This window comes from Lethenteron reissneri, chromosome 26 (assembly GCF_015708825.2).
Source record: "Lethenteron reissneri isolate LAM-NWPU_2019-01 chromosome 26, ASM1570882v1, whole genome shotgun sequence".
NCBI classification, from domain to species: Eukaryota; Metazoa; Chordata; class Hyperoartia; order Petromyzontiformes; family Petromyzontidae; genus Lethenteron; species Lethenteron reissneri.
The window spans coordinates 25,135,954-25,280,132 of record NC_083804.1 but is presented as its reverse complement, the minus strand read 5'-3'; the positions used below and the strand labels follow the sequence as shown (position 1 = coordinate 25,280,132).

Genomic DNA, 144,179 nt, shown 5'->3' with positions numbered 1-144,179 from the left:
TTCTCCGATTAAAACCGGTCGGCCAGGTGACCTCCCCTCGGAGCTCTATGGGGGGGGGGGGGGGGGGGAAATGCGTGCGGGTGTGTTCATGTGAGGTGAGGGGGACGCGGGGTTGGCTCCGTCGCTTGGTGGTGGCGAGGTCGTAGCTAGGGCGCCTGCTGAACGGCTTCGTGGCGGCGGCATCACATAGCCCCCCGAGGTGTTGGTCCCCGTCTCGGGTTGACTGGAGCACCTTGCTTGGGCCGCGCCCATGAGGAAACGCTGCGGGGTCCGGGGGATCCGTCCAGACCTCGTGGCTGGTCTCGGGGCGGGTGGCTCCATCCTCTGCAGCTTCTGCGGCGGCCTCCTCCTCCACTCCAGCGGCTCTCCCTGTCCCTCGGTACCTGCGGGCTGGGGTACAAACTCAGAAGCAGAAGGGTTTAGGGGCCGTCGTCCGCGCCGTCTCCTGACTGGATCGGGGTGTCCCGGGGGCCTGGCGGGGCCCATGTAGTGTTCGAGGCCCCCAAACATGGGGGGTGCGGGTACCCCGGGATTCCGGGTCCTTCAGGTGACAGGGTTCTCTCTCGCCGGGGCTGCTTTCCATGGTTTTAAGCGGCGGACGTTGACCACCGTCTCTCGACCCCTCTCCCCGCCATAGATTAGTACCGTCCAAGGGGAGATCTACCGCACCACGGTCCAGGGTCCCTGCCAGTAGGTCGTCAGTTTCCCCACCTGCCCGGCCCCGACGCGAGGGGTGTGTAGCCATACCTTAGCACCGGTCAGGAATAAGGGGGGTTCCATGCGGGGTCGGGCGCCCTGTTCTAGCTGCCGGCGCGGCTTCCCCTTGCGGGTATGCTCGGCCTCGGGCTTCTCGCAGGGTCTCCATCAGGTGTTCCACGGGGCGGCTTCCCTCCTCCGGCTGGGGGGAAGGAACGCCGAACAGCAGGTCTGCGGGTAAACGAGACTCACGGCCGAACATTATTAAAAACAGGGTTTGTCTCGTCGACGTGTGTACGGTGGTGGCGTAGGTGAAAAGGGCGTAGGGGAGGTGTTCGTCCTAATCCCATTGATTTGCGGCCGCCATACGTTTGAGTTTCCCCGCTAGAGTCTGATTCATGCGCTCCACCATACCGTTCGCTTGGGGGTGGTACGCTGTGGTTCGGTCCTTCTGGATTCCGAATTCTCGGCACAGTGCCTGGAACAGCTCGGCCTCGAACTCGCTACCCTGGTCGGTGAGGACTCGTTCTGGGATCCCGTGCTTAAGTACGTAATGCTCCACGAATGCCCGGGCCACCACCAGGGCCGTTTTATCAGGGATGGCCACTGCCACGGGGTAGCAGGTGAAATACTCTACTGTGACTAGGATATACTGGTTGCCTCGATGGGACCGCGGGAATGGCCCCTGTAGGTCGATCCCGACCAGCTGGTTCGTGCGGCTGATGTGGAATGGCCTTAGGGGTACCTGATATCGTGCCGGCCTCGGTTAACTCCCATACTACCCCGTTCTGCACACACAACCGGCCATACAAACCGCTCCAGGGTCCTGGTAGGGCGCTCTTTTCCTCCCGTAGTGCCGCCTCCACCGCCGCCAGATCCGGATCCTGCTGCTGGGTCTGTCTCAGCTGTTCGTCGTTCAGGCCCGGGAAGGCGCAGCCGACGTCCTCCTGGATCCATCCGATCGGGGCGGGGTGATCCGCCGGGTCCCGAGCCGTGGGTCCCGCACTTGCCGGGCGGTCGACGGGATCTTCGGTGTTACCTGTGAGGGTCTCTGTGGCGCACACTGCACTCTCTCTCGCTGGGGGGAGGTCAGTGGCCGCGGCCTCTCGGGGGTCTGTTGCCTGCCGGCAGCATCCCCCCGTGAAACACGGGCAGGCCTCCTCCGTCCTTGTCTCGGCGTACACCGTGGGCCGCCTCGACAAGGCGTCCGCGTTTGTATGCGTCCGGCCAGCCCGATACTCGATTTGCAGGTTGTACTCCTGCAACTGCGCCAGCCACTGGGCCATCTGCCCCCGCGGGTCCTTGTATGTAAGAAGAAACTGCAGAGCATAATGGTCAGTGCGTACGCGACATTTCCTGCCGTACAAATACGGCCGGAACCGCTTACATGCGAAAATCACGGCGTACAACTCTTGGCGGGTCACGCAATAGTTCAGCTCGGCCCCACTCAAGGTCCGGCTGGCGTACGCGATGACTCGTTCCGTCCCATCCTGCACCTGTGACAACACCGCGCCCAGCCCGCTGCTGCAGGCGTCGGTGTCCAAAATAAAATCGGTGGTAAAATCGGGGAAAGCGAGGGTGGGGGCGTGGGTGAGGTGGTCTTTGAGAGTGGTGAAGGCCGTCTGGCAGGCCCCCGTCCACTGATAGGGGTGCTTAGGGGAAGTGAGTTGGGTGAGGGGGCGCGCAATCTCGCTGAATCCTTTTACAACTGCCCCACGCGTGCCCCCCCCCCCGTGTGTGTGCCGCGCGTCTCAGTAGGACCAGTCTCCGTCGCCGAACTTGGACGTGTCCGAGTCCGAGTCTCTGTACTCGATGGCGACGCGGCGCGACAGGATGGCGGCGACATCGTTCCCTGCGGCCTGCCGCTTGGCGTCCTGGTCGGCCTTGTCCTGACCCTTCTTCAGCTGGATGCCGCGTCTGATGGCGTCCAGGTCACTGCGGGCGCTGCCCTCCTCGCTCGCCGCCACCGCTGTAGCCCCTGCGGCAGCGGCGGAGCGGCACGTGAGTTTCTCCGAGCACATGGAGAAACTCACGTGCATGAGGGGGCAACACTATCCCATAAAGGGAACAAACAAGGTTAACATTTTGCTGGACTACATTCTCCAGGCAAGCCAGGGTATGGATCCTCGACGCCCATGGGATGGGAGTTTCACAACTGTTGTGTGATCCACCAACCCTCACTTCCTCCATAATACCTGATAACAGGCCACGTGCACACCCACCACAGCCAGGCAGCTGCTCATTTGAATGCATACTACCCAGGACCGGCTCAAATACGAATAAACACAATGATACAGTCATATATATGACAGTGTGTACAGGCCTATATATATACTTACCTCTAGGTAATTGTCTAAGTGGCACCCTATCAGATGTTGTGCTGTGTTCAGTGTGAATTTGTCAAGAGTCAATTGTTCATGCACTTGGCGAATTATTTAATTAAATATCTATGGTACGAAGTACGAACGTATGAGAACCACCCCTCCGCATCTCCTTTTCCAAGAAACTCCTTCTCCAAATTATATTTCAACATAAACATGTAAATTCTATTTATATAAGTTATCATCGTGTTATCGTTTTGAAGGAGCTCGAAGACCTGAGGAGCCATACAGGACTTGGGCACTCATACCAGTCAGGTCACTCAGTAACCATCACTGACCGGCATAGTGAAGTATGGTCAAACAACCCTCATGATTTACACCACCGAGAGTGGCAGACGAGTTCAGTTAATGTGGCAGGAGTGAGATGGTTTGTGTCATCAGAAAACCACGAGACAGAATGAGGCCATTATTTGACGGTGAATAAACAAAGGCTGACGACGATGAAAATGATTGGTGTGGTTACTGATGACGTGCATGCAACATGTAATGTATACATTATATGCATTATCTCAGTGGGAAATATAACTCATTTTATAGAGAAGCATAGCTCCCAATCGTGAGATCACGAGTTCTTATTCCAGAGTTGACCGAGTGCTACTGTCAATATTATCTTAATCAATCCCAGGATGAGTATAATGAATGTGTAGCCAATCCACCCGGTCCTCTCTCCTCCTGTCGCGAATGCTTGCGAGGGGGGACAGGTTGGCTAAGTAGACAATAACAACGATAAAAATAATAAAGTTCTGAGACAATGAGTAGTGGCTCTGCGTTGTCGACAACAGCCGAGCACCAGGGGTTTTTAAAGCGGCAACACTTTATTTCAAAAGTCCTCTTCAGAAGGACAATTGCGTATCTGCAATAGTGATCAGAGGCACCCTTCACATCACAACACCGCAGCTGAATTCCTCGGTCCAGAAGTTATCCCAAATCTCAATTATGATAAGAGCCGCTTATCATATTTAACAACATTAACATACATATTTAACAAGAAACATTTAAATATCAAACATCTGCCCCATACATATGTAGCACCTCCTACAGTCCCTGATAATACTGCATAAACGAGACAACACGTACTGAATTAATACTTTTTAAAATATCTAATTATGTGTACAATATGTAAATTAGAGAAATATTTTACTAACACTAAACATATGAAACAATTATTCTTTCTTACACCATAATCTGGAACGTAGCATCTGCAAAAAGTACCTGACCTGCTCACCCCATTAGCTCAATGTTAAAATTAAGCTAAGTCATCCATTGTGTGCCTTCCCAATGAACGTGTAGCGTGTAGTGACACAGCGCCGACCGCTGTCCAGCAGCAGCAACTGCGGTGGACAGCACACACGTCGTTGAGCACATACACGGCTGTGTGTGCCTGCAGGGCAGAGAAACTGGGGCAAAGATCATGGTAGACCTCAAAGGGAGGCCTCTCGAACCCTCTGATGGGTTCGAGAGGGGAGGCGCAGCTTGGATGGAGCCAAGCCGCGCCGAGTAGAATATAAGCAGCGAAGAGCTCCGGGCTAACCGGTTCGGGGAGTAGACTCATCTCGTCTCGTCGCTGCCCTCGTCGCTGCCGCCTTCATCGCTGCCACCTTCGCCCGATCATTGCGCGGCCGAACAGTAGTTGGCTGTCTTGGTAGACGCCGTCGGTGCAACGCGGACAGGGTCGTGTCTGGGCCGGGCTGTAAGGCAGCGTGGTCGTGAGAGAGGAGGCCGGAGTTGGTGGTGTGAACGAGATAGAGGAATAAAGAGAGAGACGGTGCCTCCTGTAGCTACCTCGTCTCCGACTGAGTGTGTGCGCCGCACACCATACGCACACACATGCCGAGAGGAAGGACACTACAAACATCGCAATACAATAATACCAAATATTATTAATTTTTACAAAAATAACTTCTAATTTCATCAACAAAACACTCTAATCATCTTCCAACTGCGTTATATCTATTGATTCGAGATGGATTGACCAAAATTTAAAAAAATTAACACAATACAAATTACATAACTCACCACGAGCCAAGTGGAAAATGGCAATCTAATACAACAAGAAAAGGAACCTCCCGTACCTGCAATAGCGATCAAAAACACCCTCCACGTCACAACACCCAGCTCAATTTCTCTGTTAATGGGATTGAGCACTGTAATACGATAAAAGCGGACTGAAATATTTGCAGCACTTAGGCAATCAAAGAAAGAGAAACGAGGGGACGTGCCACTTGACCATGACGTTACCATCTCGATCCACAAAATAAGCACATGCATTTATTAAATGTTATTGATTCTGCTCATTGATTTGCCCGCGAAATTTTAAAAAATCCAAATGAAAATTCACGCCCGCTTTTATCGTATTACAGCGCCCTATATAGAGAGGGCATCGCACAGTCACAGACACCGGCAGAGGCCTGCCAGTGATTAGGGACTCTGTGAAAGTTCAACAATTAATTAGATAGCTACAGAAACGGCAAAAAATAAAATACCATCTTCTTGGTTCTTTCGGTAAAGTCACGTAGAAGGGAAGTAATAAAATAATAAAATAAAACATAATAAAATCATTCTCACGACGTTTCGGCCACAACGCAAGCAGCCGTCCTCAGGTGAAGACTAGGTCTGCCGGGGAGACAGCGTCTGAATGAAACACCACCACACTTGGAGCGTATATTTAAGCTGGGTTGGAAGGGGGGAAGGGCGCCTTGACAATTATTATTTTATTACTTCCCTTCTACGTGACTTTACCGAAAGAACCAAGAAGATGAATCCCTGCAGTCACGAAAGCTTTAAATCAAAAATTAAAATACCACTTTATTGTCACTATAAGGGTGCACAGTGATGATTATTTTATAGGCCAACTAGCGGGAAGTACCCGGCGTTGATGGGCGAAAAAGACACACACACACATCGACTTACATGCACACAGACATCGACCCACACACATACAAACACACACACGCACATATGGACTCACACATACAGACATCGACTTTCGACACATACACATGGAGTTACACACGCACATATCGACTCACGCACACACACATCGACTCACGCACACACACATAGACTTACACACATCGACTCACACACACATACATAGACTCACACACACATCGACTTACACACACACATTTCGACTGACACACATAGACTTACACACACACATATCAACTCACACACGCATATGAACGTACACACACACACATCATCGCAGACACACACATCGACTCACAAGGACATAAGGGCTTAAATAAACACACACATTATTTTAATATTTACCAACTTAATTTTGAAATATTAGTTCTCTACACACAAACATTTTTATTTTAATATTTCCAAACTGATTTTTAAAATATTAGTTTTCTATATACGTGAGTTTAGCGAAAAAAGCAAGAAAAGGCAGCAGACATCACGGCTATCGCGATTTTCACCTGAAGACGGGCACTTGTGTTGCGTCCGAAACGTCGTGATTTATTTTGTTTAACTTCTACCTACGTGACTTTACCGAAAGAACCAAAGAGTAAAGAAAATAGTACTTAGTTAACATTGCCGTGGTGAAGCCTAGTCACGTGCATTACCCACGGCCTCGCCCAGATTGCCCAGCCGGCCGAGGTGGCACCTTGGTAGGCTGGGCTGCTCCCCCCCCCCACGCACGATCCCCCCGCCCACTCTGCAGCTACCGACTCTTATAGTAGTAACTGCACGCATTGGGGTTGGGGGGGTGAAGAGGACATCACACCGTGAAGAATTTACCTCAGCGTTTTGTGTATTTTTATTTAATTTTTAACGCAAATTCAGAATTTCCCCCCTCCACCGATGGCGCATGTGCGTTGTTGCTAGGGGCAAGCCCTTGTCAGATTTGTCGCGCATGCTCGAATGCGTGCTTTGGTGCTCGCAGAGCGGCGTAAGGAAATAAATAAATCTACCAAATAGCACTGAATAGTTAATTTAACTACTTTAAAGTTGACGAATGGGAAAATGGAATAGCGCTGGCTCACCACGGGGCTTATGGCGTGGCACCTGGCTACTTTTCTAAAACCAAATCCTTTGCAAGTTTCGTCCACACGCAGACAGACAGACAAAAACATTTACATTTATAGGTAAAGATACAGATTACGGAGATAGTATGTACACCAAGGTAAGGTGTATCGGTGCATTTGCATGTGGGAGTGGGGGCGTGGTGGTTAATGTATTGCGCTTCAAACCCAGTGACGAATATTAGACCCTGTCCTTGTTCTCCTAGTGTGCGGCTTCATGTCCGACTCGACCGGGGGCACCCGGGTCACCCGGCCGTGAGCCCCGGGCTCTGTCTGCCACTTTTTCCCCGTGGGACAATCTCGATCAAATGCTCCCTTTCTCGTCCGGGGCAGCTCGCTTGTTTTGTGTACGATGCGCGGGTAATGGGCATCTTGACACTACACTCGTTAGGGGAGAACACTGCTCTTCCTCGTGAAGTACAGGTGAGGACGCTTGACACCGAGGTTGAGGCACACGTGTATTTATTTTACAGTACAACAGTGGGCATATAACACTCGAGGGGGTATCGGCCCCCTCACCCGTATAACTGGGGATACACCCCTAGCTATCCCTGACCTACCCCCGAGTCCTCCACTAACGGGCTAGGGGAGGCTGTCTGGCCCGACACTGGCGAGTCGGGCTACGGTACCCGGAGTCCCAGAGTGCTGACTCTGGTTCACGGGACCACGCCGCTGGCTCGGTCCTGCGCGGCCCTGACAAGGGCGGCGTCTCAGGGGAGTCTAGGGCTCTAGCTACCCGGGTCTTCAGTCTTCCCTTCTTCGTTCTAATACTGAGCCCCGAGCTCTCTCTGTCATCCCCTTTTATATCCCTCCCCAGGATCACAACCCCGGGCAGCCCTACCCCCCAGGCTGCCCGATGCGGACGTCGTTGCGGGCACCCCCCCCCCCCGTGTACTCCCGGAGCTCCGCCCACTGTGTTTGTTCGCCGTTTGATCCTATGTACAAACAGCCCCTCGATAACAGCCCTACACTCGCATGCACACACTCCATCTACGACTTACACAGAAATCAGGGGAACCACGCCATATACAGTCTTGCTAATCCCTTTATCTAATACCTTTATGTTTCGGCGCAAACATACCATTTAAAGCTGTCTAGGCGATATATTGCTGGAAAATCCTTGTCTAATGCTGTCTACCCCTCAGTCGACCAAGCGTCCTCGCTCCTACCTCGTAGCTGCTGTTACTGGCATCGCACGGATGCTGCGAGCGGCAAAGAGAGAAGGGCTGACTGAGATGTCCATGGCGAAGACGTGGGAGACAAGATGGCCCCCTCATTCCCCGGTCTCACCTTTTATTCCCAACTTCTAAATACCTGGGTCACGTAATACGGCACGGCCAATCGTGCACCTACCTGTGGCCACATCCGGGGCCTTTCCTCTCACATGGACCGCGATTGCCTTTGATCTCTCCCGACGCTGTACCATCGCAGCTGACCTGGTAATCTTTTTGCGCCCATACACTATTAAGCCAATTCAGGGGCGCTGCGATGTAGACTGCCCTGTTGGGTCGAGCCAAATTCCTTGCATCAGGAAACCGTTGGACATTCTTCGGAGGAATCCTCGGAGAAAACCCCGACTGTTAGACCAGGTGATCCCAATCAGGACACGTGTGTGTGAGTGTATTCAATCGTGGGGAGAAAGAGGGGGAGCGGAGGCTGGGGTAGGGGGGCCAGGGTGCGGTTGTTGAGGGGGGGGGGGGGTGCGCCGGCGGAGTGGCTTCGATGCTGTGGCATCACACCTAGGCCACCCTTAGGTCTACTCCGCATTAAATGAGGACCTGGTGTGGTGTGTGATAAACATTAGCAGTGAGAAGACAAAGGCGCCTGTGCATGGTGCTGGCCACCACCCACTATTGCGCTTTTCCGGCCTTTATATGTGTTCGCTAAAAGCACTTTTCCTCACAGCCTATATAAGGTACACAGGGAAACTTTGTCTTTGTTTGCACATAGTCGGCATGCAACAATTAATCTCCGGTGATTTTCTAACTTTTTAGTATTCTATTCAAGGATAGATTAATATTTGTCTTGTATGTAAATTGAACTTCTTTCGCATCCTACGTACCCAACCTTTCTAATTGGAGGTGCGGGGGGAAGGACAACTTAACACAGAAAGCATTTCTAAAGAAACTCGTTTTGAATCTTCATACAGTCCTCTTATTTGCACTCTATGTTTCATTTATTCCTTCTTGTTCGCAGTCTTGAAAAAAAGAAACGCCATGCATCGTAAAGGTGCATTGGCATATCATTCTAATACTCATACACGTGCAATGCACTATCGTGGTCATTCCAATCAAGGGATCGTCGCAGAGGATATTTGTAAATGTGTGCACCCAGTATTACCAGTGCTCTTGTGGGGGCGAGTGGCCCCCGGGGTCTCTCCCTCACGCATCCCTATTCCGGTTGCGTTGCCACACCGCCCTAATACCCGCTAGGGTTTCGCCGGCATTCGAACGCGACGCCCCTACTCATACAGCCTCGCGCCGTGCTCCCTCGCTGCGAGCATACGTACGCACAGCATCATCAATCAAACGCCATACTCCCCCTCACGCAGCTTCGCGCAGCACTCACTCGCTACGAGTATACATATGCCCGTCTACAGCCCTGTGCAGCACTCGCCTCCACGCCGAATAACCACGTTACCAATGCGCACCTGTATCAGACACGTAGCGAACGTAAGCACACATGCGCACAGGTCTGCGCGGCACTCACTCACTATGAGTCTACGTATATGTAATATCTTGAATACGGCGGGAGACGAGTTGACGGGGCACCACTTATTTATTAACACAATTAACACATTAACAGATACAGCCGAGATACAGCCGAGATACAGCCTACACTATGCGTGCCCAACTCGGCTACGCTCCCAGGCCCTCCGGCTACGTGCTTCCTAGGGGAGGCTGACTGACCCGTCCTAGCCAGGGGTACGGGTCTCGATCCTTGGGTCACACAGCCCGGCCCTTACAAGGACGTCAGGCCATGATCCCCAAGATCTCGCCACTGAGCCGCACAGAGTCCCGGCCCTTACAAGGGCAGCGGGGCTAGGGGTCTCAGGGTCCAATCTCTTCCTCCGTCTTCTTTCTTCACTGGTTGACGACTCCCCGAGCGTTGCTGCGCATCGCCTTACATAGCCCTCCACGCCAGGGGGCGGGGCCTATGCGGACCTCGATGTGGACACCTGCCTGCGAACCGTGATGTAGTCACCCACTACACGCTGTCTCACGATCCTCCCCTCCCAGCACGTACCACCTCTACATCACCCCCTTCCACATAGCTCACAGCCGGCTCGGCTGCAAAAAAAACTCTCCGCGCGTGCGCCCCGTAACAGCAAAACCAACAACCACAACACAACGAGAAACCCGCGAACCCCGCAATAAATAACCGAACCCTTAACTGTAACAACAAGAACATATGTACACACCGACGAGTAAAACCAATAAATTATATACAAGAACGACCTGTACCGCGTCCCCTTGATCCCTTGACACGGAACATTAGAACAGACGGAAGGGGAACGCCGTGACGAGGTGACCCGGCGGGACCGCCTCCGCCCCCCCCCCCCCACCAGTCAGGAAAAGCGGCGCGACTTAGCACGGGTCCGCCTGGCCGGCCCGTCGTACGGCACAGGACGCGTTTGACCGTCAGGCGGCTCCGGCAGTCCGGGAAGGCATGGAGCAGGCTTCGGAGATCCGCGCGTGCCTCGGGGATCCGGTTGTCGACGGTCAGCAGCCGTCAGTTCCGAGACACCTGGGAGCGGATCAGGCGGAGACATGTGAGGATCAGGCGGTGACATTTCCCTCCCCGAATCGACGGCCACATCACATGCTCGATCCTTACGACATGAAGGAAGGCCATGTGGCACCGCGAAAGGTTTCAGCCGGGAGGGGTGAACATACCAATGGCGTTTTCCCCACTTTATCTGAATGTACTGGGGTCGTGCAACACGCACGACTTCAACGGGTCCCCGCCATGGCCTCAGCAGTCTCGGAGACGTAGCCAACGGCGCATGCGGGCAGTGCAGCCAGGCCTTATTGCCCGGTTTCCATTCGTGCACGTGTAATGGGTTCCGGAGACACTTGTAGAGGTAACTTCTTTATTACAATACAACACTCCAACTCTCCAACACTCCAACAGTCCAACAGTCCAACTACTCTCCAACTCTCCAACAGTCCAACACTCCAACTCTCCAACAGTCCTGATACTCTGTTACAGCCTAGGTACACAGCCTAGGTACATAGCCTAGATACTCTACTCTGGCTACGCTCTTGAACTCGCCCTCACAAGGTCGTAGAGTCGGGAGTTCCAGAGTCCCACCACTGGCTCTGCGCAGCGTCCCAGGGTCCTGAGATGGCTGGTCTTGGGTCTTGGGTCTTGAGCTACGACTGGCCCTGATCGTCCAGGGAGCTCCGCTTTTATGCCCAGTCCCCAACGAGGGGCGGGGCCGTGTGCGCCCCCAGATATCCCACAGAGCACACACAGCCCCCCCCTTTGGCAGCGCCAAGGGGATTAAGCGCCTGGGAACTCAACGCCTGACGCCAAGAGGCTTAAGCGTCTGACCCGCCTGGGAACTCACGCCTGGTGCCAAGAGGCTTAAGCGTCTGGACCCACCTGGGGTCCCAGAGCCCCCAGCAGCCCCTCCCTTCTTATGTCACTACACACGCAACCGCTCGTTAGCAATCTGGCGAGACCTCGAATTCAGCCTCGCAGCTTCCTGCGCCTCAGCCAGCTTAGCAATGTTAAATTTGATATGGTCGGCCAATTTAGATTTAGCACGGGGTTCGGAATTCCCCAGCTGGGCATCCATGGGCGGATCGGCCTCCCGACCGTACATGAGATAAAATGTGGAAAACCCTGTCGCCGCGTGGAGGGCCATCCTGTACGCGGCGAGGACACCAGGGACCTGCAAGTCCCAGTCAACCTGCGCCTCGCACACCTGTTGGCATAACATGGAAGTAATCGTTCTGTGGAGCCGCTCCACCATCCCATCAGTCTGTGGGTGGTACGGGGAGGTACGCACCTTTTTGGTACCCAAAAGGTCGCACACCTCTTGTAACAAAACGCCCGAAAAATTATTTCCCTGGTCGGTCAGCAAGCGTTCTGGGGCACCCTTGTCCAGGACATAGCCCTGGACAAAGTCGTCCGCCACGGCCGCCGCCGACTGGTTGGCGAGCGGCCACGCCATGGGCCATCGAGTGAAGTATTCTATGCCAACCAGCAGGTACTTGTTACCCCTAGGTGTTACCGGAAAGGGCCCCAAGATATCCAGTGCAATGAGTTCGTTTATGCGCGAGACTTGAATAGACTGTAGCGGCGGATTAGCCGCAATGGGTGGCGGTTTCCGTTGGGCGCACCCCACACACCCCTTGAGTGTGTTCGCCACATCACTCCTCATACCCGGCCAATAGTAGTCCCGCTGGAGCAGGGCAAGCGTCTTATGGACTCCCAAATGCAAGAGCCGTTCGTGAGCGGCCAGAACGACCCTACCCCGCATAGCAGACGGCACGACAAGCACATGTCGCCGGGACATACCGTCCCACCTCATAAGGAGGGCCTGTTTGACCACCCAGGAGCCGACCCCCGTCTCCCCTCCCTTGGAACCCTTTGCCTTACGCCGCAACGTGAGAAGGGAGCTGTCGGCCATTTGGAGTCGGCCCCACTCAACAAGAGGCAAAGCGAGTAACGAGTCCCCGCCCGTCGGAGCAGCGGGAACATCGACCCGTGGCGCGTCGACGGCGGCGAACAAATTTCCCGTGGGGACGGCGACAGGGGGTTTACAACGCGCCGATCCCAACAGACATGCACATTCCGAGCGAGGCGACAACCGCGACAGGGCATCCGCGTTGGTGTGGCGCAATCCCTTACGGTAAGTGGTCGTGAATTGGTAGTCCTGGAGAACCTCCAACCATCGGGACAACTGACCCGATGGTTGGGCGACACGCAATGCGTATTGCAGCGCCGCGTGGTCCGTACGGACAGTAAAATGACGGCCGTAAAGATACGGTCTGAATTGCTGGATGAAAAAAACCATAGCTAGTAACTCGCGACGGGTCACACAGTAGCGCTGTTCCGCTGGCGACAAAACCCTGCTACTGTAGGCGACCACACGTTCGACTCCCCCGATCACCTGTGAGAGCACCCCCCCAATACCCGTGTTACTGGCATCCGTGTCAAGCAGGAATGGTTTGGTGAAATCAGGGTAACACAAGGGCAGAGCACTCACCAAGGCATCCCGAAGGGAGCAAAACGCGGCCTCCTCCTCCGGCCCCCAGCGAAACCTCACCCCTTTCGCTGTCAAAGCATGCAGGGATTTGGCTATGGCGGCAAAGTGCTCAACGAAACGGTGGTAGTAGGAGGCGAATCCAATAAAACTGCGGACCTCAGTAACTGAAGTGGGCGTCGGCCATGAACTGACACAGTGTGTCTTAGCGGGATCGGTGGAGATTCCCGAACGGCCCACAATGTGCCCCAAGTACCGTACCGATTCCCGAAGTAGGTGGCATTTACCCATTTTAAACTTTAATTTAGCAGAACGCATCCTGAGGAACACCCCCCTCAACCGTTGGAGGTGCTCCTCGAAAGTTCGACTGAAAACAATGACATCATCAAGGTAAATCAAGCAGGTATCCCATTGGAGGCCTGACAAAACCAATTCCATTAGCCTCTGGAACGTCGCGGGAGCCGAATGAAGTCTCATGGGCAACCGGTTAAACTGAAATAGGCCTACCGGTGTTCGGAAGGCGGTCTTTGGTTTCGACTCCTCATCGAGGGGCAATTGCCAGAATCCCGATAGCAGGTCTAACGTCGAAAGAAAACGTGCCCCTGCTAAGGCATCCAGGGATTCATCCATTCTGGGGAGCGGATACGCGTCAGCCACCGAGATCTTATTAAGGCGGCGGAAATCAACACAAAACCGCAAGGATCCATTGTGTTTCTTAACGAGCACGATGGACACTCCCCAAGGACTGGATGAGGGCGAAATGATGTCAGCGGACAGCATGTCATTAACAGCCGATTGCACATGTTCCTTTTCGGCTGGGCTTAACTGGAAAGGATTTTGCCGAATCGGGGCCGCATCACCCGTCTCAATGTGGTGGCGTAACAGGTCAGTGCACCTGTGATGCCGCCGCCACGAAGCCGTTCGGCAGGCGCCCCATCCCCGACCTCGCCACCACCAAGCAACGGAGCCAACCCCTTGTACCCCTCACCTCACCTCACATGAACACACCCGCACGCATTTCCCGTTGGTTGGCGCAGTTGCAGGAGTACAACCTGCAAATCGAGTATCGGGCTGGCCGGACGCATGCAAACGCGGACGCCTTGTCGAGGCGGCCCACGGCGTACGCCGAGACAAGGGCGGAGGAGGCCTGCCCGTGTTTCACGGGGGGACGCTGCCGGCAGGCAACGAACCCCCGAGCGGCCGCGGCCACTGACCCCCCCCCCCAGCGAGAGAGAGTGCAGTGTGCGCCACAGAGACCCTCACAGGTGGCACCGAGGATCCCGTCGACCGCCCGGCAAGCGCGGGACCCGCGGCTCGGGACCCGATCGGACGGATCCAGGAGGACGTCGGCTGCGCCTTCCCGGGCCTGAACGACGAGCAGCTGAGACAGACCCAGCAGCGAGATCCCGATCTGGCGGCAGTGGAGGCGGCACTGCGGGAGGAAAAGAGCGCCCTACCAGGACCCTGGAGAGGTTTGTATGCCCGGTTGTGTGTGCAGAACGGAGTGGTACGGGAGTTAACCGAGGCCGGCCAACCGGGGTGCATCTGTGTTCCTGCCCAGGTGCGACCCCAGCTGCTACGGCTGGTGCATGACCACCCACTCGGGGGCCACGATGGGGAACGACGCACGCGAGAGACCCTGCGTCGCCAGTATCTCTGGCCCAAATTGGCACAAGACGTGGCGGCCTGGGTACAGGGCTGCCGCGCCTGTCAGCAGTGCGGGCCGAAACCGGCACGATACCAGGTACCCCTAAGGCCGTTCCGCGTCAGCCGCACGAATCAGCTGGTCGGGATCGATCTACAGGGGCCATTCCCACGATCCCATCGAGGCAACCGGTATATTCTAGTCGCAGTAGAGTATTTCACCCGCTACCCCGTGGCAGTGGCCATCCCTGATAAAACGGCCTTGGTGGTGGCCCGGGCATTCGTGGAACATTACGTACTCAAGCACGGGATCCCAGAACGAGTCCTCACCGACCAGGGTAGCGAGTTCGAGGCCGAGCTGTTCCAGGCACTGTGCCGAGAATTCGGAATCCAGAAGGACCGAACCACAGCGTACCACCCCCAGGCGAATGGTATGGTAGAACGCATGAATCAGACCCTAGCGGGGAAACTCAAACGTATGGCGGCTGCAAATCAACGGGATTGGGACGAACACCTCCCCTACGCCCTTTTCGCCTATGCCACCACCGTACACACGTCGACGGGACAAACCCCGTTTTTAATGATGTTCGGCCGTGAGTCTCGTTTACCCGCAGATCTGCTATTCGGCGTCCCTTCCCCCCAGCCGGAGGAGGGAAGCCGCCCCGTGGAACACCTGTTGGAGACCCTGCGAGAAGCCCGAGGCCGAGCATACCCGCAAGGGGAAGCCGCGCATCGGCGGCAGGAACAGGGCACCCGACCCCGCATGGAACCCCCCTTATTCCTGACAGGCGCTAAGGTGTGGCTACACACTCCTCGCGTCGGGGCCGGGCAGGTGGGGAAACTGACGACCTACTGGCGGGGACCCTGGACCGTGGTGCGGCAGATATCCCCCTGGACGGTACTAATTTATGGCGGGGAGAGGGGTCGAGAGACGGTGGTCAATGTCCGCCGCTTAAAACCGTGGAAAGCGGCCCCGGCGAGAGAGAACCCCGTCACCCGAAGGCCCCGAAATCCCGGAGTACCCGCACCCCTCGTGTTGGGGGGCCTCGCACACTACATGGGCCCCGCCGGGCCGCCGAGACGCCCCGATCCAGTCCGGAGACGGCGCAGACGACGGGCCCTAGACTCTTCCGCTGCTGAGTTTGTGCCCCAGCCCACAGGTGCCGGAGGACGGGGAGAGCCGCTGGAGTGGAGGAGGAGGCCGCCGCAGGAGCTGCAGAGGACGGAACCACCCGCCCCGAGGCCAGCCACCAGGTCCGGACAGATCCCCCGGACCCCGCAGCGTTTCCTCGTGGGCGCGGCCCAAGCGAGGTGCTCCAGTTAACCCGGGACGGGGACTGACACCTCGTGGGGCTATGTGATGCCGCCGCCACGAAGCCGTTCGGCAGGCGCCCCCTCCCCGACCTCGCCACCACCAAGCAACGGAGCCAACCCCTTGTCCCCCTCACCTCACCTCACATGAACACACCCGCACGCATTTCCCCCCCCCCATAGAGCTCCGAGGGGAGGTCACCTGGCCGACCGGTTTTTATCCGAGAATTCCTTATCGTGATTAACTCTCACGGTTTCCGGCGATCAGGGAATTGGATGACCTCTCCCGTGCTATGTTGCGCCGCGGCGCTGCGACCGGCCTTAATATGGTGTGGTCGCGGCGTGGGGCATTCGACCACCGCGGTTGAGGCGCATTTCCCCCCACACACACCCCCACGGGTCGACGGGGCAAGCAGGGGAGGGAGGGGACAGCATGAATAGCGGGACCGCAGGGGCTCTTGCGCATAGTCATGGAGGGTTGGGATCATTACACTTGAGCGCGCAGGCCCCATTGTTAGGAAGGGTAAGGGATTAATTAGGATTTACGCCGCGCACGCCGCTCACTGATTAGCATATCAAAAGCGCCCGGAACCGCCGTGCGCGTGCTCGAGGTGCGCGAGCCCATTGTTCAGCGCAGCATCCTTTTGAGGTAGGGAGGATAAATAGGGGGCGCAAAGTGGAAATCAGTCTCTTCTCTCCAGCGCCAGGCGACAGGACGCTCTCCAGTCCAGCGACCCGAACGTCCGTGAGACGCATCGAGGCACGCTGCGAGTACGGGATCAACGAACCGCCGTGGGCATCTAACAGGGAGTAAGAAGGTGAATTAGAATCATAGCAGATAAATCGGGAATAGGTATAAAGGTATCAGCGTAGGCCAGCCTCGTCGACTCACTGATTTAACATCAATTCGCAGGTAGCATATAATAAATCATTAATAGTGAAGCGTGGCCTCGTGTGATCTTGTTGAGCAGTGTGAGCGTGTGGGTGCGCGGGTGTACACCGTGGTTCGCCACGTGAGTGAGCGCTGCGCGGAGCTGAGCGTGCGGGTGAGCGTGTGTACACCGTGGTTCGCCAGGTGAGTGAGTGCCGTGTGGAGCTGTGTACGTGAGGGCAGCTTCATTCCCCCTCCGACCCCTGACCCCCGTTCAATAGCGCGTGATCCGTGGGAGAGACAACGCAGCGTTTGTAGGTGAATGAGCTATGCCTCTCACACGAGCTCGCGGAGGGACGGACCAGGGAGGGGAGCCGTCGGGCGATGAGCCCAGCGACGGCAGCAGCTACTCGCAGAGCAGCGAGGGGTCGGCGCACAGCGGAGCCCCTGCCATACGCCCGGAGCACGGAAGGACTTCGGGGGCCAGCGACCCCGACACACCCAATATCATATTTATGTTTGCTGAATACGTCAGAAAATTCGAGCAGCAGGGCGCGCAGCGCCCCCAATTGCACACTGGACAAGTTACTGGAACCCGCACACAATGAGTCCAACCACTGTTGATCTACCCCCGATTCAAGATGCGGACCCGGAGTGGAATCAACGTGCGCAATGAGCTGCTCATCCACGGGCACCGGCGCCGCGTGAGCAAGCACGGTGCCCTGTGGAATGACGGCTGGCCGCGACCCCGCATTCAAAACCATGACGAATGGGTCCCTGTCCGCCCGTACCATCGTCTGAGCCACCACTAAGTCCAAACCCCCAACAGCCTTGTTCGACGGACCCAACAGCACGCCCTGCCCTGCCGTATCTACCCCTAAAGGTTTCCGTAACCGAAGGGGTACCAGCATCTGCGATCCCGGGGGTACGCGCACTGTCTGGGTTGCTAGCGCTTGGACCGTCGCACAAACCGTGCGTAGTTTGGTAGGGCTCGTTAAAAATGTTATGCGGCGACCCGATGGGAGCTCGATACACCCTTGATCGATGAGAATTTTAATCGGCATTTTAGCCAAAAAGTCTGTGCCCAATAAACACGGAACCGCCAGGGAAGAAGAGACCAAAACAGGTCCCGCCAATTTAATATCCCCAATGCAAATGGTCGCCCGAATCTGCCCGACAATACCCAAGGAGCCCCCGTTCGCCGCACAACATGGCACGTCTACCAGGAGTAGGGGTCGACATTGGACGGGGAGAATGTTATAAATAAGGTCAGAAATTATAGTTGCCGACGCACCCGTGTCAACCAGCACCCGGACCTCAACTCCGTCTATAAACCCCGTAACTACGGACGACCCGGCCGACGCAGCCACTACCCTATAGGCCAGCTCGGACCATTGGACCGCTCCCAGCCCCTGTCCGAACCCCCCTCACCGAACTGAACCCGCGGCCCCCATGCGCGTTCCCTCCGCCGTGAAGCGGCGAACCGTGTGCGACGTGTATGTGGACTGAGCATGTGTAGTGCCGCGACTTGCTGGGGGTAGCTGGGACGACTTTGGGCCTTGGTCGTCATCCAGACGAGGTCCCGTGGCGTGCTGATGCGGAGCCCGGCACCCGGATGCAACGTGGCCGCGAAGGCCGCGAAGGCCGCAGTTGTAACACATGACGAGAGACGTCGCAGGTTTCGGTTGCTCCAGCTTGCGGCCCGATCGCAGGGGCGAACGACCTCCAGACCTCCAGTCCCCCAGTCTCACCGCGGCGAAGGCCTCTTCCCGAGGTATAATGACTTGGGGGTCGCCGTCCGCCGAGGTAGGTGTCGAAACCGCGGCTGAAGCACAGACGATCGTCCGCTTCCGTTTCAGGACCTCGTGTGCATGGATACTCGTGGCAACCCGCAAAGAACAAATGTCTACCTCGTCCGCCGCATTGATAGGGACCCCCAGGTCCTGCGCCAACGCCAGCAGTTGTTCCGTCACCATCGCGTCCTTCCCCTCTTCATCCATACGGGGAAAGGCGGCGTCCGCGAGGGCAAGCAGCGCTGTGCGGTAGGCGAGTGGAGTTTCCGTGTCACCTTTCCGTCGATTGTAGAATTGGTGGCGGCAGGCCGAGGGTGGCCCGGGGTGGATCTGAAGGCGGCGAGCGCGTCATCGTCCAGCATCGCTGGTAACGCCCGCAGCGCCGTTGCGTCAGACCATCCGGACATTTCCTGATGGGCGAGGAATCTCTGCTGGAAGGCTCCCCAGTCCCCTCCTTCAGCTTTGAAGGCTGTCAACGTAGGAAGTCGTTGTTTAAACACCAGGTCGTCTTCCGACAGATGATTTTCCCGCGCTGCGCCGTCGCTGTGAGAAATGGCGGCCCCGTCCATGGCTTGTTCGTGGCGACTTTTGGCGTGCGCCGATGACATGGGCGGCGAAGAGTGGAGTCCCTCGGTCACATGGTGGTCGCGGTTCCCGCCAATCGACGGACAATCCGTAAAAATGGCGCCATTTTCAATATTCGAGGCGCAAAGCGTAGTCTGGCGGGAATCTTCGGCGTGCGGCGCGGTGCTGGGGCGAGCCCGCGCCCGGTCTCCCTCCTCCATGCTCGCCGTCGTCCTCCCTCCTCATTAATTCCATACACCCAGCCATCAAATTCACTATGGAGGTAGAAAAGGATGGTAAGTTACCATTCTTGTATGTTTTAATCGAAAAGAGACCAGATGGCCCAATGGGACACTGTCTACAGGAGAGCCACCCATATGGATGTCTACCTAAAACCTCACTCCCACCACCATCCATCCCAGAAGAATTCCCTCATCAAAACTCTACACCATAGCGCTCAATGTATTTCCGACCATCATCACCTAGCCAGTGAACTGGAACACGTACACCAAGCTCTCAAGATGAATGGATATTCAGACTACACAATACGTAAAGCTATCACCCCAACCGTTGGGAAAAAGCCATCTGAGGACCTGATCAAAACCATCACCTTGCCATACATAGCAGGGGCAGTGGCGGCTTGTCAATAGAGGGCGCTGGGGCGCCGCCCCCATCAAGATTCAAGAAATATACATATACAAAAATTATATAAAAATACATAAATAAAATATTTTTTTCATACGATGTGCCGGCTGGTAGTAAGAAAAGCATCAGCATTTAATAAAAACTGGCTTTAATCGGTCAACTATTTTCTATGTTTTTCAATGTGTTTCATGCGGGACGCCGGACAAATGGATGTCTACGTGAGACTTTAAATTTTCGGACAGCATGTGACCTGAAGCTGGTCTCTAATTGGTTTCTTAAAGATTCTCCTCAGGGCGCAAGTCGTTGCGTCCCTGGCCAATCAGAATTGGATACATGTTATTTTATCCAATCTGATTGGTTCTCGTCACCTGTCATTCAACTTTACGCTCTGGGCCACTACTGCGAGTGCGCAGGCGACACCACTTCGACACTTGCTAGGCTGATCACATTTTTTGTGTAAACAATGGCAGCAGTTCATCCAAATTCTGTAATTTATTTACAAAAAAACCCTTTCACAAGGCTTTCGCTGGAAGAAATAAAAAAGATAAAGGATCTCGGACCGGACCAACCCGATTTACAAATCCAGCAGCAGGCCAGTGACAGAGGACGAAGCTACACACGAAGCTTCACCCGCGCTTGTTATGAGAAACGGAGGTGGCTGGCTGGATGTGATGTTAGCAATTCTCTTTTTTGTTTTCCCTGTCTTTTATTTCAAAGTGTCGGCACTGAAGTTTTGTGGACAACGACGGGGGTAAGAGACCTCAAACATCTCTCTGACAAATGCAAACGTCATGAAAGTAGCCGCAGCCATATTGATAATAGCATGAAACTAACGTTTTTGGGCAGAGTTAGCATTGCTGAACAACTAGATGAAGGCTACAGGATTGGCATTAGAAGGCACAACAAAGATGTGACAAAAAATCGACACATACTGTCCAGGATAATAGACTGTGTGAAATTTTGTGGAGCATTTGAGTTGGCGTTACGTGGCCATGATGAGAGTGAGAGCTCAGATAACCCCGGTATATTTCGCGGGTTGGTGGATTTTGATGCCTCTCTTGATGGAGCATTGAAAGAGCACCTTGACAGTGCTACTGTATTTAAGGGAACGTCGAAAACTATACAGAACGAGCTACTGGACTGTATGTTGTCTGTTACAAGAGAAGAAATAATCAAAGAAGTCCAGACAAGTAGTTTTTTTTATCAATCCAGGTAGATGAAACAACAGATATTGCCACACAGTCCCAACTTGTGCTTGTGCTGCGCTACATCGACGACAAAAATAACGTGCAGGAAAGATTTCAGCACATCAGCTCAACCTGATAATGCAACAGGCCACGTCTCACATATCCAAGACGAGAATATTTTTTTCTAACATTGGTGGATTTGCCAGCTTTTTTTCTAAGTCACCCAAGCGGACATGTTTTCTGGATAAAGTGGTTGCCCATAGACTGCCAAGATCCAGCAACATCAGATGGAACTTTCATAGCCGTGCCATTAATACTGTTTTTGAGCACAGAGAGGATCTCATTCACTGTTTTGAGAGCATACAAGACTCAGGTGACTTCGACCCCAATACTGTCAGAGAAGCAGGAGCCCTGGCCATGCTACTGGAGGATGAGGATTTTAAGTTCTTTCTGGAACTTTATCACCACATCATGCCACATGTAGACTTCCTCTATGCCAAGCTCCAGAAAAAGAACATTGATTCAGTCCATATCAAAGTGAGCATCCAACAGTTCCAACAAGAAATACAAAAGATCAGGTAACTTTATTCCTGTAATATGATCATTATTTGCTTTCTCTTTCATTTTTAACTCTCTTTATCCTTTGCCAAAATTATAATAAATTATCTTTGTCCTTTGCAGAAACTCTCTCCACTCCATTGGTGAGCAAAGCAGTGGTTCTCGTCCAACAAAGAGGCGCCGGGCGCTCAGTTCGGAAGACCGTGAAAGGATTGCAGCAGAGGTGAGTTTGTTATAGAAATCAGTCAAAATACCATTTTACATTATTGTTGTGCTGCAGAGATGTCCTGCCTACATATCATATTCTACAGACTCAAGAAAACATTTTTAGTTTGGTATAAATCCTAACAAAAATCTTAATTTTAATATACAATAGCATCCCAAAAATAATAAATTGGCAACATAAAAATAAATGATCAAATGAAATTTGAAGCCACCAAAAACTACAGTCTTGTATGGGACAAAAACTCAAATGGCTCTATTTTTCTTTTGAAAGTAATTGCAACTGTGACAATTAGTGGTCTACTTCAGGCTACTACCTTACATTTATATATCTATTTGTTTAATTATCTCTATAGGTCTGTGACACAATCCTGGGACACACTAGGGAGCGTTTCTCCTTCACAGACCACCTTGTCTGGGACACCTTGTTGCAGGGGGACAGGTTTGATGAGTACAAGGATACCTTTCCTGAAGATGCATTGAGCAGCACCATGAAAGCGTACCCGATGCTCAGTGGAAGCAAGCTGAAACGGAGCTCAGTCTCATCTACAGCAAGGAAGAGTTCAGAGCCTGCCGTGGTGCTGTGGACCTATTCCAGCTGTTTATGGAGAACTAGCTGTACTACCCGGCTTCGCCCGGGACTTGTATCCACCACGGCCGGCCGCCTTTGTCTCCCCAGTGGCGATGTTAATACGCCACAGCAGTTACTCGTTTGAGGCAGAGTCGACCTAGGGGAGGTTCAAATAATGGTCACCGGTGGTGGCCGTGAGCGGGAATCGAACTGGGTTCGCCGGGTTGGTAGCGCAGCGTAGCGTTAAGCACTACACCCACCGATCCTCACACACCACACACGCACAGACACACACACAGACACACACACAGACACACGCAGACACACACAGACAGACACACACACACAGACACACAGACAGCACGCTAAGCAGTACACTACCGCTCCGCACACACCACACACGCACACACACAGACACACACAGACACACACACAGACACAGACAGCACGCTAAGCACTACACTACCGTTCCCCCTACACAACACACGCGCGCGCGTCCATAGGTACACATACACGCGCTTGCTGCAGACACACACGACTTTCAGGGAGCGGCAATGCTGCGCAAGGAACGCCTTAGACCTGCAACACATTTGTGTAATGCGAGCGTAAACACACAAACACATACAAACACATACACAATACACACACACATACATGCAGACACACAGACACACACACAACACACATACATACACACACATACACAGAAACACATACACACATACATAGACACACACATACATACACACAAACACATGCACACGCGTCATACACACATACATACAGACACGCAGACATACACATAAAGACATACAAAAAAACGCACATACATACACACACACATACACACAAACACATACACACACATACATACACACATACATACAGACACACAGACATACACATAAACACATACACAAATAGACATGACCCGGCTTCGCCCGGGACTTGGATCCACGATGCCCGGCCGCCTTTGTCTCCCCAGTGACGATGTTCACACACGACAGCAGTTACGCGTTTGAGGCTGAGTCGACCTAGGGGAGGCCCAGGTCCGTTTCAAATAATCGTCAGTGGTGGTGGGCGTGAGTTGGAATCGAACTGGGGGCGCTCAACCAGCTTAATGACTATTTGTACAAAGAACATATAAAGAATCGATTATAATAAGCAGGCAACAGTCCACATTATAGACTGCCAGTACACGCACTCAGCTTCATAAGCAGGCTAGAGTGTACATGATAGAGTGGCAGTACTCTCGCCGAGCTTAATAAGCAGGCTACAGTCTACATGATAGACTGGCAGTACGCTGACCCAGCTTAATGACTATTTGTACAGTGAACATTTAAGTAATCGATTGTTGGCGCGTTGGGTTTAAAAGTAATATTAATTGCACACATTGTGGTGGGGGTGGAGTGAAGAGTACGAAAAACTTTGATGAATTTACCTCAGAGTGGCGTGGTGGGTGTTGAGGCCTAGTAGCGTGCAGAGCCTGCGGCCTCGCCAAAATTGGGCACCTGGCAGAGGCAGGGTACGGGTGGCGTTCCTTCCCCCCCCCCCCCCCTCAGCGCTCCAACAATACTGTGTAATGACTATTATTTAATTAATTACGGAGCCTATGAAAGTGGCGAAGGCGTGGCTAGCCGTTGGCAGGGGCAACCGCCGTCCAATGAAAGTGCAGCCCTTAGCGAAGGCGTCGCTAGCCGTTGCCAGGTCCAATGAAAGCGGCGAAGGCGTCGCTAGCCGTTGGCAGGGGCAACCGGCGTCCAATGAAAGTGCGTATGGTCCGGAGACACACAGACAGACAGATAGACAGACAGATTCGCGATTTTATATATATAGATAATTTCTAAGAAGTCTTTTCCGAAACTGTGACTCTCCTAAAAGTTATCATTACCACACCCATGACCACGGCTGAAGCTGAGAGGTGCTTCTCAACCTTGAAACGAATAAAAACTTTTCTCAGAAACACCATGACCCAGGAGAGGCTGAATGCACTGGCATTGCTGTCCATGGAAAAGAGACTTGTTACGGAGATGACTGACTTTAATCAGAGAGTAGTTGAGAAATTTGCTGGCCAGAAAGAAAGAAGAGCAAAATTTATGTTCAAGTAGGAAACATGCTTTTTGGTACTTTGGTCTGAAATGTATATAAAAGAGAAACATTTATGTTCAAGTAGGAAACATGCTTTTTGGTACTTCTTTTGGTCTGAAATGTAAATAAAGATCATCAAAATTTATATTCAAGTAGTCAAAATGGTTTTTGGTACTGCTTTATATTTATTTGCCCCCCTCAATAAAATAAAAAAAATGTGCCCCCCCAAAAATAAATATCACCAGCCGCCACTGAGCAGGGGTCACCAAAATATTTACAAAATCATGAACAACTCAAGATCCAGGTTCGATTTAACACAGTACATAAAATTCGTGATCTGATCCTATCTGTGAAGGATGTGATCCCCTGACATGCAATACCCCAGCGTCTACAAACTAAGCTGTGTCTGTGGCAGTAGTTACATTGGGGAAACTAAGCGACATGTCTCGGACCGTGTTTGTGAACATTAGGCAGATCTGAAATACGGTAGGACCAACACCTCGGCCGTGGCTGGTCATTGTGTTAATGCGGTGGGCTCACACGAAATAGATTTATCCAAGACGAAGGTACTTTGCAAACCCACTGGCTATCAACAAAGATAAGTTCATGAAGCCATCTATATTTATAGACACAGACACAATTTCAACCGAGAAGATTGGTAGAAACTGAGCAATCAGTGGAAGGACGTTATTAACCAGTTGAAGTCATAACTGGCTGTGATGTTTCCATCCTACCTTCCAATGATAGTTGTTATTTGCGGCTCTCTGATTTTACATTAACAGGTTACATTTCTCACCCACCTCGTGCGCCGACATTACATGCTAATTTCTCTCATTAACAGAGCCACCTCTGTGCGCTCGTCGTGGAGGTCGCCCTCCGATCTAACATGGATTGGTTAATGAATTATACATTATTGGATGCATTGTTAATTAATATATGATTTCAAATCATCATGTTATATATTCATGGATCGGTAGACACGCCATAAGATCAATGGACTGACGATTGCCCCAATGGCAATGTAACCCAGTTATAGAGAGGTTATAGGGTAATAGATGAAGAGATAAATTCATCCCTTTGTTTGGTCTTGAGCCTGACAAAATTATATAAATGTAATATTGTAATTATTGTCCCGAGATGAATGGCTGTATGGCTCGCCACCAGCTCCGTTCTGCACCTGAGCAGCATTGCGTACGACCGCTACGTGGCGATCTGCCAGCCTCTGCGCCACGCAGGGCGTGCGAGCCGCGGCCGCACCGCCGTCATGCCGCTGGGCCGCTGGTTCGTCGTGATGCACCACAACGCCCCCATCGTGATGGGCCTCATGCCGCCCGACATCGAGGATGCCGTCGCCAGCGCCTCCTGCCCGGACAAGTGCGTCGTCCACATGAACGCGAACTTCGGGGTCAGCGATGCCCTCTACTGCTTTGTCGCGACGATGTCCGTCATGGGGGTTGCCCATCGACGGGCCAGGTCCGTCCACGGTGCCGCCACTTCCAAGTCGTGCGGACCCAAGGCGTCCGGTGGGACAATCACGGTACAGTGGGCGTCGTTAAAACGCGAGCACAACGCAACCAAGACGTTGGCCATCTATATCTTCTGGCTGCCCTACTTCTCGGTCGGCACGGTGGAACCGTTCAAGGACTTCACGATGAACGCCAACACGTGGGAGCTGGTTGTGTGGCCGAGTTACACGAACTCTACCATCAACCCCCTGCTCTATGCCTGATTCCACCACTTGTTCCGCTACGACTTCAAGCTGACCTTCTGGCGACCAGGGCACTCGATCTCATGTAACGCAGACCTCAGCGGATCAGACGAGACGACCATGGACTCACAGTGGCAGCACCATCATAAAATGTGCGCTCGGAAACATTGGATTCATCAATTTCATTTTGCATGGCATTTACTTTAATTGGCTCAAAGTATGAGAATTGGTTTTCCCATTTTTTCTGGCAACAAAACAGGTGTTGAGATGTTAAAACACCAAACTGAAACCATTTACAAGGAATCATGTCTGCAGTAACCACAATACTTGTGGTCTGAATTCAAACAAAAAACATACTCTGATAATATATGCATTGTCTTTGAAACTGATTGGTCCACCAGAGATAGCTTTCGTTGAGCCTAGTCTCAAAATGGCGTTAGACCAGAGGACGCCAAAAGGCGTACAGCACAAAGACAACGCACCATCAGAGTAATGAGAGCTTGGGGTGAGCAGCTACATCATGGGACCTCCTTTGTCAGTACCAAAACATGAGAATAGGGTTTCCCCTTTTTATTACACGCTTTTATTTAAGTCACTCCGTCTGTTGTCGTATCCTTAAAATATCTTGTAACTCAATTTTTACCCACTTCCCAATGTGCTATCGACTGCAAACTTGGTATACTTATGTCATACTGATGGAAAGACTATATTCCACCATAAAAAATATTTTTAAACAATCTTTTTTACGGGTCTAATTGTCCACGCTCAACTCACGTTGCCTGTAAATCACCACGGTCCCTTAATGCAGACATGATTTCTATTTTGGTGCTGGCAAATGAGGTCCCATGATGCATTTAACCTAGAGCATTAACTTATTTTTTATTATGAACCTGAAAGGTTTCGTGACCGGTATTTGCACGTGGTTTATACGTGGGTTTTCTTCGTAGCTTTCCAGGGTAAGGCAGCAGCCGAGACGAGAGGCAACTTATTGAGAGCATGTTTTGAGGGCCAAAGGGAGTAGGCAAGGTTCCAACCCAGGCCTCTCAACCGTCAGTACTTGTCTCCGAACTACATTCTTCTGAGTCTAATGTCCTCATGTGGCAGTTTTGGCTGTATGCGTAATGCTAGCTGCAACTGCACTTAAGTCTGGACGATCAGGTGGAGGTTGTTTTATATATGGATACGTCTTGAGTAGGTAAACTGTTGAGTCTTGACATGAATTATTTTACCTAAGTTATAAGTGGAGCAGCATTGACTGCAGCTTTGCGATGGCGGTTTGATATGGGATGAAATTGTTACAAAGGTAGTTTCACCTGCCTACCGATGACAACTATCTGAACATTGCGTAGTCGGGATTTCATGGGACTTTAGCCACGAGTGAATTTTTTATTGAAGACCTTTCACTTGCAGCCTATTCATTGTGGGATGTGATTTTTAATACCCTGCTCATCTGTCTTCTCCTGGTACAAGAAAACGAACTGCTGAAAACCCTGCAGAAGCCTTAACTGTTTTGTTGCTGTTGCATCCTCAGATGTGCTGTGCTGCCAATTGCTATGCACCATACTTTACTGTGGTATATGCCGTGTAATAATGCCAAAAACGGACCCGTTACAGGTTTTTTCACGCGAGCCAATCGGTACAATAATCTTAATATTCTGCCTGACTTTTTGAACCAGGAATAGTTACCCATTCACCAGTTGCCATTTAACACTACGATTAAATGATAAAGTTTACACATTGCACCAATAGTAACATTTACGATTCAAGTGAGAATGAGACAAACTCGTGGCACCAGTAGTATTTTTATTTAAAATCCCACAAATCACGTATATAATTCAATGTAATCTTACACATTGAGTTTGTGATGTACACTGCATTGCTTTGCTTCTGCTCTTAAATTAAGTTGTGTTTTGGTGAAGGGGCTTCATGTACAGATCTTCTCAAGCAGGGTCTGCCAACCACTGTGGGCCCAAGACAGCCATCCGGGATGAGGGGGTGGCACAGAAAAGGGTTCACACACATCACCAGATGCAGGGGAGCACAGACACCACAGGTTTAAAAACTCCCGTTCTGTCTCCAGTAATTGAGCAGGGTGATCGAGTGATTGGCACTGGCCTGGGAAAATAGACCCTGCCAATACCACCGGTCTACCATGGCCCATGACACCACAGCAATATGTCCAGGCCTACACCACACAGGCTTGGGAACCAGCCTGGGTGGGGGGGGGGTAAATGCTGGAACCAAGCCGGGCTTCTCTTGTGCCACCGAGTTGCTTGGCGGTCTTCCTGGAAATGCGGAGCAAGCAATTGTGCAGGATGGTCGTCTCAGTTGGTCACCTCCCCCCAGAGTGAGCCATCTCTGGTGGTGCCCAACCTGCCAAGCCCCCACGTGCCTTACAGCACGGGCAGAGGCTGCTGCGTGAGCAGCAATCCGAAGCGGCGCTTCAGCATAATACGGTGGCGCGAGAACTTGTCATCGGGGGAGAAGCGTGCGGGGTGGGCAGACAGTGTGGGGCCGCCCTTGGGGTCCTGCTTCTGTAAGGAACAAGAATCACCGCACGTCTGATTAAACACAGTACCTATCTCAAAGAATCACACACACCCCTCTCACAACACATATAACCGCTTTAGCACAGCATATATCTCAATAACTAACATACAACTCAAGACTAATGACCACATCAGCAATGCACATCACAAATGGATCCGCTTTCATCATTTTGGGATGTGCTCTGTAATGTAATATGGTATTATTTATACGGAATGGGTTAAGTTGCTATCTACATATAATTGCATTAATTTAGCAGGCATGGACACAAGGATGTGAAAATGACCAAATCACCCAGAATGCATCTTGGCAGATCACTGAAGCTAAGCAAAGTTGAGCATGCACAATGCCTGCACGGGCAACCACCATAAGAAACCACCAAGGCTGCGGCTCTACATTGCAGGCAGCAGAGGCCGATGCAGCAAGCTCCATGTATGCTCACATGTCTAATGCGACTAGCTTTCACCAACCCTCACTGTGACCAGCATGGTCAAATAACTCTTACACTTATTAACTGGTAGTTGATATATTTTTTTACCAAAACTACGTTTGCAGTAGTACACAAAGACAAATAAAAAACGCAAAAGCGTTCGTCAATAGCACTGCTTTAAAATAAAAGTACAACGATTTGGATTGCCTACTAACATTTAACTCTGCACGTACCGATTTAAAGACGGATCAGGAAAGTTGTTTTTAAATGTAATTCTTATCAGGCCTCATGTTTTAAAGTGCAGTCTCCAAATCGTATCTCCTATCTCTGGGCTGAGACCGAAACGTCGCCTATTACATACATTCCCCGTGAAGACAGAATTCTTGGCGAACGTGTCGTGTTGGGTTTCCTGTCGTGTGCAATACAAAGGTGGTGGCGTCGGTGCCGGCTCGTGGACCTGCAGCTGTGCGATTCACCGTGCACAGCTACGCGCGCCTGAGCCTCCACGTGCTAAGCAGCTGCTCCATTCTGTGGCAATGTACAATCCACTGCTGGCCTCTTCCCGCCGTCTATTTATATGGCCACTCGCAAATGATTATGCGGTCCCATTACAGTTGTCTGGTTATTTCATTAGCTTGTGTACAGGTATCTTTGGCGATATTGCTTTGAAGGCCACGAGCGTGTGGGCGTTGTGTAGCAGCACTCATTTACGTAGGCTGAAATAATCCAATGAGCTGTGAAGATCTTTTCACAGATGTCCGGCAGGCGCGGATCAGAAAGTTACAATACAAAAACCGACAGGAGTACAAGGTATAGGAAAGCGAGACAAGTCACGAAAATTAATAAAGGGGCTCGCAATTCACTCAATGTAACGGGCGCAAAACAGTAGCCTCTTTCACGTATCCGGACCTTGGCGTAAATATATATAAATAAGTATATTTTTACACACCTCGTCTGCCACACGGTTTGGGAGGGGGAGTTCGTACGTGCATCAGCGATGGCTTCGACACAAACATTTGGCGTTTAATCGGCAGAGCTGAGGGGGGTCTCGTTTCCGAGGCAGCCGCGGTGTAGGCCGCGTCGGGCCTACACAGCAAGGGCGCGCCGCACGGCACGACGAGACGGTATCCCCCCCCCAAACCCCCACGGCCGCTCGCCATCTCTGAGCCGTGCACGCTCACCTTGAGGGTGTAGACCCGCTCGCCCGCCTCGTCGACGTAGAACTGCAGGAACATCTCCGCAGTTGCGCGCTCCGCTCCACGTGTCGGCGCCTCGAGCTGTGTGGCGGAAGTGTCTTCTTCCGAAGCCGGAAGGGGGCGTGTCGAACTGCAAGGGGGCGTGTCGAACTGCAAGGGGGCGTGTCGAACTGCAAGGGGCGTGTCGAACTGCAAGGGGGCGTGTCGAACTGCAAGGGGGCGTGTCGAACTGCAAGGGGCGTGTCGAACTGCAAGGGGGCGTGTCGAACTGCAAGGGGGCGTGTCGAACTGCAAGGGGGCGTGTCGACGGGAAAGCGGCTGCCTCTTCCGGGAAAGGCAGAGTAGTCGGAGACGTTCAAGTCGACAGGAGCAGGCACGGACAACAGAGTCAACACGGCGGAGTCGATGCAGCACAGACACAGCACAGACCCCACACTCGACACGGCACAAACGCAACAGGCTCAATACATCCATAATAGAGGTTTTTGGGTTAGATCGCGTAAATATATAAATGTGTCCTTAAAACCCGCCACCACCCGACACAGCCAACTAGTAAGGGTTGTCACGTCAACAGAACGTGGCCAATTCGTCACGAGTACAGCACTAATGTGCAGTGTAGTGTGTAGTGTATAGTAGTGTATAGTGTAGTATACTAGTACAGCACTAGCCGGTGTGTTGGAGAGCCAAGCCACGACATTTACAATCTGAGTACGACGTTTCGCCGGTAATTACAACTAGCTTCATCAGGCGACAACCAGATTTGTGGAGCAGTCTTGCTGGTGGTGGCGGGTTTTAACGACACATTTACGCGATTTAGCCCAAAAACCTCTATTATGGATGATATTGGTCGCGAAAGTCTACGTGTTAAACAGGCTCAATAAATGTACCAGTCTTGTTGGGTCTTTCATTGACATGCTTATCTTTCTGCTCCAGCAGACCCACCTCTCTCTCTGCCCCCCCCCCTCTCTATTTAAGGCCTCGACACAGAGGCATTGGGTCTCTGTGTCTATGTTGTGTCTCTCTCTGTGTGTCTTCGTGTTGTCTCTCTGCTTGTGTGTCTGTGTGTCTCCGTGTCTGTGTTTTGTCTGTCAAATTTAGTTCTACCTGATGACGGTTGCTTGTGTTGCAATCGAAACGTCGTATTCTATTATTTAATTTATTTTCTTTCTACGTGACTTTATCGAAAGAACCAAAGAGTATAATTCGTGCAGTCACGAAAGCTTCAAATCAAGTTTAGGCTCAATATAACCACTATGAATGTTGAGGCGCCGTGTTGATGCTTAGTATGCTATCTATTAAAAAAAAAAGTTGTAAATGTCACATTTTTCAACGAACATAATCCGTGTTTTTTTCCCCCAAAAAATTAAATTTTTCCCAAAAAATTAAATTTTCCACTTTTTTAATGTTTGCTTTCACCTAACGCTTTGGCGTTAGTGCCACCAGAGGGCATCGTGTTACCAGTACAATACGGCACAGTATTGTAGTTTAATCGTAAAGGAGCTATATTCAATGTCGAAGTTTGCTAGTACTATAGTATTCTTCTTGGTTCTTTCGGTAAAGTCACGTAGAATGGAAATAATAAAACAACAAAAAATAAAACATAATAAAATGATTCTCACGACGTTTCGGCCACAACGCAAGCAGCCGTCCTCAGGTAGAGGGCAGGTCTGTCGAGTAGAGCCTGAATGACAGACCTGCTCTCCACCTGGGGACGGCTGCTTGCGTTGTTTTTATTTTTTGTTGTTTTATTATTTCCATTCTACGTGACTTTACCGAAAGAACCAAGAAGATGAATCCCTGCAGTCACGAAAGCTTTAAATCGAAATACAATAGTATTATTTATGTCCACCAGAGGGTAGTAACACGTAGCCAGATAGTTTAGTATCCATAGTTCAGTGTATGTCGACCATAAGCCATCACGTTTTATTGTGTTTAACCAATTGCTGCTGAAATAATGCACTCCCAGATGGCTGTGTAGCTGATGGGATGCGGAAAAAAATACTTGTATTTATTACTTGCACAGATATGGAAAGGAGAAGTAGTGTCTCCTTTTGTAAAGCAATAAATTTTTTCATACAATTATAATTTTCTACGTGACTTAAGTTGCCCATCATATAAAAACAGATTCTGATTATTCGCATGGAACTTGAGCCATTTGCAAACGGAAGTGCTCCTGAATAAATATGTATGTACTGTATATATCTAAAATTTATTTGGCACCGTACGTAGTCAACCGTGCTAATCGGGGTTGTGGGGGAAGTACAACAAACTAAACACAAAAATCTGTTTTAAAGAAATGAGTTTTCAATCCAGATTTAAAAGTACACAGCACCAGTGGTTTTCCAATACCGGAAGGAAGAGCGTTCCAGACGGCCGCAGAAGCACATCTGAAAGCGCGCGATGCGGTGACCGTCTTTGTTCGATGGCTATCCTAATCATGCTGGTTTATGTTCCTTGACGAGATATGTGTAGAATTAGAATCGTATTAGAATTATTAGAATCACACTGTACGGTAATCGAATCACTCTATCCACTGCTGGATGAATGTACCATCTCAATGGAATCGAATAGATGTATACAGCATATATTAAAATTAAACCTAATCAAAACTCATAATGCATGACACGATGTAAAAAATAAATGTAACAAAAATTAAGATTGTAAGAAGGCCCAAACTCCTCCCAAGGGCGCGCTCTCCACATGCTTGTGTGGACTGCCCGACTCAATATCGGAGCGTGTAAATTCACAACCCGGCCACTGAAGACATCACAAGTGCCGTGTTTACACTTTGGCTGCCGAAAGGCGACATCGTGCCTGTGGGGGCTGGGGGCATCACGTGGTGCCTTGTCGGGTTGACGCTGGAATATTCCATAATTACAGCAAGCCCGGGCTTGTCCCACGAACGTAATGTGCCGGCAGAGTTTGTCTGGTGTTAACTGGCAATGCTGTACATCAGTGGGGTATTTGGATTCACACGTAGGCCTTAGCTACTAATATTATCCATAATAGAGGGGGGGTTTTGGGGGGTTAGATCGTGTCAATATAAATGTTTTTTTAAACCTGCCACAGCCAATTATAAGGTTTGTCATGTCAACATGCCAATTCGTTACTAGTTCAGCACACCAGTGTGTTGGAGAGTAAACCCATAACATTTACACTTCGAGTACGTTTTACCGGTGATTACATTCAGCACCATCAGGTGGCAGCCACAATTTGCTGTTGCCTGATGAGGCTGGTTGTAATTACCGGCGGAACGTTGTGGGTTTATTCTCCAACACGCTGGTGTGTGGGCTGGTGGCGGGTTTAACGACACATTTATATTTACGCGATCTAACCCAAAAAAAACTTATTGGAATGTGGATGTTAACATATGGGCTCCGTATCGCCTTGTTGACAAGTTGTGTTACGTTTTCTACGCCACAACAATGAGGTTTTATAGGATGCAGTATTTGGTTTTCCAACATGAATACGTTCTTTTGGAATGCATCTTGTTCATCGACCAGGTGACTCCTCGGTAGAGTGGCTCGCAATCTGAAGTTTGCGAGTTGAAATCCTGGGTTGGGGTTGACTAGCCCATCATCCGATAAGAGTTTGATACGAATTATCACCTCATCTTGGGGAAGTCAACAGTGGTTATATCCAGGACTTGCCTCAACAGTCTCCTATGATTTGGCCTTAGACTTAGACTCACAGAGAGACCCACAGACTCACAGAGAGACCCATCGACTTACATAGAGCCATCGTTCTGCCCTAACAGTCTCCCACCATCCGCTGTTCGGTCTCTTCCCCTTGGCCGTCAGAATCGTGTAGACCACTCCAATGCCCATCCTGCTTACATGCCGTTTTGAGCAATATAGTCCTTCTGTAGAATCTTTACAAGAGCCATTGACACGCTCAGACCAGCACTCAAATGCCACGTGTCCACATTCTAACTGGTTGTGCACAGAAGGCATGGAAGTGCAAAGACAATTACAGAACACAACCTGTTTTAATACAGAGCAGAATATTTCAAATATGAGCCAAATACCTGCAATAACCTTCTGAGGTAACCGCACAGATGCATTCGGTTTTTTTTGCCAGGAAGCGTCTTACAGTGTGACAAACAGAAACTCATAATTAGAACATTGAACACAAGCACCATCTGCGCTTTCGCTCCGGGTTCCCTTTTATCCTCCCAGCGTGGCCTCGCTCCGCCCCGGCCACGCTCCTCGTCTAGAACCTACGAGCGGGTTCCCGGGCTTCCCTCACGTGCCCCCTCTGTAACCTTTCCCCTACATCCTTCTCTCTGGTGTATCACGTGACCTGCTGACAGACAGGGCTGCTGCAACTGCAGATCCCCTTCTCTGCCAGCAACCAGCGCTATGCTACGTAGTGACCAATTCCATGTCACTACATATGCATGGCCATTTGGCAATACATTGCTGTAAGAGGGCTTCCCGACACCGTGTCGGTCGTCAGGGTTTTCTTGACCATACTTTTTGATGATATAATTTGACTATGCCGCAATGGTCAGGTCAGGTTGGTGAAGGCGGAGAGCAAAAGACGTGGGAGCCTAGAAGTGCAGCATAACAAATAATTTCCCTGCACTGCAGTCTGCTGCCCACCACATGATCTCACAGGGTATAACACCCTTTATGCATGGTTGTCGCCCATTCAAGACAATTTAAGCTCACCTTTGCTTATCTCCTTTTTCTTTTTGACACTAATGTGCCCATTCAGGGGTGATTTGGCCATATACACACGACATATACAAGCTCATTACACTTCTGTGTCTTATTATGTCGGAATTTTATTTGCAGTTCCATTACCATTGTATAGCCGATTTAAACAAAAAAATTCCCCCAAAGGTATTTTCGATGACAAAATGCGTTATTGCTGTTTTAAATTACAACTTCCATAACACATCGTCTCTCGACGAGTTGGGTTGCTACCATCCGGATTTCACGCAGAGATGGCGTCTGTGTCCGGATGGCAGGAATTAATTTGTACCGAGATCTGGTGCCGGTATTATGTTCACATTTATCATAGTAAACTGCAGGTTTTTCTTTTCAATTCTTACATATGCAAATATGTTCAGGAGCTAAATACCATTAAGGTTTCGAGGCTGACGTTTGGCAACTCGAACCTTCAGCTCCCTCCACCGATTTTCTATTGGAATAAGGTCTAGAGACTGGCTAGGCCACTCCAGAACCTTAATGTGCTTCTTCTTGAGCCACTCCTTTGTTGCCTTGGCCGTGTGTTGTGTCATTGTCATGCTGGAATACCCATCCACGACCCATTTTCAATGCTCTGGCTGAGGGAAGGAGGTTCTCACCCAAGATTTGACGGTACATGGTCCCATCCATCGTCCCTTTGATGCGGTGAAGTTGTCCTGTCCCCTTAGCAGAAAAACACCCCCAAAGCATAATGTTTCCACCTCCATGTTTGACGGTGGGGATGGTGTTCTTGGGGTCATAGGCAGCATTCCTCTTCCTCCAAACACGGCGAGTTGAGTTGATGCCAAAGAGCTCCACTTTGGTCTGTAAGAGGGCATGTATATGTGCTTTCTTGAGCAGGGGGACCTTGCGTGCGCTGCAGGATTTCAGTCCTTCACGGCGTAGTGTGTTACCAACTGTTTTCTTGGTGACTATGGTCCCGGCTGCCTTGAGATCATTGACAAGATCCTCCCGTGTAGTTCTGGGCTGATTCCTCACCGTTCTCATGATCATTACAACTCCACGAGGTGAGATCTTGCATGGAGCCCCAGGCCGAGGGAGATTGACAGTTCTTTTGTGTTTCTGACATTTGCGAATAATCGCACCAACTGTTGTCACCTTCTCACCAAGCTGCTTGGCGATGGTCTTGTAGCCCATTCCAGCCTTGTGTAGGTCTACAATCTTGTCCCTGACATCCTTGGAGAGCTCTTTGGTCTTGGCCATGGTGGAGAGTTTGGAATCTGTTTGATTAATTGTTTCTGTGAACAGGTAACAAGCTGAGATTAGGAGCACTCCCTTTAAGAGTGTGCTCCTAATCTCGACTCGTTACCTGTATAAAAGACACCTGGGAGCCAGAAATCTTTCTGATTGAGAGGGGGTCAAATACTTATTTCCCTCATTAAAATGCAAATCAATTTATAACATTTTTGACATGCGTTTTTCTGGATTTTGTTGTTGTAATTCTGTCTCTCACTGTTCAAATAAACCTACCATTAAAATGATAGACTGATCATTTCTTTGTCAGTGGAAAAACGTACAAAATCAGCAGGGGATCAAATATTTCTTTCCCTCACTGTATCTACGCTCACTGGTCAGGGTTTCGTATACAGTGGAAAAGGTGGCAAATCTAAACAGTGTATGACGATGTGTTTTTGGCCATGACAAATTCCCAGAACAAGACCCCCAAGTCCCCCGTGAGTCCTGTGTTGCCGTTTCGTGTTATTTTAGATTTGCTGTTAAGAGTAGGGAGCATGAGTTTGAATACCTATACACACACAAGAGCCACCATCGTCGTGTTCAGACAGCAGTCAAGTTTCTGTCTGGATAAGTGGATAGTCGAGACCGCAATCTAAGCATACATTGACATTTCTTTTCCATTTACAAAATGTAAGTACTTTTAGAACACGTAAACACATCATCGTGAGTGCCAAGTGGCTCAGCGGAAGAGCAAACGGCTCGCAATCGGAATGTTGCGACTTTAAATCGTGGTTGGGGGATAATAATGTTAATTTGAGACTCGCCCCCGCCATAGGAATGTCGAATTGCCACCGTTAGCTCAGGGCTATAAACAGGAAACTCACGTTGTCTCAGAGCAGGACATCACCTTTGACTTTGAATAGTGCCAAGATGTTCGTATTATTTTTAGACTGTGTACCAAGCTGTGCAAATATGGTTAGGAATACGATTAAATAATTTCCAAACACGACAGAAAATCGATAATAAACATAAAGCTCAGAGCTGCTTGGGGCTATTCAGCAGGCTTCACACGATCCTATTAGGCAATTATTTGCCCCCGCATTCTCAGTCTTATTGCCATGGCATTCCCAGGGAAACGCGTCACCTGTGGAGCCATGTGATCCCCTCTCCCCAGCATCGCGCATGGAACGCCAGGGTGAACAGCGATTCAGTCACCCTGCTTTGTTTCCTGCTATGGAAATGAAACGTGCACCCTTACCAGAATTCATTGTGAGGAGGTATTTAAGCGTACAGGAAATAACAATAGTTCTAATAATGAGCATCACCAACGTCACTTTTACAATTCGGCTTATCCTGGTCTCCTGAGTTCTCACATGGTTAAATAACATATACATGAAACTCTACACACTTCATATTATTTCTAGAGCACATGTTTGTTTTATAGCTGAGGGGCCTTTGCAAGAGAGATATCGATGAGACCACACCTGGTTCGAGATCGAGGATTGCCCCGACTGTCTATGTGTCTTGTGTGTTGCAGATTTGACTGCACAGTACTTAGAAGTTAAAGAAACTCATTGATATTATTATAATTTTTTGTATTTTTTTGTATTATTATCTCCACCCTTTCACAGTCCTAATATTTAAAAAAACGTTATGGTCGCATAATAAATTATGTTCACTCGTGAATTGAAATGTATTGTAGTATTGTGAATGGAAGTATCAACTCTTAAGCTGCTATATTTAAAATCTAAATGGTATGTTATTGTTCTTATTCACTAATGAACCAGATATGTGTTTTAAAAACTAAGCGGTGAGTTTAGCTAGGCCATGCATCGGATGAGTCATTCGCCTCTATTTTCCATGACATGATTCACAGCAGTAGCTGGTCGCCACCTGACTCATCGTTTGACAATAGGATACGGAAAAAAAACACGTGAATCTGTACACACGAGTGAATGTGTCTGTCGCATTAATAAAGAAAGAAAACAAGTTTATTAATATATAATTGTTCCTTATCTAGGCGATACAACCACAAACAACAAAAACACAACACATTTTTCAATAACAAATTGGCATTAAGAGAAACAAATATCTAACAGACGACGTTTTGGGCAATGGCCCTTATAAAGAGAGATGTGAAGTTAATACAAGTTGGAGACCGCAACGTACACCATAGGCCACTTTTGTGAATTCAATGATCAGGGTTATCATAAACAGAACTTCATTCAGATTAAGAGCAGGACAAGAGCCTGGATGGAGTACAAATCGTGTCTCAGGAGTCTTGGGGTCTGTTGAAAGCAGTCACCTTCAGGAGAGGAGATATTTGTATATTTACACCAAGATGAGAATATGTATTTAGTGATAATGCTGATGAAATGTTATTTTATTTTATTTCTACTTACGTGACTTTACCGAAAGAACCAAATAGTATGAGTACTGATGAAATGTATCAAGCCTTGGAGAGATGTCTGTTGGGGATGCGTCAGTGACCCCCTTGAGCACGGAGACGCGTGCCACGACCGTACTGCCACTCTAAAGGGGCCTCGACGCTTACACAGAAAGGAGAATAAACACAAGCACACACGCAGCAGACACGAGTTTAACAATTGTGTTTACTCAGATTAAGTGGCACTGTAGTACTCCCAGCCCCCCCCCCCCTTTTCCTGATGACGACCGCTTGTGTTGCGGTCGAAACGTCGTAGTTTTTTGTTATTTTATTTTATTTGATGATAATCTACGTGACTTTACCGAAAGACCCAAAGAATAAGATCAGACAAAATTGTTGCTACGCTTTCAACACAAGGCTGTGCTTGTAAATGTGTTTCCTTGGTAGGAAATTCCTCATTCCTATGGCAGGGGAGAGTGTCTCCATCAGGAAACCACTGTTGAATTCCCCAAAAAGTGGTACTCATTGCATTCACCTCGAAAGGAGGGATGATGGGCTGAGTCAACCCCCAACCACGATTGGGAACTCTCATGTAGAGAAAGGTTTATGGTGGGAAGCATATACAGCAGCCGTACTCTGTGTACATCTGCTGTAGAAAGAGCCAGACCAATGTTAACTGAGTCTAACATGGGCATTGCTCAATTGCATCCGTCCAATCATGGGAGACTACCTGATCACGTCAATGGCAACTACAGTGCTAACAAAAACAACCAAGGTTTGAAGTTAATACAATTATAATACAGAAGTGTGTTATATAATGAATGACATTTTACAGCCTTTTGTAAATCCACTGCTGGATGAAGAGGCTCCCCAAGCCGTGGCAATCATGAGGGTTGCTTGACCATAATTCACCACCGCTTTTCAGTGTTGGGTTGAAGGATGGGGGGGGGGGGCACGTCTGAATCAGATATCACTCGCCCCTGATGGTGAACTAAGGCCTGGAATTGAACTGAGAGATTTCGGTTCGCAATGCAGCATCGCACGTATCACTGTGTGCTGATCACTCTGTCCCGAGAAGAATATTTCACAACACATTTCACGACAGTGACACGTAGTGTCCGGGTCTTTTTCAGACTTTCTGTGTGGCGTTGCAGTGCATTACATAACGCTTTGGCTGTTATTGCATGGCGTGCCAGCGAATGCCAATAACAAACAAGACCGATTAAATAATAGGACTAAATAACCACGTGAATGAAATCATAATACACAAACATCCAACGCCGAGCCATTGTTTCCAAAAAGAACAAATTGTTCAGCGTTTTCCACCAAAGATTCGCTCCCGATTGTGATATGGATAATCCCACTGAGCGGCCGCGTTTGGTACAGAGGGCACAACCGCTCGCCCGCCCGCCCGCCCTTTTTGTGCGAGCCCAGAGACTGAGCGGCTCACTGGGATCAGAGCCGCTCAACAAGTGGCCGGGACGCGGAACGAGATCGCGTTTCATGCCGCGACGCCGAACACAACGAGCGGCGCGAACGCGCAACGCCAACAGCAGCAGCGGCGGCGCCAGTGCGGGTGGCTGAGAGGGCGGCCTGGCCAAGTCGCCCCAATGGCCGTGGAGACGCGGGTGACGAGAGAGAGATGGGGGGGGGGGGTCCGAGCGTCGCGCGCGAACGGAGGCAGCAGTCTCGTGCGGAGCGAGTGGGCGTGACTGATGACCGTAGAGGAGGCAGCGAGTGCCGTGCACAATAACGTCGCGCTGCATTCCTGCTCCGCTAACCGAGCCATGCAGCAGCAGCACCACCATCATCCAGGTAACTTCGGTGAGATGTCAGCCAGAAGGCGGCGGCGGCAGCAGCAGCAGAGTGCGACCCGATTACGAAAAGTGGTGGCGCTCTGTTCTCTTGATTTCAATGAAAAATAATATTTGAAACAATGGGGTGGCGCGAATGATCTCAGTGTGGGTGGTGTTGTTTGCGGTGTGTATGCTAATGCGGTATATGCTTTGCTTTTAGATAACATTCGAGTTTTGTAAAAGCGTTATCGATTGAATTAAAATAAAACAGTTATTTTAAAACCAATATTTCGTGTACTGATCCTGTGTGCAGCGTTCGATTTACATGCACGTAAACAAAAACAGGCAAATGTTATTTTTCTTGTATGAATTACATCATTATCTAGCATTTTCCTGTAAGCTTGTGTTCGGTAAAAAATATTCCAAAAAAAAGTGAGAGGATATAAAACAAAATTCTCACGATTTGCAGGCGAATCTTACGCGAGAGACGAACAGAAACCGACAACAGCAGCGGCACGCGCAGTGTCTGTAGGGGATGGACACGCGTCGCTCGTGCACGGCCCGCAGGTGAAGCAGAGATGCCAGCAGCAGCAGCAGGGAGAGAGGCTGTCCCAGCCGTGCCACGGGATCACGCTCGAGAAGAAGAGACAAATTATCTCGCTGCTGCCCGACACCGCCTGGGTAGCGTCGTCGGTCGTGGACAAACACAAGAGGCTCTCGCAGAGACTGTGCCGGGAGAAAGAGCAGAGGTGGGAGTCACCAAGCGACGTTGCGCCCCACGCCTCTCCGCCTGACACTGGAGCGAGGACTCGGAGAGAAGACCCGGAGGCGAAGTCCGCGAAGAGCGGCACCTCGAGATGCGCGCCCGGCGAAACGCTTTCGGACAAAGAGAACGACGCGCTGCTCTCGGCCGCAGCGGTCGGGCGACGCGGGAGGGCGTGGGAGGGGAGCGGCGCTGGCTCCGTTCCAACTGGCGACCAAATTAACGTCGGCAAACGCTCCAAAGTGCCCTTCAACGTCTTGACAAGTCAACAAGAGGCTTTTAATGGTCCCAGAGAAACGGTTTCCATGGTATGCCCGGGCAATGCATTCCCGTCGACTCCGCACAGCTGCGGTGCGAGGGACCGCTTGCTCACCTCGCCGGCGAAGCCGGATCCCGCGGACGGCTCCCTGCACGAGCTGTCGAGCAGTCTGCCCATGCCCGAGCCCAGCGGAGGCAGCCCTCTGCTGTCCCGTCACCGCGTCCGATCGCGCTCCGTCAGCCTGCCTCTCAAGGCCGACAGCAAAGTTCAGGATCTGCCGAGCTTCGCCGGCCGCCAGAACAGCCTCAACATCCGCGAGTTTACCGTGGAGGACGGGAGGGCCATTAGCCGCGCCGCATCGACGTCGGGTCCCGCGCTGGACGAGGTGTACCGGGGGGAGCACGAGTTCCCGGGCGGGGCTGGCGGGAGCAAGGCGACGAGGAGGAGAGTGGAGGACGCGTGGCTCTGCCACTACGCGGCTCTTGACAAAGACGCGTTCGCCCATTCAAGAGGCAGCGGTCCTGCGGCTGCCGAGGCTTCGTGCGGTCAAAAGGATGCCGTGACAGTAGGACGAAACCCATGGCTTCTACAGCGGGAGTATGTTCGTGGGCCAGTTAGATATTTGCAAGGAACATCACCGTTCGAAAGCCATTTCCAGTCAAAAGTTCAAAGCACTCTGTTGAATGTTACGAGCCAGCTCAAGCCCAAAGCTTCCACCCAGAATTCCCACGCACTGAACAGGTCATATGAAGTGCAGACCCCTTCTCCGCTGTGGCAACAATGTTCCAAACACGCCACAGACGCGGTGGCCTTTGTTCCACACGGAGCGGCTGATCCTGCAGTGGAATCGACAGAGCAGCGGGGCTGTGTAAGAAACGGAACGTTCCAGCGTGTGCTATCCATGGCGACCCCAGCCTGTAGGAGGGAGGAGAAAGGCGCTGCCCCTGGTGAGTGCTCTCTAGGCGAGTTGGACCCAACTGACCCGTTCACTCTACCGGTGATGCACTGAATGTCGAAACCGATCCAGAGTTTGTGCTGAACCATTGCTGCTGAAATTGTGTACTCCCAGAAGACCCTGTGGCTGATGGAATACTTATTATTTGACGCATCTTTAATCTGTGACAGCGGCGTATAGTCTGCTTATTAATATTGTTACTTATATTTTCCATGACGCAATTGGTGATTTTGTGTGATGGAGTACAAAGTCAATTCACAAACGTTAAAGTGCTGACGTTGGCAGTGGTGCAACAGCACAAATCCGAGCCTCACCACGTTTGCCATGAACACCGGTCCAGAGGAATAAACAATGCAATAGAATAGCAGACAATTCGCCTTCTCGTATCCGTTCCTCTAAATAAACAATAAAGGGTTTATCCCGTTAGCCACACCGCCTTATTAGGAGTACGCATGTATGTTGAACTTCTTCCGCGCCGTACATAGCCAACCCTGACAATAAGAGTGGTTCAGCACAAGTAAACTGTGAATATATACTTACGAAAAAAACTCCACACCTTTAAAGAACAGTGACCTTAAAAGAAAAAAATATAATGGGCGACTTTTCTGGCAATGCTCCTTCTTCGGACACGTAAATGAAGATGGGCCATGGCTTAACACATTTCCTCGTATATATATATATCTTAAAGCCACAGCGTTATTAACGAAAGTATAGTGTTTTATCTAGCAAAGGGCTGTCATTATTTACCCTGTTAGCCATAGTGCTTATTTCACCATTATTACTTCACCACACTGGTCAGTGTGGATTTGGTCAAGGGAGCGCCCAGGAACGGTTGAGATATCCCTCGCCCCTGATGTTAGCCATGATCGAGAATCACGCTATGGCAGGGGTCCTCAAACTTTTTAAACAGGGGGCCAGTTCACTGTCCCTCAGACCGTTGGAGGGCCGGACTATAGTTAAAAAAAAAAACTATGAACAAATTCCTATGCACACTGCATATATCTTATTTTGAAGTGAAGAAACAAAACGAGAACAAATACAATATTTAAAATGAAAAACAAGTAAAGTTAAATCAACAAACTTTCCAGTAAAGTTAAATCAACAAACTTGCCAGTATTTCAATGGGAACTATGGGCCTGCTTTTGGCTAATGAGATGGTCAATGTCCGGTTCCATATTTGTCACTGCTAGTCGTAACAAGTGATGCAAGTGTGCATCCGTTAGTCTAAATCTGGTTGGAGATTTCAAATGTTTCATTCTGGAAAAAGTCTGTTCACAGACATAAGTGCTGCCAAAGATGGTTGCCATTTTGAGTGCATGGTTCCTGAGATGAGGATATGTCTCAGAGGGGAGAGATGCATAGAAATTATGAAGGCTGCTTGACTTGAATGCGTCTTTCAGAGAGTCAAAATTCTGCAGTTCAGCCAGTTCCATTTGGTAAATTGTATCCACATTTTCAATGTCAATAGAAAATGGGTTACGGAAAAGCTGTATGTCCTGTTCATGGAGATGAAGCTCTTTAAATCCAAATTGGAACTCCTTTTGCAATTTTTCCAGTGAATCCACACATGTTTTGTTTGGGAATTGCAACCAATGGTTTTTCCGCTAACAGATTTTTAGTTGTGGGGAGATGGCAGAAGTTTTCCTCCTTCACTTGTTTGATGAGGAGGCCTAATTTTACTTCAAATGCTTTGACATGTGATTGCATATCACAGATGAGCTTCCCCTTTCCTTGAAGGTGCACATTGAAACTGTTGAGTAGCTCTGTTACATCTGTCAGAAAGGCAAGGTGCCATTTCCATTCTGCATCATTGAGCTCTGGTACTTCTTTGTTTTTTTAAAGCAGAAAAGCTGTAATCTGTGGAAGTAAGTCATAGAAACGTTTTAAAACTCTCCCTCGACTCAGCCAACGGACTTCTGTGTGATACAGAACATCTTCATAGTCAACATTTAGCTCAGACAGAAATTCCTGAAATTGTCTGTGGTTTAGTGCATGACCTCTAATGAAGTTTACACAAGATACCACAAATTTCATAACAGAGTCCCACTTCAGTGATTTACTACACAGCGGTTGTTGGTGGATGAGGCAGTGTATGGCTATTGGATGAGAATGGTTATGTTTGTCCATCTCTTGGTTAATGCGAGCAATTACTCCTTTCTTAGACCCCACCATGCTAGGAGCACCATCAGTTGTCACACTGGCTAGTTTAGCCCAGTTCAGCTCCAAACCATTCACAGTTTGGCAAACCTTTTCATAGATATCCTCTCTTCTTGGTTCTTTCGGTAAAATCACGTAGAAGGGAAGTAATAAAATAATAAAAAATAAAATATAATAAAATAATTCTCACGACGTTTCGGCCACAACGCAAGCAGCCGTCCTCAGGTGAAAACCAGGTCTGTTGGGGAGACAGCGTCTGAATGAAACAGCACACGAGCTTGGAGCATATATAAGCTGGGTTGGAAACGGGGGAAAGAGCGCCCTGACAAAAGAATTTGCATATCAAGAGGAATTTTGCATATTTATGGGAAATGCAGGAATGTGATTAGTACTACATATGCCCGTGCTGCATATGTAGTACTATTATTAAATTATTTTGTCAAGGCACTCTTTCCCCCGTTTCCAACCCAGCTTATATATGCTCCAAGCTCGTGTGCTGTTTCATTCAGACGCTGTCTCCCCAACAGACCTGGTTTTCACCTGAGGACGGCTGCTTGCGTTGTGGCCGAAACGTCGTGAGAATTATTTTATTATGTTTTACTTTTATTATTTTATTACTTCCCTTCTATGTGACTTTACCGAAAGATAATTGGTTCTTTACCCTTCTATCTGGCAACAAAACTGACACCTTTTTGCAAGGAGTCATGTTTGCATAGACCGCAATACCTGCAGTCATAATACAAACAAAAGAACATAACTCTGATAATGTGCACTGTCCTTGAAGTTGATTGGTCCACACCCGAGACAGCTTTCCTTCGAGCCTAGTCTCATATGGGTTGGACCAGATGACGCCAAAAGGCGCACAACTCAAGGACAATGCACCATCAGAGTATGAGAGCTCGGGGCAAGCATCTACACTATGGGGACCTCATTTGCCAGTAAAAATATGATAATTGGTTCTTTACCCTTCTATCTGGCAACAAAACTGACACCTTTTTGCAAGGAGTCATGTTTGCGGTCTATGCAAACATGACTCCTTTACCGAAAGAACCAAGAAGATTAATCCCTGCAGTCACGAAAGCTTTAAATCGAAAGATATCCTCTCCTGTAGTTGTTCCTTTGATGCTTTGCAGTGCAGCAAGCTCTTCTGTGACTTCGAAATAGTCATTTGTCCCACGAATAAAAATTAGAAGTTGTGCAGAATCACGAACATCATTGCTTTCGTCGAGTGCCAAGGAAAAATAGGAAAGTTTTTTTGTGGAGTTTTGCAAATGCTGATGCAAATTGTCTCCCATTTCTTCAATACTCCGTGTAATTGTAGGTCCTGAAAGACTCACTGTACTAAATAAATCGGCCTTCTCTGGACACATCTCTTTGGCAACAGAAAGAAGGCATTCTTTAACAAATTCTCCCTCCACGAATGGTCTGCCAGTGCACGCTATTAGCTTCTTCTGCTTCACAAAAGTATTTTGCTGAGTTGTTAATGTATTTTTCAGTTTTAATATTTTATCTTTTCTCACTTCTCCGACCAAACAATCATATTTATCTTTATGTTGAGTTTCATAGTGTCGACGTAAATTGTATTCTTTGAACACAGACACTATATTCTGGCATATTAGACACACAGCTCTTTCCTTGTACTGCATGAAAAAGTAATCATAAGTCCACTGTTCTTTGAATATCCTACACTCCGAGTAAATTTTTCTCTTTCTTGACATCATTGTTTCCTAGGGAGTCAAAATTGATATTAGTAAAATACCAATATATATACAGCGCTACAAAAACAATATACCAGCAATAACTTTGCCCACACAGAGACATACAGACTGCACTGCCCATCAATGCAGTCTGATTGGGGGGAACTCCGCCCCCTCTCCCTCTTCCACCAATGACCGTCCTTCTCATGTAGAAAAAAAGTAACAGACAGGCAGCGGCGGCAAAAACACCCGGCGGGCCGGATAAATGTCCTCGGCGGGCCGCATGTGGCCCGCGGGCCGTAGTTTGAGGACCCCTGCGCTATGGGTCATTCGAGCATAGCACAGTGTGCTCACCACTGCGCCATCGCTCCAACCCACGGTAACAGGCAAAACAAATGTGACGTAACAAGGCGCCAAAACGTTTTGGATGCCGAACCACTGCATCTATCATACGTGACGTGACGATCGCAAGGCTTGGATATCGCGTGTGTTGACTGTCACGCACGCGTTGTTGTTGTTGTTGCTGTTCAAATAGCTCGTCCCACATTGGCTAACAACAACAGCACGCGCGCTGCTATGCGAGTGAGCGGTGACGCTGCCGAGCCACGTAAGGGGTGAACCCTGTTTGTTTGGACTCATCCCATTTGTCACGAGTCTGTTGCCAAGATTGCATCACTTACAAACTCGTCGTGGGGTTTTCCGATCTCCTTAGCAGCGAGTGTTGATGCCGAGGAACAAATAGAGAAGGTGGCTTCAACAAGAAATGCGATGAGTCGCGTTAGTCTCGTGTCGTCACCTCTGTCAAACAACAGTCTGCGTGACACCGCGGCTTATAGCGCAGTCTGCAATGGTGGGAGAGTTCCGGTGGTCAGCTCAGGTCATCATCCCTCCGGGGTGATTAAAATTAGTACTTGTTAGTGGGGGGGCCACAGCGGTTGTTCTATGCAAGGCTATATATACACACACCGCAGTCAAGTCAGTCCTTGATATGTTTATGGCGTCAATCCACTGCTGGATGAAGGTTTTCTGATGCCTTCACCATAGGAAATCTAGAATCCACCATAGGAATTTAGAATTTCCGCCATTGTCCCAGGGCTCTAAACGGGAGAAGAGCATCCTTTAATTGATTGGGAGGCATCTGATTGGCATTGTGAGAAGTGTCACATGTCCACTGGTTGCCAGATGTCACCTCTCCATGTGGCAATACCAACAGTTGCTTGAGCTCTGAACCCCTTAGTTAAAAACCAATCACATGACAACAAATGGGACATTAACTGATTATGACAACAGTGTTAACAGGGTTTGTTTGGTCAGATAAAATGACAATATGTATATACTGTATGTATATATACACACACACAAACATAGGCTAAATACGCAGCTGGCTATATGCTGTGGAGTGTAGACTGTTGGTGTAAATGTTGTTCGTGGGCACATTTTAAGATCAGTATGGCACACAAGGCGCTAGTGGGGCCAACGCTCTACCTGATGACCCTATTTCTCTAGTGCTGATGCCAGAATACCGCACCCTCTAATTCACCCATCCACAGTGATCCATGTCGTGGAATATGACCAGACAACTCCCACGACTAAGCAGCACGTGGAGGCCTTCATCCAGCAGTAATTTGACAAAGGGTTATACTGTACAGTACATTATTTATATCAGCAGCAACCATGGTCAATCCACTGCTGGATAAAGGCCTCCGGCAAATCTTGCGATGTAACAATTCCAATTCATCTAGGACCTGCATACGAGCTGATTTCACCATCTCTTCGGTAGATGCCTTTTCACATGCATTCCTTTACTTGGCTACGACTCCGACATTACTCTTGACCATTATCCATCGTCCCTTCCAGCCGCAATGTGTGCTGACCAAGCCCACTCGCTGTACTTAAGCGTTTGGATAATATCCTTGGCCTGTGAATGTTGTCTAATCCATGTGTTCCTCTTTCTCTATATCAATGTAATTCCACACCTGCATCTTTCCATATTTCTTTGCACATTTTTCAGTTTCCGTTCTATATATTGTTCGTTAATCACCATGATTTTGAAACAATTATGTAATTAACGTCTTTATTTTGAAAAAAAGAATAACTATATTCTGTTGATCATAACATTTTTTAATTATGTAGATTATATTATTTGTCTTGGACAGGAGATGACACGGTTACAAGGGATGGTGGCCGATGGGCAAGAGTAATCACCGAGTGATAGTCAAGGAATGGAAAGCGTCCGAGAAGATCTAACACTGAGGAGATGGAGCAATGAAATCAGTTTTGTGTGCAAGTACTGAGTGGATTATTGCATTGTAAAATCATGTGAGGTGGTGGTGGCTTGGGGAGGTCTTCATCCAACAGTGGATTGACCGTGGCTAATAATAACAACGATCATGATTTGTTTTTGATACGGTGCCTTCCTATACGCGCAGACGTCTCAGGACAAATTACATTGCATCTCATCTCAAACACCATTAAAAGGGCATCCTCAGTGGCAGCTATCTCTGTGATACGAGGTGACTCAGCACCTTGCTTGCAAACTGGGCATTAAGCTGCCAACAGGGGGTGATGATTGCTCTGCAGAATCCCAAATGAGTAACCTGCGGCAACCCTTGCGTTTTAACATTATTCCATTTCGTAGATAATATCAATAATAAAGACAAATTCCCAGACAGAATATTCGTGGACAAATAGACTGGCAAGTAGGCGAGTGGACACGAAAGCAAGCTGACACACACCTACGCTGACAATGGCCCCTCTATGCTCGACACTCCAGTGTGTGTTTTTTAAAATATTATTTCACAAGAGGGCTGAGATGACGTTTCCAGGGGTTGCTGAAAAAGCAAAGGCCAAAGAATGTTTCAACAAGGCGCACTAAAAATATACACTCACATGTTTATATATTCAGGATCAGGAGGGCTATATGTCAAGTCGCAGTGGTATACTGCGCCGCAGTTATACATTGATAATGTCTATCGAGCATTACATCATCAACATGAGCCATTATTAATTCTCTGCTGGATGAAGGCCTCCCCAAGCCACTGCTACCTTTCCTCATCTTGCAATGGAACAATCCACCCAGGACCTGCACATATACCGATTTCATTGCTCTATGGCCTTCATATTCTTGGGTCTTTCGGTAAAGTCACGTAGATAGGTTCAAAGAAAATAATAAAAAAATAACAAAAAACTACGACGTTTCGATCGCAACACAAGCGGTCGTCTTCCTTTTTTTCATGAAGACGACCACTTGTGTTGCGATCGAAACTTCGTTGTTTTTTTGATAGTTTTATTATTTTCTTTGAACCTATCTACGTGACTTTACCGAAAGACCCAAAAGCATGAAGCTTTAAGTCAAGATCTATGGCCTTTATTTTACAAAGTTCCAATGAATTCCCTCATCTTCACACACTTCCACATAAAACAACAAAGACTCTGCGCACATAATTACGTGTTGTCGTACGGGCCTGAATGGCTCATACACTCAGAGTGTGGGACAGCATCGCGTGTGTTGAAAGTGATTTTTGCGCTGAATTTACGCAGTCGGTAATGCACCCTCGCTGCTCTTGCTCCCACACAGATGAGAGAGGCATTCACATCGTGGCATTTAAGGAGAAACAGCGGCAGCTGAGGGATTGGCATGCCCTGCATCACAATCCCGTTGCAGACAAGCCAGTGCAGGTACATGCGCATTGGGGTTCTCAACATTGCTTGTATTGCCATACTGCTAACTGCATTTGAAACAACTGTAAAAACCAGTTACTGCTTTGAGGCACGTATAGCCATGTCTTGCTATTAACAAACATTTCTACCCTTTTCACTGATAATCAAAAGGACCTGCCACAGTGATGTAATGACGAGCGCACTGCCCTGACAAAATCCGGAGATCGCCGGTTCCATTCATTCGCCTGGCATGCCAGTAGAAACAACGGAGCAGGTTTCTCAAATCACACCCCGCCTCTGTCCACCCAATAGTGTAAATGGGTCCAACTACAGTCGATCGGCAGGTCGCGCGTGGTGCGACAAAGTGTGGATATGCCCAAATGTCTGGTCAGCCTGGAAGAGTAGACCAAATACATTCTCGAAATCAAGAGCAGAATTGAACAAGCAAGGCAAGCATTTATTAAATGGAAAACACTCCTTGCAGACCGCAACTTGAGTACATCACTGAAACTGCGCACACTGAAATGTTACATCTGGTCAATTTTGCTGTACGGAGTAGAGACGTGGACACTGACAACAACAGCAACAAAAAGGCTCGAAGCTTTCGAGATGTGGCTGTATCGAAGAATGCTGAAAATCCCATGGACAGCCAAAACCACCAATACACAAGTTCTGCAAGATATGGGCACTGACAGGCAACTGCTGAAGACCATCATTAGCAGGAAGTGTTACTACCTAGGCCACATTGCCCGAAACGACCACAAATACCAGCTATTAAAGCAAATCCTGGAAGGAAAAATCGAAGGGAAAAAACGACCAGGACGGCCAAAAACGACATGGCTCAGTAACATCAAAACATGGCTACAATTAACAACAGCACAAACTCTACACGCCGTGCTAGACCGGGACCAATATCATCGTGAAGTCGCACACGCCGTTAGGCAGCATTAAAGAAGAAGAAATACATTCTCAAGCTCCCAATTATGGAGGCTCTTCCACCAACAGTGGCGTGTGCAAATAATCCATTGTAAGGCAGTAGCTTTAGGTTTTGACTAAGAAACAAGGGAAAATGTGGTTTGTATATTCGTGAGCCACAATTCTTTGCACTCATTTCTAAGAATCCACGGGAAACGGTTACCGGTTTCTGACTTTTGGAAGCGGTAACCAATTCTGAAAATGGTTACCGGTTTACAGATTTTCATTTAAAACTCTAATGTAAATGTACAGGCCTTTTATCAATCCACTGCTGGACGATGGCCCCACCATTTCATGCAGATTACGTGGTCAGGGCATGTTATTGATAACGTGGGGCATAGAAAGATAGAATACTCCAGTTGGTCTGATGTACTGCCTAACATATATCACGTTTAGGTATATTTACTTTATTGGCTCAAGTTCGTTTTATGAAGCAAAAAAGCAAATGCAGGGTGTGCCTTGTAAAAGTTATTGTAGTGAGAGAATAACATAGCTTGGTGAAACTTTTGAAAATTACTGCGAATGCAAGGAATTACATCAGGGGTATCTTAAATATATACTCCACAGAAAACTCTACCCAGCCATTGGAATGAGAGATGTGCCATGATTTGAAATGATGGAACCTTACCAACTGTTGCCTCTATGACTAGCATGCCCATCACTGCAGCACTCTGAATTGCGAAAGTGAAATGTCAGTTGAGAAGACAAACATTGCTCATGTGTGCATGAGCGGCACGGTAGAGTGTTTGGAATGTACTAATCAGCTGCTGCTCAGTGATGTTTCTCTCCACCATGGGAGTTGTTGTCTCGCTGTGCCAATGGCTCAGTTGGGGCCGCTCATTCAAAATGTTCTGTGTTTGGTGCAGATTTGCATGGTACCACACGTGCCACGTTATATCACAAGCACAGCCAATGTATTACAACACGAACACGTGTGTGGTCAGGTTGATAGATGATAAGTATTAGAGATACTCCAATCCAACCGGGGCATAGTCCAACAAGCCCTAACTTTCCCTGGCTCTCACTCATTCTTTGATAATACCCAAACACCTGGAATTCCATCGATTAAAATCATCGCTTACTCTTCCATACAATGAAAATGTAATGCAAAGCTGTCGATTTTGCAGTTGTATTTGATATACATCATTGTCTATTTACATACCAGTGTAATAATCACACTGATACCGTGCTGTTTCTTAACCTAAGTGTACTATGAACGGTTTGTACAAGTAATTTATCCGAGTTAATTTTCGTAAGAGGAAATGTATTATATATTTGTGTATGTTTGTCCACCGTTTTAATATCTTCTGTCATGTAATTATTATTGCTCCGATTTCTATTTGTTTCACTGTTGTCTATAATTTTATTTGATTTCATTGCTTTTGTCATATTGGTGACCTAGGTTACTCTTGCAAACAACATTAAAAGTAATACTTGCTGATACCAACTTGCAAATAAATGTGGAACTTGAGCAGTTCCCAGTGACATTTGAACAAAACATTTGGTATCACGAGAATGCTCGCACCATTGCAGAGTTGCACTCACATACTATCACAAACTAACATGCCTGTTATTCTTTCTTGTTACAGAAATATGATCAAAAGGATAGCAAGTTGCAAGAGCAATGGGCTTTTCAAAAACTGAGTGGGTTCGCAGACAATGGTTCATTCTCCAAGCAGAAGAATGAAAACGGAAAACATTCATCACCGCACTGCGCACACCTGAGCGATCGCAGTAGGAACACTTATATCACATCACTCTCACATCACTCTCACATCACTCTCACATCACTCTCACATCACTCTCACATCACTCTCACATCACTCTCATCGTTAACACAGCTCTGCTTTACAGCGCCTGTTTGGAACGAATGAACATGGACCATTGACAATGCTGTTAAAATTGCAATGTAATTTGGAGAGCAGTGCTCTGGAACCACTCACTTCATGCAAGCTCTTTTGGATTGAATGAATGCGTGAAATATTACTTAATAGTCAGGAGAGAGTATGGCGTGTGTGGTAAGACAAACTCTTTATATTTCTATATTTGGGTCTGAATATTGCAAAATAAATTGCAATAATATACAGTAAATGTTTTGAGATAGGAGTTCATAATGGCCACCACACCTCACAATCTCGTCCTTTCTGCGAGCAACACAAATTGTATGGCATAAAAAATGCAGTTATCATTGTACGCAGCTGTCATGACCCAGTGACTGATGAGTCTTCTTATGATTCTGCACAAGAGCTGAAAAGCATTGGAACATAGTTCAGTCTACGTTTTTAAAATTATATAATGGAGTAAATTATTTATTTGGACCACAAAGACAATGGCCCTGAGGTCAAATGGTTTCAATTAACTAAGTAAGCTGAATTTGAGATGAAGTTACTCATCGTGTTTTCACTGCTTTGTTCAGTATCATGAAGCCAAAGTTGCTACTCTCTTCTAATGTTATATTTCTAGTAAACTAGAATCTAATTACACTCTTTAAATGCCCATGTAAGTACTTGAGTACGAGGGACTTTTTCAGAAGCACTGTTTGGCTAACAAATTTATTTCCATTAAAAGTCAAAGGTGATTTCCTGCTCAAATGAGCAGCGAGGTGGTGCTCATCTCATGTTCACTGCCCTAAGTCAGCGGTGGCAATTCCTAATTCCTGTGGCAGGGGCGATTTTACCCACAGAACGACCACCGTTGACATCTCCACAAAGTGATATTCATGTTATCGACAGCATAGGGATGATAATGGGCTGAGTGAACCCCTAACTAGCATTGAAACTTACAACCTTCCGATTGTGAGCCGCTCACTCGACCGCTGAGCCACCCGGCCAGTTACATCACTAACATTGCTACTACACCATGAATTGTAATACGCAATGTTGCAGTGACCGGCATGGGGAGGCCTTAATTCATCAGTGGATTGCTAAAGGGCTCTGCATATGCCACATCGTTGCAGCTGATTACACATTGCTCATCTACAGAAGGAAACCTGTGAGATTTAGCAGAGGTGTATGTCCGCGTTTTTAACAGGTGACGGGGCTGTCCGGTCGTGTTCGGCTGCTTCCCAGACCACGGGTGTCCTCCTCACAAGGAGCAGTTCAGTGTTGGGCCTCTTGATGCGCAGCCACTGCAGAAGACCGAGGGCGACAGCGGCGGTGAGTCTGGGTTAGCATGAAGCCTTTTTTTAACTCAGATCAATTACAGCTCTCCAAAGTAATTTCACCGCAGTGGGAACGCTGCTGTCATATCTGGGGTGGAGCACCCAGTTCCTACCTTACTGCACTTGGCAGAATTAAACGCAAAGCAGTCGGGTTGATTGATGATCCAGGGCTCACTGATATGCACTCAAGTCCCCTCCTCATCGGTGGTCAGTCACCTCCTTATCACCCTTCTGTCGCTACTACCATGGTAATTGTTTTGGTTAATGTAATTGTTGATTCCTCCACCCATGTTGAGCACTCCAGTTTCATCCACACTTTAAGTTTGGAATAAAATTTAAGTTATATTTGTTTAACCAGGTAAGAACTAAAATGACCAAGAGAGTCTCATATGCAAGAGTGACCCGGGTCCCCAAAATTACAAAATAAATCACATAAACACAAGGAACCAGAGTTAATCAATTCAGAGTAAAATAACCAAATGGATTTGGCAGAATCTTTCAGAATTCACAGTCTCACATTCACAGCACACATCTATTTTCATCTTTCGTGACTGCAGGAATCCATACTCTTTGGTTCTTTCGGTAAAGTCACGTAGGTAGAAAAATAATAGATCACGACGTTTCGATCGCAACACAAGCAATCGTCATCAGGTGGGACAACCACAGCAAGAAAAAATATATATACAAACACAGACGTAATTTCAACTGAGAAGATGGATTCAAATTGAGTAATCATTGGAAGGATGTTATTAACCAGGTAAAATCTTAATTGTTTTTTTATAGCTTGCTTCCATTCCCGTATTCCCAGTTTCTGCAGCACGTTACCCCCCCCCCCCCCCAGGCCCGCTCATTGCCCAGCTCCGACATTGTGTCTCACCAGCCGTGTCTCAACAGGAGCCTCCCCCCCCCTACTCCACACCCCCCCCTACTCCACACCCCCCCTACTCCACACCCCCCCTACTCCACCCCCCCGCCCCCTGCATCTCTCCTCCCTGGCTCCTCCCCCCCTCTTACCTTATATAATTGCTTGGCACAAACAGCTCTCTTTGCCCACTACAGTAATTTTAGTTTCTTGCTGTGGTTGTCCCACCTGATGACGGAAGCTTGTGTTGTTTCCGAAACGTCGTGATTTAATTTAGTTATTTCTATTTTTTTTTATTCTTATATATATATTTCACCTACGTGACTTTACCGAAAGAACCAAAGAGTAATAAAAAACTGCTGAAGTAGGCGAGAGATCTGCCGTGGCACGAGGTTATATAGGCCTCGGCAGTAGGGGGGAGAGAGAAGGTGGGGGAGGAAGCGGGGCAGAAAGTGGACTCCACAGCAGCCCCGGGTCACTGGAGTAGAGATCGGAGAGAGATGCACACAGAGAGAGAGAGAGAGAAAGACACACAGAGAGTCGGAAATAACAGCTGACATAGGCAGGTCGGATGGAAACACAACAGTCAGTTAAGACTTTACCTGGTTAATAACGTCCTTCCAATGATTGCTCAGTTTGTACCCATCCTTTCGGTTGAAGTTGTGTCTGTGTTTATATATCTGGATGGCTTCATGAACAAATCTCTGATCATAGCCGGTGGGTTTGCAGAGTACCTTCGTCTTGGAAAAGTCAATTTCGTGTGAGCCCACAGCGTTAAAACAATGATCAGTAACGGCAGAGGTATTGGTCCTACCGTGTTTCAGATCTGCCTTGTGTTCGCGAACGCGGTCAGCAGTTTTTCCTTGCAGTGGTTTTCCCACCTGATGATGACGATTGCTTGTGTTGCGATCGAAACGTCGTGATCTATTATTTTTCTATCTACGTGACTTTACCGAAAGAACCAAAGAGTAACCCTTATATATTGTACCAAATAAACACGTGGCAGTTCACCAGCATTGGTTTAAGCAAGCCTGATCCTGGTACTGAATGTCCAAACCAGTTTACAGTTTGTTTGAATTAAACAAATGCCGCTTGAATTAAGCACTCCGAGATGGCTGTGTGGCTGATGGATAAAAACACTTTTGAAAAAGTGTGGAGTGACATATGTAAAGGAGGCGTCTTGTCTGCGTATTTATTTTGCTCCAAGAAATGCTGCGTGTGGATGTGTTCCAGGCCAACCTGCTCGACGTGCAGAAGAGATCAAACAGAGTCTCCGCTGTCGTCAAGGGGTTCCTGACGCGCAGGCTCCTGCGCACGGAGAAGGTGCAGCGCCTTGTGCGCATAATCAAGGTGACTCCTCGCTGCTCTCAGTCTCTCACTCGACGGGTTCGTGAATCACACGAATTCGTCGCCATCTCCCGTCTGGCCATGGTATGGCAGCACAGCGCCGCAAGTGTGTCAATTTGCATCTATACGGTTTCCTCCCACATGGTATAAACATTATCAAACGTCACAATGTAGGAGCATTGAGCTTGGGTAATTGCAGGTTCTAGCTGGCTTCCCGCTTGTATGTGGTTTCCCGCTTTGAGATGCATTTTGCGTGAATGATGCTAAATATTAATTATCAGAATGAATCAGTCATGAAATCACATTCCATATTCACAGGCCAGCAAGGCAGTTCCAACAATGGTGCGAGTTTCTTAATTTTCCCCTGCCGCCTCTGTCTACCCAGCAGTATCGATGGGTTCACCACAGTTAGCCAATCGGCAGGTCGCATGAGGTGGGGTAAAGTGTGGGTATTCCCGCCCTTTTCAACACATCTGATGACCATGGAGGAGTAGACCAAAATATCCTGTAGGGTTCACTCGAGTGGAGGCCCTTCCGCTAGCAGTGGTGTAAGTGAGCTGTTGCAGGGCGGCACTTTTACCTACGGTGGGGGGGGGGGGGGGGGGGGGGGTCAGTCTGTGCTTGGTACAACCACTGTTGACTTGCCCCACAAAATGGAACTTATTTTACTGACCCGGTAGGGAGGGATGATGGGGATTGAACTTGCAACCTTGCGATAGGGAGCCACTCCCTCCACCGCTGAGCCACCTGGCCACGCTAGGGGCACTGTGTATATTCCCTGCAAATAGTGATTGTTGCATATCAATAAAGCTAATACAAACACAAATTACAGCTGTAGTAAGGCAACATGAAATGTAAAACCACATTATCTTTTTATATTGTTTTTTATTGCATTCCATTTCATACTGTTTCTGATAATGAAACACAGGAACGTGTGGTTGTCATTGTTATATCTTATTCTTTTGCACACAGGACACCAGACAGCTGGCACTGTCTATTCAGGGAGACTCGAGTACAAAGTGTCTGGGACCGAGTGACTCGGCATTCCGCACGAGACTCTTAAAACAGGTAAAGGCCACCACTACACTTGTACTGCTCTGGGTACGCGTGAGTCTCACGTGTTCATCATTAAGGGTCGCCACCTTTTCCACAGACAAAATCAAGATTTTCAACCTAGTTAGTGCAGCTGTTAATTGTGCGCAGATAAACAGAATGTTGATCAATGTCCTCTACCATTTTGATGTAACATTGTTTGTCAGCAACCTTTATGTTGAGTATTTTAAATGCAAATAAATTCACCCAGCATAGAAGATTAGGCCAAGTTACAGATGTATATCCTCTGAAAGGGGTCTCCAGAGCTCCCATGAGTGAACATCCTACTGCCAGTGGTGCTGAGCAAATAATTGCAAGACTGCACCTTTACTTAACCCCGGTAGGGAATATTCATAAAATATAAAGGACAGCCATCGTCGTTTCGATAGGCAGCAAGTAGCAAAGGGATTTGAATTGTTAGAACAGGGACCAACATGTTACATGTTTCCATTTACACTTCAGAGAATGGTATCCTGTAGTTAATACAGCAAAGCAATATTGAACATTTTTATATTGCATATCCGAGTACATAGTGTTCTCAATAGATATTATACACATGTCATATTTTGAATATTCCAAGTGATGCTGTCATTTACAATGTGGCATTATACACTTTGCGTGCTGGTTGGTGGTTGTATTTACTATGTTAAACTTCTTTCGCACCGTACATAGCCAGCCGTGCCAATCGGAGGTGCTGGGGTAGGACTGTTGCATACTGACGGTGCACAGTAAATAGTATAACATTCTTCTATCACGAATACAAAGCACACTCAATGTCAGTAAAAACATCTGCTAACAATACAGGTGTAAAACAAGAACAGTTTTGTAAGGATATTTAATTTAAGTTGCTAATCTGAGTAAATATGGCGTCACTTTATGTACATTATATGTTTTGTTTTAGATTCAAGGAGCTTTGGATGAGATTCACAACATTTTCTTTGTGCTCTCACCGGGGCAAAGAATGGTCATTCTGAAAACAGATAAAGAAGTGCAGCAAGCAAAGGGATTACGGACAGCGGTAAATACAATGCAGCATGCATTAAGAAGCGAGAATCACAAATATAACACATTCCTGCTGCTGCTCTTACTATGTGTTGAGTTTTGCGATGCGTAACTGGTTTCTACACGTGCTTGTGATTTTGCTTTTAGGAAAAAGGGATGGTCACACATGGAACCAAGTCTGTGTCAAGCCGACCTCTGAAACTGAAGCTACACCATACGTAATGGGATTTCCCATTTCCCATTGTGCCATCGAGTTAATTAACCTTAAATAATCTTAGATCAATTTCATATTTTTCTTATCGTCAATTTTTAGGACACTTTTAACATGAAATACACATTAGCCTTGCTCTGCACGGGTTCTTTCGGCACGTATTCTCAAATACTCGTTTTTTTTACGACCAAAAATTCGCAAAGCACGCGGTGCGGTCTGCATCCACATGGGTTGAGGAGCGGGGTTCGCACACCGTGCTAGTCCCACACTCTGCACGCAATTCACACTCCTCTCCACGTGGATTCTGAGCAGCTGTGTACTGATTTGGCTGTGCACAGGGAGCCGTTGAGTTCGGAAAAAACAACGCCACACGTTCCCGCACCTAACGATGGACCATGGAGGACTGCCTCACTTCTCCCTCCTTTATCTGGAAAAGTTTCAGTTCATGAAAAATTATGCCTGAACAAGATTTGTAGTGCAGTCTGCTCTCGTTACTGGTATACTTTTTGGGCTTTTTGACCATATTTAAGTGAGGAGAGATCAATGCAACAAAAGATTAGCCGAAACGCTTTCGAGATAATGGAAGAAATGAAGCAGCTCTCCGCAGTCCATTGTTGAGTACGGGAGCACGTGGCATTGTACCCCTGTTATATAGCTACCTGTATTGGTGAATACACAACTCATGTATAGATTCATGTTATTTTACGTTGCATAATTATACAGTATTTCATTCCTTGTTTGAATGTTGTATGTGCATTAGTGAGTTACAAGTGAGAACGTGGAATCTTGGAGGAGTCTGGAACATAACACCTTGTCCACTACTCTGTAAAACTGGGTCCACTGCACTGCATTGCTCTGCACGGACTTTTGCTCAGAACGCATCCCTCGTGCAGAGCGCGGGTTACGTGTGTTAAAATGACACAAGCTTATAGTTACCATAGACACGTGCAGAAATAATGTTGCATCAAGGTCAATTGTCACCTATTTATCACTATTACTAACAACATGTATTGAAAAGGGCAACATGTTTTTATTTTTATTATTTGGGTCTTTCGGTAAAGTCATGTAGATAGAACAATAAAATAATACAAATTAATACTCTTAGGTTTTTTCGGTAAAGTCACGTAGGTAAAACATTTGAAATTAATAAAAGTAAAGTAAAACAAATTAAAAAATTCACGACGTTTCGGAAGCAACACAAGCCTCCGTCTTCAGGTGGAACCGTCACAGACAACTATTACAGGTCATTGATAGACAGCCAGTTTGTTGTTTCACCAGTTTTAGTTTTTTACTTGCTTTTCTTTTTTCACACTTTTGTCATGTTTGCCATGTGTTAGTTACAAACCGCCCCTCTCCATAACAAAGGCTCAGTCCTTTGTTATGCAGTCTACTCTTGGTCTTAAGCCTCACCTTAGCATATTAATAAAAAAGTGTGCCGTTCCTGGCCCTTCCCCCCTCAACCATTATATATACGGGGTAGTTTTTCTTGTGATCTCTCATTTACTTGATACAGCTGTCGTGGCTGTGACGGTTCCACCTGAAGACGGAGGCTTGTGTTGCTTCCGAAACGTCGTGAATTTTTTTATTTGTTTTATTTTACTTTTATTAATTCAAAAAAATTTACCCACGTGACTTTACCGAAAAAACCTAAGAGTATGAATCCTTGCAGTCAAATCTAGAATACAAATTAAATAAAGTGAAAATAAAGTGAATAAAAATAATAAAATTATCACGACGTTTTGATCGCAACACAAGCAATCGTCATCACCTGATGACGATCACCTGATGACGATTGCAATCTGATGACGATCACCTGATGACGATTGCAATCTGATGACGATCACCTGATGCCGATTGCTTGTGTTGCGATCGAAACGTCGTGATCATTTTCTTCTTTTATTCACTTTATTTTCATTTTTATTATTTTATTGTTATATCTACGTGACTTTACCGAAAGACCCAAAGAATATGATTTCGTGCAGTAACGAAATCTTTAAGTCAAGATGTTTTTTTTGTACTGTATTATTTTTTTGCGAACAATTTAGTAAGTTATATTTGAAGCCAGCATAACATTACAAACTCTTATCATATAACTGCAGCTGGAATAACCAAAACGTTTCGCGCTAAGTACATGTAGTCAGGAAGTGGTCAACTGTAATCCAGCATTGTGGAGGCAGTGAGGGTTGGTGGATTACACGAAGGTTGTAAAACTCCCTTTCCGTGGGTGTCGAAAACCCATAACCCTGACTTGCCAGAAGGCAGGACTGAAAAATGTGGACCCCACCTATTCCGTCTGTATGGGATAGAGTCTTGCCCCCTTGCACGCGTACGTTTTCTCCGGGTGCTGCGGTTATATTCCACAGATGTAAACACTCATTGATTGGCTAAAAACACCTGAACAGGGCCACAAAGCTCGGGGAAATATTGGTGGTGCCGGCTCTCTGTGGCTCCTCGCGCCTCTGTGGGTCTGTTGTTCTCTGAGAGTGAGTACATACTGTGCGGCACGTTAGAACTTCAAATTATATACTATGTAACACGATTTTATGTGAAGGAATGACACAAATGCACACGTTTTCTCATTTAAAATAGGTACATTTTAAAATATCACTGTCCTGGTCACGAAAGTTTGTGGGGAATAATACCCATTTTCTGTAATTTTGAGGCAAAGGCAATTAGGAAATAACACTACCCAGGAACAAAATTGTTTTTGTTACACAGTGTTATCTTTATTATTACGACCCCTGCTGGCCAATGCCGTCCATAACACTCCAGATGACGGCGATGTTCATGTCTGCTGCAATATTATTTGCACAGATCACATTAAAAAGAGGGTACAGGTGTGTATACACTTTTTAATTGTCTGTAAAAAAATTAAAATAACGCTTTTGAAACTTATTTATTTATGCTAAGTATAATTACTTAGCAAATTGTATTATAGCTTTCTCTGTCGAGTAGCACGTTATTTTAACATTTAACACAATTGTTGAAAGACTTTAAGCGACAAGAATGATGCTGATATCTTTAACGTGTATGTATTGTACATTAAGCAATTTACATTGTAGAGTGCATATCTTTGTAAGCATTGTTAGCTGACAAGTTTAGCCATTTTAAAAACGGGACTGCATTTATATTGTATGGATTTTACAAAGTAAATTCCTTTTTCAAATGTGTTTCTACGCTTTGCTTTTCGCATCATCTCGACTCAGCTCATCACCCTTTCGGGGTGTATAAAATTAGTACCACTTCGTGGGGAGGTCGACAACGGTTGTCCTATGCAAGGTTTTACACACAGTATATACTGTATACACCAGTCAAGTCTACCTATATTTGTTTATTTATTTGTCCGTGACTTCTAGCTTCACTCAAATATACATCCCTTTGCCAAGCCACTGTTGGAATAAGGCTTCCTTGTGCATCCGCCACAGGGATGTCGCATTTCGGGCTCTTGGCTCAGGGCTGCAAAGTGAAGATGAGCACCATGGAGTTGGAGACGTCTCTGGCTGACATCACGAGAGGTCCTCGGATCTCCACTGGGCGGCAGCTGTCAGTTTCTGTAACCAGAATCGATTCGCCCATCATTCAACATGCATCGATCCCATACGGTTTGAATGAATCGAAATGTTTATGCCCAGAGAATCGATGCTCTTATAACTTGCGATGTGATGCGTGGATCGAGAGCGGCAAATCTATTTGAGAATTATCGCAGTCAGAGGTCACGACCCCACGACTTCAGCATCCTGTGTGCGTGCAGACAGATTTGTGTGTAAACGCGGCTTAATTGATATGTAAGCCGATTAGGACTAATTAACACGCTCGTCTTATTGTAGCTACACGTTGCACCATTTCGTCTCAGCACCATTTATACGTCGATATTTTTTGGTCGCGTTCAGATCGCCACGCTCCCCCGTCCCACCTGGCCTAGTTTCCTCTCCGGGAAAGAGGTGCGCTAACTCTGCGAGGCTACCTAGGCCGCAAGGGGTCTGGCTGGCGGAGGGGAGCGTCCGCTGACCCATAGGCACGAGGCACGAAGCCGCGAGTTGACTTGAGCAGGTGCAGCGATCACGGTGCGAGGCAGCGGTGCCCGTGTGGGGAGTGAAGTTGAGGTCCAGGATACAAGCGTCTGGGGATGGGGTAACTTGCTTAGGATGTCTCATTCGACGTCACGGATTTTGAATGACTGGAGTTTGAGGTTGGAGTGAGTTTGGGGCTCGGGGCTATCAGCTCGGCACGAGTTAGGTCTGCAATCTGAGTCGGTGGCAGTGGCACTTCCTCGTCCCGGCATGAGCGTGTCACGCGTCGAGGTGCTGGGCCTTTACCGCCGCGTGTTCCGCCTGGCGCGGGGCTGGCGATCGCCAGGCGCCGCTGAGCCCTCGGCAGCGCTCGCCGAGGCCGAGTACATCCGCGCCGAGGCGCGGGCGCTCTTCCGCAAGAACAAGGACGTGGGTTCGCGCACTGCCTACGCGAATGTGTGCGCCACTGCATCGACGAGTTGAACATTAATCCCTCGTTTTGATTGACGATCCAGCATTGACCCGGTTCGCGCCCGATACTCGATATCGCGTCCGCTCACCTGCGGACAGTTGCCTGCTCATCACTGCTCGTCTATCGTTACTACTCCCTCCGTGAACTTCACTCGTTGGCTACTACTCCCGTCTTGAGGACCCGAGTCTGGCCTACCAGACTGGCCGTTTCGTCTGATCTGCAGTGTGTTCAACCACCACACTGCAGGTCACAACAACCACTCATACGATACTGCAGCGGACACTTTCTGCTTCTTCCCTCGGACTGCTCAACTTTTCATTGCCTCCCAGCGGCTGTTTTCCACAGAGAGGGCGCTTTAACACGTCGGCTTTCGCGACCAATATAAAGGGCACAGTTTATATTACAGGGTGTTGTTTCGTTTTCAACAGCTGGTGGAGCCAGAGAAAATCAAGTTCTGCATTGAAGAATGCAAAACAAGAATAGAACTCGGTAAGCAGTACAGAAAATATTTGCAAAAGCCAAACAAAGATTTGAAAATTATCTTTAATGTTTTGTAATACTCTAGTTATCTTCAGTTTGAGAAACGCAAATGAGGTTGTTTCACTTGGTTGTTAATGCTCATGATGTGATCATGTTTGTATATGACAGCAGGAAGTGTTAACTTCTGTTGTCTCCCAACAGCACTTCATTACAAGATACCTTACCCAAGACCTGTAAGTTACTTTGTTATTTAGATGTCGATGTCTTATGTTTACACTTTGTATGACCGGTTTTCAAGAGCATGTCAACATAAAGCTCGGCTGTAATGATATGCTCATTGCAGTAATGCATTACTCGTAATTTATTTTGAGACCTATCTAACTTCATTATTTCTGTGTTAACTCTGTTAGAATACGTTTGCAGACGAGTATTAACCAACGCTTATGTCATAACTTGACTCATTTGTATGGTCAATGGCAGCAACTACTTTAATAAACCCTGCTTGTTTGCATGGTTGGTTAATCTGTAATGTTTTTATGCTGTTCCTAATAAATTGTGTATGTACATACAATAATAGGATAAAAAGATGTAGTCTATAGAATAGAATAATGAGATTGCTTGGGTAGGCCTTAATCTAGCAGCAGATTTATCATAACTGATGATGATATTATGGAAAGTAACACCTGATAGTATTTTGTAATGTAGGCAATTAACTTAGTTACTTTTTTTCCTACAAATATAACTGCACCGCTGTCTATGCTGAATCTCTACAAAGCTCATACTTTTAGGTGTTAATTGTACCCAGTCTCCCGTCTTCCTTCATTCCTACCTGGGTGTACCAATCCAGCTTTGTGAATCAGCAGTAGAGTGAGCAGCTCGGAATCAAAAGGTTGCGAGTTAAAATCCTATTTGGGGGGTTGACTCAGTCCATCATTTGTCTGGGTTCGATAAGATGGCTACCACTCTTTGGGAAAGTAAACAGCAGTTGTTTTATGGAAAGACCTGCTTCTGCCATTAGGAATGAGTACCGTAATTTCCACCACTGGCTCAGGGCTGCTAACATGTTAGTACCACCTCAATGTTCATTTGTACAGGAAATTACTTTGCCTTTTTCTCTATACATGCACTTTAATTTACTCATGGCTTTCCATGCTGGCGAACTTGCAGATGAACCTCCCTCCCATGGGACTTGCTGGAAAGCAGGGGCGGCAACTGAAGACTCAGGAACGTCTCCGCAAACAGGCCAAGCCCATCTACCTGCAGTCACATGACGAGACGTGAACAATTGGTATAGCCCCCCCATGCACGGCCGTGTGGCATGTAAATACCACTCTGTAATTCTCATGCATTGTACATTAAAACATCTGATTTAATCAGTAATGCTTCAATAGTGTATTTTTGGGTAAGGCAATATAAGACCCTATGCCATCCAACATAGCGAATTACATGATCATGTCTCGTGTACAAGTGTTTAATGTGCCAATTATTTGTTTCATTCTACTGGTAGGTTGAACAAGTTCAATTTTAGTGATGAATTACAAATTTTCACTTGAAACGACGTCACGCATCCGCAGGACAAAATCAAGGAAGTCAGAATAAAACTTTAAACATTTATTTAAACAATGTTGGAATGTTCTTTAGACAATGTTGGAATTTGTATTATTCCTGAACTCGTCCATTTTTACACGCATGTAACATGCCTTAATTTATTTACATTTAGTATGGTTGCAGTTATATTAAAATTACATTAACGCAATTGTAAAAGGACCTGGCAGCTTCGGGTAAAGCTTGAGTTATGGTTCATAGCATTGGAATGAATATTCCGTCCAGTATAACTGGTTGTATTCTTGTTTTAACTGCATAAACTAAAACATAATATATTACACCTCCTTGTACCTCATGAGTACATACAAGACTGTTGTTTCAGGTTAACTGATTTAACTTAACCCATATTGTATTAAACGCTGTCAGCTGGTGCAAAATTTTCACTGCATTTATGTTATTCCTCTTTTTTTTATGAGGGATGACAGTAATGTCATGCATTTTAGCAATGGTGTATATTTTGTGGTATAGAATCGCACTAAACGAAGCAACTAGAAAAAAGCTATTAGCATTTTCGCACAATGCGTCTAAGATGGATTTTGTGAAATGCCAGCATGAGAACTGGAAATGTTGCAGGTTATTGTATCTATTATACGATAATATATACCATGGTCTGTCCTGCTAACGTCCCTTCAATTATAAAGTTATTTAGTGTAACCAGGTGAGAATTCAAGAGACCAGGTTAGTATTATTTGCAAGATTAAACATTCTTGACTTAAAGCTTACGTGACTGCAGGAATTCATATTATTTGGGTCTTTCGGAAAGCCACGTAGATAGAAAAATAATACAAATATCACGACGTTTCGATCGCAACACAAGCAATCGTCATCAGGTGAAAAAATATAGTGGGAGAGCTGCTGTAGCACGATGTTATATAGGTTTGAGATGGGTTTAGCCCAAGGGTAAGTGGGTGGGGCTAGAGATGGAATTTGCATGTAAATGTAAGATCGGAGAGCTGATATACCTCCACAACGACGCAGCTGTGGAGGTGGCCATTGTATTGTGAGAGATTAGCATGTCAATGTAAGCGAACCACCACAACGGTGGCTGTGCTAGTGAGACATTTAGCGTGTATGTAACTCAGTCGGAAATAACTGCTAACATCGGCAGGTAGGATGGAAACATCACAGCCAGTTATGACTTCAACTGGTTTATAACGTCCTTCCAATGATTGCTCAGTTTGTACTTATCTTCTCGGTGGAAATTGTGTCTATATATCTGGATGGCTTCATGAACTAATCTTTGTTGATAGCCAGTGGGTTTGCAGAGTACCTTCGTCTTGGAAAAATATATTTCGTGTGTGCCCACAGCGTTAAAACAATGATCAGCCACGGCTGAGGTATTGATCCTCCCGTGTTTCAGATCTGCCTTATGTTCACGAACATGGTCCAAGACATGTCGCTTAGTTTCCCCACTGTAACTACTGCTGCAGGCACAGCTTAGTTTGTAGACACCGGGGTATTGCATGTCAGGGATCACATCCTTCACAGATGGGATCAGATCACAAATGTTATGTACCAAGTTGAATCGAACCTAGATCTTGTGTTTGCTCATGATTTTGGAAATCTTTCTGGTAACCCCTGCTATGTATGGCAAGGTGATGGTTTTGATTGGGTCCTCAGATGGTTCTTTCCCAACGGTTGGGGTGATGGCTTTACGGATTGTGTAGTCCGAATAACCATTCATCGTGAGGGCTTGGTGTACGTGCTCCAGTTCACTGGCTAGGTGGTGATGGTCGGAAATACAATGAGCTCTATGGTGTAGAGTTTTGATAAGGGAATTCTTCTGGGATGGATGGTGGGAGTCAGGTTTTAGGTAGGCATCTGTATGGGTGGCTTTCCTGTAGACAGTGTCCCATTTGAGCCATCTGGTCTGTTTTCGATTAACACATCTAAGAATGGTAACTTGCCATCCTTTTCCACCTCCATGGTGAATTTAATGGCTGGGTGAATGGAGTTGATGTGGTTCACTACTGACGATGCGCTCCCCAAATTTCACCAGGCTCACTGTTCATGAACTCTTGGAAGTGCTTGCACAAAGGATAGTAACATCTCATCCTGTGTTCTTGGAATCTGAATATCTGGACTTGTCCAGTGACTGCTGAGAAAGATCAGCTGGCAACAGGGGAAAGTCCTTGTGGCGGCACGGAGAGACGGCTGACAGGAGGGAATAGACCCCACTAGGACAGTCATGGGTTAGCTTCCCATTTCTGTAGTTTCCCATGCTTCGCAGTATGATGGAAACACCCGCTTTAGCTACAGAAAGTCAACATACGAGAATACCCCTAGAGTCTGCGAGAGCGGGGGCGGAAGATGACTCATCGGCTGACAACATGGTAACGACTGGACCGGAAACGACTACAAGTAATGAGAGCACAGCACAAGAGAACACCACAGCAACTGTCACAAGTTCCGCTGCAACAGCGGGCCACAAACAGATGCAGGTATGTGTCTGTGGTTGGAGGAAAGTTACATCACACTGTTGTATATGTGGGTTATGAATATTCAGTGAAAATAATAATAATTAAATGAAATTTGGCCAAATGTGTAATTATCCGGAAATATGTTAATTTATGTAATTATGCACATTTTAATTATGCCAATTCGAGAGGTAATCGTATTAATTATGCGAGTGGGTGTAATTATGATAATGCAAGTCGTTATGATAACCAGACCCCGCCTCGGTGACGAGGGTGGGTTATCGATCGGAATAAGGCAATTAATCGTATGCAGTTATGCAGGTGTGGTGTAAGTATGCAAGATTAACTTAGATTAACTCGGCATCGTTGTCTAGGTTCGTCTCATTCTCGCTTTAACATTCCCAGAGTGTGTATTCGTGGTTATATTTTAGGTCCCCGGTTCACCCCGTTATCGCTTTAACATTTACTGAGTATGTATTAGTGTGTTTATTAAGGTCACCAAGTTCAGATCTCAACGCAGAAGCAGATCTTATGCATAGATTTCAGGAAAGAATCACACAACCACTTCTGTATTGATCAATTTATTACTAATTCAACCTTAACTATGATATAGTATGCGAACCCTCAATCCCGGAACGTCAACACGGCATCAATACAGTATCATCAACGATTGTCTGATTTCACTTTGACAACGGCACATGGATCCCGCATAACGCGATGGTTGTTAGTGAGAGAGAGAGTCGTTAAAATATGCAAATACTATGCTAAGAAAACCTTAACGTTAATGAATGATTATACTCAATATTGTTCACGCAGTACCGCACTCCTTATTGATCATACGCAACCCTTATCACGTTGTTAGCACCTTGGGTCACGGGACAGTTGAATATTCTGTAGAGGATGCGAGTACGTGCGGCGATTATGACTGAAAGATACTTGAAAGATTATACGGCGATAAAAAAAAACACAATCAAAAACAGTTATTATTCTTAAAGGCACCAATCTCAACAGATACATCGGCAGGTTATCTGACAACAGAACGGCTCGGAGTAAGGGCCTGCGACGGTGCTCCTTTTCCGAAGATCGTTATCTTATACCAAGTTTACTAATTGGGGACCAGATCACCTGATAAGGATCCGGTGGGCCACCACTCCCCACGTGAGCGTGGCTCGGCGGAAGGAGGTGCCAAGAATCAGTTCGTATTGATGGATCTGTTGGGAATTTATGCGATTAAGAGTACAGCCCACTAAATATTAAAGATAAAAATTACGAATACTCTTATAAACGACGGATGGCCATCACTCGGTCTCGTTGTGATGCCTTCCCAGCCACGGATGGCTTATGGGTTCGAGTGTGTTTGAGTGGTAAGAGTTGTCTTGAATAGTCAGTGTTCGGAGTCGATTCTTTATGTCAAACAGACGCCTGGTGGTCGTGTGGTGAGGGGGCGGTGCGCGTCATACGTATCAGTCGCTCCCCTGTCACCGTGGTGAACTGGTTCGGATGCCCGTTGATACGCTGTCGCAGTTCGGAACCCGGTCGGTAGGTGGCGCCCACAACTCGCTCGCAGCGTGCAGTGTTGGGTCGTCGACCAGGGTGTGCACGGAGCCTCGTCGCCAAACCGCGACCCTCACCACTCCGGCGGCAGCAGAGACCTCCGACTCGGCAGAGGTTGACCCACGCAGGCCGAGTTGAGCTGTCAAGCGGGTCTTGCCCGCCTGCAGAGGAGATGGGGAGCCGCTTGAGTCGAGCCCCGAGAGCCGGCTTTGGTAAGCCGATCGAACTCGGCTGAGTCCCAGACGAGCTGAAGATGAGTCGAGCCGACCCGCTGGTCGCAGCTCGCTCCTGAGCCGACCCTCCCGGTCGAGCTCGCTCCTGAGTCGACCCGCTGGTCGCACTAGTTTCCAATGCTCAGGATCCTTTCCTTTATGCCGAAAAATCCCCCTGGATCCCGCCCACAAGGCGGGGCTTCTTTCGATTTTTGCTGTGTCAGGATCTGTCCGTAGGCAGGTGTGTCCATGTGTGTGTCCGTACGTCCGTATGTCCTTGTGTGCATCACCCACGGTATATTCCATTGTCACACTCCCTCCATAAACCCACGAGCAAACAATCAGATGTTACAAATTGCCTCGAAGTCGTCTCTCTGTCTGGGTGCAATATTATCTCTTGTCTGGCCTTCTTCATGAACCCAAAACACAGACGTTACAAATCGTCTCATAGGCGTCTTTGTTCGTGTTGCACAACCTGGAGGGAGGGGCAACACTCTCCGACCCGGCGCACAAAGAAATGGTTAAAAAGTTTTAAGTTAACATTTGTCCCTTACTATTTCACAGTTATGATTCTGTATGTAACCTAAGGTCTGTCGTTTCCCATCGTGCTGCGGGGATATAAAGACGGCCGGGATCTCCCTTTCTCTCCGACCCTGGGTTTAACATCGTTTTTTTTTATTATGTATTTATATTCGACCTGGTGGTGATTCATCCCGTTATCCTGGCTTTTCATAAGTTTTACTTTTGTCTTTTCATGCATATGCTTATTATTATTAATTTATTTCCGATATCTTAGGTTAAGGGGTAAGTTTCTTGATCCTAGGAATTCGTATTCCTTGGTGTCTGCATGGTTATATAAGCGGAATATAGTTTACGGTGAATAGCGTTAACATTGATGTTATGTACGATATTATGTATTGTGATGTCTTTAACTTAACTTGTTTGTCAGGGCTTTACTGACACGAAGTTGCATTCCATAGCCCCGCAGTCTTTGCCCCACCCTATCTCTGCTCGCCGTTGTTGTTGCTGTCCAGCTGACGCCGTTAACTCAAGGCCTCATTAATTTCCGTCACTCCGTGTAGGTGAGGGCGGTTGAACCTTGGAGTCAGTTCTGGTTTTTGTCTGCCTGCTTCTTCTTGTGTTCCCTGACCCCGGGAGTTATTATTTCTACTTTTATGGCCTGTCGAAGCCCGACTCGCTGTTGCTGGGCTGGTGTCGTTCCCGGCTTTTTGCTTACGTTTGCAGTTCGCCGTGCTCTTAATTTCCTTCCCTCTTCAACCTTATATCGACTATTCGCTCCTGTCTGGGTGCGATTCAATTTTGACTTAGGAAGGTTCTGATTGTCATATGCTTCGGGTCGAGTTGTATAGAAAGTATTAAAGTATGGAAATAACATTTCATATTGACTTAATGATGGTGATGGTTCAGTAGGCGTAACTTGTGGCCTGGTTTAATTGGAGTGGGTGTGAATATCAATAACTTTAGCCTACCCTGTTGTTAAATTCCGACTTTAACGTTACTTTAATAGCAATACAGAATAATTGAGCTTTTTGTCTTAACTAGGCGAACGCGAACTTCTGGTGACCCCCGCAGCCTTGTTGTTCAGCTGGGTCTGCCTCCTTGAGAGATATACAACACTCTTATTCTCGTCTCACTGTGGCCATCCAACCTTCTGCTCTGGGAGTGTTATTCTTAATTTCAGGTCAAAGGCCCCCTCACGTTCAGACGTGCAGGGTTGTTTAAATCAGCTCCCTCCCCTGTGCACACAGCCTTGAGCTGACCCACTTCATTTGACCACTCACCCTGGATTTAATAATTTAATTCCTTGGCCTTTTTGGGTTTATCTTTGTTCCCTCAGCTGCAGGAGGACAAGGCGTACTTCTACCTCCCCCCTGTGTGCACGTGTTCCAACTAGCTCGGAATCCCTAAAAACACAATCAGTGATGATTCCTGGCTTTCTGTGGTTGTGATTTAGACAAAGGCGCCTCTGCTTTCTTCCATTGCCTTTGAGTCGACACTGCCCTATTATTTGCCCATGTGCTGAGGTCATAGAATTCGTTTTGACTTCAGTAATATTAACATTCAGTATTGGATTAGCAAATGGGCAATGGTTCATTGATGTAGCTCGCAGCCTGGTCTCCAATTTGAGCGAGCGCGAGGATCGATAATTTAGCCTACTCTGTTGTTGAATTTCGAATTTTGACGTTACTTTAAAACCATGCAGGATGGTTGGGCTTTTTGCCTTAACTATGTCTGGCTGACACTCCCACTGTCTCTGCCGCCTGCACGGGTGACATGTGCCCGTTTATCAGGCCTTATCTTTCCTTGAAGCAAGGTTGCAAATTCTGCCATCCTAGCCCTCCTCCAGTTCATTACTTAACAACACCTGGTGTTTTGCAGTTTGCTGCGCTTTGGTGTGTTTTATTCATTAAAAAAAAACAAGTAAAAAGATAATATATAAAAATATCATCAAATATTATTAATCTCAATTTTGGAAGAAGGGTTAGTATACAACAACACCATGGGTTGAGGATCCACCAGCGGAAGAAGGGGTGTTTGGGTAAAGAGAGACAGAGGCCTCGCATTGATTACTTTCTGCGAAAGCGATCAAATCAGTGGAATGAAGCACAGCAACTGGACGCAAACCATAATTTGCAGTGCATCAGTACCACTGTCATGGAGGACGTAAACTCAAGCACCGAAGTAACAACTGAGGTGGAACCAACAACAGGAGTGGAACTCACCCAGCCTCCCAGACCTGCAGTCGAGAGGAGACTACCAGGGCACAGTCCGTATGTGAAGTGGCCTGGCGCCAGTGACAAGAAGTTGTGGGAAACAGTGAAACTTCGAGGCACAGTGGAGAAGAAGTTGGAGAGGATGGGGGACATCATCTATGAGTACGGGGCAGAAAGCTTTGGAGTGCAAGAGGCAAAAGGCGGGAGAAAGGTTCCAACCCCACCAGTATCCAGGAGGCAACAAGAAATCAAGCGCCTCGTTCAAGAAAGGAGACAGCTTAAGAAACAGTGGAAGAAAGCCTCGGAAGTGGAAAAGGAGGGCATAGAGGCACTTCAGGCTGACATCAAAACCCGGTTGGCATCCCTCCGTAGAGCAGAGAACCTACGGAAACGCAGAAGGAAGAAAGAACAAACTAGAACTCGATTCTATAAAGATCCCTTCAAGTTCCTTAAAAGTCTCTTCACGAAGGAAAAAAGTGGAGTTCTAAAAACAACAAAGAAAGACCTAGAAGAGCACCTGAGAACAACAAACTTTGACTCAAAGCGACATGAACATCTGGCCATCCCATTAGATATCCCACCCATTGAACCCCCGGAACATCATATTGAGACCAGCCCTCCGACATGGAAAGAGGTGGAAAACACAGTTGGAAGGGCAAGAACAGCATCAGCCCCAGGGCCAAATGGAGTCCCGTACAAAGTGTATAAGAACGCACCAGACGTCCTGAGGTTCCTCTGGAGGCTTATGAGAACAGCTTGGCAAAAGAAGATAATACCCAAAGTGTGGCGTAGGGCAGGCGGGGTCCTGATCCCTAAGGAGAAGGATGCAGTGAACATCAGCCAATTCCGCCCAATCTCCTTACTGAATGTCGAGGGTAAAATCTTCTTTAGGGTCATTGCCCAGAGGATAGCCGAGTACCTGCAAAGGAATGCGTACGTCGATACATCTGTACAGAAGGCAGGAATATCAGGGTTCTCTGGCTGCTTGGAACATTCCAGCATGATCTGGCACCAGATCCAAATGGCCAAGGTGGAGAAAAGGGACCTCCATGTAGTCTTCCTCGACCTCGCCAATGCATTTGACTCTGTGCCCCATGAACTCCTGTGGTCTGCCTTCAGATTTTTCCACATACCAGACACCATCACAACCCTGGTGAAGTCGTACTTTCAGGATCTGCAGTTCTGCTTCACCACCTCAGAGTTCACCACCTCATGGCAATGCCTGAATGTAGGTATAATGGTGGGATGTACCATTTCTCCATTGGCATTCATAATGGCAATGGAGGTTATCATCAGATCCTCAAAATGGGTTGCTGGTGGACAGCAAGTCGACTCTGGTTTTCGCCTCCCTCCACTCGGAGCCTACATGGACGACATTACAACATTGACCACCACTGTCCCATTTACCAGGAGACTGCTCAGAAAACTCGAGGAGAACATCAGCTGGGCCCGTATGAAGATTAAACCATCCAAGTCACGCAGCATCTCGATTGTGAAGGGAGTACTCTGTGACCTGAAATTCTTCATCGGAGATGACCAAATCCCAACAGTGTCTGAGCAGCTGGTAAAAAGCCTTGGAAGGTGGTATGATGCAAGCCTGAAGGACAAAGACCAGGTGCAACAGCTGCGCAAAGACATCAGTAGTAGCCTACAGTCCATCGACAACACCCAGCTACCTGGAAAGTTAAAGGCCTGGTGTCTGCAGTTTGGTCTCCTACCCCGGGTGTTGTGGCCCCTAGCAGTGTATGAGGTTCCAATCTCAACAGTGGAGAAGATGGAAAGAGCAGTCACAAGCTACTTAAAGAAGTGGCTCGGAGTTCCACGATGCCTTACCACCATAGGCCTCTATGGGGATGGTGTCCTCAAGCTGCCCCTCACCAGTCTAACCGAGGAATTCAAGTGTGCAAAAACCAGGCTCCAGATGACACTGAATGAATCTCGAGACCCAGTGGTGAGCAACAACGTGCCGACCTTGGCAACTGGGCGCAAATGGAGGCCAGGAAAAGCAGTCCAGGAGGCAACAGCAGCCCTCAGACATGCTGACATTGTGGGTCATGTTCAGCAAGGGAGAGGAGGCCTTGGGCTAACTAGCCGTGCTGCTTGGAGTAAGGCCACTGCACCAGAGCGGCGGAAGATGGTAGTGCAGGAAGTACGCCATCAGGAGGAGGCTGCAAGGTGGGCCAAGGCAGTCTCTCTTGCCAAACAGGGACAGTGGACTCGATGGGACAGTGTGGAGAAGAGGAAGATCAGCTGGAAGGATCTGTGGGCCATGGAAGCGAGGCGGTTGAGCTTTTCCATCAGAGCAACATATGATGTCCTTCCAACACCAGTTAATCTTCACCAATGGTATGGTGAAGATACGGACTGTGCCCTCTGTTCCATGCCAGCCAACCTCAGGCACATTCTCACAGGGTGTAAAACAAGCCTCACCTAAGGACGCTACACTTGGCGTCACAACCAAGTCCTTAAAAACCTTGCGTCTGCCCTAGAGGACAAGCGAGCTGCCACCAACTCCCTACCACCACCCCCAGCAGCATCACACCCCTTACGGACAACCTTTGTCCGCGAAGGGGCTAAACCACCGAAGAGCGGCTCTACACCATTAGAGCGAGACCAGCTGCGCTTGGCCCGCGACTGGAAAATGCTAGCTGACATTGGCCGGCAACTTGTGTTTCCTCCGGAGATCGCAACCACCACCCTAAGACCTGACATGGTGCTCTGGTCCCGTTCGCTCAAGAAGGTCTTCATCATTGAGCTCACAGTACCCTGGGAGGACTCAGTAGATGAGGCTTATGAGCGAAAACATCTGCGCTATGCCGATCTAGCTGCCGAAGCACGGCATCATGGCTGGAACACAGAAGTCCGACCAGTGGAGGTGGGCTGCAGAGGTTTTGTGGCAACATCTACAACCAGACTGCTTAGAGACCTGGGAATTAAGGGCCAGAGCCAGCGTTCGGCAGTCAGAGCTGTATCGAATGCGGCAGAAGGCAGCAGTCAGTGGCTCTGGATGAAGAGGAAAGACCCCAGCTGGGCCCAAAAGTGAGAGGGCCAGGAGGTATGCAGTCAACAATGCTTGACTCAGGGAGGAGGACGCCCCTGCCATGCATAGTCCCATGGGATGTTGGCTATCAACAACAAGGCAACTCCTATGACTAATTGGGAATGGGACGCAATCGTAGGATTGATCACCCTGTCGCTGGCCGCCTTTGGGGAGGGTGTATAGTATGAAAGGCCGAAACACCCTAGGAACCAAAGGTTCACTACTGACGATGCGCTCCCCAAATTTCACCAGGCTCACTGTTCATGAACTCTTGGAAGTGCTTGCACAAAGGATAGTAACATCTCATCCTGTGTTCTTGGAATCTGGTTGAAGAATTGGCCCAGCGCTGGTAGGCCATGTAGCCAGATGACGAACGTGTCATCTACATTTCTCTTCCACAAGGAAGGACGTAGGGTGGATGCCTGGATGGCATCTGTCTCAAGTTTTTCCATGAAAACATTGGCTACAACTGGAGATAAGGGCGAACCCATTGGGGTACCTTCAACTTGTTTGTAGAATGTTCCATTCCAGTTGAAGTAAGTGTTGGTGAGGCAGTGTATAACCAGGGCCGGTACATCAGCATTCAGTCCTTGTTGGACCAAATATTCAGTGATTGCAATGGTGTCAGGCACAGGAACTTTGGCAAACAAAGATACATCGAAACTGACAAGCAAATCACCTGGGGATAGTGAGATGTCCTTAATTAGAGATACCAAGTGAGCTTAGTTAAGTACAGCTGAGCTGGTCTTACCAGTGAATGGTTGTAGCGTCTCGGACAGAAATCGGGCCAGTTTGTAGGTGGGTGAGTCAGTGGTGGAGATGATAGGCCGGAATGGCGTACCTTTATGGATTTTTGGTAAGCCATAAAATCTGGGTGATCGAGCAGCAGAGGGTTTTAAGGAAAGTCGCTTGGTTGGTTCGATTAAAGATGTCGAATCAGTGATGATGCTGTTGGTTTTCGTAACCAGGTGGTTGATAGGATCTCTTGATTTTGGTATAGCTGCCATTAGGTAGGTCCTGAATTTTGTTATTGTATGTGGTTTTGTCCATGACAGTGGCATTGCCCTTATCTCTTCACTTTTCTGAAGAGATGCCGTGACACTCGGGATAATACTGATCGCCTTTACACTGACATCTGCTGCTGTCACTTCTCCTAATGCTAAACAGATCTTGTTCAGGGCTGGCCTCGCCCTGATCACAGAGAGAATAAGATTGCTCCGATTTGAACTAGACAATTTAGACAATACTCTCTTGCAATCGCACTTAACATTGACAGCAACATGTCTACATATGATTGGGACCATGTAGATAACATGACAGCCTCTTCAGCTGCCTCAATGGCAGCTAGATGCAAAGATAACCTGATTTCCAAGTTCAACCTCCTTTCCAAGAAGCCAGATCCACACGTAAAAAATTTAGACTGACAAGATTGTTATCACTCAGAGTAACAGCCCAATTTTCGCTTACATTGACATGTTAATCTCTCAATACAATGGCCACCTCCACAGCTGCGTCGTCATGAAGGTATATCAGCTCTCCGATCTTACATTTATATGCAAATTTCATCTCTTGCCCCGCCCACTTGCACTTGGGTTAAATCCATCTCAAACCTATATAACATCCTGCTTCAGCAGCTCTCCCGCTATATTTTTTCACCTGATGAGGATTGCTTGTTTTGCGATAGAAATGTGATATTTTATATTATTTTTATATGGCTTTACGGAATAACCCAACGAATATATTAAACATTATTTGGTGATGCTGCGTTGGAAGTGGTGCACTATCACAATGAACAAAAAATAACTCGTGCATTTCCTCTTTAGTATAATTTGAGTTATGGAAAGGGGTTTCCTGCATCGAATCGCGGCCATGAATCATAACACCCCCGATTATCATGCAGTAACGTTGGTGATGCAATGGCAGAGATCAGATAGAAACATTGACATGACAGTAATTGCAATGGATGGAACACAAGCTAAAAATTGCAAAGAAGCATGGGACAATATGCTGAGAATTATACCAAGAGAGGACGCATGGGTTAGAGGACACACGCAAATTATTGATATTAATAATAGAGACGATGGCTCTGGTGGAGACTAATGCTGAATAGGCAGCCAAAAGAGGGGGACGAGTGAGCCCTGGAGGGCACCGTGTGCAATTGCTCCATGGAGAGCGGCACACGTCACCACAGATGGTCACGGTTAGGGGAGGTCTTTTAACAGTCAAGGGTGGAAAAAACTAGATTTTTTTTGCTAATTTTATCGGGTTATTGGTTTTATTTAAAACCCCCGATTTTGTCGAAAGAAACCATGGTTTTAATCCGGCAAGTCAAGTTGTCAATCGGCTCCAGAGTCATCGGATTCGCTGTCCTCTTCGATCTTCTCAACCGCGCCGTCGAAGAAGGCGAGAATGTTGCTCTTGATGAAGACGAGCTTCTCCACCGACTTCACGCACGGGCTGTTCCTCAGCTTGCGGAGTGAATGAAGGCCATGGTGGAGAATTTCCTCTCGGATGCGGCACTGGACGTGGCAATGCTGAACAGCTTGACGGTGACCTTTTGCAGCTCAGGCCACTCACTGCCATCGGACAGCCAATACTCCATCGGCGTCTTGCGACCTTTGACCATCATCTTGTAGCGGGACGTGTTGTCTTCTCCTTGGTGGGGGCTAACATTATAGGGATTAACAGGCAATAAAACCGAATAAAACCGGATTTTTGGCCATCAGAGATTATCTGTTTTTTAAAAAATTAAAACCATGAAAAACCCGATGGAAAAAACCCCGATGCTGGCAGCCTTGTTAGCAGTGGATACTGGCCAACGATTTTTTTAAACATACATTGTGAATTTACATGCTTCTGCAAAAATTACCTAAATGCATTGCAAAACTTTATTTGCAGAAGATATATTAATGCAACATTAATTGTGTGCACCGTTCAACTTCTGCTTTGTTTTTGCCAATTGCTTTTTTGTACCTTTTTTTTCGTTTTGATGACCCCGGGTCACTTGCAAATGAGACGATCGTCGCGTCGTGTGTTCTCGTCGAGTTAAAATAAAATCAACTTGGCCCTGAATCTTGTTGGACACGGTCAGACAGCGCAGACGGCAGCGCCAGTTACTTAATTCGAGACGTCGCTTACACGCGGTGCTGACGTCACTGTTGTTGCCAAGTCCCTGTTAGCGGAAGTTCGTCACGCGGCGCTGTCACTCGCGGTGGGGGGTGGGGGGCGATCCCCGCACGTCACGGCCTCGTTTGGCAGCGAAGTGGTGGTGGGAGGTGCGCGGACGTCACGTGACGTCGGTTGGGGAGTTTGCGTCACGTGGTGTCGGTTTTACGTCACGTGGCTGCAGGGGAAGGGGGGCAGCAGAAGGGTTTGGAGGAGAGGCGAGAGAAGAGCGGAGGAGGTGGAGGAGGAGACCCGAGAGTCGGCGGACCAGAACTCCGAAGACGCACGCCGCCGGGCGCCATGTCTACGGCACACGAACTCAAAGAGCAGGGCAATCGCCTGTTCGGCAACAGGAAATACGACGATGCCATCCAGTGCTACACCAAGGCCATTGTGAGTGACGCGGACGTGATGGTGGTGGTAGTGGTGTGATAGTTGTGGTTAGTAGCGGGGTGGGTGGTTGTGATGATGGTGGTTGCGGTGGTAGCGACGGTGGTGATGAGTGCTGGTGGTAGTGTTGATGATTGTGATGCAGTAATTGTGGTGCTGGGAGTGAGGATGCTGATAATTGTGGTTGTGGTAAAGATGATGGTTATAATAGTGATATTTGTAGTGAGGGTGGTACACCAAGCCTGGCACAAGCGCCATGGTGACGTCACACGGCGTTTGTTGTTGGTTGTGCTGTCGCTGGCGCCCGCTCACCACTACCTGGCAGCAGTTGTTGATGCCCTCTCCCCTCTTGTCTGGTTCCTCCTCGCGAGGCGTTCTTCTCTCAACAGGGAGTGAGCAAATACTGTGCGCATTACAAGTTTAAATTATATAAAAATTACATTAACCCATGGTAGTTGTACTCATGATGGGAGTTGTACCAATGGTGATTATTAATGATAGTGGTGATGCTTTAGTGCTGTGGGTGCTGGTGGCGATGGTGGTGGTGATTTATTGGTGATGTAAATAATTTTAGTGATGCATTTGTGTGTTTTATAAGTGGTTAATGTGGTGGTGGTAATCATCGTTATGGTTGTATTGTTTTGTTCGTGGTGGTGAGGTGATTTATTATATTCATCATTGTGATGTGGTTGATAGCGGTGGTTATGATGATCGTGGTGATAATGCTGATTGTCATATATCTGGTGGTGGTGAAAAATAATTGTTATGGTGATTATAACGACGGTAGTGGTCGTGGTGATGGTTGTGGCATTTATGGTGTTCGAGGTGGTAAGTGATGAGGGCGACTGCGATGGTAATTATGATGGTGGTCGTGGTGGATGGGCGATCGTAGTTTTGATAATATTGATTGTATCATGATCATGCCGGCAGGGCCTCTGGTGGGGTATAACGGCGCTCGCGTCGCTCATGCGGGGTGCATAGGGGTGTGGGAGTGGACGTGCCTCGGGCCGTTGCGATAATCTAACGATCGCCTCGCCAGGGGCAGGGGCTGTTTTTATCGCTGCCAATCAACAGGAGACATGTGGAAGCTGATGCTGTTGCCCTCACTGTGTCTGCTGTGTACACAGTGCTATGCCAGTGGAGACGTCTGACATTGACAGCAGCATTTCGAGTGGGCACACCATCAATGTTAACTACACTCGGGTTTTATGTTTCGGCATTTACAGTGCGTCCATTGGAAGTTGCAAGTGCATTTTGCTAAACCAGGTGAGACCTGGGTACCATATATGACAAAAGCAATAACGTAAAAACAAATTACAAACATAAAGCAAATTAAAATCATAGCAAAAGCATCCAACTTCAAATTAGGTCAAACAACTGCGTTTCAGAAAAATCGAAAACAGTGCACATCTATGAATCGCTAAATAAAATACATTTTTTGCTATGAAAGTTGGCTCGGACAAATTACTTTTAAAGTCTTCATATTTACATTAGGTTGCAGAAACATCTGAATGTATTTAGTGTGCTTATTACACTAATATATACACAGACAAGGACATGTGTCACAGACATTGATTTACCAGAAATATAGAGCACTGCTATCAGCTATGACGGCGAGGCTCTTCACTAACACTTGGGATCACACTCAAATGACCAGAAGGCTAACCACTGGTGGCTCGCACTGATTCTTTGAGTTGGACTACAACCATTCAGGTGTTTTACGAGCTCTAATGTTACTTTAGCAGATGTTATCATTTGGTTACCCAGTATTACAGTTGATATGCCCATATAATATTTTTTTTAAAGCTGTTTACAGTTTCAGACTTGTAGTAATTTTACTACAGGTGCAAACATTAGTAGGGATGTTGGTGGTTCGAAGGCTCAGGTAAGCTCCACAGTTTCTGACAGGAGTTTGTAGCAATGTGCTGTGTCAGTGAGGGTGTCTAACGTTGACCAAAGCCGTTCACTTATGGATAAGACGACATGTTACAGGTTTCCTTGCAACTAGAATATGGTGTGTACTGTACTATCTCTACGGCAACATATAGAGTGGTTGCTCAGCGTTATTACCGCTGCTAACCCTTACTTGGTAGCATTCGTGTTGTTTTTCTGCACTGAACTTGAATTGTGCTTCATTCACTTTCTTGTATCTGTATCAGATCTTGCTCATTCATTGGCTTAGGAAACAACTGCAGCTAGTTACAGTGCTGCAATTCAATATAATGCAGATACACAGCTCCCCAGTGTTGAAAAAGTGTAAAACAAACATATATCTCTGGTTGTTTGGAAAATGCAATAGTTTCTATATTATATTATAAAGTTTTGCATCAAACTAAAACTCGTGTCTCTTGAGTATGGTTCTAGCCTATAAACATCTTGTAGTTCAAGCAACCCTGGTTCTGCTGATGAGATGCTGGATATTGAACTGGTTTGGGGCTTTAAGTTTAAGTTTCTTTTATTTGTTACACGGATTATCTTTCTTAGCCAATTAGCCAGCCTATTTTAAAAGGGATATGCATACTGCATGAGCACAGAAACAACCAAACAAAGACACAAGCTTCGATTTAAAGCTTTCGTGGCTGCAGGGATTCATCTTCTTGGTTCTTTTGGTAAAGTCACGTAGAAGGGAAATAATAAAATAATAAAAATAAAACATAATAAAATAATTCTCACGACGTTTCGGCCACAACGCAAGCAGCCATCCTCAGGTGAAGACCAGGTCTGTCGGGGAGACAGCGTCTTCACCTGAGGATGGCTGCTTGCGTTGTGGCCGAAACGTCGTGAGAATTATTTTATTAAGTTTTATTATTATTATTATTTTATTATTTCCCTTCTACGTGACTTTACCGAAAGAACCAAGAAGAAGGGGAAAAGACACAAGCGTCATTATTACAGAGAACGAGTACAGGGCTAACACACGGTGTACTCAACGGTTGTAGATGAAACACGGCATCAAAAACAGTGCAAATGTTATATGCAAATGTTTTGTACAAGTGTATACAAGCTCTATAGTTTAGTCAAACAGTGACATAATCAGACGCAAGTCGAAAAAGACAGTGCAAACTTGTGGGAGGAAGAGGCGCCATAACAAGTTGGGTACAGGTGGAACTATGCTCTGTATCTTGGTTTGATGGGGAAGTAAAGAGGGGGAGTGGAAGGAAGGGATCCAAGCTTATATATGAGGGCCAAGGGTATTCCAGAAACGTGGAGCAGCAACACAGAAAGACTTGACCAAGCAAAATTCGAATAAGGAGGTGCTTACGAGGCAATTGGAGGGAGTTAGAGGAACTAAGTGGTTCTTTAGGTAATTGGCGGATTTGTTTTAAGAGGACCTTTAGGATGAAGACAGCCCAGTGATGGTCTCTCCGGATATCCAGGTGGACGGGTTTGAGCTAATGTACATGTAATGTGTCCAACTGAGTCGCAGACTTTGTTCCTTTTAGAGGCAACACTTTTATTTCATAACAAAAGGGGTAATTGCCCTTTTACCAGACTACAGCGATTTACTGCTACGAAGGGTCGATCCCTCACTCGGGTCTTCCGACCACGTGGTTGCCTCGTAGGATGGAGAGCTTCAGCTTGAGATGTAGAGCCTCCCACTTGTACATGTTGAGCTTCCAGCCTGTAGAATGCAGCGACCCCAGTCCCTCTGACGGACTTGCCTTATATCCCTCTCCGGTCAGGGCCGCTCGGCCACGCCCTTGGCCCGGCCTACCTTGCTGAACATTCTTGTTCCCTCTCGATCCTTTTCAAGAGCTCTCTCCGAACATGGGATCACCCACTAGTCTCCCCACCTGGTGCCTGCTGTGTGGACATTCCGGATCACGTGTGTACGGGGTCAACCCAGAGTGCCACGGCCCGAGGAAACCCTGCCCCTGGGCTGACACTCACCCCCTCCCCCTCGGGGGAGCCCCCACTACACACTGTGTGTGGTGCCCGCACTATCCCAGTACTCGCCATGCCCCGCTAGGGCTGGTATTACACACAGCCATCCACACGGTGCTGTCCACGATGTAGGAACATCGAACGGCATGACCCTTCCAGGCCAGCACCATATAATGACATCCCTGATGTTACTACATACAGGTTGCAATATAATTTCAGGTACGGGATGTTTAATGTTATTTCATTTACCGTTTTTTTGGCTAAAGTAAAAAAAATGGTGTCTGAGACCTCAAGGTAACATTTATATAACAATTTTTTTTATAACTTTGTTGTTTTGAGGAATCGGAGGTGAATTAATGCAGATGTAGAGACGTAAATAGCGTCTCTACGGCGTATAAGCCGACTACAACCACAACTGGTAAATTAGTGTGCACGTACCTCTCTATGGGGCCGACAGAGACATGGCGGGGAAGCAGGGCATACAGAGCAGGGTCCCATCTCAGAGAGAAAGAGGGGACGTGCTGACACGGAGTAGTGAAGGGGGCCCGGAAACGGGGGCCCAGAGGACATGTGACGCTAACTCCGGTTCTGTCACAAGAGACCGAGGAAAGGGCGTGGCCGGAGGCGGAGCAAGGCCACGCTCGAGAGAATAAGAAGGACGGAGGCGGAGCGATCAGGGTTGTCTGGCGGGAAGAGCTTACCATGTGGCATTGCTTCGGGGGTCTTGGAGCGTCGGTTGTCAGGACTCGGTTTACATAAAGACCCCTTTGGAGGTCTAGAATAACCCCGAGTATTGTTAGCCCGTAGCCCTGTTCAGTTAATAAATCGTGGTGCCTCCAGACTTCTGTGTGTGCCTCGTGAGATACACACACTACATCTGGTGCCAGAAGTGAAAATACTTTATAGCTAGGTGATGGCGTAGTCTTAAAATGTACACCAGAAGAAGACAACCTACCAGGGCTTCTTCGGAGGAAGAGGCCGAAGAGGGGGGGATCCCCCAGACAGCTCCGGGCAAGGCGGCCCCGGAGATGGACCGTGAGGGGTTTGGGCCTGTGGAACAGCGCCAGGAACGCGACCTCGCCACGCCACCAGCAGCGGGGAGACACAGGTGGGCGCATGGCCAGCGCTTGGCCTACCTACTGTCCGCTATGGCAGTACTCATCGTGGAGATGGACCTGGGCGAGCCGGCTGAACGAGTCGGAGGATCGGAGCCGCGGGGCGAAGACTCTGCTGCTACGTTCCGCGCGCGTGAAACACGGGAAGCGTGGGAAACGCTGCCTGCGCAAGCGGCCGCCATTTTGAGCGGTGCGCAGGACAGGGTTCCCGCCATCACGCCCTGCTCTGAAGAGGCGCCTTCCCTTTGTCGCGGCAAGCGGAGATTGGGTGGCCTTCAGCCGCCGCTTCACTGCTACTTGCGAACTGGTGGGATGAACGGAGGGGGAAGCGCTGTGTGCGCTCCCAACGGTGTTAGATGACGCCGCCTTGGGAGCATTCTACTCCATTCCAGCTGGGGATTGGGTGACGTTGGTGCAAGCTTTTCAACAGATGGAGGGGATTTTCGACACGCCATCTAACATGCGCCATAAGTTTGCTGCGCGGAGGCGCGAGAAAGCCGAGACGCCTCTTGTCTTCCGCAGCGCGCTTTTCTCGCTGGCCCAGGCGGCGTACCCAAAAATGGACAAGGACGGCCATGATGCATTGGTCTTGGATCGCATGCTGGGGTCTCCAGGCCCACCTCAACATCAAGCGCCGTTCGAAGGTGGTGGCGTGCGCGGGTCCTGCTGAAGATGCAGCAGCGTCCGAAGGGGTCGAGTCCTTCCAGGCCTTCGCGTCGCTCAACAACAGCGGGTGGGGGAAGGCCGAGATGGGGCGGAGGGATGACCGTGATCGACGGACGGGGGCCTCCTCCAGCCCCGGATTATCCCCCGTCGTTTGTTTCAAGTGGGGCCTTCCAGGCCACATCTCCAAAGGAAGCCGGACCGACCGTGGGAGAACCCCAAGGACGCCGTCATCCTTCAGCCGACCCTCTTCCGCTCCACAGGGCCCCCATGCGAGTCGTGCTGCACCACACACCTGACCCTCGCACTCACTCATTCATCCGGTCCGTGCATCGGTCTTGATTCGCGTGTGGCCTGTCCGCTTGGGGTGCAGAGCTGGTAGTTCGGACATTGGCAGTTGGCGGATGGCCACGGCGACCTGGTCAGTGGTCGGCGTTGGGCCAACGCATCATGGCGGCATCCGCGCATCTTCGGCCGTCAATGACATTGTGCAAGGGATTGAGGTGCGGATGCTAATTGACACGGGAGCATCCGCTACCATCATATCTGATATTATTTTTGACTGCTTACCTGCTAAATCCGTCCGGTTGAAGTCCCGTGCTGTGCGGCAAATGGCGGTTCTTTGGGCATTATGGGGCAAATGTCAGCTACCGTGGCCAGGCGATATTCAAATAACCGGCCCGGTATTAGTTTTGAAATCGTTGGCCGTGCCTTGCCTGCTCGGAACGGATTTTCTAGGGAAAATGCCCCTCAAGATCCTCATTGACCGGGGGTGCCTGGAATTGCCGTCCGGCCGTAGAATGGCCTTTTTGCCCTCCTCCACTTGACTGTGTAAAGTAAATGCGGCGATCCCGGCACTTGTGCGGGAGACAGTTAAAATTCCCCCTGTAGCGCAAATGCTGGTGCCCTTGCGCCTCAGGAGGAAACTCGATGGGGATGCCACCAAGGGAGGTGTGAGCCGTGGCCTTACGTTGGTAGGGGCCCAAACTATCATCAGAAATGACCAGCAGCCTTTCATTCAAATTTTAAATGCTGGTCTTGGGCCCACTGTCATACAGGCGGGCACAGTCCGAGCTCGTGCATTGCCAGCAGATAGCGATGTGGTAATGACGGACCCCGACAAGATGGTCGCAGCTGCGGAGCAGGGTGAGAGTTGCGACGACGCGTGGGTGGACACACTCTGTGCTGAAAGCCCTGGCTTGTTGGGGGTGCAGCAAATCCAAATACGACATTGGCCTCACGTCGTTGGTACACCATCATATCGACACAGGCAATGCGGCCCCCATTCGTCAGAACCCGTACAGGCTGAGCCTGACTGAGAAGGAGCATGTTCGCCATGCAGTCGGGGAGATGCTAGCCGCGGATATTATCGCCCCTCCAACAGTCCGTGGGGGGCTCCAACTGTCCTTGTTAAAAAGCAGGATGGCACCTTGAGGTTTTGTGGATTTCCGAAAGTTAAACAAGGTATCTGTTGCCGACGCGTACCCACTTCCACGGATCGATGATTCCCTGAATGCTCTGTCAGGGGTGCGGTTCTTTTCTACCCTTGACTTGCTTTCTGGCTTTTGGCAGTTCAAAGCCAAAAACGGAATTTAGAACTCCCCAAGGCTTGTTTGAATTTAATTGCCTTCCCATGGGACTCCATTCCAGCCACATTCCAACGGCTTATGGAATTGGTTTTGGCAGCGCTCCAGTGGGACTCGTGCCTCATCTATCTCGATGACGTCACACGTCTTTGCACGTACATTCGAGGAGCTCCAACAACGGTTGCGAGCCATCTTTTTCTTAATACGGGCAGCCAATTTAAAATTCAAGCTGCAAAAATGCTGCTTTTTGCAGAGGTCGGTCCCATATCTGGGCCATATTGTGAGTGAATTCGGAATACCGACAGACCCCGACGAAACGGCGTGTGTGCGTACGTGGCCGACCCCCAAGACGGTGGGTGAAGTGCGAAGTTTTATAGGGTTTGCCTTCTATTACCGTCGATTTGTGCCCGGCTTTGCGACTATGGAGTCGCCCCCATTTCGTCATGCCTCACGCATGACGAATGGGGGCGACCCCAGATGGAGGACGCCTCCCTGCTCAAACTGCGGCGCCGTGTCGGTAAGGCACAGGGTCAGGGTAACGGATGAAGAGTATCGCCGTTATTCCTTGACGGGGGCTTGCTGATGAGATGGGACGAGGAATTCCATCGATGCACCCTACAGCGATTGGCAAAAGCTAGGGAGGCGTCTCTGAGCAACTCGGCCTTGCAGCAGGCGGCCAACAAACGCCTCGTCAGGCCCCACCAGTCCACGACTCGATGGATGCAGGGGACAAGGCATGCCTCCACTGCCCCCATGTCCCGATGGGTACCTCCCCAAAATTAGACAAACCATCGCAGGGCCCGGTCGAAGTGGTGGAGGTGAGGAGTCCGCCGTGCGTGCGGATTCAATGTGGTCGCCGCCGCTCGTTTGTGTACCCGTCGCGGCTAAAAGTTTTTTTCCACCTGCCCATTAGTCTTTCATCTCTACTTCCCGAGGGCCGGGTGTCTGGTCAGTCCGATGAGCTGGGGCGCGTCGGCTGATGTCCTTCCTCAGGACAGTTATATTGTTCCGCCCACAGGGTCCAAGCGCCTAACGCCCCCAATGTCGCCGGTAGTGCCGGCCCGGGGTGGATGGGGGAGTCCGGATCCGCCATCGCCTGACACCCCATTGCTTGGGGGTTCTTCGCCTCGGGAGGTCCCGTGCTCATCGAGTCATCTTCCGGCTGTTCCCGGAACGTCCAGGGGGCCCGCACCCTCCTCGCTTGATGACCCGGCATCAAGGACTCTGGAAAAGACTGCTCGATTTAAATGACCATCCTCCGGCGTTAAAGTGCACCTATACCCGTGGTCCGCGGGCGCCACTCGAGCCAGATGGGTCAATGGCTGACCCGGGCTCATCTTGTGCTCGTGTGCGGTGTTACATATGCGGGGTGTGGTTGTGGGCTTGTCTGGGGGGTGGGTCAGCCATTGTAAATAGTTGCAACTTTTCTTTTTCCCTTCCCCTCGTACGCTTCTTCTCCCTGGTCCTGATTTTGGTGTAAATATCGTTTTATTCCTCGTTGGGATTATTTATTGTTGTTGTTGGTGCGTTAAAAGTTGGAGGCCCACACGTTGTGTGGGTTTTATGTCGGTCAGCTGAGATGGCTGAGTTTCATAAAGGGGTGGGTGATGTTTAGACGTAAATAGCGTCTCTACGGCGTATAAGCCGACTAAAACCACAACTGGTAAATAAGTGTGCACATACCTCTCGATGGGGCCGACGTAGACGTGGCGGGGAAACAGGCCCTACAGAGCAGGGTCCCGTCCCAGAGAGAGAGAGGGGACGTGCTGACACGGAGTAGTGAAGGGGGCCCGGAAACGGGGGGAAAGGGTGTGGCTGGAGGCGGAGCAAGGCCACGCTCGAGAGAATAAGAGGGACGGAGGCGGAGCAATCGGGGTTATCTGGCGGGAAGAGCCTACCTTGCGGCGTTGCTTCGGGGGACTTGGAGCGTCGTTCGTCGGGACTCGGTTTGCATAGACACCCCTTTGGGGGTCTCGAATAACCCCGAGTATTTGTAGCCCGCAGCCCTGTTCAGTTGTTAATAAATCGTGGTGCCTCCAGACTTTTGTGTGTGCCTCGTGAGATACACACACTACACATATATAGCAATCGGAACATGACTAATAGGTTGTGAATGGTGAACATAGAGGCCATTATTTGGGTAGTTTGTTCATTAAAATGTTATTTAACCTTTTCAGCGTTTAACACGTAGGCTTTTGCGACCAGTATCATCCATAATACAGGTTTTTTGGGTTAGATCGCGTAAATTTATGCATAATCTACATAATATAACCAACAAAACCCCCTTAAACATGTATTATGGATTTTTGGTGTTAATAGTTAAAAAATGGCTGCCCTGCAGCTACGGATTTCGTATTGAGTTCCAGGTGTTTGTGAGCTAGGTCTTATAAGTGTTTTGAAAGCGATTACTTTAATTGGTGATTTTGTTCGGAGAAAATTATTTGTTCTATGCATTTATGAATTGTACAATATTATTTGCCTCCTTTTAATCATATAATTTGATATAACAATGTATAAATGTATTACTATTATAAGTAAATACTGTACTATTTAATATATGTGTAGTGACTGGTAATGTCACTACTTTACACACGCACATGTGTGACGTCACTACTCGGGCGGAGCGTTACTACCCTGCGGGTCCACACACATGGACGGAACACACATGACGTCATCCCGGCTAGTGGTGGGAATGATGTTAGGTCTGGACTCGGGAGGCCACAGGGGGTGGTGTGAGGCCGTGGCACTCTGGGTGAACCCGGCCGGACACGGGACCGAAACCCGGTGGGGGGCCGGGGGCCCCGGGGCCACTTTAGGGGGCACGTGGGAGCCGAGGGGTTTCGGAAAGGGCTCTCGAAGGAAGGCGTGGAGCCCGGACACGCCGAGACCTATATAAGTGGCCTCATCTCTGTATTCGGGGCTGCCTGTATGAAGAATGAAGATGAAGCGTGAAGACGCCAACAAGAGTCAAGCCTCAGGTCAGCGGACCCGCCAGTAGCCCACCTGGCTGGGTCACGCTAGGGTATCCGAGAGTCAGTGCAAGAGAGGACGTTGTGTGTTAGTTGGAGAAGACGGTGTGTGTTAGCGAGAGTAGGACGGTGGTTACCACCCTATGTAACACAGTGTTGGTGTTAATAAATAGTGTTGCCTCCCAAGAAGTTGTGTTTGCCTATCTGAGCCCACTACATATGTATAATTATAAAGGGAAAACCGGAGATGGGTGAAGTTTGATTGTGCTACAATGTACACTCAAACTTTGCCCCTCGTGGATTTGACTGTTTATGCCAAATTTCTTGAGGTATATTTCGCCGATTGTGTCCCTATTGCTTGACCATTCGCGTTTGACCACAAGATTCCTGTGTGCATTGTAAAGAAGTGCTGTCCTCTAACTGCACTGCTCGCAATGATCCTGCTGCATAAGTTAGTGGATCATGGTTTTGGTGATTGTGGCTATTTTCAAGAACACAACCCCCGTGTTGGGCAAATATTTGGTGTATTGATTTTTAAATGTGCCGTTAAACATTTCGACCACTGAAAAACACAAATGTGTTGATGCTCTAACAGTCACTTTAATGAGGGCTCGCGATCGCGGCCGCCCGCGCGTCGGCCTGACGCACGCGCGGTAGCGCGCACGTACGCTCGCGTTAGAACGAAGCGGCATTCATGAATCCTCATCGGTGCTCGAGTATGGACGCGTGAAGCACGCGCTCCCGGGTCGCGCTCACAGCAGCGGCTGGCGGGGCCGTTTGTTAGGGGGCCGAGGGAGCCGATGGAGGGAGCCGGGGGAGCCGACGGGGCCGGGGGAGCCGGGGGGGGCCGACGGAGCTGGGGGGGGGGGGCGACGGAGCCGGGGGGGGCGGACGGAGCCGAGGGGGGGGCCGTAATGAAAATAAAAAAAGATGGCCGCCTGGGGTGCGCGCTCCCGACGGAGCCGGGGGGGGGGGGGGGGGGGGGCCGACGGAGCCGGGGGGCAACGGCGCGAGCAGAGGGAGCCAACACTGACTTTCTCACACATCATACACTGATTCACTCACGCATCATACACTGACTCACTCACACATCATGCACTGACTCGCTCATCATGCACTTACTCACTCACACATCATACATTCGCACAACCACTGACCCATTCACTCATCATACACAGGTTCACTCATCGTGCGCTGGCACACTCACATTGCCGCTGACTCGCTCACACATCATACACTGACTCATTCATCATGCGCTAACACATCGTGCGCTGACTTACACATACACTCACTTACACTACCACTGACTCACTCACACATCATACACTGACTCACTCACACATTATAAACTGACTAACTCACACATACACTCACTCACACTACTACTGACTCACTCACACATCATACACTGACACACTCATCATACGCTGACTCGCACATCATACGCTGACTCGCACATCATACAGTCACTCATGCTGCCGCTGACTCACACATCATACACTGGGATTGTCATGCTGCCAGCTATGGCTGCAAGTCTGGTCATACGTGTTATGTATATTGTTTATTGTTAAATTTAAATCACAGTTCCTATGATTACTGTTGTTACATTACTCTTTGGTTCTTTCGGTAAAATCACGTAGGTATAAAATAAAATAAATCACAAATCAAGATTGTTGTTACATTATTTTATAGCTTTATTTTGGTGATTCGAAAACATGGTTAATATAAATTGTCTTATGGTTGTTGTTGTTGGCTTGCACCACATTGTGATTTTTGCACACAGCGTTTTAAAACGTTTTTTTTTATATTTGCTGGTTTATTCCAGGATGTTTCTGTTGGGCGTCGTCGCTTTGGGATGTTCTGTGTTCATATTTTGTTTGTTGCGGTTCCACCCGACTCAAGAGCCGCATGGGTCACAGGGCTATACCTAATAAATGGAACTTGAAAACACTGCCTGGCTGTGTGCACCTCTCCCTTCGACAGACACGCAACTCGCTTGTGGCGGCGTACTACACGAACCGCGCGCTCTGCTTCGTCAAGCTTCAGCAGTGGGAGAAGGCGGTGTCCGATTGCAAGCATGCGCTGGAACTTGACAGCCAGTCGGTCAAGGGCCACTTCTTCATGGGCCAGAGCCAGCTGGAGCTGGAGAACTATGATGAGGCCATCGCCAACTTGCAGCTGGGTCTGCACATGCACCAACTTGCATTTTGCACACGTACACCAAGCTTGTACACACTTACACACCTTTCCGGGTAACTTATATGTCCAACATTAGCTTGCAACGACTTTCGTTGATTTAAAAGAGCACATTTATCTGGAAACAAACTTAGCCATGCTTGGTGCCACTCAAAAGCCAGGCAAGAGGTGGGCCTTTAAGTGTCTCTTAAAAGGAGATGTAGATTGAATGCTACAAATGTGCAGTGGTATGGCGTTCCAGACGGTGGGGGCTACTATGGAGAAACGACGCCTGGCAGTGACCATCGTCCTGGTCCTCAGTGTAGAGAGGAGGTTGTGAGTCGCGATGCTGCTGTTACTACTGCTGCGGGGATTCTTACCGTGAGCTCTGGTGCAGGGTGAGAGGAGTGAAGAGAGACACGGTGGACGACCGAGTAGAGGTACGGTGGTGGCACAGGCAGGCCATGTTGTAGCTCGACCCTGCCGGAGATGATAGGAAGCCATTGGAGGGAGCGGAGGAAAGGTGTCGAGTTGAGGATGACCGTTACGGAGGATGACATGGGTAGGATATTTTTGCAACTGTTGGAGTTTCTTCAGGTTACTTTATGAAGATCTAACAAGGATGGAGTTGCAATAGATATATTATCAAGCCACATATGGAATGAAGGCCTCCAAGCCATGATGTAACAATCCATTTAGCACCTGCACACAAGCAGATTCCATTAATCTGTCTTTGTGCTGAATATATTTTTAGTGCGTTCCCTCCTTTGGCTGTCACATTATTAACTGTTAAAAAGTTAAGCAGGTTTGGGCAGGACACATCGCTTGAAGGTGTAATAGTGCTGATGGCATGGTCGCTAAAAGAGCGTGCATCCAAGAGGATTGCCATCAAGGAGATGGAGTGATGAGATAAGTTCATGTGCAGGAAATGAAATGGATTTTGGTGGTACAGGACTGCGATGAGGGATGGTGAAGGTGTGGGGAGGCCCTTCATCCAGCAGTGAAGAGACAAAGGTTGATGTTGATTTGTCACCGTTGTCCACTGTTAATTATTAACCCTCCACTGCCATGATTGAGTTTTTTTGGTCTATCGTGGCAGAACCTCGGTTGCTTTAACAATTTACACTTACCTACTTTATATACTGTACATATATCAAAATTTAATACATTAACTATTGAACCTTCTGGATAAGTGAATTCCAGTAACATATTTTTTTAAGAAAACAGTCCCTGGACCGGTTCCAACATTCTCATCAGCAAGATGTTGTCGCCTTGCTGATAGATTTCAACCGAGTAACTTTCTGTTACAAGTCACAACGTGACATTGTAGGGCCCAAATGAATTAAGCTTGAGCAAATGACCAAAAGAGACAGCACTTAATTACCATGGTTAGTGTATATATGTGACAATATTAGTTTGGAAATGTGTGCGTGTGTATTAACCGTAAATATATACGCTGTGTAGTTGACAGTGGTCGCAAAAGATCCAATTACGGCATTCAGAAGAATAGGCCATTGTGTGCTGGCCTCTTCTATTATAAAAGCCCGGCGGTCCGTTTGTCCATCAATTAAATTATAAGAGCCTTTCAGAAGGCCTGAATCAAAAAGTTATACAAAGTGGACCCACCCACCCCTGGATGTGGGGGTACAAAATGTATCCACCAGTTTTCCAAAAATTGTCGACCCCCCTCCGAAAAAAAAAATCACTCCCCCGCAAAAAAGAAATGTATTTTCTCGGCATATATTCCTATGCACAAAAGAGTCCAGATTTATTTTTTAAGGCAGGAGTAAGAATAAGGCAGCCATAGGCCGCCGACATTCTAGTGATCTAAATTTGACATTCATAAATTACCCGCTCATTACTCAATTGGGATTATACACCACAATAATTTCCCCTGACTGTGAGACTAATTTACTCTATGAGATCTCTTTTACCAGTGGCAAAATATAGTAGTAGGTTTTTACCCTTTTAAACTGGTACAAAACTGACACCTTTATTCAAGGCATCATGTTTGCAATAACCACAACACAAGTAGTCAAAAAAGCAAACAAAAAGAAGCAACTCTGATAATGATAATAATATGCACTGTCTTTGAAGTTGATTGGTCCACACCCGAGACGGCTTTCTTTAGAGCCTAGTCCCCATTGGTGTTGGACCAGATGACACCAGTTGTACGCCTTCTGGTGTCATCTGGTCCAACACCAATGGGGACTAGGCTCTAAAGAAAGCCGTCTCGGGTGTGGACCAATCAACTTCAAGGACAGTGCATATTATTATCATTATCAGAGTTGCTTCTTTGTTTGCTTTTTTGACTACTTGTGTTGTGGTTATTGCAAACATGATGCCTTGAATAAAGGTGTCAGCTTTGTACCAGTTTAAAAGGGTAAAAACCTACTACTGTGAGACTAATGTTCACTTGCAGGCTGGTGCTGAGTCACCTTGTGCCGCAGAGGAACACAGCTGCCTTTAGGGGGGTCCACTAAGCTATAACTGCGCTCTGGGATTCAGTGTTATGTTATGGGCACAATATAAATACTGCACATCTCGTGAATAAGAGCTTCGTATCTTATCGGATTCTTACAGTCTAAAAACATATTCTGATTCTGATAAATGCAAATATTATTCATTAGGTCTGTACATCTTCTAGGATTATTACATTGAGGTAACAATTGATACACAGATGATGAATGAAAATACCTGCAGTAATTCAACAGGATAAATGGTATACAGGGTGCTTTAAAAATGTTAACACTTATATGGGACTATCGTTTTTAATGGAAAAAGAACGGATAATACACTGTAACATGATAACATATGTATTTTAATAGCTTCAAAAAGTCAGTCTCCACTTGTTCACCATCATTGTCAACACATGCCTGGATTCTTCTCCAGGTGGTCTCCAGAGCCCGGAGGCACATTTCTCGTGGTATTGTTGCAAATTCCCGGAAGTGTTAACATTTTTTGGAAGCACCCTGTATTGTGGTAGTTGGTAGCGGTCCTATAGATAACGTATGTTGTTGCAAAACCGGCACCCGATACAGACACACAGTCTGGCGACACTGTAGATTAGAGCTGCCGTCTTCCATCCAGGATAAGCACGTGTGAACTGCGGCCCTGCCGCTCTTGCCGATGTGTCTCCGTGTGTCCCTCAGCGTACAGCCTTGCCAAAGAGCAGAGGCTGAACTTTGGGGATGACATTGCCAGTGCGCTACGGATGGCCAAGAAGCGCAGGTGGAGCAGCTTGGAGGAGAAGAGGATCCAGCAGGAGATTGAGCTGCAGGCCTACCTCAACAGGCTCATCACGGAGCAGAAAGAACGGTAGGCAGGTGTCACCATTGCCTTCTTGTCGAACATATTTCTGTTGATAAAAATAGAGTAAAAGTGTAAAGTCACAGTGATTTCTTGTTCAAATGAGCATTGAGAAGATGCTCATCTCCTGAGCCATTGGTGGAAATTCTACATTCCTATAGTGGATGCGAGTCTATCCATAGGACTCCCACTGTTAAATTCTTCACAAAGTGGTACCCATTTAACAACCCTGGAGGGATGATGAGCTGAATCAACCTCTCAAACAGCATTTATGTTCACTCTACCACTTGGCCACCAATCCTATGACCAAATCAACTGGAATGCACCAGATCTTGACAGAACTTAGACGCTAAGCAGGTTTGAGACTGGATAGTGCTAGGATGGGTGACTGTCATGAACAGATCTGTAGGGTTATTTGTTGGGCAGCAAACGGCAGTGCAAAAACATCAATCGGGTTTCTCTACTTTCTGTGTTCCCACATCTATGCTCCCCACCTCCAGCTCGCAATGACCAGTGTGGTGAAATATGGTAAAATAACTTCCACAACCCACAGAGCTTGAGGTGGCCCTCATCCAGCAATGGATTGATCAAAATAAGACTGCAGATGCATATCAGGTACTGTAGTGATCGCAGTGTAATTGGGATCATTTTTGTATATTACATTTGATCATAGTGAGATGTATCTGGTTTGTTTAGCTACATGTTATTTTCCCCATATATATATTTTTTAACAAAGTGTACCTCTTATGCCATCAGAATACTTATCATAGGAGAATATATTTCAGTTTATGCTCTCTTTTAAGAACTGGACCGTGTATGCTGGCAGTGAATGAGGCCACACAGAGGGTATTATGTTACGATGTGTTATCAGCACTGAAAATGACATAGTTGTAGAGGTCAACGGTTTTGGTTTAATCTTGAATGTCATTTTAGTAATCTTGGGCACCGCATCACTGAATTGATTGTGGTTGAGTGTTTGTCTTACAATATCTTAATTGAATGTTCTAAGAGAATCAAATTTGTTCCACATTAGAATCTGCTGTGAGACATTTACGTCTTGAACTCTGTGAGTGCTGGTACCCAGCCACGTTATATTTTGGACATTTAGTGCACCTGTCCTATTGATAGACTAACCACTGTCATAGGAATCTTTAATTACCACTACTGGATCTGGGCTGTAATCAGCAGATGAGCACCACCAAATGCTCATTTTAACACAAAATCAAGTTTATGGTACTGTTGTATAAATTTATGTTATGTTGTGCCAATATTTAAGCACAGTACGAAACATGAGTGTAATGAATAGGGATCTAACAGTGTTGTATTAATATAGATTCTTCTAGCTTGCGATACATGCATCAGATTTCCTGTGTAATAATCAATGAGTATGTATTGTATGTAATGGGTTTGTGCGATCCCTGGGGTGGCTAGAGACCACCACATTCGCTAAAATGAAAAAAATACATAATGGAACCTTTTTGCCAGTATCAAAGTATGACAAAAAAAATAGGTTTTACCCTTTCTAGCAATAAAAACACGTCTTAAGATGTTCAAATACTAAATAGAGACCTTTTGCAAGGAATCAAGTTTGCATTAACCACACGTACTTGTGGTGAACATGCAAACAAACATGCTCTGACAATAGATGATGCAATTTCTTTGAAACTGATTGGCCTACACCAGAGACAGCCTTCTTTAGGGCCTAGTCTCACCAGTGTCAGATTACTTGCAAAGGGTTTCAATTTTGTGTTTGAACATCTTAACACCTATTTTTATTGCCAGAAAGGGTAAAACCTATTCTTATTTTTTCATAATATATACATACATAACCTTGAATTGAATCATGATCCTGAATCTAAGCATATCTGTCTAATCAATGCATGACAGTTAAGTTCCTTCCATTGAAATAGTAATGGAGCCACGGAAAGCCAGTGAGTGGAATTTTTGAAAAATAAATCTTCCCACAATGCATTGTGCCAGCAACACGAAAAAATGTTACTCTCATACAAATGAGTTAATCAGCAACACTTTCGGTTATTTAAGTTTTTCACTGGTATTGACAGACTGAGTGAATAAAAAAACGGTTTTATACTCTGCCCCGCAGGGAAATAGAGGCATATAAAGAGAAGATAAAGAATGAAAAAGAGGAGCAATTGACATCTGACGATATTGAAAACATCGAAGGCAAGCATGTAAGTGGGATGTGAACTCTGCATCCATTCACTGCGTGGACATTTGGTGCGCTATTTCATATTCTACTTGTATGTCTGACTTTTGCACTGTCATAGACAGTTTCTAGTGGATAGATAATTATTTTATGTTGTGAATATGTATTTGCATGTATTATATTATTATGACTGCTCTCATAACTTTGTGAACCATAGCACCGACTGAATTCAAAGTAGTTGTGATTATAAAGCTGTGCATGTGTAATGCGAGCGTAAATGGGGTTGTTTCTGGGCTCTGGTCCAATCGCACGGCCCGGGGTATTGGGGGGCGGAGCCTGGTCTGCGGGGCGTGTGGGAGGGGCCACCGTTCACCTCGGCTCCAATGGGAGGTGAGGTGAATGGGGGCGGAGCCAGCGGGGTAGTATGGGAAAGCCGGATCTGACGATCCGGAAGGGGAGGAGTCAGGGTCATGTGGGAGGAATGTATAGAAGGGGGAGCCCGGAAGAGATCGGGGCAGTCGGGAAAGTTAAGAGGCTGAGCCACGTTGGGTGGTGAGGAAAGATCCGCGCCATCGGCCACGTGGTCGAAGGACCTCAGCACGCCGTCGGCCAGCGGTGTGCGGAGTGCGGGAATAGAGGAGCTAACGGAGGAGCGTGCGGGGCACGAGAGAGAGAGAGAGAGAGCGGGCGTAGCACGCGAGAGAGAGAGCGGGCGTAGCACGCGAGAGAGAGAGAGCGGGCGTAGCACGCGAGAGAGAGAGAGCGGGCGTAGCACGCGAGAGAAAGGGAGCGTGCACTGGGCGCGCGCGAGACGACACTGATCTGAGAGGAGGCCAGTGGGGGGTGCGGAGAAGAACCTAAATTAAAGACAAGAGGAGACCAGCAGTGCCTGACGGAGTCTTTTATTACACATGCATACTGCTCTTCAAGATTAATTTTTACCATTCCAATCATTTCAATGGACTTTAATGTGGTTTACAAATTCCTTGCATCAGCTTTTGCACTCATGTTGATTGGTTATAAAACTATCGACCATTTACATCCAATGCCTCCATCTGACATGTCAACTCTGTTCCCAAATTTGTTTTTTCTAATCAGTTTGGTGATAATGTGTTGGTTGTGACTGATGCGAACATATGGATTTTTTTTCACATTATTTTAATTAGTCTTCATGTAAGCTTGCAACTTTAAAAAGAGCACACAATAAAGACAACGACCAGCAATTTTGTTAAATGTGATTTTTTTATCGCATTTGCTGAGCAAAGGTCCAACATATCAAGCATCCAACAACAAACACATGCATGTCAAGTCTCACAGGTTGCTCTTGCGACTCATGGTATCCATCTCCACCCCCCCATTATCTAGAAGTAGCCTTGCCCTCATCTGCTTGACGATTGAATGTTTCTTTTCCTCCAATTCTCAGTTTCTTAGGGTTTTCCCAAGGTTTTTCTGTCAGGGTTTCACTGACTTGAACCCTTTGGGGTTGACGTGTGTTGAACATTTTTTTGTGTGAGATGGTTCTAAGTGTTATCGTTTTCTTGCATGCAGCGTGCCAAGTGAGCGCGAGTGTGTGGCTATATCTCCATCGTACCCAAGAATAATTTAACAATCACACAGGCGAGGGCACGTCTACTTTTGGACAGTGGGGTTTTACCATATATAAAAGTTGCAACAGATACACGTTTACACATTTGTTGAATAGAGCAAGGTTATAAGAAATTGTGAAATTGTTTCCAAGTTGGCACTTGTTTATCTTGACAATGCACATGACAGAGTTTGTTTCGAGATCTTAATCTGTTTTGTTTTCTGCCAGGACAAGTGGATGAAGGAGCTCAATGATCTGTTTTCGCAAGTGGATGAGAGACGGAAGGTATGCTGGTATTTTGGTATTAGCGAGGCCTGTCGTCTGTATAAAATCTGTATATCTCAAAAACCTCTAGGGTACTTCCCGACAAGGTAGAACTCTGAAATTTGGTACATAGGTAGCTTTTAGGACACAAATAACAGGAACAATCTGAAAATCCAAAAATTAACATTTTCAGACCCACAAATCTCTATTTTTAAATGCCCCATAAGCATGTTTGTGCGTGTCATTCAGAAACAGTTCAAATATAATATTGCAGTTTTTTGTTGTTTAATGGAGCGTGAAATGGCAAAATAAAATTAAAAGCGAGAACCATTGATATAAATATTAATTCAATCTTTACTTATTCATTGTTTTTGAGATATTTCGGATTAAAGCGGGTTTGAATGAAAAAAGTACGCATTTTGTGATGTTCAAACTCGAATAATTCGAAAACGGTAAAACATAGGAGTTTCCCCTCAGAATATTAAGTTAATTATTTTTGTTCTTTAAATTGAGCGGTTTCTGATGGGTACATCTTGAAATATAATAAGTTGAATCAAGTTGTCAACAATTTCTTTTTGTGAAAAACTATATATATTTTTTAGTAGTTGTTAGTGTCTGGTTGTAGATAAAATAAAATAAAAATCCTATCAGGTTCATTTGTATATTTATTGCCTGGCGAAGACAGGTTTTATGAACTAGTATACATATATAACACAAAGCTCGTATTGTTGTGGAGAATGAGTAACTAAAAGAATGAGCAAAAAAATGCGCCTTCACTTATCTATCCCTCCCTTTACTTGCATTCTCCACAACGACGCTGATTATTTTGTCTTATGTGTTACATATGTGTTATATATGTTTCTGTTGAACTAGGATCCATAACTAACATGGAGGGTCATTTCTAATAAACATTGGGCAATTTAGCAATGGTTTAAGCATGCCTGACTGTGGTGATGAGACACTATACGTTGAAACCTGTCGTACATTTTCTTGTGTTGAATCATTGCTGCTGCAATGCACTCCCAGAAGGGGATGTGTCCCTGATGGGATGGGTAAACAAAACTTACATTTTTTACGTGGAGGGACAGAATGTGGAGGTGTATTGTCTGCTTATTTATTTTCCTATTGTTTAGAGCCCACATGGCAGTGGAGGAGCTGGGAGATCCACTCAGCTTGCTGCGTTAACGTTTTTCCTTAGCCAACAATAATTTTTAGAGCGCTTGGAACATAGCAACTGCCAGAAACAATCTGGGTATGCATCTTCTTGGTTCTTTCGGTAAAGTCACGTAGTAGGGAAGTAATAAAATAATAAAACATAAAACAATTCTCACAACACCAAAATTATCTATGGCAGCATATAGTGTGGGATAGACCCGTGTGATGTAAGGAAAAAGTTTAAAAAGTTTAGCTGTAATGTATTACTTACGGTTGGTATCTCAGCTTATTGAGTGTATTTGGCATACTGATGATACTATGAAGTTTATACATTAGCTTGTTACGTGGTTGTTTGGTTTCTGCAGCTGCACACTATTAACATTCCTTCCCTTTGTTGGTGCTGCCCCTGCCCCCTCCCTTTGATGCTGCTAATCCTGCATAATGCATGGGCATAATATGAATTTGAAAACCCCCCGCCCACCTCCCACGCATTTCACAATTAGCACTATTCGCATTCCTGCATTTCCCATAAATATGCTAAATTCCTCTTCAAATGCAAATTATTTTGTCAAGGTGCTCTTCCTCCTTGCTCCCAGCTTAAATAGACGCTCCAAGCCTAGGACGTGTCATTCAGACTCTGTCTTATCGACAGACATGTTCTTCACCTGAGGACGGCTGCTTGCGTTGTGGCCGAAAGGTCGTGAGAATTGTTTTATTATGTTTTATTTTTATTATTTTATTACTTCCCTACTACGTGACTTTACCGAAAGAACCAAGAAGATGGTATTTTATTTTTTGCGAAAGCTTTAAATCGAAATTTAATCTGGGTATGCATTTCATGCTAGCAGCAAACATGAGTCGGGGATGCATACGCAGCTGTTGAACACGTGACCTAAGTGTTTGATGTACAGTGTATAGTGTCACAGTAATTTTTTTCTTGACATTTGCTTGATCACAACCGTATCGGAGAGATTTTTGAGAACCTCAGTGAATACTTGAGATATTCAGAATGCAGAATGCAGAGACATCCTGATCAAACTTTAATGTGAGTAATCAATCACCGGTGCATCCTTGCGTGCACATGCCTGCCCATGGTACACAATTGTCTGCCGGAGCAAATGTTTGATGCAGTTGGGTGCAACAAAATCGAATGCAGATAATACAGAGCCTGCTCAGCCTCCAATTACAGTAATAAGCTGCTGTATGTATTTCGGAAGTGTGACCGGAGGGTGGCATAGTGGTGCAGTGGTGACACTTATGCATCACAGCAAGAAGGACCAAGGTGTGATTCCCTACTACTGTGTGGAGTTTGTATGATGTATGAATATATTTTGAACTTCTTTTACATAGCCAACTGTGCTAATCGGAATTGGCATTGAGGTGATGCTCATCTCACGTTTGCAGCTCTCAGCCTGTAGCAGAAACTCCACATTTATATGGTGGGGCTGAGTCTATCCATAGGACAACCACTGTTGAATTTCCCACCGTGGTACTCATTTAATGACCCCATAGGGCTGATAAGCTAGCTGAATCAAACCCCAACGAGGATTTGAACTTGCAATTGCGAGCCGCTCGCTTGAGCTCTGATACCTGGTTGGTTTTTCAAGGATTTTTTTGATGATGGAATATCTATTTTGGTCAATATTTAGCTGTCTTTCCATCTTGCATCTCCCGATAAGTGTGTTATAAAATTAATGCTTATTTTTGCTGATGTGCACATAGTTGAGAGTTTTTATTTCAGTGTGATTAAATTCATATTGCTTGGTTGTTCATTGCAGACTCTCACCCAACGCCAGTTGTAACGCATTAGAATACGCCGTCATTGCAGACTATTCCACGATTGGCATTGCCAGATTCAAACACAGGGTAGTCTCACACACAGCCAGCTTGTAATAAAGGAAATCTTTAAATAATACAAACTTCAGAGAACGACATTACCCACCACATCCACAGTGAGGAATTTGCTACAGAGCTTTTTATACTATGGGGACCTCATTTGCCAGTAAAAATATGATAATTGGTTCTTTACCCTTCTATCTGGCAACAAAACTGACACCTTTTTGCAAGGAGTCATGTTTGCATAGACCACAATACCTGCAGTCATAATACAAACAAAATAACATAACTCTGATAATGTGCATAATTTTATTGGCAAATGAGATCCCCATAGTGTAGATGCTTGCCCCGAGCTCTCATACTCTGATGGTGCATTAACCTTGAGTTGTGCGCCTTTTGGCGTCATCTGGTCCAACCCATATGAGACTAGGCTCTAAGGAAAGCTGTCTCGGGTGTGGACCAATCAACTTCAAGGACAGTGCACATTATCAGAGTTATGTTCTTTTGTTTGTATTATGACTGCATGTATTGTGGTCTATGCAAACATGACTCCTTGCAAAAAGGTGTCAGTTTTGTTGCCAGATAGAAGGGTAAAGAACCAATTATCAGAGCTTTTTATGTCGCTCAATAGATGTTATGAACAGATGTTGACATGCTCTAATTTAATTACTCCCCTTCCTGCGACATTTAATTTGTTGGAAATTAATCTCTTTACCAAAGTTTAGCTCACGCAAAGTTATATTGTAACCATTCGATTGTTATGACATGAGCTGAGAACTCACTTAATATTTGTGCAATGTGCACAATGCATGCAATTATGGTCCCTTGCAAGGTCTAAGATTGATTTAAAAGTCGCTAAGCTCTGGTGTTTCGTTTAGTAATTTTAAAACGTGTCCATCATTCTTTTGAGAGGACATTAAGACATTTATCTCGCTGTGCAAGACATTCACACATTATAAACCAAACCTCTTAGAGCTCCAACGGAGATATGGATGTTTACCCATACACGAGTTTGGGTACATATTTCCTTTTTTTATTAAACCAATTGAAAATAACTTTAATTTTTTTTTCAGACTTTGACCATTTACTACTGTTAGGAGAGACAGTACTGGCTTCTTTTCCAGTAAGGTGTCTTACAATTAATGTTCCAATGTTCCAGATCAGAACCATACACAAGTGTGTGTCCACAAGAAGCAGGCTCACATGAGAGCCAGGCCACTGAGGGTGTGTGTGCGTGTGTGTTTCAGAAGCGCGATGTGCCGGACTATCTGTGTGGAAAGATAAGCTTTGAGCTGATGAGGGAGCCTTGCATCACGCCCAGCGGCATCACATACGACCGCAGTAACATCGAAGAGCACCTACAGGTACTGCTGCTGTTCTTGCTAATAAAGGATACCATTTAAAAAATATTTTGTGTGTGTATTGTACACCTGCATCTCTCTGCTTAGATCGAGGTATTTTGAGTGAGAGCTGCTTCATTCGTTGTCAAAAGTTTATTTCACCAGGTAAAAACTTCAGTCCACATGGACTCTTTTACAAGGTTGACCTGGTCAAGGTGGTGAGTTAACAAGTTATTTGTTGTTGTATCATAAAGAGGTGGATAAGAAATAAGAGGCAGATGAGATCAAATTGGAGTGATTTTGAAAAGGTGAGCATGATGATGAAAAGTGAGACAAGTGTGCCAAAAAAATAAATTTTTCATACTCTGGTTTTTTCTGTAAAGTCACGTACTGAAAAAACCAAAGAGTATGAATCCTTGCAGTCACGAAAGCTTCAAATCTAGAAAGAAAGTTTCAATCAGTGCATAGTACCTGTTGTGATGCATGGTTCAGAAGCAAGGTCATTCATGAAAAATATAAAACAAACATTTTAAAGTGCACAAGAAGCATGGAGAGATGCATACCTGGAATTACATTGAGAGACGGAAAGAGAAACACGTGCATTAGAGCATACGCATGTTAATGACATTATTCACACTGTTAAGAAATGTAATTGGGTTTTTTTTGTATTCAGGTAAAAAATCTATGTAGAATACAAAAATAAACAATGGAATATGTTACACTAACATTTTTTGTAAGTAATTGACATTATTCAGACCTTTGAAACGTGTTAAGCAAAGAAAAGATATTTGAAAATATTGAATATACATCTTTATTATGCCATTCATACCTTGTGTAAATCAATACCCACTTATAAAAATAAATTAATAAGAAAATACCTTTAGAACTCTTATATTGAATGTGTAAAATAAAATGTTCTACTTTACTTTTATAGCATCACATGGACTTGATTATTTGCTTGAATCTATTCATGGGAAATACATATTCATAAATTGCATGTATTGAGACTATTAAAATGTAAATATTTCCATTTCATACAAATATTATGGATGCATAGTTATGAGTTTAAACATGACACAAACATATTTTTCATAACTCTTGTTTACGATTTTTTCCCTTTTGAAAATTGCTTGTCTCAAGAAAATACGAAAAACAAGTTCAGTGTCCAATGTATGAATTCGAATGTAGAGGGCTGGACCGTGTACTATTTTGCTCCTTTGTTGCCTAGCTTGCACAAATACACTAGAGTATGAGAGTAACCTGCAATAAGATAACAGATAATATTTTGGTCATCAGAATTTACCACCACAATGCACATAATCTTTGGTAATGTATGCGGTACTGGAGATTATGTTGATTAAAATGTTCTGTGCACCCCTCACCTCCCCCCCCACATGTCTTGTGTGCAGCGGGTTGGCCACTTTGACCCCATCACACGGAGTCCCTTGACTCAGGACCAGCTCATCCCAAATTTGGCTATGAAGGAGGTGATCGACGCGTTCATCACTGAGAATGGCTGGGTGGAGGATTACTGAGAATTCTAACTGGAACACGCCACTGTGGGGCGCACGGAGCACTCACATCCCCTACGGATCGTAGATTCCGTCACTCGGCTGCTTCAGCACGGATGTTTGGCCCGAGCGTGCGCTGAGCTTCTTTGGCGGGGTGGGGGATGGGTGACTACTTGCTGGGGTTGAAGACCAGTTCACGTTCACGTTGCGTGTTACAATGGGTTTGATTTTTGTTGTTTTCATGTAAGTGCGATTAATCCAGTATGGGTGGTTATACTCCTTTCCACCGATAAGGCGTAATATTCAGAACGCGTAGATATAAATAAAATTGCCATTGTATACAATGTGAGCTTGAGAAAGCTACTGTAACCATCCACGTACCTTTTTGAGTTGGAGAGTTGTGCAGGAAAATCGATAAGTTGGCTGTAAAAAAAATTACTTTACATATACAAAAACATTAGACATGCATATATGTTGTAAATACAAGCAAGACAACCAAATCTGGGATTTGGTAAACTTTTCTTTTTAAATGGACATCGTTTATGTTGTTTAAGTGTAACGTATTAAATATCTCCGGCTTGAGTCAGCTTCCAGTTAGAATTACAAACGAGGTTACATCTCGGCAGGTAGCAGTGCTGTTGTAACGTTCTCTAAAGGCCACTTGGCTTTCTGTTATGTATTATTAAAGACCGCTCAACAGCATGACATCAAGCAAGTGCACCTTTATTTTTCAAAGCAGTTGATAGCACGAGAAGAGTATGTTCTCTGGTGCATTGTAGGGAGCTTTGGCACAACTCAGACCAAACCAATTTGAAACTGCCAAAAGCACGCACGTTTAGCCATACATTGAGTTTAATTTAAAAGACGTCCATATAAGCCAAACACTGCTGAATATATACCACTTTTCAGTGTATTGGAGTAATTCCTACTTGATCACAAAGACTGTAATGTGATTAGCCGTACACTTCCTGCTCAAAGACCAGTTTACGATTGATACCTGGCACGAATTACAGAGCAACAACTTCCCTTGCTGCACAAAAAAATAGAATTTGCCAAACTTTAAGGGCTGCCAGGACAGTAGCATGGTGTGAGCATAAGTTTCGAACCAAGGACCGTTTAACATCCCACTTGCTGGTGTGTGTATAATGCAGCCGCGTGCACTTGTCGTTACATGCACTTTCACGATGTTCATGTAATGTTCTCAGTACTTGTCAGGTGTTGCACAGAGTCCAGTCCTGTCGTCTTGAGATATGAAAGGTGAGCTCTGCCGTTGTCTCGCTCATCGCAGCTGGAACTTTGTTTAGCGCTGTTTCAACGCTTGCTTCGTTGTGCGACGTTTCTTTTTTATCGTTCCCTGTCAGAATATGTACAGAGACCGCATCCTTGGACTTCAGTGAACATATCACACTGTCTGTAGTGGTGAGAATATATTGTATACTTTCTTTTGACAAATAAAGATTTATGAAAAACAAGTGTACTTAGATGTTTTGCCCATATAAAATGTGTTGAGATATACTTGTGTTTTATGCTAATCCTCAAGGATAGTATTAGGTGTGCTATAAAAAAAGAATGCAAAATATGAACTACAAAAACTGTTAATAATGTCGCGTGGCAAAGCGCTTCAGTTTCAATCCCAGTCAGGAGTTAATCCAACACAATTCCTCTCGGGTCAATACATCTAGCACTATGTGGTAAGCCAACTGGTCATGGATTCTAGATTTGAAGCTTTTGTGACTGCAGGGATTCATACTCTTTGGTTTTTTCGGTAAAGTCACGTAGGTTAAAAAATAAAATAAATAAATTAAATCACGTTTCGGAGGCAACAAATTCCCTTGCTGCAGACGGAAGCTTGTGTTGCCTCCGAAACGTCGTGATTTAATGTATTTGTTTTTTAACCTACGTGACTTTACCGACAAACCAAAGAGTATAGTGGCCGTGGTCATTTGAATATGGAATTTCCACAACTGGATTGGGGGCGAAAGGGGCACTCCATCGAAAATATGTACAGGAGTGAAAAAAAAATCCTCCACCCATGACCTATCCACTGCTAGATGAAGGCCTCCCCAAGCCATTGCCATCTCAAGTCCTGCGATGCCCTCGAGCACAAGATGATCCCATCACAGTGCATGGCCCTCATTCAGCTGCCAGTTTCATATCACTTTTTTTTTATTCCAAAATCATATTTTCGTGATACGGTGCTCATTCTTTGGGAACCTTTTCCTGAGAAAATGCTACGACTGACCTCGCTTTCGCACGTTTGTGATTTAGAAATGCACGCTCGAGTGGGATCACCGTCCCCTGCTGCTGCTCCTACTGCCACCCGGTGGTACCCATCGGGCTATTGCGGGGCAGTGATGTCTCAAGGCCTATTTTTTATACAGAATCGGAATAATTTCTCATGGAGGAATCTGATGAGCTCCTGTTGGCTTTTTTATAAAGTGGTCCTCATAAGACGTTTACGATGACGACTGTCCTTGTTTGTTCACCGTATATATTCTCGTGAGTGGAGTAGATTTCTGCTTCACAACGCAAGTGCTGTAGCACGTGCATCGTGGGGAGGGCCAATGGGCGCGTTGCTGCGGAAACCCAAGAACCGTACGGCGCGAGGGGCATTGTGGGTGGAGGCGAAGTGTGTCTCTGTGGCTCTCTTGGCGTGCGAGCGCGGGAAATGGCCAAACATCATCCCGATCTGATCTTTTGCCGCAAACAAGCCGGCGTGGGTAAGAGAAGAGCGACCCACCTCTCTCGTCCGTGTTGTCGAGTTTTCTCCCGAGGGTTCCCCTCGCGAGGCGTCGCCGCACGCGGGTCGACACTAGGCGAGACGCAGGCTCCCACACGAGGGCAGGCCTCTTCTCAGAGTCTTCGCGGTTAACTTGCGCTTAATGTTACTCTTGATGTTGCTGTTCTTGCTTGTTGTGTCGTTTTTGTCTTCGATTGTTTAACCGCAAGAGGTAAATAAGCATGTGCCACCGGACTCCCGTGTTTGCGGGTGTAAGAGCAGCGCTTGGGTCTCCAGTGCAGATCCGATGCAAGTGGACTGAGTGATTCACAATCCAGATGTAATTACATGAACGTCACTCTTTAATAACTCGCAACGATGTTCAAAGTTAAGTTGATTTATACGTGGTTTGAGCTAATAAATTATGTCAATGCAATGTGGCAATCAAGGTAAAGTTGAAATCGGATGCTTTAAAAATGCCAAGGAACAAACTTCGTAGACTAAAGTTAATCTAGAAAGTTAACCTTTAGATAAAACGGCATGTTGAGTACCACTGGGATTTCAACAGATCCTATGGATGGACTCGTCAGAGAAATGAGGAATTTGTATCACTGGCTTAGGGCGCTAAACAAGATGACACAGCCTCAATGCTCATTTATCAAGACTTCACTTTGACTTAATCTTTATTGTAAACCCTAATTGTAGGGTTACATGCACACACCTTTAATCTGGCAGAGCTGAACGGATTCTACAACCCATTCTGGACATCTGCGAAAAATAGCTTTATAGATAATCGGATTCCTTCAGTCTAAATAAAGATTCTGATTTTGTTTGTCATTACTCAGGACCCAGACACCATTACAGTTTCATTACGAAGTTCTGTGCCCATGCGTGTTAGTGAGATGGTTGCTTATCGCACACGATTAAATATAATGAACGAGGGATGGCTCACTGAGTCTTAGGTTTTTTCACGTGGGTCTATCATTGGGAGGTTTGGCAATTCATTTGTGGGAAGGTACAGGAGGGACCTTGAGAGAAAACCCAGGCTGATGAGGTGGAAAAACTATTCTTTGCAGTCAGAATTGCAAAACCCATTTGGGGCCATCCATTTAGTATGTACGCAAAAATCTGTCAAAACTTGACCCCCCCCCCCTTCCTCCCTGTACGCATGCGTACTTTTTACACCCCCCCCCCCCAACTGCGTACGTACGCTTGACGTACCCCCCGAATCCTATAGAACGGCCGATATTTAATACACGCAGAAACGATCAACGTTTAATATTAACGTAGTAGTAGGTTTTTACCCTATTAAACTGGTACAAAACTGACACCTTTATTCAAGGCATCATGTTTGCAATAACCACAACACAAGTAGTAAAAAAAAAGCAAACAAAAAGAAGCAATTATTCTTTGTTTCTTTCGGTTAAGTCACGTCTAAAGATAAAATAATAAATTAAAATAGCATATTACGACGTTTCGATTGCAACACAAGCAATCATCATCAGGCATAAAGAAATAGCAACAAAAATCTAATTAGAAAACTATAGACAGACATACAAGCAGACAGACATCACAACGGCACACAGAGAGAGGACACAAATCGGCACAAAGAGAGGGGTCGTTTCTGTGACGGTCCCTTAAATATAGAGGGGGGCGGGGACGGAGAGAGGGAGGGGGCAGAGAAAATTAGCATATCAATGAGTGTACGGCAACGTACTGCTGCTGCAAGTAAGATGACGACGTGGCACGGGCACGCAAGCTTGAAAATTAGGAGAAAGGCACACGAAATTTAAATAACCTAGCAAAATATCGAAATGTGATGTAATACAACACAGAGAGTCGGTTAACACACAATTAACGCATAGCCTGGTTGATTACGTATTTCAAAGATTGCTAAGTTAGAATTTTAAGTGTGAAAATTCCAAAGAGAGGACACAGGCAGAGAGAACAAATAGCCAGAGAGAGAAAAAAGGATAAGCTTAAAACTTCCCCGTAGAAGTGGTTCAATCTTAATTTTGGAGCTTTCGTGACTGCAGGAATTATTCTTTGTTTCTTTCGGTTAAGTCACGTCTAAAGATAAAATAATAAATTAAAATAATAGCATATTACGACGTTTCGATTGCAACACAAGCAATCATCATCAGGCATAAAGAAATAGCAACAAAAATCTAACTAGAAAACTATAGACAGACATACAAGCAGACAGACATCACAACGGCACACAGAGAGAGGACACATATCGGCACAAAGAGAGGGGTCGTTTCTGTGACGGTCCCTTAAATATAGAGAGGGGGGCGGGGACGGAGAGAGGGAGGGGGCAGAGAAAATTAGCATATCAATGAGTGTACGGCAACGTACTGCTGCTGCAAGTAAGATGACGACGTGGCACGGGCACGCAAGCTTGAAAATTAGGAGAAAGGCACACGAAAATTAAATAACCTAGCAAAATATCGAAATGTGATGTAATACAACACAGAGTCGGTTAACACACAATTAACGCATAGCCTGGTTGATTACGTATTTCAAAGATTGCTAAGTTAGAATTTTAAGTGTGAAAATTCCAAAGAGAGGACACAGGCAGAGAGAACAAATAGCCAGAGAGAGAAAAAAGAATAATTCCTGCAGTCACGAAAGCTCAAAAATTAAGATTGAACCACTTCTACGGGGAAGTTTTAAGCTTATCCTTTTTTCTCTCTCTGGCTATTTGTTCTCTCTGCCTGTGTCCTCTCTTTGGAATTTTCACACTTAAAATTCTAACTTAGCAATCTTTGAAATACGTAATCAACCAGGCTATGCGTTAATTGTGTGTTAACCGACTCTCTGTGTTGTATTACATCACATTTCGATATTTTGCTAGGTTATTTAATTTTCGTGTGCCTTTCTCCTAATTTTCAAGCTTGCGTGGCCGTGCCACGTTGTCATCTTACTTGCAGCAGCAGTACGTTGCCGTACACTCATTGATATGCTAATTTTCTCTGCCCCCTCCCTCTCTCCGTCCCCGCCCCCCTCTCTATATTTAAGGGACCGTCACAGAAACGACCCCTCTCTTTGTGCCGATATGTGTCCTCTCTCTGTGTGCCGTTGTGATGTCTGTCTGCTTGTATGTCTGTCTATAGTTTTCTAGTTAGATTTTTGTTGCTATTTCTTTTATGCCTGATGATGATTGCTTGTGTTGCATTCGAAACGTCGTAATATGCTATTATTTTAATTTATTATTTTATCTTTAGACGTGACTTAACCGAAAGAAACAAAGAATAATTCCTGCAGTCACGAAAGCTCCAAAATTAAAAAAGAAGCAACTCTGATAATGATAATAATATGCACTGTCCTTGAAGTTGATTGGTCCACACCTGAGAGAGCTTTTAGAGCCTAGTCCCCATTGGTGTTGGACCAGATGACACCAGAAGGCGTACAAACATGATGCCTTGAATAAAGGTGTCAGTTTTGTACCAGTTTAAAAGGGTAAAAACCTACTACTATATTTTGCCACTGGTAAAAGAGATCTCAGTGTAACATTAACGTGTTTGAGCAAACAGTCCACCGCCGGACTAACTAATTTGAAGGCCAATGTAGACAAATTATTAGCGAGGCTTCACTCCCCCCCGCCCCCGCGTTTCGCGTTTCGCGTTTCCTATGCGTACGTACATTGTCAGTAGACCTCCATACGCAAGCGTACACATTTGGGTTAACCGCCCCCCTCCATGCGTACGTACTAAATGGATGGCCCCTTTCCTGTATTCTGCCGTCTCCTGAAAACCACGGCCCAGTTTGCGATTTGAGACTATAATTGTGTTCTGCAGTAGCATATCAAATTTAGTTTTGCTGTTTGGTTAATTCTGTTAATGACCTGGATCAGTAGATTGTATTATCTTTCTGAGAATTGTTGACTTATTTACCTCGTTTTGTCAGGAAGACGTACTGAGTTAAGTGGGTTAGGCATAACGCTAATTTACTATATTGTAGTGTAATAGCTTCATGAGGGTGCACAGCTGTTTTAGTTATCACGGTGACATTCAGAAATTTGAGCATAATCGCTGGCAGTACACATTACAAAATGCATTCGTGTTGGTAAACATGGCACTTGGAATAATGTCTCCAATTATCTTAGGGCATCTGCATGTTATTAAATTACAATTTTACTACCATTGGCAGTGTATACCACGTCCATATTCATTTTTCTATCTACATGACTTTACTGAAAGACCGAAAGAGTATCTTCTTGGTTCTTTCGGTAAAGTCACGTAGAAGGGAAGTAATAAAATAATAAAAATAAAACATAATAAAACAATTCTCACACAATTCTCACACAGTGACTTTACCGAAAGAACCAAGAAGATGAATCCCTGCAGTCACGAAAGCTTTAAATCGAAACCCAAAGAGTATATAAATACCGCTCCTTACCCTTCTTGTTTTGCAGCCATTGGCAGACTCTGTGAGAAATGTAAGTACAATTTAAATTCTACTCCATATTCATATCAGTGCTGTATTTGTCAACAATGCTATTTGCCTGCATAAACAAAAATGTCATTCGTATTCTTTGTCCATAACGCAGCCATAACAATAAAAACAATTGTTGGTTTGCTAATTTATAGCTGTTAAATGGTTATATTCCGTGTTTGTATTATAGTCAGTGTATACCACGTCTATATTCATTAGGGTTCCAGCCTGCTCCGGAATCTTAACCATTCATCACCTCACTTATTCCAATGTGCTAACCATGTGAGTTAACTCTGTTAGTTTGTCTGAGGTGCACACCATTAACTCCTAACCCTAACATGCCCTAGTCATTTTAGTCAACTTTCTTTCATCTTGGCTGAGATGGGTATCGCCGTTCATGCGTTCTTCCTTGTTCCTTAATTTTTGATTTGATGCGAACCAGTCTGTTAACCCCTGAGATTCGTCTCGCCATCCTCATCCTCTCACTGTGCATTGTGCTGATGTCCCCTTGTGCGCAGGCGATGGAAAGTGTGTGATCTGCGACTCGTACGTGCGGCCCTGCACGCTCGTGCGCATCTGTGACGAGTGCAATTATGGCTCGTACCAAGGCCGCTGTGTGATCTGCGGGGGCCCCGGAGTCTCAGACGCCTACTACTGCAAGGAGTGCACCATCCAGGAGAAGGATGTGAGTGTGACCCTACTGCACCTTGGGTTGGGTTATCGCTCATAGAATTGGCTGTAAAGCAATAGTTTGATGCACTTACTGATTCTCTCATACTTCATCACTGGGGGTCAGTCATCTTGTCACACTTCTATTGCTGATACCGCAGTGTCGTCAATTTGACTCATTGATTACTTCAGCCATGTTGAGGACTTGGTCTACCAGACTGGCTCTCTTCTCTCATCTAAATTGTGTTGAACCATCATGCTGAAATCCAAAGCACTACCCATTCTGCTTCTCCCCTCGCACTGCTCAACTTTGGAATTCCCTGACATAGTTTATTTTCCCAAGCTCCTTATTACCTTGCTGTAATCAACGTGTGAACTCATTTACACTGAGATCTCTTTTACCAGTGGCAAAATATAGAAGTAGGTTTCTACCCTTTTAAACTGGTACAAAACTGACACCTTTATTCAAGGCATCATGTTTGCAATAACCACAACACAAGTAGTCAAAAAAGCAAACAAAAAGAAGCAACTCTGATAATAATATGCAGTGCATATTATTAAGAAGGAACTCTGATAATGATAATAATATGCAGTGCATATTATTATCATTATCAGAGTTGCTTCTTTTTGTTTGCTTTTTTGACTACTTGTGTTGTGGTTATTGCAAACATGATGCCTTGAATAAAGGTGTCAGTTTTGTACCAGTTTAAAAGGGTAAAAACCTACTACAACGTGTGAACTCTTAACTTTTACAACTTTGGACTGTTGGTTGCTGGCTGCTTAACGTTCTGGGCCTTTGAGACTATCCTCTAGCAACTGGTTTTAGAATGTTTCTCACCTGGAATGTGCCTGATCTCATTATCTCCAAAACTACGCAGGGTTGAGCTTGGATAGTGCTTGGATGGGCGACCACCATGCATACATTTACAGGTGTTATGGGCTGCTTCATATGTTGGCAGTGGAAGGCAATGCAGAAAAATCCATTGTTGACATGTACCATGCTCCCATTTCTATACTCCCTGCCTTCAGTCTACACTGAACAGCATAATGAAATATGGTCAAATAACCCCTACAACTGGCACGTCATAGGGAGACTCATCTTTATGATGTGGTGTTGATAGCTGTGATACGATTATTAGTGTCATGTTGAGTTTAATGTTATGTGTTAATCATAACTGTTATTTTGTGACCTGTGTATTTCCATATTGTAAAGTTCATTGTTAATTTCATTGTTTATGTATTTTTCTTTCTGTTTTCAGAGAGATGGTTGTCCCAAGATTGTGAACCTTGGAAGCTCTAAAACAGATTTGTTTTATGAACGCAAAAAATATGGATTCAAGAAACGATAACCTTTCCCAGCATCATGACACACCACTCACATTTAAGTTTTTTTCTAATGTGTTTGTTTTAATATGATGGAATGCCTATTTTCTTGCGATTGTCTGACGAGAATTTTGTGGATAATTTCTTTAAAAATAAGAACATTATTACCATTGGCTTGCACTGTGTGATATGATGGTCACATTGTATATTCGTGTGGAATCCTGTTTGCAGCCATGATGATCTTAGCATACCATGTGGTATAATGTGATACATTGTGCCCTGCGTGGTCCAGGACTTTACGGTGTTTGGAAGTTGTTTTTATTCACTTTGTCCCAGAAGATGCGAAGGGCAGGGAAGCCGTATCATCAAGTCAAACCTGCATGTTCTCGGATGTTATCAGTTAATTCCCTGGCCTCTCTGGGGGTTAAAAGAAATACGCAGGAATTGTACTTTAATGTTTAACTCGTAAATAAAGTTGATGGCTTCACGCTCAAGATTCTGAACTGGATATATTAAAAATCTCTTAAACATTGTTTTATTCTTACAGAAATTTAAATTAAACTTTAAACTTCATAAAATAAGCTCCAGATTTTTGCGAATGGATTGTGTTATTGGTTAATCTTATTTCATGTGTTCATTCTGTTGTGTTGAGTACCAGCAAAATTCAAGGGATATTTTCACCTGGCAGTTGCTTTGTGTATTGAGCTTGGCAGCTGTACAAAGCAAGGTAATTTGTTATGAGATGTCAATTGAGCAGCCCATTATATATTTATACAAATGTAGATGCATTTTTAAAGTCACAAAGTGGAGATTACAGTTGTATCATCCAAGGTTGCCTATGGAAGTTGTGCTAAAAATATACTGCTCATCAGTCTCCACTTAAATTAAATCTCACTTTCCCCACTCGTAATGAGAGATCACGGAAAGGAGAACAAACTATAGATAGGGTGTAATTGTGCATTGGCGAGCTGTTGTGGTGTCATGATTAGCGTGCTGAACTTTCAATCCGGAGGTCGCTAGTTCCATTCCATCTCCCAGCTCGGCAATAGAAGCAACGGGGCAAATTTCTCATCCTCCAACCTCTCCACCCAGAAGTATAGATTGATATCCCACATTGTATCAATCGGATAGTCGCATGTGGTGGCGTAAAATGGGTACGACCAACTCTTCCAACACGTGTGGTCAACGTGAAAAGGTAGACCAGATACCCGTTGGGGTTTACTCGAGTGAAGGTCATTCTGGCAGTAGTGGTGAGCGGCCAGTCGGTGCTATAGCAATTAATGTGATCAAGCTTGTGAAATGTCGATATTTTGTATTGTTTATGTTGTGTAGGGGCTTCACGTTACCCTTTTCACCCACTCGAGGCCAAAATATTCACATTACTCTACAAAGTATGGATACATTTCGATTTAAAGCTTTCGTGACTGCAGGGATTCATCTTGGTTCTTTCGGTAAAGTCACGTAGAAGGGAAGTAATAAAATAATAAAAATAAAACAATAAAATAATTCTCACGACGTTTTGGCCACAACGCAAGAAGCCGTCCTCAGGTGAAGAACAGGTCTGTCGAGAAGACCGTCTGAATGACAACCTCAGGCTTGGAGCGTCTTTTTAAGCTGGGTTGGAGGGGGGGAAGAGCGCCTTGACAAAATAATTTGCATTTCAAGAGGAATTTAGCATATATATATAAGCTGGGTTGGAGGTGGAAGAAGAGTGCCTTGACAAAATAATTTACATATCAAGAGGAATTTAGCATATTTATGGGAAATGCGTAGGAGGTGGGCTGGGGGGTTTCAAAGTCATATGCCCATGCATTATGCAGGATTAGCAGCATCAAAGGGAGGGGGTAGGGGGTAGCATTAACAAAGGGAGGGAATGTTAATAGTGTGTAGAAGCAGGAGACCCGCAGCGGAGCAAATAATGCATTCCCTGTGGAGAACACAAGATACACAGTCAATGCCAGTGAGTGGATTGCGGTCTGAAATTCACCGTAAACGTGAACAACAATCAGTTAAGATCCGAAATGGTTTATTACGTCCTTCCAATGATTGCTGAGCCAGAATCCATCTTCTCGGTTGAAATTGTCTCTGTGTTTGTATATGTGGATCGCCTCATGAACGAATCTCTTATGGTAGCCAGATGGCTTGCAGAGAACCTCCGTCATGGAGAAGTCAATGTCATGTGAGCCCACTGAATTGTAACAGTGATCTGCCACGGCTGAGGTGTTTGTCCTACCGTGTTTCAGGTCTGCTTTATGTTCACGGATGCGGTCCGAGACATGTCGTTTGGTTTCTCCAATGTAACTGCTACCACAGAGGAAACTTAGTTTGTAGACGCCAGGGTACTGTATGTCTTCCACCTCCAACCCAGCTTATATATATGCTAAATTCCTCTTGATATGCAAATTATTTTGTCAAGGTGCTCTTCCTCCCCTCCAACCCAGCTTAAAAAGACGTTCCAAGCCTGGGGTTGTCATTCAGACTCTGTCTTCTCGACAGACCTGTTCTTCACCTGAGGACGGCTTCTTGCGTTGTGGCCGAAACGTCGTGAGAATTATTTTATTATGTTTTATTATTTATTATTTTATTACTTCCCTTCTACGTGACTTTACCGATAGAACCAAGAAGAAGAAAGTATGGATAATCGCTTATTTAATTGTGATCCTGAATTACACCCTTGATATACAGTACAGCACAAGCTGTTCTTGGTTTGTCCAGTAGATGTCCTAGGATAGCTTTGACTTGGATATATTTGCAACATTTCCTCCCTATTGCATGTGCAACAGAATAGAGATTATCTAACTGCACGTGAATGCTTCATTTCAAATAAGTGCAGCTTTGGAAATCAGTTTGCAACCAAATCTTTAAAATCCATTTTGTGTACAGTTTAGTGTGTAATGTTTTAACTGTTAATTAAAGCATCATTAGACTTAAACTCATCTTAGGTTTGACACCTTTTCTGCTGGAGACCAAACCCAGACATACAGCATTTCACGTTCAGTTTTTCAAAATGCAATTTATTGTAATAAAGTTTATCAAAATACTGAACCAGCAGATCTCGTTACAAATTACTGCCTGTTCCCCAAATACAGATGACAATCACCAGACTCGTAAACCTCAACCTTATGTCACGGGCTCTCTTTTCACCAACCGTTATTGACCAGCGTGGTCAGATATGGTCAAACAAACCTACACGTTTTGGGGAGGCCTTTATCCATCAAAGTTTAAAAAAGGCTGTGAAATTGTAATTTAATGAAGAATTTGTGAATGGGTACGACTGCCGATATTAGTAAAGTATAGGAATTAAACTTTACTAGACGGCAGTGTTCTCGCTTTTGTACTTGTGAAGCAGATTTAGTGCAAGTGAGCTCAATTGTAAGCTTGTAAACGCGTAAAAACTGCAACATGTTTCCTTTTGTTCATCCGTCTCAGTAAAGTAAGGTGCTGTTTGTGCTCTTACCTCAATTAGCATTGGCTGTCATTGAGCGGGTGAATAATACAACCATGTAATGTAGTGCAGTAAGCATGGGATTTGATTGTGAATTATTAAAAACAATGTAATTCCTGTATGTTTCAGAGGTCATAAAATCTGCACCTGTGCTTAATTTGTGATGCCAAGCTGCATGCAACCGGAGTGAATTAACATTGTTGGCCGATGATAACAGAAGCAGCACCACTGTGATGTCTGCAACAAGAACCACCCTCGCCGCAGTGTTTAGATTCTAATGGTGCCCTTATCTAGACAAGTTACGAGTACTGTAATTACTTTTTCAAGACGATCTTGCTTTGATTTCAGTTTTGTTCATTCAAACATTCAAAAGTTATAGCCATAGAACAACTGTTGGCTTCCCCATAAAGTGGTACTCATCGACTCTGGAGGGATGATGGGCCGGTTATAATTGTAAGCATTGTTTTACGTGTGGGAGGAAACCGGAGTACCCGGAGAAAACCCCACTCTTAAGTTCCACGTAGACGGGTTCACGAGCCCACTTGCTCTACTCCCGTTTGGCCACGAAGCAGCCCAGCGGAGTTGAGAATTCACAAATCGATGTGATTTACTACTGACCCTTGCTACCAAAGCGCTAGGTGAGAGGCATGAGCCACCAATCCTGGCTCTGAAATTGCAGATTCCTTTTTTTCCTTCAACGCAAAGGTAGTGGCTAGGGAATATGATGGTATAATTTACACTGAGTTGAGAATAATTAAGCATTGAGCGATGAAGCATGTGGAAACGTGATGATTGAGTTTCGGGAAAGTGCTAAATTAAACTGCATAATTACGTTGCATGCATTAACAAGCGCGTTTATGCACATGCATTGGTACTAAAATGTATACATAAAAACTGCAACATGTTTCCTTTTGTTCATCCGTCTCAGTAAAGTTCAAAAAGAAGTAAGAAAACTATGCCTCCACCCCATATCTGTCCCTCCACGTAATTATTCTTTTTACACATACGTTCAACACAAGTAAACTGAGCAGCAATTTGGTTCGCTTGAACCAATGCTGGTGAACTGCCAGATGCTCACAGGCATGGGCCCTCTGTTAGATATGGGTCCCAGTTAATTTCAGTCATTCTCAGGATCGCACCACTTGAACAGTAACAAGCCACGGGCAGAGCCATATTAAGCTAGTGCGTGGCTGTAGCATATGTTATAAAGGGGTCCTAAATATAAAAAACAAAAATTAAAACAACATTTTACTTGCATATTAAATTAATTGAAAAAATGCATTTGCTATACAGCCAGATAATACGACAAATCGCTAACCTTAAACCCCCAGTCGTTCGTAAAAGTTTAAGGCAGTATAGTAGAATAGTAATCGAGCAAGTGCAGAATCACTGACCGGAATTAATAGCTTTAAAGCATTTAGCTCGGGTCCCTTGAAAGTGCGGGGCCCGTAGCTACTACATATGTAGCTACGTTTGCTACTGGGATAATCCGGGACTGGCCACGGGCACGCACGGGTCCGCTGTGCGTGTACAGGGTTTGCAGCGTGACTGCACGTTTTGGCTCCAATGTGAATTTCTCTCTGGCGGAATGCTTTACGACTGATGTAAGCCGTCGTGACTTCACTGCGTTAGCGGCGATGGTTAACGCGGCCCAAGCGTCGCACCCGCTGCCAAGCTCCACGGGCCACGCAGCCAGCGAACCATCAGGGATGCCAGCCCCCCACTGTCTTCTACAGCAGTGCAGCGTGCTGCCGACTGCTCGGCATTTGACATTTATGTTTGCTTAAAGGAAGACGACATACATTTACAGCCTCAAAAGAGTAAGCTGCTCTTGTAGATACATACTTAGGCTGTGTATCCCGGGATGGTTACGAGGCAGGTTTGAAGCTACGATAACAAATATAAATATACTGAAGTTACGGTCAAGGACGTCATCGTAGCAAGGTGGTGATGTCACGCACCTGCATGTCACGTCTACAACGGTGTCGCTAGACCACGCTGATAACTGCACGCCTGAGCGTGACTCACAATCACTTGCAGTAGTATTTAGTCTTAAACGCATTTTTAAAAAAAATGTCGGCTCGGAGAATTATAACGTTTATTTTGAGTGCATTGTCCCAAGTGGATGAAGAGGTCTCTTAAAGGGATCTCGAGAAGTCTCTCTGTATGACATCACCTTCCGCGGCGTGATTTCTGATTGGACGCTTTGTCTCGTGACAATGGGTTGATATAAAATGTTGTAATTAAATTAGGAGCTGAAGATGAAAATACCGTTAAAGACCGCGTGGCTAAGACACTTCATGATATCGTATTTACCTGTGTCGCAATCTTGGACTACTTATGAATAATATCAACGTATGAACAATGTCAACATCACTTATTGCTGCAGTTGTCAACATCTGTGGGGGGCGATAAATCCTGTCAAGGGGGGGGGGGGGCGTGCAGAAAATTTTGAATTTACGCGTGGAGCGTTGGCGCCACGTCACGGCGACAAAATACACGAATACACAACATGACACAACTGCTATCACGACTGATATACGACGGTACACAAATGCCTTACGAATAAACAACATGAAACGAATGCCTTGCACCAGTGGGTCGAGGCGAGGACACGTGATCTCTATTTAGATGGGCCTTTGTAGCCTGGGGGGCAGGGCGCGGAGTGCGGTGGATCTCGATGTGGGGGGGGGGGGGCACCCACTTGTTGAATGAGAGGTTGAATGAATTGCTGTTTTGCGTGCTTATCTGCAGTGTGTTAAGGATTTATGCATGCGTAAAACACTCGCAATTTGTATGTTTCGGTTTCCACTTTGTGTTTTCTTTTGGATTTGGTTGCAAAAAAAATTCTAACTTTTTAGCAAAAAATCCTAAACAACCGGGTCTTGTATGACTACCGCGACTGTTTAAAATAAACTACAAACGACTGTGTAAACAAACAATACTGAAGGAAGTACTGTATACAATTATCCATTTTTAGCTAACTCTATGTAAATGCTGGCCTGGAACATTTGAGCACAGCAGTGGACTTGAAACGCATTGCATTTTCAAATGTGTGAAGAGCTGTGGTGCCCCTCTCTGGTACAGCGATTCTAAAGCAAATCATTACCCAAGAATTATCTTCAGAACCTTGGCGGTCGCAGATTACTCACGATGATGTCTTTCTATGCACATTCCCTATGCATATCTGAGCAGAATGGTTTCCTCCCACAGGCCAAACATTATCGTGCAGGACCCTCCTGAAGGAGATGAAAGGCATTATTGTTCTTGTCACTAGTTTCACGCGAACTTCAGAAGGATTTTGCCGGCAATCTGTCACATGTTTTTGAAAAAACATGTTCTTTCGTAGCATGGAATTTACCAGCCCAAGTGTAATTATTCACATACGTGGGATTTATTGTTGTTGTGAATTTTTGAATATACATGTGTATATCATCAGGTCGGATTGTATCTTTTCTGTTTATAAACCACGTGGATTCCTTAGTCCTGCAAATATTTAACCCACACTCAGGGTTCTTGCCCATAACATCTGGCAGGTCACCAGCATTGGCTCTAGCAAGCCTGAATCTGTTGATGAAACAATGAAAGTCATAACTGATCCAGAGTTTGTTTCCATTGTAACATTTCTGATAAATGTGTGCACTGGCAGAAGACCGTGCGCTGATGGGATGTGTCTACATTTTTATTTATTTTGTGCGTAGAGGGACAGAAAGGAGGAATATTGTCTTTCTATTTGTCTGGTCACGTCTATCATCCACAACAACCCTAATGATTATGTCAGGTCACTGCAGTGGCCGGGTTGACCTCGCCTTCCCATCCCTCCGCGTCTTTCCCGACCCAAACGCTAGAAGCGCCCCTTGAGACGCCTCTCAATGGCTGCAATAACAAGGAGGATTGTCACCTGGGACCCGGGTGGGAATTCATGGGTATAACACGTGGTGGTTGCTCCTTTGATCAGAGGCTATGGGACTGTCAGCGCAGGGAAACCAACCTGTGAACATGTTTCTGCATAAAGGCAACCAGCTATCAAAATAAGGCCCTCTTCTATAAATAGTGACTTCTAATTTTTTGCCCCAGAGACTCTGGAAGAGCATTTCATCTCGACCACACGTTTGCAGACGTAAGAAGTGAGTCATGTTAAAAGGCAACAAAACACGCACACACGCTGCGTGTTTTAGAGACACGATTGTAATGGGTTCGTTTATGGGGGGAGTGGTGGCATAGTGGTTTGCGCACAGTGTGCTGTGAACCCGGTGACCTGAGTTTGATTCCCAACTATGGCTAACATCAGGGGCGAGTAGTATCTGAACCTGTCCTGCCCCTCATCCCTTTCACCAACCCGCATCCAGCAGCGTGGTAAAGATTTGCTTAAATAACCCCTAACACCGACATAGCATGGGGAAGTCTTCGTCCCGCAGTGGATGGCAAAGGGCTGTAAACGTATTTTATTTTGCTCCGTATATAAATACACGTAGAGTATGATGTATGATGCTGATATATATTGCATCGCAGGTTAAGTAATCTGATGGCCCAGTGTGCAAAAGAGAAACAGTGCAGCCTTGATGCCATTCGAGTGTTCCGTGTTATTTTAAGAAGAAACTCTTGCGGACAGTAATGTACAGCGACACTTGGACGCCTGCACTAAAATGTAATAACCCATTATTAACTCTAATTTGTGTAAAGGGGCTTTTAAAAAAAACTGTTCACGTTTCAGATGTCATCGCGTGCGTGCAATTGAACACGGATTCACGTTTGCCCGCGAGAGGCGTTCACGAAATTTGAGAGTGGGACATTAACCGTGCCAATTAGAGTGAATTCGTTTTTAAAATCACCCCGCAATATCAAAAGACTCGTATTAGCACTTGTTTAGTTTATCTTATATTACAACCAAATCACACTAATCTGTCTGATATAAAAAGCTCAGCAGGTTTGGGTTTTGGTGAGTACTTGGGTGGGTGACCACCAGGGCTTGCCAGCTATTCTCGATGTGGGGGTCTGCGGACTGGTCAGGAGATGTATGTTGAATTTTGTTTGTTGAATTTTGCATGTTGAATTGTGTTTGTTGAATTTTGTTTGTTGAATTTTGTTTGTTGAATTTTGTTTGTTGAATTGTGTTTGTTGAACTTGTTTTCGCACCTTACGGAGCCAACGGTGCTAATCGGAGGTGCGGAGATGGCAGTGTTGAGATATTTTCAAGTTTTCTGTTTTTTAACAACACGAAACCAAACCCTCATTAATAATGGATTTGGCCAAACAACCCAATGTAGCAGGACCCTCTTTAAAAAAAATCTATCCATCCAGCAACTGTACACGAACTGATTTCATCGCTACATCTTTTCGGTGCACACAATCGCGGAAATGTTCCGTTCCTTAATGCTGCTCCGCTATTTCTCTCAACAAGCGGCCATCGTCTCTCCAAGCCGTGTCCTGCCCAAAACCCACTCACGTTTATTGACAGTTTGGATATCATTAATCTGGGCGTGTTTTGTTTTAAATCCATGTGTTCATCTTTCTGTATCTCAATATAATTATCCAAGCTTGCATCTCTCCACGCTTATTTGCGCACTTTTCAGTTTCTGTTCTACATAGTGTGTTAATGATCGTGCTTCTGAACCGTGCGTCACAGCTTTGTACTCACTGTGAATACAAACTCGACCATGAAAGTAGCGTACCAGTGTGCCTAAAGAAGAAAATAAAATAAAAAACATGAAGAGAATATAAACGTGGTTAGTTGGCCTGTTTATCTAACATTAATCGCCGTTGTTTATCCACTACTGGATGAAGGCCTCTTCTCATGATCCGGTGCTGATACCATCCATCACCCTCCTGGACACAAACCGATCTCATCGCTGCATCTCCACAGCGAGGGTACTAACCCATCGATGCATTTGCCCGGTCGACTGTACCCAGGTGAAGTCATCAATAGCAACACAGATATATGTGTAATACATTATTTGCATCCAATAATCTTCACGGGGAAAAGTGTGGGACTCTCGTCACAGATGGAGGAGCAGAGATAATTCATGCATTATTTATACTTTCATCCTGAGTTGGAAAGCGTCAAAAACAGGCCGCATAGTTTCACAATTAGGCAACGACAAAACACATCAGTCTTGTTTATGAGAACTCTGTCGCAGCGAGGAAATATGCAGTGTTACACAAATACTTTGTTATGCTTTTACCGAATTTCTAATTGTGCTCATTCCATTCCGTTGGGCTTGGGTCTCAGGCCAGGTGCGCCGTGGGGGCAGTGGTGGGCGCGCTATTTGGCCCCGGACGTAACGCGTTTACCGGAATGGGCTGTGCAATGCGGCATCACGCTACATTGCACTCTGCACGATGATTTTATTGAAATTCCCATCAATGCGTATTTGGATGTTTTTTGTACTCGACAACAAAACCGCTATGAGAAGCGTCCCTGTACCGCATCGATTAATCAATTAGTATTAATTCTAAAGCTCACCATACCTACATAAAATCACCTCTGTAAGAATTAGCATTGATAAAATCGGTGTTCTTACCGTTACCGGATACTGCATGAAAGTAAGGACAAAACCGGTCACCGTTTTAGCCGTTATTATTTAACAACCCGAATACGGATCAGTGTTTATTTGTGATACTTGTAACGGGTTTCCCATTCACTACGGTGTCAAGAGACAGCACTGAACTCGGTATTGAATCCCAACCATAAATCATTGGATCGGGAGCCAGTGGGGGAGAGTGTTTCCAGTCACAGATGACGTCCTTACACGTGCTCTCTCATCCACGCGCCCCTCTCGGTGTAATTCCAAGCATGCGCCTCTTCACGGTCACACAATGTCTTTATTATTTCTTAGCTTTTATTTTCAGTGAATGTAAAATCCTCGCAGTGAGGGCATTGATAGACCTCAATAGATTTGTTTTCATATGTTGGGTGGCGAAGGGTATAGTCAAAAAATGTCATTACACCTACACGATCTGATCTACAATAAACTAATTCTGAATAGTATCGGTCATGAAATCATACGTATAAAAAAGCATAGTTGTTGCCAATCCTACTGCTTAATGTTGGCAAGTTTGTCAACATCATGATGACCATTTCTCACCAGCACCACCAAGAAGTGAGCTGGCATTTAATCGACAACAAAACCCCACAGACACACACACTTAGTTGTCAAGGTCTGAATGATCTCGCCGCCCGATGATTACCTCGCCCCGCATGCATCAACATGCGCGGTGTTTGTGTCGGATGTCAGTTCCGCACGCTCACTTTTCAGGCTGCTCGCAGCGGCCTCCTAATGGATTTCAGATGCGGAATCTCTGAGCCCCACGACTCGGGTCATTTGGCCTCAAAACTCGGCCAACGTTACGAAATCCCGCGAGTGCGCGGTCGACGTTAACAACCACAGTCCTCGCGCAGCTGTCCTCGACCCGTTCGTCGCACCCCTGATCTTCATCAACATTAAACCATTCTCTATGCACTGCTGTATTGAAATCAGCCCGTGTGCAGGTGCTATGACGACTTCTGGATCGCGTGACTGTGAGAAATAGGATCGGTAATGGCTGATGATTGGGACACATTTGAGTATGTACATTAATATGGAGGCTCAGATTTGGCACGTTTTAGAACCCGGCCTGTGGTGAGGCTTCGTTTTGTTGTATACTAACCCTTCTTCCATAATTGAGATTAATAATATTTGATGATTTTTATATAGTATCTTTTTACTTGTTTTTTTTAATGAGTGAAACACACCAAGCGCAGCAAACTGCAAAACACCAGGTGTTGTTAAGTAATGAACCGGAGGAGGGCTAGGATGGCAGAATTTACAACGTTGCTTCAAGGGAAGATAAGGCCTGATGAACGGGCACATGTCACCCGTGCAGGCGGCAGAGACAGTGGGAGTGTCAGCCAGACATAGTTAAGGCAAAAGCCCAATCATCCTGCATGGTTTTAAAGTAACGTCAAAATTCGAAATTCAACAACAGAGTAGGCTAAATTATCGATCCTCGCGCTCGCTCAAACTGGAGACCAGGCTGCGAGCTACATCAATGAACCATTGCCCATTTGCTAATCCAATACTGAATGTTAATATTACTGAAGTCAAAACGAATTCTATGACCTCAGCACATGGGCAAATAATAGGGCAGTGTCGACTCAAAGGCAATGGAAGAAACAGAGGCGCCTTTGTCTAAATCACAACCACAGAAAGCCAGGAATCATCACTGATTGTGTGTTCAGGGATTCCGAGCTAGTTAGAACACGTGCACAGGGGGGGAGCTGATGTAAACAACCCTGCGCGTCTGGATGTGAGGGGGCCTTTGACCTGAAAGTAAGAATAACACTCCCAGAGCAGAAGGTTGGATGACCACAGTGAGACGAGAATAAGAGTGGTGTATATCTCTCAAGGAGGCAGACCCAGCTGAACAACAAGGCTGCGGGGTCACCAGAAGTTCGCATTCGCCTAGTTAAGACAAAAAGCTCAATTATTCTGTATTGCTATTAGAGTAACGTTAAAGTCGGAATTTAACAACAGGGTAGGCTAAAGTTATTGATATTCACACCCACTCCAATTAAACCAGGCCACAAGTTACGCCTACTGAACCATCACCATTATTAAGTCAATATGAAATGTTATTTCCATACTTCAATACTTTCTATACAATTCGACCCGAAGCATATGACAATCAGAACCTTCCTAAGTCAAAATTGAATCGCACCCAGACAGGAGCGAATAGTCAATATAAGGTTGAAGAGGGAAGGAAATCAAGAGCACGGCGAACTGCAAACGTAAGCAAAAAGCCGGGAACAACACCAGCCCAGCAACAGCGAGTGGGGCTTCGACAGGCCATAAAGTAGAATAATAACTCCCGGGGTCAGGGGACACAAGAAGAAGCAGGCAGACAAAAACCAGAACTGACTCCAAGGTTCAACCGCCCTCACCTACTCAGGGGTGACGGAAATTAATGAGGCCTTGAATTAACGGCAGGCAACAACAACGGCGAGCAGAGATAGGGTGGGGCAAAGACTGCGGACCATGGAATGCAACTTCGTGTCAGTAAAGCCCTGACAAACAAGTTAAGTTAAAGACATCACAATACATAATATCGCACATAACATCAATGTTAACGCTATTCACCGTAAACTATATTCCGCTTATATAACCATCCAGGCACCAAGGAATACGAATTCCTAGGATCAAGAAACTTACCCCTTAACCTAAGATATCGGGAATAAATTAATAGTAATAAGTATATGCATGAAAAGACAAAGTAAAACTTATGAAAAGCCAGGATAACGGGATGAATCACAACCAGGTCGAATATAATACATAATAAAAAAAAACGATGTTAAACCCAGGGTCGGAGAGAAAGGGAGATCCCGGCCGTCTTTGTATCCCCGCAGCGCGGGATAGGAGTGTGTATACGCTCGGGGAAACCTACACTTGAGTCAAGCACCACGATGGGAAACGACAGACCTTAGGTTACATACAGAATCATAACTGTGAAATAGTAAGGGACAAATGTTAACTTAAAACTTTTAACCATTTCTTTGTGCGCCGGGTCGGAGAGAGTGTTGCCCCCCTCCAGGTTGTGCAACACGAACAAAGACGCCTATGAGACGATTTGTAACGTCTGTGTTTTGGGTTCATGAAGAAGGCCAGACAAGAGATAAATTGCACCCAGACAGAGAGACGACTTCGAGACAATTTGTAACATCTGGTTGTTTGCTCGTGGGTTTTATGGAGGGAGTTGACAACGGAATATACCGTCAGTGATGCACACAAGGACATACGGACACACACATGGACACACCTGCCTACGGACAGATCCTGACACAGCAAAAATCGGAAGCCCCGCCTTGTGGGCGGGATCCAGGGGGATTTTTCAGCATAAAGGAACGGATCCTGAACATTGGAAACCAGTGCGACGGGAGGGTCCACTCAGAAGCTCGACCGGGAGGGTCGACTCAGGAACGAGTGCGACGGGAGGGTCCACTCAGAAGCTCGACCGGGAGGGTCGACTCAGCAGGAGTGCGACGGGAGGGTCCACTCAGAAGCTCGACCGGGAGGGTCGACTCAGGAACGAGTGCGACCAGAGCGGGTCCACTCAGGAGTGCGACCAGAGAGTCGACTCAGGAGCGAGGGCGACCAGCGGGTCGACCCAGGAGCGAGCTCGACCGGGAGGGTCGACTCAGGAGCGAGCTGCGACCAGCGGGTCGGCTCGACTCATCTTCAGCTCGTCAATCTCTGCTGCCGCCGGAGATCTCCGCTGCCGCCGGTGGTGAGCGTCGCGACTTGGCGACGATCCAACGCTGCACGCTACGAGCGAGTTGTGGGCGCCACCTACCGACCGGGTTCCGAACTGCGACAGCGTATCAACAGCATCCGAGCCAATTCACCACGGTGACAGGAGAGCGCCTGATACGTATGACGCGCACCGCCCCCTCACCACACGACCACCAGGCGTCTGTTTGACATAAAGAATCGACTCCGAACACTGACTATTCAAGACAACTCTTACCACTCAAACACACTCGAACCCATAAGTCATCCGTGGCTGGGAAGGCATCACAACGAGACCGAGTGGTGGCCTCCGTCGTATAAGAGTATTCTTAATTTTTATCTTTAATATTTAGTGGGCTGTACTCTTAATCGCATAAATTCCCAACAGATCCATCAATACGAACTGATTCTTGGCACCTCCTTCCGCCGAGCCACGCTCACGTGGGGAGTGGTGGCCCACCGGATCCTTATCAGGTGATCTGGTCCCCAATTAGTAAACTTGGTATAAGATAACGATCTTCGGAAAAGGAGCACCGTCGCAGGCCCTTACTCCGAGCCGTTCTGCTGTCAGATAACCTGCCGATGTATCTGTTGAGATTGGTGCCTTTAAGAATAGTAACTGTTTTGATTGTTTTTTTTTTATCGCCGTATAATCTTTCAAGTATCCTTCAGTCATAATCGCCGCACGTACTCGCATCCTCTACAGAATATTCAACTGTCCCGTGACCCAAGGTGTTAACAACGTGATAAGGGTTGCGTATGATCAATAAGGAGTGCGGTACTGCGTGAACAATATTGAGTATAATCATTCATTAACGTTAAGGTTTTCTTAGCATAGTATTTGCATGTTTTAACGACTCTCTCTCTCACTAACAACCATCGCGTTATGCGGGATCCATGTGCAGTTGTCAAAGTGAAATCAGACAATCGTTGATGATACTGTATTGATGCCGTATTGACGTTCCGGGATTGAGAGTTCGCATACTATATCATAGTTAAGGTTGAACTAGTAATAAATTGATCAATACAGAAGTGGTTGTGTGATTCTTTCCTGAAATCTATGCATAAGATCTGCTTCTGCGTTGAGATTTGAACTTGGTGACCTTAATAAACACACTAATACATACTCAGTAAATGTTAAAGCGATAACGGGGTGAACCGGGGTCTGGTTATCATAACGACTTGCGTTATCATAATTACACCCACTCGCATAATTAATACGATTACCTCTCGAATTGGCATAATTAAAATGTGCGTAATTACATAATTAACATATTTCCGGATAATTATACATTTGGCCAAATTTCATTAATTATTATTATTTCCACTGAATATTCATAACCCACACATACAACATAATAATTCACCCACGCACGCATACAACATAACAAATTTTCATAACCAACATATACAACATAATGGGGGCTCGTCTTCCGGGATCTCTCGCAGACAGTTTATGCATGAATTCAGGAACGAATCACTGATGTGTTAATCAAAGTGTTGTGAACTAACGTTGCCTTGTGATTGTAAACGGGGGTATACAAACAAAACGCGCTCTGAAGGGAGGTACCAGAGTAGCAGAGTATAAAAAAGACAGCTGGGCTGAGATTATTTGCTCGAGTTAAACTGACGCATCCTGTGATACAATTGTTTATATGTGCTCTGAAAGGGAATTCTAGAGTAACTCACGACGCACATGAGATGTTAGAATTAAGATACACTCTTAAGTCTATTAACCACACTACATAATAGAGATGGCACAGGATCCACAACATTCTGAGTTTGACACACCAACGCATAACACTGATACAGAGTGGACCTCTGAGGAGGAGATGGAATCTATGGAAAAACAATATCGGGAATTTGTGTTAAAACGTACTGGACGGACTGCTAGCCAGCAGACGGAGCAGAGAGATATATGGGAGGGGAGCCATACAGAAGATGTTAAGGCCCATAGAAGGAAACTACTTAAGGACGTGATGAAATGTGGCAAAGCCAAACGTGACGTAAAAATTGCAGAAATAGCGAGGGTAGACTCGTATCTCCTCGCACAGACAGACAGAGAAAGATTATGGAATGAGGAAAAATTTGAAAGGGAGAGACAAGAGAAACTGTCCTTAATGGTGCAGGTAGAGCGTCTGCACGCCCTCGTGAGAGAGAAAGAATCCGCACTAAATGCACCAGTGAAACACCCAGACGTTGATACACAGAACACATACGGGAGTAACAATTTACCACACTCCGAGCCACGGGGACGTAGCCCAGGGCCAGATCCCACAATGAGTGTGGCTACTATGCAAAGCAATTTTGATAAAGTAACACCCTCGCAAATCGAGGAGAGAGAAGAGGAAATAATAATACAAACGGGAAAACATGAGGCCGACCACCCCAACGTTAGAGAGAGACAAATAATTAACCCTAAGTCATCAGGATACACTGTAATGATAGAGCGGGAAAGGGCGGAGCTGGTGCAAGACGGGAAACATGACATAAACAGAACACCAGGCAGACGCACGCTACGCAAGTATGACCGACATGATGCAGATGACAGAGACAGCTCACCAGAGAAACGCACCTCGCACAAACACGACCAACACGACACACGTAACAAGAGCTCACCAGAGAGACGCACATCACACAAGCAGGAGCCATGGGATAAGCAGAAATCACCGAGCCAAATTGACCCACGTAACAGGTGCAAAAGGCACTACAAAAGTGATGTTAAGCAGAGCCATCGTGATGGTGACGGCTCATCTGACACTGACTTCTCTGACAATGACCAACACGACACGGATAACAGGAGCTCACCAGAGAGACGCACATCACACAAGCATGAGCCATGGGATAAGCAGAAATCACCGAGCCAAGTTGACCCACGTAACAGGTGCAAAAGGCACTACAAAAGTTATGTTAAGCAGAGCCACCGTGATGGTGACGGCTCATCTAACACTGACTCCTCTGACAATGACCAACACGACATGGGTACCAGAGAGAGCTCACCAGAGGGACGCATGACATGTAAAAAATCACCCACGCAAAACCACCCGCACAAAAAATCCCAGAGACAGGAATCCCGATAACCATGAAGCACGAGACAAACATAAATTCAACACCTCACCTAGCAGGCACCACACACGTAGTAGGCAGCATGAAGGTCGAGGACAAAAACACTCACCACATAGACACCGCTCAAGGAGATCACGCACACCAACCCACAAGCACGAATCACAAGACCCACATAAGGAAAACAAGAGACACAAGCAACGGGACAGATACGAATCCTCGGACAGAGGGAGATCACGACACAGACACGGGACACATGACAACAGTGATAGTGGAGACAAGGGTAGCTCAAGGGAGCACTCTTCAGGAACCGACACCACTGATGACGAACAACACACTTTTAACAGTAAGACACTAAAACTAATGGACAAAGCACTCGTGAGAATTCCCTATTTCGATCCACATAACAAAAACAGGGATATCCACACTCACATAACTACAGTAGAACAGGAGGCTAAGATCCGGGGTCTGGGTAAATCAGCAGAAAAGGCATGTTTATTATCAAGGAGCCTACATGAACCCGCCAGACCATGGGTAGCCTCCCTGCCAAATAGGGTGAAGAGTGACTTTAAACAATTGAGCCGAGCAGTAGTTAAGAGATTTGGGGAATACTCCACACTATCCGAGGGATTGAACGCGGCAAAGTTGATGACCCAGCGTGTAGACGAAGACCCACGAGATTATCTCCTGCGCCTTAAGAAAGCATATTACGCAGGGGACGTGGACAATGCCCAGGGAGATAAGACAGTCTTAAAAGTGATGTTCTTCCAATCATTGAGACCTGAAATAGTGAGAATAGTAGGAATGATGTTGGACCCCGAGACTGCCTCCCTACGCCAGATTGAAAGCAAGGCCCACACGGCCTGGGTGAACGGACGGAAAACCACTGGCATAGCCAAAACCCACATCGTCACCAGAGATAAAGAATGCCTCGATCTGGAGGGAAGCGAATCTCCAAGGAATAATATTAGCGCCACACGGGGTGAACATGAATTCCCCCAGGAGAGGGCGCCCAACCCAATAGAATCAACACCCGTCCACAACACGCTGAATAACGTTCCACGTGAGAGGAGGAACGAGGCCAGAGGAACATGGCACCCACAGCCGCCACCACCATGGAATGCAGAAGAGGGCGGAGGCTGGAATTATGGAGGAGGAGGAGAGAGTGACGGGCCATACCTACACCGCGGAGGCCGACACCCACCAAACCAGTTACCATATCGTCCCCCACTGCCGCCTCCACTAGCAATGGAGCATAGACCACCGTTAGCTAACAGGAATCGATATGCTCACCACATTAGGATGGAAAAAGAGCTCCTAGGGAGTATGAAGACTCCCATGCAAGTAGCGAAGGGAAGAATACCAACTATACCCACACAAGAGGAGGACACACCCAGAGCAAAGGTAGCCCAAGTGAACGTAGGGAAGACAAGAAGCCTCGAAGCAATCACCGAAGTGGTACCAGAGGGAAAAGGGTACCATCTGGGGGAATTGATTCCCGTAGGACCAGTCGGACGAGTCCACGTGGAAGTAATACTGCAAGACACCCTGACCAGCCAGGGCCTTTGTGATACTGGAGCAGAAATATCCATGATATCCAGAGAATTATTTGACGAACTCCAGACTGCCCTGCAGAGGAAGAATGAAACACTACAAATGATGCCAAGTAAACTTACCTACTCAGGATGTGAAGGGACCCACATGCGACCATTGGGCAAAGTTATGACGAAGTTGACGTTCAACAAAATCAACATGAACCATCCACTATATGTCGTACAATACCCAGGTAAAGAACTGATTTTTGGGATCGAACTACTGAATCGCCTGAAACCCATTGTGAACCTTGAATCCCGACAAATTTGGGCACAGTCAATGCCGGAGAAACAGAGGGACTCAGAAGATGAAGACGTTATGAGAGACTCCACGGGAATCCAAGTGATAACACAAGAGCTCGACGACCTATCAACGACAATCAGGAACGAAGACAAGCTCCCCGCAGGAATTCGAATCACTCAGCTAATGACTAACAGACTGAGAGAAGTCCGAAAGGAAGCCGACTTAGAGTCAGTATCACCGAAAGACCGTCCCCTCATGGAGTATATACCGCCCCCTGGAGGCCAAACCGACGAACTGCAAACTGATGAAGGAGAACCCAAGGGCAAGAGCGTATTACCCTCGGATGAAGCCAAGGCAACTCAACCGATAGTAACGCAAAAGGAACTTTCAATTGAGCCGCCCGAAACCACGAAGGCCCTAGATCCAAACCAAGAGGGAAGAGTCCTTACAATAGAAGAACAAATAGAACAACAAATTGAAGCAGCAGACGCCCTCGAGAGGGAGGAGAAGTCAAAGCTCGCGACACCAGCGAAACTCACAGACGTTGAGCCACAAAATAAATATGGAAGTAACATCAAATCACTCTCTTGGGTACGTGGACAGAGTCCAGGGATTGATCGCACAAAAGTTAAAGTAAAATCGCCAGGACATGGTACACTAAGGGCAGAGGCAAAAACTGAAGGGAAATGGCAACACGAGCGACACGGCCCTGGGCGCGCACACAGAAAATGCACACCACTTAAACACAAGAGACACAGCACAGACCAAAGTGACAGATTGCCTGATGATAACTTGTTTGATGATGACGCTGTCAGCAATCAACTTTCGGAATACCTGTTCACCAGTAAAACCCTTAAGTTGATGGACAAGGCTCTAGTCAGAATTCCCGATTTTGACCCCCACAATAAGACTATGGATATCCACACACATATCGCGACAGTGGAAGAGGAGGCAATGATTAGAGGGCTGAGGAGACGGGATGAAAAAGCGAGTTTGTTGAAACGGACCTTACATAAAGAATCTATTCCATGGGTAAAGTCACTACCACACAAGGTTAGAAATGATTTTAAACAATTGAGCCTGGCAGTGATTCGGAAGTTTGGAGAATATTCGACACTCACTGAGGGGTTTTATGCTGTAAAATCGATGACCCAGGGCATGGACCAAGATCCACGTGACTACCTCGTCCAATTTAAAAGAGCGTATTACGCAGGCGATGTGAATCAATACCACGAAGGGGATAAAATGTTCAAAATAATGTTTTTTGAATCCTTGAGCCCAGAGATTACAGAAAGGGTGAGAATGGTTTTGAATCCAGAAACCGCATCCTTACGCCGCATAGAGAGCAAGGCGTACATGGCATGGTTATACAGAGCTAAGAATCATAATTCGGATCCAGAACACAGGGAGAGGGATGAGGAACCCAGCCTCTCAGAGAGGAATAAAAATCACCGAGCAGTCCCACCATGCAGAGAGCAGCAGAAACGCACGCACACATGGCAAAATAACCCAGAGAGAGGTTGGCACGAGAATGAGAGCGGCACAAAGCCGAACATTCAGGAGAATCGCAGGAGGGGGAGGTTCAGAATAGAACCATACCAACACCCCATGCCCCGACATGCGCAAGGTCAAGATTACCCACAGGGATGGCGAAGTAACAATCCAGGAAAAATTTGGCACCCAAATGGGAAAAACACTGGGCCAAGGGTGCAGGAGAATCGTAGGAGGGGGAGGTTCAGAACAGAACCATATCAACACCCCATCCCACGACACACGCAAGGTTCAAATTACGCACAGAGATGGGAAGATAACCACCTAGCGGGAAGGTGTTACACATACCGCGGAGGTATGGATGCGAACATTCACGAGAATCGCAGGATGGGAGGTCAAACACAATCGATACAATTCCGACCAATTCCTCCACCGGCTATACCAGGAGGGAATAGAGGAATAACACAGAATACGGTCCAAATACGTGATGAACCATCCACAGTGATTGAGAGCGGGCAGCCCATACGCGCCACACCCGCCGAGGTGTTAAACCCGGCGCTCAATGTGAAATACAGGCAGGCTGCAAGTGACAGGGCGGGCAAAAACGTGGACAGTGCTCCCGTAAATGACGCGCGGATCGAATACAAGGACAGGGTTGCATTGAAGCGTGATCGGACAGTACAAAAACAGACAGCAGGGACACGCCCTGAGGAGCGCAGGCATGAGCCTTTGAATGGAAAATATCCAAGGGAAACCAAAAATTATGTGGATCGGAGTGCTAAAATGGAGACGAATGTCCATGACGTATCGGGAATGGTGTTGAAATCCAACACACTAGTAAAAACAAAGAGGGCAACATTACGAGGGACAGAATTAAATCGACACACGGACTCGGCAAATGTGCATGTAATCGCAGAGAGAGCGAATGCCTCGAACCAAGGGTCAAAGTGGGTCGGGTGCGCGAATTCTGGTTATGTGCAGCACAATTTTTCACCACACACTCCCACGACACAGAGAGTGAGAGAGGAAACTACAAAAACGAACCCCGAAAACCGTGATCGAATTATCGAAGTGATAAGTGGTGAACGAGGCAACATGAGGAAAGTAACGCATAAATGCGTTCGAAACCGCTACCTAGCGTTTCCCAGGATTTAACAAAAACAAAAATGAATATTCGTCGGAGTCATGATGTATCAGAACCGATGTAACGCAATATCGATGTTTAACGCTTGTTTAATTTTCTTTGCTCAATTCAAAATAACCATGTTAAGTTGTGACACGTACGCGCGCGTTGTAAGGAATAGCAGCAAAACTTGAGGACAATCGATGGTTCATGATGGAAGAAGGGTATACATTTTTTTTAAAAATAACCCGTGGCCATTTGACCACTGGTCATTTTTAAAAGGGCGGAATGTTGTATACTAACCCTTCTTCCATAATTGAGATTAATAATATTTGATGATTTTTATATAGTATCTTTTTACTTGTTTTTTTTAATGAGTGAAACACACCAAGCGCAGCAAACTGCAAAACACCAGGTGTTGTTAAGTAATGAACCGGAGGAGGGCTAGGATGGCAGAATTTACAACGTTGCTTCAAGGGAAGATAAGGCCTGATGAACGGGCACATGTCACCCGTGCAGGCGGCAGAGACAGTGGGAGTGTCAGCCAGACATAGTTAAGGCAAAAGCCCAATCATCCTGCATGGTTTTAAAGTAACGTCAAAATTCGAAATTCAACAACAGAGTAGGCTAAATTATCGATCCTCGCGCTCGCTCAAACTGGAGACCAGGCTGCGAGCTACATCAATGAACCATTGCCCATTTGCTAATCCAATACTGAATGTTAATATTACTGAAGTCAAAACGAATTCTATGACCTCAGCACATGGGCAAATAATAGGGCAGTGTCGACTCAAAGGCAATGGAAGAAACAGAGGCGCCTTTGTCTAAATCACAACCACAGAAAGCCAGGAATCATCACTGATTGTGTGTTCAGGGATTCCGAGCTAGTTAGAACACGTGCACAGGGGGGGAGCTGATGTAAACAACCCTGCGCGTCTGGATGTGAGGGGGCCTTTGACCTGAAAGTAAGAATAACACTCCCAGAGCAGAAGGTTGGATGACCACAGTGAGACGAGAATAAGAGTGGTGTATATCTCTCAAGGAGGCAGACCCAGCTGAACAACAAGGCTGCGGGGTCACCAGAAGTTCGCATTCGCCTAGTTAAGACAAAAAGCTCAATTATTCTGTATTGCTATTAGAGTAACGTTAAAGTCGGAATTTAACAACAGGGTAGGCTAAAGTTATTGATATTCACACCCACTCCAATTAAACCAGGCCACAAGTTACGCCTACTGAACCATCACCATTATTAAGTCAATATGAAATGTTATTTCCATACTTCAATACTTTCTATACAATTCGACCCGAAGCATATGACAATCAGAACCTTCCTAAGTCAAAATTGAATCGCACCCAGACAGGAGCGAATAGTCAATATAAGGTTGAAGAGGGAAGGAAATCAAGAGCACGGCGAACTGCAAACGTAAGCAAAAAGCCGGGAACAACACCAGCCCAGCAACAGCGAGTGGGGCTTCGACAGGCCATAAAGTAGAATAATAACTCCCGGGGTCAGGGGACACAAGAAGAAGCAGGCAGACAAAAACCAGAACTGACTCCAAGGTTCAACCGCCCTCACCTACTCAGGGGTGACGGAAATTAATGAGGCCTTGAATTAACGGCAGGCAACAACAACGGCGAGCAGAGATAGGGTGGGGCAAAGACTGCGGACCATGGAATGCAACTTCGTGTCAGTAAAGCCCTGACAAACAAGTTAAGTTAAAGACATCACAATACATAATATCGCACATAACATCAATGTTAACGCTATTCACCGTAAACTATATTCCGCTTATATAACCATCCAGGCACCAAGGAATACGAATTCCTAGGATCAAGAAACTTACCCCTTAACCTAAGATATCGGGAATAAATTAATAGTAATAAGTATATGCATGAAAAGACAAAGTAAAACTTATGAAAAGCCAGGATAACGGGATGAATCACAACCAGGTCGAATATAATACATAATAAAAAAAAACGATGTTAAACCCAGGGTCGGAGAGAAAGGGAGATCCCGGCCGTCTTTGTATCCCCGCAGCGCGGGATAGGAGTGTGTATACGCTCGGGGAAACCTACACTTGAGTCAAGCACCACGATGGGAAACGACAGACCTTAGGTTACATACAGAATCATAACTGTGAAATAGTAAGGGACAAATGTTAACTTAAAACTTTTAACCATTTCTTTGTGCGCCGGGTCGGAGAGAGTGTTGCCCCCCTCCAGGTTGTGCAACACGAACAAAGACGCCTATGAGACGATTTGTAACGTCTGTGTTTTGGGTTCATGAAGAAGGCCAGACAAGAGATAAATTGCACCCAGACAGAGAGACGACTTCGAGACAATTTGTAACATCTGGTTGTTTGCTCGTGGGTTTTATGGAGGGAGTTGACAACGGAATATACCGTCAGTGATGCACACAAGGACATACGGACACACACATGGACACACCTGCCTACGGACAGATCCTGACACAGCAAAAATCGGAAGCCCCGCCTTGTGGGCGGGATCCAGGGGGATTTTTCAGCATAAAGGAACGGATCCTGAACATTGGAAACCAGTGCGACGGGAGGGTCCACTCAGAAGCTCGACCGGGAGGGTCGACTCAGGAACGAGTGCGACGGGAGGGTCCACTCAGAAGCTCGACCGGGAGGGTCGACTCAGCAGGAGTGCGACGGGAGGGTCCACTCAGAAGCTCGACCGGGAGGGTCGACTCAGGAACGAGTGCGACCAGAGCGGGTCCACTCAGGAGTGCGACCAGAGAGTCGACTCAGGAGCGAGGGCGACCAGCGGGTCGACCCAGGAGCGAGCTCGACCGGGAGGGTCGACTCAGGAGCGAGCTGCGACCAGCGGGTCGGCTCGACTCATCTTCAGCTCGTCAATCTCTGCTGCCGCCGGAGATCTCCGCTGCCGCCGGTGGTGAGCGTCGCGACTTGGCGACGATCCAACGCTGCACGCTACGAGCGAGTTGTGGGCGCCACCTACCGACCGGGTTCCGAACTGCGACAGCGTATCAACAGCATCCGAGCCAATTCACCACGGTGACAGGAGAGCGCCTGATACGTATGACGCGCACCGCCCCCTCACCACACGACCACCAGGCGTCTGTTTGACATAAAGAATCGACTCCGAACACTGACTATTCAAGACAACTCTTACCACTCAAACACACTCGAACCCATAAGTCATCCGTGGCTGGGAAGGCATCACAACGAGACCGAGTGGTGGCCTCCGTCGTATAAGAGTATTCTTAATTTTTATCTTTAATATTTAGTGGGCTGTACTCTTAATCGCATAAATTCCCAACAGATCCATCAATACGAACTGATTCTTGGCACCTCCTTCCGCCGAGCCACGCTCACGTGGGGAGTGGTGGCCCACCGGATCCTTATCAGGTGATCTGGTCCCCAATTAGTAAACTTGGTATAAGATAACGATCTTCGGAAAAGGAGCACCGTCGCAGGCCCTTACTCCGAGCCGTTCTGCTGTCAGATAACCTGCCGATGTATCTGTTGAGATTGGTGCCTTTAAGAATAGTAACTGTTTTGATTGTTTTTTTTTTATCGCCGTATAATCTTTCAAGTATCCTTCAGTCATAATCGCCGCACGTACTCGCATCCTCTACAGAATATTCAACTGTCCCGTGACCCAAGGTGTTAACAACGTGATAAGGGTTGCGTATGATCAATAAGGAGTGCGGTACTGCGTGAACAATATTGAGTATAATCATTCATTAACGTTAAGGTTTTCTTAGCATAGTATTTGCATGTTTTAACGACTCTCTCTCTCACTAACAACCATCGCGTTATGCGGGATCCATGTGCAGTTGTCAAAGTGAAATCAGACAATCGTTGATGATACTGTATTGATGCCGTATTGACGTTCCGGGATTGAGAGTTCGCATACTATATCATAGTTAAGGTTGAACTAGTAATAAATTGATCAATACAGAAGTGGTTGTGTGATTCTTTCCTGAAATCTATGCATAAGATCTGCTTCTGCGTTGAGATTTGAACTTGGTGACCTTAATAAACACACTAATACATACTCAGTAAATGTTAAAGCGATAACGGGGTGAACCGGGGTCTGGTTATCATAACGACTTGCGTTATCATAATTACACCCACTCGCATAATTAATACGATTACCTCTCGAATTGGCATAATTAAAATGTGCGTAATTACATAATTAACATATTTCCGGATAATTATACATTTGGCCAAATTTCATTAATTATTATTATTTCCACTGAATATTCATAACCCACACATACAACATAATAATTCACCCACGCACGCATACAACATAACAAATTTTCATAACCAACATATACAACAGTTTCACCTTCTGTGGACGGCGGCTCCTCTACCGGGAGCCCGGAACCCAGCACTCAGGGATTGCTTTGCTCCATTCGAGTGCCTTTGAAATGTCTCGCTTAACCGCGAATTTCCTGGACAATGGCATTACATTTCGATTTAAAGCTTTCGTGACTGCAGGGATTCATCTTCTTGGTTCTTTCGGTAAAGTCACGTAGAAGGGAAGTAATGAAATAATAAAAATAAAACATAATACAATAATTCTCACGACGTTTCGGCCACAACGCAAGCAGCCGTCCTCAGGTGAAAACCAGGTCTGTCGAGGCGACAGCGTCTGAATGAAACAGCACACGAGCTTGGAGCATATATATAAGCTGGGCTGGAAGGGGGGGGAAGGGGCGCCTTGACAAAAGAATTTGCATATCAAGAGGAATTTAGCATATTTATGGGAAATGCAGGAATGTGAGTAGTACTACATATGCCCGTGCATTATGCAGGACTAGCAGCATCAAAGGGAGGGGATATGGGAAATGCAGGAATGTGAATAGTACTAATTATGCCCGTGCATTATGCAGGATTAGCAGCATCAAAGGGAGGGGTAGCATTAATAAAGGGAAGGAGTGTTAATAGTATGTAGCTGCAGTAACTAAAACCAACACGTAAACAACTAAAGTATAAACTACATAGTGTCATCAGTATACTAACTATACTCTACAATACGCTGAGTTACTAACAGTAAGTCATACATTACAATTCTACGTTGTAAAAATTATATAATATGCTTCCATCTAAACTTTATTCTCTTATATCACACGAGTCTACACCGTACTATATACTGACATAGACAAACCCAACATTAAATTATATACTGTATTGCTATAAACCAATCTTATTTGACAGAAAACTATTACAGGTTTTTGATAGACAGCCAGGCTTGTTTTACCATGTTTAGTTGTTTCTTTTTTCACACTATTGTTATGTAGGCCAGGCTTAGTCACAAACCGTACCTCTCCATAACAAAGACTCACCCTCTTAAGCCTCACCTTACCTTATGAATAAAAAGTGTGCCGTACTTGGCCCTTCCCCCCTCTCCAACCATTATATATACGGAGTGGTAGCTCTTGCAATCTCTCATTTACTTGATACAGCTGTCGTGGCTGTGACGGTTCCACCTGAAGACGGAAGCTTGTGTTGCCTCCGAAACGTCGTGATTTTTATTTTATTTTACTTTTATTAATTTAAATGTTTTACCTACGTGACTTTACCGAAAAACCCCAAGAATATGAATCCTTGCAGTCACGGAAGCTTCAAATCTAGAATTATCGTCATGTGACCGATGAGATGTTCAAAATTGCCTTGTTTTTACGCAGAGAGACAAATATGGGAACGAGGACAGACAAATATGGGAATGAGCCAGAGGTGGGACAAAGTCATTGTTATGCAAGTCCAAGTCGAGTCTGAAGTCATCAAATTCATGACTCGAGTCTGACTCGAGTCCAAGTCACATGACTCGAGTCCACACCTCAGAGGTGGGACAAAGTCATTGTTATGCAAGTCCAAGTCGAGTCTGAAGTCATCAAATTCATGACTCGAGTCTGACTCGAGTCCAAGTCACATGACTCGAGTCCACACCTCTGGAATGAGCCGTAACGATTGCTTATTTGTTTTCTGTGGCATTGGTGCTCCATCTACCATGACGCTGATGAGTCTCTGATCATTCGCCAGCCCACGTGATCGTTCCCTTGTGGGGATGTTGCTGCGTTTAGTTGAGCGATGTGATTGTGACGTTCCGCTGGGTGCGATCTTATCGCCGCTTCTCCACTGCTAGCCCATCCGCCCGCGTGCTGGCCACGAGCTCAGTGCCCGTGCCCCAACACCTCCACCGTCTGCTCACAGCTCCGGAGAGGGCGGAGCGCTTGGCCTGGAGCCATCGGCTGCTGGCTTGATTACATAATTGTTCGCAGGTTTACCGCGCATATCACGCACACACGCGGTGTTCGGGGCTATTTCTGAGCAAGTGCCCGCATTAACGCGTCCCAGGGAAATGTGCCGTGTTCCAATCCCAGCAATTCAGCCTCCCTGTTTGTGTTAGCTTCCGTCTGTGTTGGGATATAGACTGCGACTTACATTTATATGAACATAATATATCAACCCTTCGGTGAATGCCTTGCCATGCTGTATCAGTCGTTTTATTCCATACTTCACAACGCAGGTCAATGGGGTGCCCAAGGCAGGACTAGTTCAGCTATAGTTCGCCTTTTATGTTAGTCACATCACGAAAATCGAACTTAGGGTCCCCAGGTTGATGGTGAAGTGCGCCAGCAAGTTCCCTTTTTAAATCCTTTATATTAAGTTCACTTGCTTTCGGTCGTTTTTTAACCCATTTCCCGTGATCCAATCGAGCTGGCATTTTGCACACAGACTCGTTGTGCGTGACAATTTATTTTCGTGAAAAATGTTTTCCAAAATTTTCAACATTTTAGGATTTTTTTAAATATTTAATTACCAATTGCTTAATGATGGCAGGCAATCATCTGACCTATAGGTGGCAGCCATCTCAAGCCAGAGGACGAGAGGACTCTAGCCGCCACGCATATAAAGGATTTATAGTGAAAAACTTTGTTTTTACGGGTTAATTTTTTAAAATGTGTTTTACTAATCTGCCTGTAACCGCAACGGCCATAGCAGTACGTAACATTGCATGTACAAAGTGCCGTGGAAACATTACTCGTAAAATATTGCGGCACGTATTCTGTGTGGCTGTGTTGTGCCCTTAGATGCCAACGAGGCTCGCGAAATCACGGGGCAGGGGAGCCCAGGGACAGCTGCAAGGCGACCGTAGAGTGGGCCGACAAATCGCTTTCCTGTTTGGAGTGGGTTGATTTCAGCTGCCAATAACGAGTCGTATTGCCGCAATCCCCCCCCATCCCGCGGGATCATCTTCAGCACTCGCCTGTCCGGTTCCCTTCCGGATGCTTGCATGGCTTCTGCTGCCTTGCCCCGAAATTCCCAGCATCCGTGCAGTTCTTTTGGGCTGGTGGTGTGAGTCAGGCTGGGAGCATTTGTCCATGCAGTGCTGCACATCTTTGCGTGTGTTCTTAAATCCAATTAGCTGCTGCTTACTTCGCTGTTTATCGACATCACTCTCACTGTCCACCTTGAGTCAGACACGATGCATCTTTTGGCGTAATTACTGGACACCCTCTGTATGATTTTAACTCGATTCACTGCTTCTACGGCCGGAGTATTATTCAACACCTTGTACTGAAGAAACGCGTGTCGGAGAGGAGAGCGGCTCTTGGCGTTTGACCTTTCTTCTCGATTGAGCCATTTCCTGTGTTCGCCGATTTGTTGCGAATTGTGCCTTTAATTTCGCGCACAGGCACGGGGAGAGCGGCGCAAAGGCGAAGAAGTCGGCCCGTCAACACGACCAGCAACGGAACCCCCCCCCCCCCCCGCCGTGGAATCAGCAGCAGCAGCAGCATCGCGGGTTGATTGTGGGGGCGACTGTTCTCAAAACTGCAAATTAAGTTGGAATTTTAATTGGCACCACACGGTCGCTCTCGGGGATTTTTGTCCCGAATTTTGTCCCTGAAAATCCCGCGTGGCGGTCAGGGCGGCTACACGAGGTTTGCGTTTACAGAGCCCCGTGTCTCAGTCAGGGCCTCACAGTGGTAGCTGCTGCTGCTACAAAAACAGCGGCAGGGGAGGCGCGCTCCGCACAGCGCGGCTACGACCCTGGCCGGATCTCTCTCCACCGAGGTCAGCAGTTCACAATTTGACTTGAAGGCGGCCGAGCCCCGTTCACGGTGTCGCCAGGGCCGACAAGCGTGCCCGAGGGGAGTGGGGGTGTCTTTGTTTTGCTCCCCAAACATTGAAAATTGGAAACATCGTCCGTGTCCAGGTTTGCGCTCTTCTTGGTGCTGCCCTTCTCTCCCTTAAACGGAAGAAGAGGGTATCCTGGGACCGACAAATAGTCCATCCGTCCCTCCCGTCAGCCAGCCAATCTTTTTTTTTATAATTCCTGATTAATCAACCTCCCAGTCAAAATAATTATTTTCTTGGTTGTCGAAAATATAAGTAACAAAGCAAATCATCTCAGGCAAAAGTTGAATTCAAGTTTTCTGAAGTTTGTGTATGCCATCACCCAATCACACCACCAGAGCTCAGGGCGTTATATCAATGGCCAGGTCTTGTGACATTCCAGTTGTAACAGCGACCGTTATGTGTAGTGTGCGTGCGTGTGTGACAAATGGGACTTAAATGTGAAATTGAACAGCTGTATCAATGTTATTCTACTCTAATATAAACGAGACGGCCCTGCTTCTTGAACGTACGCGCACACACGCACACGCTTGCGAAGAGAGGGGCACGCGTGACCATCGCAAACAACAACGCACGCATCGCGAGACAGGTCGCTGCGTTTACAAGCACCACGCACGCTCGTCGCGCGGTGCGCACGACGCGCTGGTCAGGGAAGGCACCGATCCCTCGCTGCGCTCGGAGTTGAGATTATTTTGGCAACGGCAGAACTGGCCGCCCCGCGCCAATTAAACCATCGCACGATGAACAAAAGGGTATGGATGTTGTGCTTCGCGCTCACTTCAAACAAATCCAGGGCGAAGTTCCCGACATTACAAAGCCCGGGCGCGATTGTGAACACAACACTGGACGAATACAAAGAGCCCCCGTATGGCCTTAACAGACTGGAATAGAGAGGTGGATGGCAAGCATCACGCCCGGCCGGCTTTGTCTCCGTAGTGGCGATGTTTATACATCGCATCAGGGGCTCAATTAAGGCTGAGTAGACCTAGGGGAGGCCCAGGACTGGTTCAGATACTTGTCACTAGGGTTGGCCCTGAGCGGGAATCGAACTTGGATCACAAGGTTTATAGTGCAGTGCGATAATCGCTACACGACCGCTGCCCCACGCAAATACACGGACACACTGCCCGGAGAGTTCGTATTGTCAGGGTAGACGT

General features: G+C 46.5%; 5 protein-coding genes across 6 annotated transcripts; 4 read left to right on the top strand and 1 right to left on the bottom strand.

Annotated features, from left to right (window-relative positions):
- Nucleotides 1-28,273: 28,273 nt before the first annotated feature.
- NOP10 (NOP10 ribonucleoprotein) lies at nucleotides 28,274-30,807 on the bottom strand. Its single transcript, XM_061560686.1, has 2 exons — nucleotides 30,649-30,807; nucleotides 28,274-29,024 (listed from the first exon to the last, which is right to left on the bottom strand). Exons 1-2 carry the CDS (start codon nucleotides 30,700-30,702, stop codon nucleotides 28,884-28,886), a joined length of 195 nt encoding a protein of 64 aa, XP_061416670.1. The 5' UTR covers nucleotides 30,703-30,807; the 3' UTR covers nucleotides 28,274-28,883.
- A 9,452-nt stretch (nucleotides 30,808-40,259) lies between these two features.
- On the top strand, nucleotides 40,260-61,990 carry LOC133347928 (centriolar coiled-coil protein of 110 kDa-like). Of its 2 annotated transcripts, XM_061560684.1 has the most exons (9): nucleotides 40,268-40,755; nucleotides 41,206-42,705; nucleotides 50,145-50,245; nucleotides 52,792-52,936; nucleotides 54,233-54,357; nucleotides 56,458-56,574; nucleotides 57,544-57,639; nucleotides 58,565-58,681; nucleotides 58,813-61,990. In XM_061560684.1, the coding sequence occupies exons 1-9, from the start codon at nucleotides 40,656-40,658 to the stop codon at nucleotides 58,885-58,887; spliced, it is 2,376 nt and encodes a 791-aa protein (XP_061416668.1). In that variant the 5' UTR covers nucleotides 40,268-40,655; the 3' UTR covers nucleotides 58,888-61,990. The 2 variants fall into 2 exon arrangements, 1 of the variants encoding a protein (XP_061416668.1); XR_009755758.1 differs by lacking the exons at nucleotides 56,458-56,574; nucleotides 57,544-57,639; nucleotides 58,565-58,681; nucleotides 58,813-61,990 and having other exon boundaries at nucleotides 40,260-40,755; nucleotides 52,792-53,220; nucleotides 54,233-54,304.
- A 286-nt stretch (nucleotides 61,991-62,276) lies between these two features.
- Nucleotides 62,277-65,823, top strand: LYRM1 (LYR motif containing 1). The gene is made up of 4 exons (XM_061560685.1): nucleotides 62,277-63,315; nucleotides 63,787-63,847; nucleotides 64,040-64,071; nucleotides 65,006-65,823. Exons 1-4 carry the CDS (start codon nucleotides 63,157-63,159, stop codon nucleotides 65,117-65,119), a joined length of 366 nt encoding a protein of 121 aa, XP_061416669.1. The 5' UTR covers nucleotides 62,277-63,156; the 3' UTR covers nucleotides 65,120-65,823.
- Nucleotides 65,824-77,850: 12,027 nt separating this feature from the next.
- On the top strand, nucleotides 77,851-105,988 carry STUB1 (STIP1 homology and U-box containing protein 1). Its single transcript, XM_061560683.1, has 8 exons — nucleotides 77,851-77,950; nucleotides 78,751-78,959; nucleotides 91,158-91,356; nucleotides 94,502-94,667; nucleotides 96,763-96,850; nucleotides 98,639-98,695; nucleotides 102,913-103,029; nucleotides 104,415-105,988. The coding sequence occupies exons 2-8, from the start codon at nucleotides 78,867-78,869 to the stop codon at nucleotides 104,538-104,540; spliced, it is 846 nt and encodes a 281-aa protein (XP_061416667.1). The 5' UTR covers nucleotides 77,851-77,950; nucleotides 78,751-78,866; the 3' UTR covers nucleotides 104,541-105,988.
- A 1,121-nt stretch (nucleotides 105,989-107,109) lies between these two features.
- PHF5A (PHD finger protein 5A) lies at nucleotides 107,110-114,245 on the top strand. The gene is made up of 4 exons (XM_061560682.1): nucleotides 107,110-107,236; nucleotides 111,653-111,676; nucleotides 112,191-112,357; nucleotides 113,601-114,245. Exons 1-4 carry the CDS (start codon nucleotides 107,185-107,187, stop codon nucleotides 113,688-113,690), a joined length of 333 nt encoding a protein of 110 aa, XP_061416666.1. The 5' UTR covers nucleotides 107,110-107,184; the 3' UTR covers nucleotides 113,691-114,245.
- Nucleotides 114,246-144,179: the final 29,934 nt, after the last annotated feature.

What these genes read in the sequence shown, in the direction of transcription:
- NOP10 (XM_061560686.1), bottom strand. Translation starts at nt 30,702, where the DNA reads ATGTTCCTGCAGTTCTACGTCGACGAGGCGGGCGAGCGGGTCTACACC. An exon ending in AGCGGGTCTACACCCTCAAG is followed by an intron (nt 29,025 to 30,648) that starts GTGAGCGTGCAC and finishes TGTTCCTTACAG; the next exon opens with AAGCAGGACCCCAAGGGCGG.
- LYRM1 (XM_061560685.1), top strand. Translation starts at nt 63,157, where the DNA reads ATGAGCGTGTCACGCGTCGAGGTGCTGGGCCTTTACCGCCGCGTGTTC. An exon ending in TCTTCCGCAAGAACAAGGAC is followed by an intron (nt 63,316 to 63,786) that starts GTGGGTTCGCGC and finishes CGTTTTCAACAG; the next exon opens with CTGGTGGAGCCAGAGAAAAT. An exon ending in AGATACCTTACCCAAGACCT is followed by an intron (nt 64,072 to 65,005) that starts GTAAGTTACTTT and finishes GCGAACTTGCAG; the next exon opens with ATGAACCTCCCTCCCATGGG.
- STUB1 (XM_061560683.1), top strand. Translation starts at nt 78,867, where the DNA reads ATGTCTACGGCACACGAACTCAAAGAGCAGGGCAATCGCCTGTTCGGC. An exon ending in ATCACGGAGCAGAAAGAACG is followed by an intron (nt 94,668 to 96,762) that starts GTAGGCAGGTGT and finishes TCTGCCCCGCAG; the next exon opens with GGAAATAGAGGCATATAAAG. An exon ending in AAAACATCGAAGGCAAGCAT is followed by an intron (nt 96,851 to 98,638) that starts GTAAGTGGGATG and finishes GTTTTCTGCCAG; the next exon opens with GACAAGTGGATGAAGGAGCT.
- LOC133347928 (XM_061560684.1), top strand. Translation starts at nt 40,656, where the DNA reads ATGACCGTAGAGGAGGCAGCGAGTGCCGTGCACAATAACGTCGCGCTG. An exon ending in GCAGCACCACCATCATCCAG is followed by an intron (nt 40,756 to 41,205) that starts GTAACTTCGGTG and finishes CACGATTTGCAG; the next exon opens with GCGAATCTTACGCGAGAGAC. An exon ending in GCCTTGTGCGCATAATCAAG is followed by an intron (nt 56,575 to 57,543) that starts GTGACTCCTCGC and finishes TTTTGCACACAG; the next exon opens with GACACCAGACAGCTGGCACT.
- PHF5A (XM_061560682.1), top strand. Translation starts at nt 107,185, where the DNA reads ATGGCCAAACATCATCCCGATCTGATCTTTTGCCGCAAACAAGCCGGC. An exon ending in CCGCAAACAAGCCGGCGTGG is followed by an intron (nt 107,237 to 111,652) that starts GTAAGAGAAGAG and finishes CTTGTTTTGCAG; the next exon opens with CCATTGGCAGACTCTGTGAG. An exon ending in TGGCAGACTCTGTGAGAAAT is followed by an intron (nt 111,677 to 112,190) that starts GTAAGTACAATT and finishes CCTTGTGCGCAG; the next exon opens with GCGATGGAAAGTGTGTGATC.